The sequence below is a fragment of the Cupressus sempervirens genome, chromosome 1, assembly GCF_028749045.1.
Source record: "Cupressus sempervirens isolate cs-2001-9-10 chromosome 1, ASM2874904v1, whole genome shotgun sequence".
NCBI classification, from domain to species: Eukaryota; Viridiplantae; Streptophyta; class Pinopsida; order Cupressales; family Cupressaceae; genus Cupressus; species Cupressus sempervirens.
Window position 1 is genome coordinate 400,901,490 of NC_143118.1, and position 144,179 is coordinate 401,045,668.

A 144,179-nucleotide genomic window follows, 5' to 3' on the forward strand; every position below is an offset into this window, starting at 1 on the left:
GCCACTATGTAGCACTTGTCAACAATTAAATTATATTTCAAGGGCATTATAACATTAATTAAAATAAACATAGAAGCATAGGATAAATTAATATATATTAATTAAAGTGGTAATATAATGCAATGACAATTAAATATAAGAAGGAATTTATGATGTATAGTTCTAGAAATGGTGGAGAAGGAGCAATTTGACGAGGCCTTAAGATTTGGAGGCTCAAAGTTGAAATGTATTTTTTAGGTTTCTATTTTTTATTTGAATTATATTAGTTTGTAAGTTTTGGAAATGGTTGAATTTGTAAACTTGGACTATTTATAAGATCAATAAGCTAATTTTTTTAATTCATGAATCTAATCCATCCAATTGCATTCTTGTTATTTAATTTATCCTGAATTGTGTTCTTTGTTAATCAACAATGACTTTTAGTATCAAGAAAAATCTTAAGGAATCTATCAAATTGATGGGATCAACTCCTTGGATTTGAGACATCAATCTTTAGTCATGCAAATGTATTACAATAATGATGCAAATTTAAGTTCTTTTTGTAGACACCTAAATTTGATCACACAATTAAGTAATCTTATTTAGTCATCTTCTTAGGCATTATTAATTAAATATTAAATATTTAATTAATTAATTTATCCACTATTAAATTAATTAACTATAGTCTAATTAATCAAATGACAACCAATAGTCTAATTTATAAATTAAATCCCTATTCTTCTATTAAATTGAATAAAATGCAAAAACTTATTTAATTTAATTTTAAATTACCCCATTTGATTAATTAATTCAATTAATTAAATCCTCAAACCTTAACTAACTCTCAACCCATCATTGACCCGATGGTTTAGCCTAATCCAACTCACGCACTTACAATAATCTCTTATTTAATTAATACATCCACTTGCATTTCTCTAACATATTCACTTGTCATCCTAATCACCCTCTTATCTAAACCATCCCCCTCTTATCTAAACCTAATCACCTCCCTAAAATATTTGCACAATTGTAGACATCAATTAGTACTTCCTAATTTAGGTAACTAAGAAGGGTGAGGGGAGGGGATGGTGAATCAATTATAAACAGTTATCCTATGGGCGTTTAAATAGTTTTTTTTTGGTAGTGGGCCAGAATCCCTTGCAAGATTTGTGACATGGCTTAATCACCTCATGTGGTTCTATAAGACTATTGGTTGTATTGCACATTGATAAGTTGATCTTTTGGTGCAATGACAACCCTGTCCTTTCTAATAACAAGTATCAGAACTTGGTCAGAGGTTCAAACCCTACAAGCCATAGCGAGTGACACTGGGAGGGGGATTGTTAGCAATGGGCCAACATCCTCACGGGATTCCTGACATGGCTTAACCACCTCCTGTGGTTCTATAAGACTATTGGTTGTATTGGGCATTGATAGGTTGACCTTTTGGTGCAATGAAATCCTATCCTTTCTAACATTCTCCACTATCTAAATTCTTTAAACTTTCAAATCTCTAGCATGGTAACCATATCAAATATTCAACTTAACCATCCAACAAACAATTAACTTCATATATCGAGTATCAAAGTAAACTTCCTTGTGTATACCAAGTTGCAACAATAAACAATAAACATGAAATAAAATGCAACACAATAAACATTCACACAAGTTTGACACAAGTATTTAATGTGGAAACTATGTTAAGGGGAAACCTGGGAATTTCACTCTTCTCCAGTGACCTATGTTAGGAGCTAACTTTGTTAAATGTTATAAATACATTATCAATGTGACCTTGTTAAAGCATTTTCACCAAAGATCATCTAGACCTTATCACTCCTGAATATTTATAGAGTGGCCTTCTTTAAATGACTTACAAAACATTCAATAGAATATCACCATACAATGGATTTACAAATTTGATTGTTGGGTGTTAGATAACTCAGGAGGAGGGTGAATTGGTTATATCCAATTATCTCACAGTCCCTTCAAACATTTTATTGCCATCACACAAACATAAACATAAAAAATAATAACTTTAATACATCCAATCAATTCGTAGATACATCCAGCATAAAAATTAATTCATATATCAACATATTTCCAAACTATTATCAATATGTTCCTTGCATTACCGATTGTCAGTAAACTCTAGTTATTACGTACTAATTATTTAGTTATTACTAAGTAATAGTAAACTATAAAACATGTAAATCAACTTGCAATACAAATAAAATTCGCACAATTTTGACACCAATATTTAATGTGGAAACCCTATTGAGGGGAAAAACACTTGGGACTGACAACCCAAAAATTTCACTCTTCTGAAGTGGTCTCTATTAGGATACTACCTTGTTAAAGATTACATACACTTTGTTAAAAAGTGATATTGTTAGAGGATTTCTCCAAAAGATCATCTAGACCTTATCACTCCCTGTCTAGGACTAAAAAGAGTAGACTAGTTTAAAGGACTTAAAAACGACACTAATTGATGTTACCATATAGGATTTCATAAACTTGTTAGGTCCACTTGGTGCTTCTAAGATTTTATTCTACAATGGTTAAACACTAACAGTGTAAAGTTATATGTAAGAATAGCAACTACATTTTCTTGATCAAATCTCATCTCTTTCTCTTTCTATGTCTTTTAGTCACTAGGCTACAACTGTCTTCCACAAACTCCTTTCTCTTTTCTCTGATCTTCTTGGCTCACTCAGCTCAACTCTTTCTACTTTACCTTTAACAACTTCACATTCCACATCAAATTTCAATCACTTCTCTAACTGTAGCATCAACTTTGAATTAGCTCAATCTATTAGCAACACAAACTATCATTTTATCCTCAAATAGATTTCCTAATGCTTCTAGATCCTTCCATCTTTTGTCGCTTAATCTGAATCCTCGATCTTAGGTTTACCATAGAATTCCTTCATTCAATGAATTTAGACATGTAGAAAATATAGCTTTGTGTCCATCCTTATCCTTCTTCAATTTCCTTCATCAAATCCTTCTTGATTTTTCTCCATCATAGATCTTGCAACTAACTTTGACTTGCATAATAGACCTTCTAAAACTTTCCAAATTTCTATCAAAAGTTAGTCTCACATTCCAATTTCTCAATCTTGTTCTTCTTGTTGTCACTCAATAAACATTTAATTTACTCAGACAAGATATATCTTGAGAAACACTATGTTCTTCATTCCTTTTTTCATTTAGTTGAGTAATGTTGTAGTCACTTAGTGAATATAGTCTCCCTTCATTAATCTTGTGACTCGATTAAGCTTGTGATTTTCAATACATTGCAACAATGCATGATTGTAAAACAATCCAACAAATATTACATAATCATTGTCCAGCTCATTCAATTACCCATTGAATACCTTACACTATCAACTCTATCTTCATCATACTTTCTTCAAATCATCTCCACCAATCAAATCCTCTTCCTCAATCAAATGATATGGTACTTTCCTTAGTTAGCATAATGTCCAGTCAATTAAGACTTTGACATCAATGACAATATAACAAATGATATTATTCTTTTACATACATTCACATAATCATCAATTACAATATTAGTTGGGGCTAATATTAGGTCCACTCGATTAAGATATTTTCTACTACAATCATTAGAGAGTATTAGTGAAATGATCTATTAAGGTTTAACACTACCTTTCTTGTTTAGATCTTTGTTTCGATCAATCTCTTTCATATTTCTTCCTTCTCCTCCCTTATGGTTAATCCATGCACAATCACATCAATTTATCACTTCTCTTGCTTGATCTTCACAATGCAATTCTTCTCGGTTACCTTCTGGCTATCACCTTCCTTCTTCTTTGATCAACAAAAATGAACAATGTATTCATCCCTTAAATATAAAATTTTTTGTTGCTCCTCTAGAATCTTCCAGGTTTTGTTACTTAATCAGAATCACCAAATCTTCATCCAACTAAGTATCATTGAATCTAGAAACTTGGCTAACATGTCTTCACCTTGAACTTTGTGCTTCAGTACAAATCATCAAATCTCCTTCATCGGATCTTCTTTAAATTTCTCCATCTGTTGATCTCATAACTAACTTCATCCTTATATTATTATTTTTTTGAAAAATCTTTATTTTTACCAAATTTTAGGCTCAGATCAATTGCATTCTTCCTTTTTTTCATTGCTCAGTTAACATTATTACATTTGTTTGGTGTAACTTCTTAGTTGATACTAAACATTCTTGACTTCTTCATTAGGTGATTGATGACAATTATAGTAGCTTGGTTAATACTAGGATTCTTCATTCACTAACCAAATTATCTTGCTTATATATGATCTCAATCACTTAATCAAAACATGTAAAATAATCAAACCAATATTATACTATCAAAGTCTAATTCATTCACATGTCCATTGAATATGATACACTTATAAACTCTTACATCATCATTATACTATCTTCAAATCCTCTTCATCAATCAAATGATATGGCATTGTATTAAATTAGCATAATGTCTCACTAATTAATGCTTAATGTCAATGACAACATAACATTGATGTGACTCTTTCATATACATTAACAACATTATTAGATGCGGCTAACAATCTCCCCCTTTGGCATTGATGACAACACATACATAAATTATTACATTACATTTAGATATTATGAAAAAATATACCATATACCAAAACATCTTCAACTCTCTATCTTCATTCAGGTTCTCTGCAACTTTGTGATCTCTACAGCAAGTTTGTTTTTTCTCTATCTACGACATATGATACCCTTTGGATATACTTCCCTATTCAGAAATATCTTCAACATCATACAACAATAAACAATCCCCTTTGACTATACAAAACTTCATTTCATCATACTTCATACATCTAATCCTTTAACTATTTCTTTCTCTTTTCTATTCTTCTCAACTTTGTTTCATAGACATCATTCCCCACTTTTCTAATTCTCTTCCCCTTTGATCATTATGTGCCCCTTTGACAATAATTCCAAAGGTAACTATAAGTTTCAATGAGAAACTTATGAAACCTTGTAGTTATACCTTGTACCTTGCATGTACTGAATACATAGATGCTTCATTACAAATATTTTCACAAATCTAGAAACAATCCTAAAGAGTGAACTCATGTATCAACTCCAAAAAGATATTATGATCATCCGTGAATTAATGCAACATGCATCCTTACTCAGTGAATATTGGATAGGGTAAGGACCCCTAAGTTGCCTTTCAAATACTCAAAAGAATCCTTAGGCAATTGCTTGTTGAATATATCTATAATTTTCTCCTTACACTTCACATAATCCAATCTAACTTGTTTTCTTGAACTTGTTCCCTTAAGTAGTGGTGCTTAATAGATATATTCTTTATTTTTTCATGGATCACAAGGTTCTTTGATGTGTTAATAACACTTGTATTGTCATAATAGATAGTAACATGCTTGGGACTTCCTCTAGCATACCTTCCAACAATTACTTAATCAATACAATATTTGAACAATTAATTATAGAAGCAACATACTAAGCTTCCATAGTGGACTAGGAAATACAACTTTATTTCTTGCTCAAACATGTAATCAACCTTTCTCCTAAAAAGAAAGATCCACAACTAGTGCTCTTTTTGTCATTAACATTTCCTGCCCAATCAACATCAATATAAACTCTTAGTGCAAAATCACCTTATTTCTTATACAATAAACCATAGTCTTTAGTTCCTTTCAAATATATAAATATTCTCTTTACTACAGTCGTATGCGTCTCCTTAGGATTGGTTGAGAATCTTGTAGCTATACCAATTGTATGTGCAATGTTGGGTCTATTATGTACTACATACTGAAACTTTCTAATCATTGATCTATATTGTGTCTCATTTATTTCAGTAGTGTTGTCTTCCTTAGATAATTTTCATCCGATGACGATAGGGGTGCCAACTGGCCTTGACTCATCCAAGTCAAATGTCTTTAATATCACTTTTATGTACTTAGATAGAGTCACATATATCCCACCATTTATTTGATGAACTCATACACCAATAAAGAACTTAATCTAACCAAACATAAACATTTCAAATTATTTACTCATCTGATCAACAACTGACTTGCACAACAAATCATTACCACAAATATTATATCATCAAAAAAAAAAATTGCAATTAGTACCTTATGTTCATCTTCACTTTTCAAATACAAGTTATTGTTATCACTTGTTCTAACAAGTCCAATTCTAATCAAATATAAATGCAATCTTTCATACCATACTCTCAGTGTCCATACAAGGCTTTTATTAGTTTATATATTAGGTGATTTTGAGTTGGCTCCACAAATCCTTTAGGTTTTTCAATGTAGACCTCTTCCTTTAGAATTCCATATAGAAATGCAAACTTAACATCCATTTGATAAGCTTTGAATCTCTTGTAAGCAACATATGTCAACAGTGTTCAAACTCCTTCCAATATATGAATAGGTGAAAAGGTCTCATCATAGTCAAATCCTTCTTCTTAGGCATAACCTCTACAAATAAGTTTGGCTTTGTTCCTCACAACTTCTCCTTTCTCATTGAATTTTTTATTGAATATCCATTTAGTACTAATAACATTTTTATCTCTAGGTCTTGGTACTAGTGTGCATGTATTTTTTTTAATATGATCTATCTTCTCATTTATAGCATTGATCCAATCATCATTCTCCAATGCATCACACATAGTTCTAGGGTCAAATTCAACAATCTAACATGTATTATCTTTCAATTTACTTCTTGTCATGACTCCAATGCTCTTGTCTCCAATTATTTTATCTTGTGAATGGTACCTTCTCGCATACTATGCTAAGATATGTTTGGTTATGTGATCTATGTCATTGTCATCACTTGGTTGGGGCTCAAAATTTTTCTCATAGTGGTCTATCTATGGCTTGGGTAATGTAGGAATTTTCTCCATAACTCTCTTTTTTTGCTCGATTGCTTTCTATTGTTTCTTAGTGTAACATTGCAATGACCTAGTCAGGTGCAGTATCTGGTGCATCATCTTGAACATACAATAAATTGTCATAATCTTTAGATTCTTTCTTTCTCTTCTCATCATTCTTATCCACAAACTCATCAATTCTTACATTTGCATTTTCAATTTTGTCTTAGACACTTTTTTCAAACATTTATAATCCTTGTTCCTATTCAAGTAACCTAGGAATATACCTTCATCTTCTTTTGAATCAAACTTTACATTTATTACATCTTTATGGATATAACACCTGCTTCCAAAGATTTTGAAATAACTTATAGTCGATGTATGACCATATTAGAGTTCATAAGGTTTCTTGTTTTTTCCTTCTTCAATTGAATTCAGTTGAGGGTGTGAACAATAGTCCTTATAGCTTCCCTCCAGAACATTTGTGCAACTCCTTTTTTAATCAACAACATTCTAGCACAATCAACAATAGATATATTTCTTCTTTCTGCAATTCCATTATTTTGTTTTGTTCTCAATAAAAAAAACTATGTTTTAATTCCATTATCAATGCAATATGTTGGCCTAAGTGTCTTGAAGATTGACAAGTAGACAAACTAGTTGACTTAGTCATCAAAGGTGTTGTCATTGTTGGCAACACATACAAAGTAATAATGATCAGTCGAGAGGAACAACTCAAAAACTACACTAATGTGTGACTTTAACTCATGAAGATAATCAAAGTAGATAAGATAAGGAAGCCTAGTAGAAGTGGCAATAAAGGAGATCTACTTATACAGAGCATGCTAAGTGAAGTTTGCATAAGTGGGAGGAATAAAAGTGAAAGGTAAAGCAAATAGAACAATAAGTTGAGTTATTCAGGTTAGCATGATAAGCATGAATCAAGGAACTTGTGACTATCTAGTTATGTAGAGGGTAAGAGTACACTCAACATGAAATTTAATGGTGATAGGGAAAGGATCAAGGAACAATCAAAATAATTCAAATTTGAATTCTTTCCAACAATAGGAATTCATCAAGAACACATGGAGCCCATAGCTCTTGTACAAACATGACATAACCTAACAAGAGTGGTGCACTACTACAATAGGATGTGAGTTAGTAGTAGGGTGGTAATTCAAATTTTGAATTCTTAGATCAAGTCTTCTAGAATAATCTAGAGGAAAGTATAAAATAAAACAAAGTTTCAAGAGTAAAGGTTAGATTGCCAAGCGAATAGCCAAAGAGGCAGATGAGCTAAGCTAAAGTGGAATCTCATAATTTGAAGGAGAGCAGTCTAAGAAAAGTCATCTTCAAGGAGTGATTATGTTGAGAAGAGCAGAGTGAGCTCGAAAAACATAAATTTCATTATATGCATAAGCAAGGAGAGGCAAGCACACAAGTTATCAGAGTCTAAAGACTGTAGAGCCAAGAGAAGGTAGAGCTTAGTTCCAAACTAATTATGAGAGCTAAAGAAGGATCTATATCAAGCTAAGTTCAGTAGTTGAATTGTTAGATCATTTTCTATTGTTCACTAATCTTTACAATGGAAAATCTCATTGAGGGTGGACCTTAAAAAGTGTTTTGTACAAATCCCTTAACAGGGTGACACATTAACTTGTGTTATGAGGTCCTTCAACTAGGCTTCTCCTAATAGGGAAAGACTTTAACAAGTCTTATAAAAATCCCCTAATAGGGTGGCACCTCACAATATCATTGTAATATTTTATGAGGGATAAGCTCTTGATCAGATGCACTTTAGAAGAGTACAAACTTGTGAGGATCCATTCACACACCATGATTTTTACCCTAGATGGGTTTCCATGAGATAAATAATGTGTTATGTGTTTCTATTTTCATGTTATGTGTTTTTCCTTAATCCTAGCCAATTAGTTATAGCTAGCACTAACTTGTAGAAAGTGAAAAGTGTGATCTAAAGTAAAAATTTGAGATCAACGAGTAGACCAATTCACCCCCACCTCCTCCCCATCAGTGTGGTAGGGATAAAAATTTGTATTAGAGCCTAGGTCCTCATGAGATGAGAGTACTTCAACAACTCAAATAAAAGATCAAAATGTTCAAAGGGGGTGGATTGAAGTTCTCTAGGGAAAAATATATCTCATAGTGTAGGAAGATGTTCTTGCATCTAAAGCCTATTGGAGATGCTTATTGGACCCATGTATAGGTAAAATATGTTGAACCAGTTGTTCAACTCAGTATAGACCAATTGAAGGAGAAGGAGATACACATTACCACGATGGATTCTCTAGAAAGCACCCTATCTAACTTTGAGTATAAAGATATAGAGGAACTGGAGACACCATATGAAATGTGGGCGAAGTTGAAAGTCATCAATGATGGTGACAAGCATGTCATGAGGGATAAAGTTGAAAGCCTAAGAGTAGTGTTTGATGACATGAGGATGCAAGAAAGAAAATATTGAAGCCTATGGAAAGTAGGTAAAAGATATCATGCTAGCCATTAAAGCATGCAAAGGAGTAATAATAGAAGATGAGTACATGAGTAAGGTGCTAAGAACAGTGCTACCCAAATATGCAATAAGAGTGTCAGCCAGTCAAGAGTTGAGACCTATAGATAAGAAAGACATATCACTCGATGCCCTCATAGGCAAGTTTACTACATTTGAACTTATCAACTTGGACAATAGTCAACCACCCAAGGTTGAAATTCAAAGCCTTAGTCGCACCAAAAATAGAAATGAGAGCAAGAGGAGAGCCAACAACATCCAGATACAAGAGAAAAATGGAGAGCCTTTCTATAGAAGAATCCTAGCAAGAAGAGATAGAGGATTTGCTCATAAAATAAATGGTCAGAGGAAAAGGGAAGTACAAGGGTAAGTTTTTCTTCAAATACTTTAATTGTAAAAAGGTAGGACATTATGATGCTAGATGTCTAGAACTAGTAAGAAAGGAGAACAGTGATTGGAGAGAAGAAAAATTGGAAGGGTAACAACAAGAAGTGGTCAAACACCAAAGAAAAGGAGAAGAAGTGGTGCTACAACTCTAAAGAATGTGTGATTAATGAAGAGCCAACCATCGATGAGGAAGAGGATGAGGGTGAAGTATCCTTTGTTGCCATCATTGAAGAAATGAAAGAGAGAGCCCTAATAACTAGTACCAATATCCACAAGAATTGGATAATAGATAGTGATTTATTGCACCACATGTCAGATGATAGGAGCAAGTTCCATGAGTTTAAGGCCTATAATAGAGGAATGATGAAGTTTGAAAACAACTCACCATGTATGATTTAAGTAAGGGCACTATATCCCAAAATGAATGCAACACTTGTAAAGACATGTATCTAGTGGAGGGATTAAAATATAACCTATTGAGTATGGCTCAACTAATGGACAAAGGTTATAATTTTGAGTTCAACAAAGGGTCCTACAAAATATTTGACAAGACATGCATGTTGCTAGCTACAAGAGAATGAATCAAAGGCAACCTCTTTTACCTCAATATTTCTAGTGATACTTGTATGATAGCGAGAAATAATAATAGACATTTATGGAATAGGAGGTTATGTCATGTAAATTTTGAAATAATTGTCAAAGTAGGAACGAAAAATTGTATAAGGGGTTTACCCCTGACTACCAAACCCCACAATGCTATGTGTAAAGATTGTCAACAAGAAAAGTTGGCAAGTTCAAGTTTCTCTTGCAATTCACTTACTTTAGAACATGTTTTATATGTAGTTCATACTCACTTGTGTGGTCCCATTAGGATGAAGAGTGTATTTTGTGATAGATACTTTATGTTGTTTATTGATGATTTTTCTAGAATGATGTGGACTCTCTATTTGAAAGAAAAGTTAGAAGCATTCCACATGTTCAAAGTGTACCAAGAAAAGGTGAAAAGAGAGAATCATAGAACATTGAAGTGCTTGAGATCATACCAAGGAGGTGAGTTCACCATACAAGAATTTGAAAGCTACTATGAGGAGAATTGAGTTAGAAGGCAAATGTTATCTCCTAGGACACCTCAATAGAACAATGTGACTAAAAGAATAAACAAAACTATCATAGACTATGTCATAACATTGATGATCCAAAACAAAGTTGCATAGGTCTACTAGAGAGAGGCTATAAGCACAACCCTATACACCTTGAATAGGGTACAAGTAAAGGAGGGAATAAAGGAAACTCCCTATGGATTTTGGTTTAGTCACACACCATCTGTCAATTACTTCAAGGTGTTCAAAAGAAAATGTTACATCAAGAGAGATGAATACGAAGGGAAGCTCAAGCCTAAAAGTGATGAGGGTGTCTTTCTAGGATACTCTACCAAGAGCAAAGGATACTGATGTCTGAATATTTGAACAAACAAAATTTTGGAATCCTCTAATGTAAAGGTGGATGAATTCTTAGAGAAGAACGAGCAAGAAAACAAGAAGTAACCAAAAGATTACAAACATTAGAGTACATTCCACTAAGTGATACGTTAGAGAGACTACTAATTGAGAAAGAATCCATGCAAAAAATTATACTAGCTCAAGCAGAAGAATCCTAACTTGAAGAGTGGAGAGAAAAAGCACCTGAACAAGAATGTGTGCTAGCAAAGTATGTGAGAAAACACCACTCAGTAGATCAAATCATTCAAGACAAGGATGATGGAGTAAAAACTAGAAGATAGGTGAGAGAGACAATATGTCTACTCTCACACATGGAGCCTAAGGCTACAAAAGAGGCTCTAAAAGATCAAGACTAGAGAAAGGCCATGGAGGAAGAAATTGATCAGATAGTGAAAAATGATAGATTGACTTTGGTCACCTAACCAAATGACAAGAATGTCACTAGTACAAAATGGGTATTCCAAAACAAAATGAACAAAGATGGAGAGGTTGTCAAAAACAAGGCTAAACTTGTTTGCAAGGGCTATGCACAAGAGGAGGTGTAGGTTATGGAGAAAACTTTGCACCAATAGCTAGACTAGAAGGAGTCATGATATTTGTAGAATTTGTAGCACACAAAAACTTGAAGAGATATTAGATGGACATAAAGTTTGCATTCTTGAATGGAGTTTTGGAGGAGAAAGTCTACATTGATCAACCTAAGGGATTTCAAAATGAACAAGGCTAAAACCAAGTATGTACACTAATAAAATCCTTGTATCAACTAAAATGGGCACCAAGATCATGGTATGAGAGGCTACACTCATACTTGATAAAGATTGAGTTCACAAAAACTAGTGAAAATTGTAATCTATACATGAAGCAACAAACATAAACAAGTTTGTTGATTATGCAGATCTTTGCGCATGACATTATATTTGGAGGAGATGATAAGCTAAGTATTGATTTTATTGAAGCCATGAAGGAGTTTGAAATGTCCATGATTGGAGAAATCAAGTTCTTCATTAGACTTCAAGTATCCCAGTTAAAAAGGAGGAATCCTCATAGGGCAAATTAAGTATGTAAAAGAAATATTGAAGACATTCATTATGGAAGAAAATAGACTAGTAGAAACTCCAATGGAAACTGATTGGAAGCTATTTAAAGAGGATGACAACCTTGAAATGAATGAGACATTTTATTGATCCATGATTGGTAAATTGTAATAGGTGGTGCATACTAGACTAGACATAATACAAGAAGTTGGGTTAGTGGCTAAATTTTTGGCTAACCCAAAGGAATCACACATGGTAGCTATGAAAAGAGTTTTCAGGTATCTAAAAGATAACGAAGAATATGATTTATGGTATCCTCGCAAAGGTAACATTAAACTTAGTGTCTTCATAGATGTTTATTTGGTGGAAAACATAAATGATAGGAAGAGCAAACCTACATGTAGATTATTTCCAGGAGAAAGACATATTGCCTTGACCAAGACGAAGAAGAACTCTATATCACTGTCAACCACTAGAGTAGAATATATTGTTGCAACAATGAATTGCACTCAATTTATTTGGATCAAACAACTGCTTGAAGAAATTCAAAAGAAAATGGAGGAATCAGTAGTTATCAACTATGATAACATTATTGTGATCAATATATCCAAAAAATGGTTATGCAGTCAAAGACAAAGCACATATCCATCAAATACTATTTTCCAAGGGAACAAGTGCAAGCAAAAGAGGTCAAGTTAGAATATGTACCAACCAAGGAACAATTGGCATATATCTTTATAAAGCCTCTTTGAAATGGTACTTTTGAGTATTAGAGATAAATGTTAGGGGTCCTACCCCTATCGAGCATGAACTAAGCTCAGATAGTTAGACATCAATCCATGATCAAGGTATGAAGAATACTAAAGACAGATTGATGAAAACAAGAGAATACTCCATAGGGGGAGCAGTTAAGAAAGAAATAGGTGAGAAAAGGTGGATACCTTTGGCATTGTTGTCAAAGGGGGAGAAGTTGAGAGAAGGAGCAAAGGAGCTACATGCAATCAAATCATGAAAATGTGCTATCTCGGGGGGAGACAATGAAAGAAGGAAAGAAAAATTATGCACATGAAACAAAGAGTGCTAAAATGAATAAGTGTTGCCACCAATTCCAAAGGGGGATATTTGGCCTAAGTTTCTTGAAGACTGGCTAGTACAGAGACTACTAGACTTAGTCATCAAAGGTGTTTTCATTGTTGGAAACACATACAAAGGAATCATGATGGGTTGAGAGGCATAATCAATAAAGCACACTAATGTGTGACTTTAACTCACAAAGATAATCAAAGTAGAGAATTTGAGGAAGCCTAGTAGAGGCAATGATAAAGGTGATCCACTTAGACAAAGCATTTTAAGTAAAGTATGCATAAGTAGGGGGAGGAAAAGTGGAAGGTAAAGTAGATTGAACAACAATTTAAATTAGCCAAGTCAACATGATGAGCATGAAGTAAGAAACCTGTGACTATCTAGTCATGTAGAAGGTAAGAGTTCACTCGATGTTGCATTTGATGGTGATAGGGTAAGGATCAAGGAATAGTCAAAATAATTCAAATTTGAATTCTTTCCAACAATAGAAAGTCATCAAGAACACATGGCACTCATTACTCCTATATGGACATGCATAACCTAATAAGAGTGGCAGAATGTTACAATTGGAGGCCAAGCTAGTAGTAGGGTGGCAATTCAAATTTTGAATTCTCAAATAAAGTCTTCCAACCATAGATAGAGGAAAGTATACAAGAAAATAGAGTTGGAAGAGTAAAGGTTGGATTGCCAAGCGAATAGCTAGAGAGCCAGAAGAGTTGAGTTGAAGTGGAATCTCATAGTTTGAAAGATAGCGATTAGAGAAAGGTCAATTCAAGGAGAGATTATGCTTAAAAGAGGGGAGTGAGACTGAATAACATAAGGTTTAGGAAAGCACACAATTGATTAGAGTTTGAAGATTACAAAGATGAGAGAAGGCAAAGCATAGTTCTAGATTGGCAAAGAGAGAAAAAGAAGGATCTATACCAAGCTAAGTTCAATAGCTAAATTATTAGATCATCTTTTTTCATGCACTAATCTTTACAACAACAAATCCAATCGAGGGTGGACCTAACAAATTATTTGTACAAATCCCTTAATAGGGTGACACATTAACAAGTGTTCTAAAGTTCTTTAACTAGGATGCTCCTAATAGGGAAAGACTTTAATAGGTCTTATCAAAATCCCCTAATAGGGTGACACCATAAAGTGTCATTATGATCTTCCAATGGGGATAAGCTGTTGATCATGGGTACTTCAAAAGAGAACAAACTTGTGAGGATCATGATGTAGGAGCATCCTAGGATAGTTGGCAATCTTGTATGTTGGGAGTACGTTGGACTTTGGAGTTGGAGAACTCAGTCAAAGAAGGGTTGATGCTTGATCATTATGGTTTGTTCTTGGGGTATAGTGTTTCCTGAGGAACTCAAAAATTAAAGGAGCTCAGTGAAGTTTGAGCTAATGCTTGGTTGATGTTGCTCGGTCATCTCTGGGTTGTACTTGCTAGATATGTTGGTTTGGCAATGCTTGGCTTGCTCGATGATGTTTGGGGAGCTCGAAAGGTGTGTTGGCTCAGTGATACCTAGATTGCTCAATAGTTTTGTTGATTCTTAGTCACGTGATTGGTTGAATGGTGTTTTGGCAGATTTGATCGACTAACTTGGTTCATATAATATGTGTGGAGTGTGATTGTGACATAAAGAAATCGTAGAGCTGTGTGGAGAACTATTTGGGGCTTGGTGATTAATCCTACATGTATTTAATGTTTTTTGTAAGATGATTTGTGCCATATTATATTTCTTTGGGTCTTAGATGATTCTATTTACAACAAGACAACTTATGGTCATGCAAATATAAAAGAAGAGCTTGGTCATGCAAATATAAAAGAAGGGCTTGGGTGAGTTGAAGCCAATTTTTAGTCAGAGAGAGAGAGAGAGAGAGAGAGAGAGAGAGAGAGAGAGAGAGAGAGAGAGAGAGAGAGAGAGAGAGAGAAGAGATTCGAGTTTGGAATTTGGTGTTGGAATTTATAAGCAAAGCTAGTAGTTGTGGCTTAAGAAATAAGGGGATTGTCTTGGTTAAGGTTTCTCTAGATCATTGTTGTGTTACAAATCTGGGCTAGCTAGGGTTTGAGTTGTAACTAGGAAGGCCTTATGGCTTGACGCATTGCATGTAATTAGTTTACTTATGAAATACAATTGTTTGGTCTATAATCGTGCATCTTGTGTGGTGTTTCCACTATGTAGTTACTTGCTAGGAACCATATCACCTCTATTGGGAGTTCATCTAGGTTTGTATTGCATTAGGTGGTATCAGAGTGAGAGTACCTAAGTATGTAAATAGATCGCCAAGTGAGAGGTAATTTGTACTAGGATCTTGAGTGGTTGTTGGAGCATGATTATAGAGAAGTTCGTATGACTTATGTTGCAAATTCATGTTCCTGGACTTCTGATTTGTTCCTGATTGTTTGTGCGAGGTGACATGTTGCAATCTGACTTGTAAGCAACTTGGTCTTGTCACAAGGTGCTCAAGTAGAATTTTTTGCAAAGGATTTACAAAATCTTGGAAGATACCTCTAATAAGATTGGACCCTAGGGTGATTGCAGATCTCTGTGATGTTCTAGAGATTAAGATTTTAGAGAAGATTAAAGAAAATTTCAAATCTAAGATGAAATTGATGAAGAATGATATGATGATTGAGATCATGAGAGATATTGTTGGTGTACCTATTAATGGGGGTATTAAATATGGTTACGAGGAAGTTTCTAAAGACATTGAGACTATTGGATCTAGTTGTGGAGATAGAACTAATACTATGGAAAGATATGTTGATAATAGAGCTAGTCAGTTGGATAAATTTGATGCTTGGTTGAAGTTGAAGCACAAGATTAATGTTTCTAATTTCTCAAGTACTTTGAATCCTAAAGACCTAATTGATTGGATTGGTGAGTTGAAAGACTACTCTGAGTTAGAGGATATTAGTGATCTTCTCAGAGTGAGGTTAACACAAATAAGTTGAAAGGACATGTTTCTCTGTGGTGGAAATAATTGTAAAGAGATAGAGAAGAGGAAGGCCAAATGAAGATCACTCGTTGGAGATTGATGGTGACTAAGTTGAGAGAAAAGTTCATTCCTATTGATTGTGAACTCGAGTTGTTTAAGAGATTTCAAAATTTGAAACAAAAGGATTATGTATGTGAAAGATTACACTGAGGAGTTTTATAAGTTGAAGTTTGGTCTAGACATAGAGAACTTTCTAAGGAGAAGGTGGCTCGGTATATTAATGGTTTGAGATTCAATATTTAGGATGAAGTTGGTATGTTAAAGATTGATTTGGTTGAAGATGCTTATCAATATGCTCTAAAGGAAAAAGATAAGTTGAAAAGAAGACATCAATGTAGTTCCCAAGGGAAGGAGAAGTAGGATCACTCGGCAAAGGATAAATCAAGTGCAAGAGGTGAACCAAAACTTGTTTAGAAAAAGAGAACAATGCATAGAGGTGAATTTAAGGGTACTTGTTTTCATTATGGAGAAGAAGGTTATAGATCTTTTGAATGTTCCCAAAAGGTTAGTGATAGGATATCTTCTATGGTAAATGAGAATGTGGAACCAATTAATGAACCTGAACACAAGGAGGAAAACTTGTTGGTTCATTAAGTGTTTCTTGGTAAGAAGGTATTGGAACCTTGTCGAGGAGGAGTTTGTTCCATACTAGTTGTAAGTCTGATGGTAAATATTGGGATGTGATTGTAGATGGTGGTAGTATTGATAGACTTGTTGTTGAGGAGATGTTTCAGAAACTTGGTTTGAAAAGAGTGAGAGATCCTTGTACTTATAGGATTGGTTAGTTGCAAGATAAACATGCTTTGGAAGTGAGGGAGCAATGTCTTGTTAATTTTTAGATTGTACAGTATGTTGATAAAGTGTTGTGTGATGTTGTGGACATGAGAAGTTTTCACATATTACTTGGTAAACATTGGCAGTATGATTGTAGGGCTATGCATGATTGTGTCAAGAATGTGTTTACAGTTGAGAAAGGTGGTAGGAAGTTTTCATTGATTCCTTTGCAGAACAAGGAACTCGACAAAAAGAACCTAAGTTTTGGTAACCAAGTTGAACTACAGGATTTTGAGAGGGTTAGAGATTAGTGGGGAAAATAAACCTATGGTACACCATAAAAGGATGTAAAGAGGAAAAGTAAACAATTGATTATTGTTAGAAGTGATTGGAAGAAGTGGAAAGAGGAAAGAGTGTACAAGTTGAAGACTTCAATGACATGTATGTGAAGAACCAATTTGAGGTTTATGTTTTAAGTCCCAAAATATGGTCTTCCAATTACTAAGAACATCTTTTTTGCACCTGGGGTGTCTAATGCAAGAACATATTTTTTGCACCTAGGGTGTCTAATGCAAGAACACCTTAGGGTAGTTGGCAATCATGTATGTTGGGAGTACTTTAGACTTTGTAGTTGGAGAACTCGATCGAAGAAGGGTTGATGCTCAATTTTTATGGGTTACTATTGGGGTAAAGTGTTGGCTAAGGAACTCAAAAATCAAAGGAGCTCGATAAAGCAAGTAAGCTTGTGCTCAGTTGGTGTTGCTTGGTTATCTTTGGGTTGTGTTGAGTAGGTGTGATGGCTCAACAATGCTTGACTTACTCGATTATGCTTGGGGAGCTTGGTAGGCATGCTTTCTTGGTGATGCCTTGATTTCTTGGTAGTTTTTTTGACACTTGGTTGTGTGGTTTGTTGAATGGTATTCTAGAAGATTTAATTAGCTAACTTGGTGCATTTAATACATGCATAGATTGTGATTGTGACATAGAGAGATTGTAGAGATGTGTGTGGATCTATTTGGTCTTGGTGATTTATCCTATGTGTATTTAATGTTTGTTGTAATTTGACTTGTGGAATATTGTATTTATTTAGGTTTTTGATGATTCTATTTGCAACAAAATGAGTTGTGGTTGTGAAAGTATAAAAGCAGGGCTTGGGTAGAGTTGTAGGCAATTTTCAGTCAGATAAAGAGAGAACTAGAGAGCAAAGATTCGAGATTGGAATCTAGAGTTGAAATTTGTAAGTAGAGCTAGTAGATGCGGCTTAAGAAAAAAGGATATTTCTTGGTGGCTTGTGAAAACAAGTTTAGACCTCACTTAAGGTTCTACATATCATTGTTGTATTACAGATTTGGGATAGCTAGGGTTTGGGTTGGATCTTGAGGGAACTTGCGAAACTATTACTTGCTTTATTTTGGTTGTAACTAGGAAGGCCTTACAACCTAACACATTGCATGTAATCACTTGATTTATGAAATAGAGTTATTTGGTTTCTCAATCTTGCATCTTGTGTGGTGTTTCTATTGTGTGGTTACTTGCTGGGAACAAAATCACCTCTATTGGGTGTTCATATAGGTTCATACTACATCATATCGACTCACCCACCATGACTTTTACCCTAGCTAAGTTTTCATAAGATAAATGTTGTGTTATGTGTTTTTATGTTCATGTTATATGATTTTTCTCAATCCTAATTGGTTAAGTTATAGCTAACACTATTAGTAGATAAGTGAGAAGTGTGATCTAAAGTTAAAAAGTTAAGATCGATGAGTATACTAATTCACCCCCATCCCCTCTCAATATACTGATCTATGGTAGGGATAACACAATAGTAAGTAAATTTATTAAACATAAACTCACCACTTCTATCATATCTCAAAGATTCCAACTATTTACCAATTTCCTTCTTAACTCTAGCCTTATACCACTTGAACATTTGAAATGCATTAGATTTAGCTTTTAGAAATGCAGACTATCATCCTTGAATAGTCATCAACAGATAGAATAAAGTATCTATCACCATAGTAACTCTCAACTTTCATAGGACCACACAAGTCATTATGAACCAACTCAAGAATATCATTAGATGAATGTGACTTGCTTGAAAACTAGACTTAGTCATCTTGCCAAGTTGACATTATTTACACATAGCATTATTAAGTTTATGCAAGCTGTGTAAGCCTCTCACTTTCTTCTTTCTACCCACTTTAATCATATTATCAAAGTTTACATGACAAACTCTCTTATGCCATAACCATACATCTTCAAATTTAGAAAATAGGCATGTATTCATAGTAGGATCCAAGTAGAATAGATTACCTCTTGTTTTTCCACAAGTTCCAATTAATTTTCGATTTGGATCATATATTTGTACCTTTCTATTCATAAAATCCAATTGGTGGCCTATGTTATTCAATTGTGCAACACTCAACAAATTATATTTCAGTCATTGAATCCAATAAGCATCATCACATCTAATCTTGTCATTCAACACCAATGATCATCTAACTTTCACTAGACATGGAACATAATTTCCAAGTTTACTAGTTCCACCATCACATTCTTCTAACTTATCAAATTTATCAATATCACCAGTCATGCAATGTGAGTAACCACTATCAATAATTCATGTGTCATTTTTACTAATATGAGAAATAAGAGCTTTTTCATTCTCATAACTTTCCTCATCTTAATATTCCTTCATAAAAACATTTGCAACATCATCACCTTCATTCCCATCATCTGATCCTAACTCGGTGTGTTCTTCCTAAAAAATATAGTAAAAGTTCTTTCCTTTGTCTTTGTAATCCCTGTTCCTTTAACACTTGTTCTCCTTCTTATCATTCTTGTCACTCTTGCTCTTATTAGGACATCTAGCAACAATTTGACTGACTTCATTATATTTAAAACATATCAAGGGTAGTTTACCTTTGAATCTTTCTTGACCTCTCAATAGCCTTCTAGCTAGCAATGCTTCAAGCTCATCCATCTCACTATCATATGAATCTAAATCACTATCATCTTTGATACACTTATCTTTCTTCGTACTTCCAATAGTTAGAGATGTCTTGAAAGTATTCTCAAATTTAGGTACACTATTATCAAAGTTACTCAACTCAAATGAAATCGATCTACCAAACAAGAAATCAAGAGTAAGAACATTACCATACATAGCTATGTACTCCTAAACAATAGATACTTTACTAACATAAATAGGCAATAAGGTTCTCATTACTTTACTTACAACTTATTTATCACCGATGACTCCTCCAACAGCTTTGATGACACTAATAACTTCTTTGATTTGGTTATTGTATTGCATATTTTCTCCTTTTTCATCCTCATTTGATTATACTTTCCTCTTCGGCTTTTAGCTTTGGCTCTTAGCACATTCAAATCTCCTCCATATACAAGTGCAAGCTTATCCCATATTTATTTTGTAGTGTCACAGTCTTTAATATCATCAAAACTAGAATTGGTAAGAGAAGAAGCAATCTTTATCATCAAACTATTGTGATCTTTTTTTGCCCTCATTTAATCAACAGTTATAGGTGGGGTAGGAGGTACATACCAGATGATCTAGATAATGTAATATATTTGAACTAATGCCTAGCAGGTATAGTCTCATTCTACTTTTCCATAATGTGAAGTTCTCCTTGTTCAACTTAGGAACCTCCTCTTATACATCTTCAGATCTTTAGCTCAAGTCCCTTCAAACTTTCTCCTTCAAGCACTTTGCTTTGATACCAATTGTTATATAACTGAGAGGGGGGGTGGGGGGTGAATAAGTTATAAATAGTTATGCTATAGGACTTCAAACACTTTTCCATAGTCTTAGCTCTTTAAAATTTTATATCTCTACCTTGATAACCATATCAAACATTCAACTTAATAATCTGACAAACTACTAACTTAATAAATTGAGTATCAGAGTAAACTTGTGTATACTGAGTTGCAATAATAAACATGAAATAACATACAACAAAATAAAAATTCACACGAGTTTGACAAAATTATTTGATGTAGGAACCTTTTTAAGGGAAAAATCACATGTGAACTGACAACCCAAAACATTTACTCTTCTAAAGTGAGCTCTATTAGGAGTTGACCTTGTCAAAGGTTACAATCACATTATTAATGTGACCTTGTTAGAGGATTTTCACCAAAGATCATCTATACCTTATCACTCCTAAATATCTATAGAGTGGCCTACTTTAAATGACTTATAAAACATTCAACATAATATCACCATACAATGGATTTACTATTAAGACTATTAGGTCCACTTGGGTAAGAGATTTTCTACTACAATGTTTAGAGAGTAATAGTGAAATGATCAGTTTAGTTTTAGCACTACCTTGCTTGTTCAGATCTCTATTTCACTTTATCTCTTTCATATTTCTTCCATCTACTCCCTTTTGGTTGATTTACATATTATCACATTAATTTAGCACTTCTCTTGCTTGATCTTCATAATGCAGCTTTGTTTGGTTATCCTCTAGCTACCACCTTTCTTCTCCTTCTTTGATCAACAACAATGAACAATGTGTTCATCCCTTAAATATAATTTTTTTTTGTCACTCCTCTAGAATCTTCCAGGTTTTTTCAATTAAGCATAGTCATTAGATCTTCATCCAACTAAGATTTATTGAATCTAGACAGTTGGGTAACACGCCTTCACTTTGAACTTTGTGCTTCAATTCAAATCATCAAATTATAGACAATTAAAATTGTCCTAAACACTATATTAATTGATTTAATATCTCCCTTGGCACTATAATTAATTAATTATATTTTTCATATTCTTATACTTTTTAATTAAATAGGTTCACTTCTCTAATGTATTTAAATTTAGTTTGAATGCATCCCCTCTAATGTGTTAAAATAATTTAATGCATAGTGCTCCATAAATCCCTTTTAAATAAATTTTAGTTTATTTATGTCCCTCTACTTTATTAAATTCTATAATCTTGTGATCAAGTTAAATCCTATTTAATTTAATCCTAATCCCATCCTAAAACCTAGTCTACCACCCATCACTCTCATCCTTCTAAGTCTACCCACTACTTAATCCCACTTAATTATCCTAGTTACCCTCTTAAACACCTTTTAGACAACTCAAAATTCAAGAAAGCTTTCATTTTATTATTTTATTGAAAACCTCTTGCAACTCTTATGTACTTGTCCCCCTTTTCTTTCTCCAAGGTTTCTCACACATGTGTGAGCAAACCTTGAGCCATCACTTTCATCCAAAAGGCTTATGTTGACCTTTGCATGGCTTGTCCCCTTAGTCCATGTGTCTCCCTTGTGGAACCTATGTGGATGCCACATAGATGCCACCTCCCCAAGGCCTCTCTCAAGCCTATAAATAGAGCTCTTGTCTCAAGCATTTGACATCTCCCTCATTTGCATTGTTATTATGCTAGTATAGAGTTAGAGCTTTCATAGTGATTTTTATGCATTGTTACTAACCTTTTGGTAGATGTTAGATTTCTTGCATTTATGCTTGCATCTTTCGTGATAGATTATTGTTACTAGTTTGGTTCTTTTCATTTCCATTTCACATCCTAGAATCCTTTGAGATTGGCTCACTCATAGCCATTTCTTGAAGGTATTCAATACTCATTTAGCCTAGGTTCACATACTCCATATTGCATATTCATTATATTGGGATTCAATAGTTATGTTTGGGAGAGCACATCTACATCTCTCACACTTGAGCACACCAACAAGGCCTCTTATGGGTGCCCTTATTGAGTTGCTTTGAGGTTGCATGAGGATTTTAATTTTTGGTTTTATAAGTTGTTAAACTCAAGCTTGTTTTAGTTGTATTTCAATTTGTTTCCAATCTTTCATATGCATATGTACAACTAATGTTTGCTTGTTTACACGTGCTCCTAATAGATTAGGATTTTCTTGCATGCACAAATCTCCTTCATAAGATCTTCTTTGAATTTCATTAGTTGTTAATCTCATAACTATCTTCATCCTTATCTTCAAAACTTCTCAAACAATTTTTATTTTCAACAAATGTCAGCCTTAAATTAAATATTTTCTAAATTGTTCTTCCTTTTTTTCATCGCTCGATTAATATTACATTTGCTTGATCAATACTAGGCTTGGATAATGTTGTAAGTATTGGTTAATACTAGACATTCTTCACTTCTTCATTGTAGCTCGATTAATACTAGGATTCTTCTTTCATTGACCAAATTGTCTTGCTTATACATAATCTCAATCACTTAATCAAATAATGTAAAATAATAAAACCAACATTATATTGTCAAATTATAACTCATTCATGTGCTCTTTGAATACTATACACTTATCAACTCTTAAATCATCATTATACTTTCTTCAGATCCTCTTCATCAATCAAATGATATGACACTCTACTGAATTATCATAATGTCTCACCAATTAAGGCTTGAGTTAAATGACAACATAAAAACTAATATGACCTTCCTTACATCCTATCCCTCCCTCACAATCACTCCACTTTATGTTTTGACCATCTATTTCCCTCCCTCTTGGCATATAAATTAGATCCTTCATCCTTCATATTGCATTCACAATCAATAGTAAAATAGCCTCATTACCTCATTATCCATAATTCTAGTTATCTTTCTTAATTACCTCATTACCATTGATTCCCTCAATTGCTCCATTTTTACCTATTTCATATAAAATAGTCGTTGTCATATCATCATGATTAGTCTTACTGTAGGTATTTTCCTCCTAATTTATGGCTTCTTTATCATCTTTAACAACTTTTTCATATTCCATGGCTTCATTATCTTCTTGCCTCATCCTCTAGTTCCCCCTCTTCCTCATTTTTCTCTTCTTCAATATTCTCCCCTTCATCAATGTCCCCCTCCTCTTCTAAACTTTCTGACTCATCACTATCACAAGTCTTGTCATTCTCCAAGCTTTCATTAGTCTAAGACTTAACTTTTTCATTTTTATGATTTCTTATTTATGAATCTGAAGACAAATCATTTGAGGAATCCTCTGTCTCATCTTTCTCATTTTCACCCATCTCTGCATTCTTTCTCTCACATTGATCACATTTTTGTTTCTTTTGAAGGGTTTCAATCTCTTTGGCCTATTCTTTCAGATCCATAATCTTCCCCACCTTATGCTTGCTACAATATTTTAAGATTAACTTTATCAAACCCTCATGAAAAATAGGATTTGAAAGGTCCTTACAATGCTTAGCCAAACTATTAACCAAAGAACTATACAGGTAATGAGGAAAAACAATTTTCTTGTCATGTCTAAAATAATTTAAGAACAAAAAGTGAAAGTTTCAAACCATTGTGAGTCTACCATCTAAAGTAATAAATACTATAATAGCTTTCACCACATTCCTCTATTTTTTCTTAATATAGGTAATTTTAAAGAAACTAGCATTTTCCTTTACTAATTTGTCTCGTTTTTTCTTGCTTTCCAGAAAAAGTTTAACCATATCTTTAGCATACTTAATGTCTTCAAAAAAATTATTACCCACATTCAACATATTAGTAACACTCGCAATCAAGTCCACCATGAGCTCTACCTTCTGATTGTGCATGATTTCTTTCCCATTATTTTGATGGTTGATGAAATTCTCAGTGATTTCTTAATCAACTCCTTTAAACTACTCAAGGAGATTAGATAGCTTGTCCTTCTAAAAAAATTTCTAGGATCTCTTCTTCTTCTTCCACTAGCAATATTTCAGCTCCACATAGTTCAAGTCTACACCCATCTTCACAGGGATACTATTCTTATCAATTTCAATGAAAGAGGAATTCAAGTTCATAGAAATGTGAACCTAGAAAGAAAGGTAAATAAAACCAACAATTATGAGGAGATATTTTTTTATCATGTCAGTACTAGTTGGCATCATATCAAAATAAATTTTCATCTCCATCAAAATTAATGATGGCCCCAGCTTGAAGATTTATCTTTTCCTCATTAATAGTATTAATTAATTCATCATCCATATTGATAGTTCCATGCCATGTATGATTTCATTACTAAAGGTTCCAATATTGGCCAATTTATCGGTAGTTGAGTAAGTTTCTCTATAGTCAAGTGAAATGTGAAAATTACTAAAACTCTATGCCACTACCTTTATTTTATCAATGATATGTTTAATATCTTGCAAAACCTCATATTTACCTTTTATGCAATTAACAACATTCTAGGAATCGCCTACCATCCATACTTTTTTCACATCTCGCCCTTTTATCAATTCAAATAGTGTGTAATGCAGCCATGGATTTCGTAGTATGACAAGTTTGTACTCCTAAAGGGACCACAATTACAGAGATACAATTTACCACTTTATTTCTAACAATCCCTCCACACCCAAATTTTCTTGGGTTTTCCTTTGTAGCACTGTCAAAGTTGCATTTAACCTAAATATGAGGAGGAGAAGTCCAACCTAGGTTCACTCTTTTTTATTTTTGATCTCTCTTGGTTTTCTTGATCTCCTAGTTTTTAAGATTTTCCATATCTTCCTTGTTTTGATATTTAAAAATAGCCTTATTGAACTGCATTTTCTCATTAATGTTTGAAATAATCCTTTCATCAGTCACTCCTAGATGCATAGTTTGGTTTTAGAAAATCTTGTTCTTGCGTTCTTTCCAAATATTCCAAATTGTAAAAGGATGAATTTATAGAGTCAATTCCCTTATGATGTATAGGTCTTTTCCACTGTTAAAAAAAATCTTGTATTGAGTTAGCTATTACCCAGTGAAGATTCAGTTTAGTAAAAAGACTTGACTAGATCCCTTGATGTAAGAACACTTGAGCAAGAGGTGATTGGCTCACTTGCTTGCCTTTTTTTCTTGAGACCTTTTTGCCTATGCTTTATTTATATTTCTTATACAGATTAATAAGAAAAACAAGAATAATTATAAATAGTTAAACTTAACTTACCAATGTCATAAGCCTCTAAAATAAATAAGAAACCAGTGCCATGAGCCTCTTAAAAAAGAGAAATAGAGACAAAATTTTAAAATTTAAATCATTGTCTCTATTTTCGAATTCTAACAAATATTCAACATACTAAATGAAAAAACTAGCATTTCCAGCAGTGTATTCAAATAGATAACATATGTTAAGAACAACTAAACCCTTTGTTTCAAGATTTTTAGTAGCTAATATCTTATTTTGAAGGAACAACCAATAGAACATAATAATTTTAGGGATAAGATTTATAATCCAAGATTTATCCCAAAAAGGATTAACCAAATCTTTGAACACCTCAGAGAACAACAAAGAAACCATGAACCTACCATTAGGGTTTAGTTTCCAGATCATTTTGTCTTAAACTTCTAGTCTCATAAACCAAGGATTGAGAATTAGGTTTAAAAAAGAAAGATCAATGTTGATCAGGTTTAGTTTATACCATTTATTTTCCCTCTAGTAGCTCCTAACATTCATGCTAATGAGATTGATGCATCTGTCCATTTGTTGTGTAATAATAGGATACTCCTTGAGAGGTTTTTCCATAAGCCAATTATCTTCCCAAAATTTAATCTTATTACCATTTCCAAGAATCCACTTACAACCTATTCTCACAATCGTCTTATATTTGTGTATATTGTTCCAAATTTGTGAATCATTAATGATGATATCTAATTCTAAGAAAGACTCCAAATTCATAAAATTAGAAAGTTATTTCTTTTTAACAATAGCATTCCACTCTTTTTCCTTTTCAAAGATCCTCCAAATTTGTTTTTCTAAGAGAGATTTATTATTCAACCTATTCAATCTTATTCCAAGACCACCTTTCTATTTGGGCTTACAAACATTTTCCTATTGAACCAGAGGAAAATGACTCTTCATTGCCACTCCAGACTACAAGAAAGTTCTTTGAATTTTTTCTATGGCATTTACATATTTAAATAGAATAAAAAACAAATTAAGGGCATATATAAGCATAGTCTAAAGAGTGAATTTGGGAAGTTGAATCTTTGTAGTTTGGCTAAGGAGAACCCCTTTGCATCCAATAAGTTTGGAATAAAACCTATCAATGAGGTTGTTCCAGAAATAATAATTTTCTTTTAGACCCACAGCCTAAAGCTCGAGATAAGTAGTTGGAAATAAATCAATCCTACGCTCAAGAATTCTAGATATTCTCATTTACCTTTGATCAAGTGTATTAATGAATAAAATTGAGCTTTTAGCCCAATTAATAAGTTGACCAGTAGCTTTAGTATACTTTGTGATAGCTTCCTCAAACATTCTAACTTCATAGATAGAAGAGCTCCCCATTAGAATAGTATTATCCACAAATTGCTCATGGGAAGAGGTTTTGGGACCAGATGAAGGATGAAGCCCCTTGATTTTTCCTTCATGAACATAATGACCAATCAACCTCCCTAAAGATTATGCCATGATAGAAAAAAATAGGTGAAATAGGGTCTCCCTGACTCAAACCTCTAGTAGGTTTTAAAAAGTTAGAAGAATCCTTATTCACCAGAACAATTGTAGTTGAGGTAGAAAGAATTTTCGTAATAAGATTTATAACCCCATTTTTGAACCCAAAAGCTTTAATAAATTTTCATAAAAAAGACCAATCAACTCTATCACGAGATTTTGAAAGATCTAATTTCATTATGAAACCTTGTTTTTTGAACACTTCCAAAGATGAATGTTTTCATGGACAATAATAATCAAGTCAGGGATTTGTCTACCAGGATCAAATCCATTTTTTTGCTCAGATATAGTAGTAGGAAGAATTGACAAAAATTTAGAGGTAAGAACCTTTGAAATTATTTTGTAAAGATAATTACATAATTGGTTTGAACCCATCCACTGAATGAACTCTTGAAAACTTAGGGATAAGGGCTATGAAGGTAGAATTGATTTCTTTGAGTAAAGTTTTGGATCCAAAGAATTCATTCACAATACTAGTAACATCACTTGAGAAAATATGCCAATTGTTTTGGAAAAATAGAATGGGGAAACTATTGGAACCCATATATTTTTCCCCTTCAAAAGAAAAAGTAGCCCCTTTAATCTTTTTTTGAGGGGGAGTAGCACTAAGAATTTGATTATGTTGTTCAAATATCCCTTTCAGAATGAGAGAAAGTAAGTCTTCCTAATAATGAGAATTAAGATTCACTTCCTCCTTCAACAAGTTGGAGAAATATCCCACCATCTATTTTGTAATATCTTCATCCTTTTCCACTTTTCTAGAGAAGGTCTTAGAAGAGTTAATCCTATTAGTCGCCCTATGTTTAAGAACTGTCATATGAAATTATTTGGTATTTTTGTCCCCAAATTCCAACCCACAAGGATCTGGGTCTTTTCCTCCAAAAAAATTTCTCTCTAGAAATGACATCATGATAGTTGATCAATATCTCACTTTCGGACCTCTTTAGTTGATCAGAGAAGCATGTCTCTTGAATCCAGTCTTGGACAGTTTAAAGTTTGACAATAGTTTCAACTTTTTGTTTAAATATATTCCTAATAACCTCTAGGTTCCATTTCATAATCTTGGTTTTGATATTTCTTTATTTTTAAGTAATCTTATACATTATAGAACATTCCACATGAATATTCCACCATTTCTTTGTTTTTGTTTCCAACTCATGGTGAGCTAGCCACATTCTTCCAATACATAAGAGGTGGTTAATTTTTCCAGACAAGAGATCAACATTGAAAGAAAGGGGAGAATGATCAAACCCAATGTGAGGGAATGAAGAAAGGTTACAAGAGTAAGAGGCATCCAATCCAAGGAAAGAAGAGCTCTATCTAACCTTACCTAAAATTTATCCTTCTTAACTCTCCCGTTGGACCAAATAAATGGAGGCCCTTGGAGGTCCAAATCAAGAGCCTAGTTTTTTATGAAGTCAATAAGATTCAACCTTTTACAAATGTTAGGAGCAAAACCTCCAAATTTATTAGACTCCTTCAAAGTATTGAAATCCCCCATAACCAACCATCTCTCAAAATCAAACAAAGATACAACATTCTCAAAATTTTCCAAAATTTTTTTCTACCATTCTTAGAATTACGAGCATAAATATTAGTAGCAACCCAAAAAAAGTATCCCTTATGTGAAGGAATCTAATGGATATAATATTGTTACCAGTAAAGATAAGTTTACTTTCAATATGATTAAGGTTCTAGAAAATGGCAATACCTCCAAAAGATCTTTGAGAATCACAGCCTTCCACCCCACAATTTTTAAAGATTTTAATTTTTTCAACTCTCTTTTGACATTTTTGTTTCTTGAATCATATCTATATCAAGTTTGTGATCACACACCAAGTTTCTCTAAATATCTTGTTTGTGAGGACTATTTAATCCTCTTATATTCCATGATATGACCTTTATTTTTTATTGGCTAAACATGCCTCATGAATGGTCATTTGTTTCCCATCTACAATATTTTTTTTTGCTTTATAGTTCCCTTTGTTTTCTTGTTGAAAATCTACCTGGTTCCAATTTTTTGGGATCCCACATCTAGTTGCATTTGTCTTATTATGGTTCCTCCCAGATATAAACAAGATTCATGAGTATCTCCCTTTTTTCCAATTATCTTAGATGATCCATTTTTCTTATTTTTGACTAGTATCCATTCTACTTCTTTTGTATTATTAGGGTTTTGGTCTTCCCTCAACCAAACCACTAGTTGATATTCTATGTTGATTTTTTGAACTCTAAATTCCTCTTGAATTCCTCATTTTGGTTGATATATTGACTATTTATCTCATATAGCAATGGATTGATGACCACTAGTTTCAAGTTTTCATCCTCCACACTATTTTCACTATGCTTCTCCTTTATTGGATATGTTATTTCCCCTTCTTCTATAAGAACTTGATCCCCATTACCATTGTAGTTGTCTTTATCCTTCTCTATACTTGATGAAGAACTTTGATCTAACTTAGATATTTCTTTCTCATGGTATTTAGGGTTTTCCTTTCTTTTGTTATTAGCTTCATTTACTGAATGAGGAACACTTCGTCCATCTGTTTGATTTTTTTCTTTCCAAACAATTTTCTTCTCCTTACCTTAACTTTTGTTATCAGCTTCATTTACTGAATCAGGAACACTTCGTCCATCTATTTGACTTTTTTCTTTCCAAAGAATTTTCTTCTCCTTACCTTAACTTTTGTTCTTTTCCTTTGCAAATTTTAAGGGCATTGTTTTGCCCAATGCACTACCTTTTTACAATAGAAGCATGGAAAAATTAAAGATTCATATTCCACTTCTTGAGGCTATTTCCCTAGTTTTGAATGAGGGAATATGTTGGAGTTGAGGAAAGATCAAATCATAGCTCCCAAGAATCACTTGCATGCAAACACCTATCACAAAAAGAGAGAAGCAAAGCTATGGAGGCTTGAATTCATAGATCCATAAAAGAGGAAACATTGCAATTGAATCAAAAGTATATTGAAAAAACTTATATTACAAAGAGAGATCAATCCTTATAAAAGGATATTAAAATCTTGAAAGGTAACTAACCTAGGTTACATTATAATAATTAATAAAAGAATTAATTGTTATATGGCTAATGTTTAGCTTAAGTACATTGGAGATAATAAGTGACTTAATAATTAAATCAAAATGATTTAATTAATAAGAAAATACCTTATTACTCTAACACCCCCTCTTAAAATAAACCTAGGGAGTAGCTAACAACCTAGAAATTACTACCAAAAATAAGTTTGGGTCCTGACAACAAGGTTTGATGAGGTACCCAATCACAACCAAATCTTTGTAAAGCAGAGAAATAGAAAAAACCACTAGCGAAAAACTCTACTCCAAGAAGACATGGAAAGAATACTAAAAGAACTAGTGAAGGAATGCACAGGCCTCCAAACTAGAGAATATCCCAAAAGATAGGAACAAAGGATGATCATGAAGAGCACCACTAAAGCATGAAGAATTGCAAAGCTCCATTGAAAAGTAACTGCTAATCTAAAGAACCTCCATTGGAATAGAACCTGACTAGGTAGAGAAGACTATAATATATAAGAGTTTCCTCACATGACACCACTCAAATCAAGAAGCACACAAAGGTAAACAACTAGACTCAAAGATACAAATGGCATAAAATACCAAATCTTGAAGAGATGATCAATCAAACATGGAAGGTTTCTTCCAAAGTAGGAATGAAAAGAAAAGTGTGTGTATGCTAAATGATCCATCTCACTAAAATGCATAGGTGACACAAGGCTAGAAGGGCTAAAATCTAACTCCAAGATATCGTTGGTAGAGTTACACATGAAAGCCAATCAATATAGAAGAAACCACAATAAATTATAGAGATGTCAATTCAAATATGATGAGACAAACTTCATTCAACATGGAACGCATAAGGCCTACTTGGTTGTAGCCATATACATTCAAAATAAAATATGTGAGCTTAGGAACTCAAGCTTACAGAGCCAAATATTAGTATTTTCCTTCTAGATAGCTTCATTCTACTTTTCATAATCCTACCTCTCTAATTATATAGCCAAAAAGACCACAAGTCAACCTGTTTGGCAGATTATTAAAAAGTATAGTTCTTGACCCAAAGGAGAAACCAAAGACTTTACAATCTAGAAAATTAACTATTGTGAGGACAAGTATAGGTCCACACATGATCTAAGAAGTGATTCCCAAGGCTACAAAAAGCCTTGATGCCAAACACAACCTTGCTGAAGCTAAATATGTACATTACTCGAGCTACCAGGAAACAAGAATGCCTTAAAAAAAGAGGACAATCATGCAAATGATGGAATTAGTTTATGCTAGATTAGGTATATGATCCATGATAGGTCCACATTAAAGAGATAATTGCGTAGAAAGAGAAAAGTTGAACAATAATGACCATTTCTCAAATATCAGATAAGAACAATAAAAGTAAATCTTTTTGGTTGATTCAAGATTTATGAAGTACCCAAGATGATCCTTAATAAAAACCCTAGAGGAAATGAGGATTGATGACCATATCAGGAAGCCTTGATGATCTAAGAAGTATCATAAAGATCCAACTTAGATTGAGATTATCTGATAATTGTCCTTAATAGGTTTATTTTGACACTAAACCAAGTACTCTTTGTAATCCTTTCCTCTGCTACTTTTACTTATTCTAGTATCTGAAATCTTATCAATTTTACCTATCTTCTTCTTAGGATAATCAGGCTTATTAACTATTCCTTCATTAGATTCATATTACTCAAATATGTCTAAAATATTGAACATAGGTGAAATATCTAAATGATCAGGCAATTCAACTTCAAAAGTATTACCACTGTCATGTTTCTTCAAAATTTTACAAGGGCCATATTATTCATTTTTATCTTATTATATGTACCAATTGGAAATTATTTCTTCTTCAAATGTACCATTACTTCATCTCCAACCTCAAAACTCTTATGTCTTCTCTTCTTATCAAATCTGTTTATATATCCTTGATTACAATCATGTAGATTATTCTTCTCTTCTTTATAAAAATTCTTCATAAAGTCAAGAAATTATTCTACTTCAACACTATTTTTTACTTTAATATCCAATTGTACCATCTTAAATTGGAAGCACTTCAATTTAATGAAGGTTTAGCACCTATTTAATGCAGGATTATTATGTTCTCTCTCTTTATTTTCCCCTTCTCTTTTCTGTCCTTTCTCATAAGAGGAATTTGGGTAAAACCTAATAGATCCTCTTTAAAGCTCTTATTTTCATGGTGATAAGCTCAAGGTTGGATCTATTTTACCCTAGGTCCTTCCTTTCCATCCACCTTTCCACTAGGAATTTTCTCATGGTAGTGAAATAGGGTTTCCTTGGAATCTAAGCATGATTTCCAAACTCTAAGACTTGTTTTGGGGTCCCCAGGTTGTCCCTTGGGTTCATTTACTTGGAAATTAGGGGTGCAATGTGCCCTAATTTGTCAAGGGCACACTACACCCTTGATAGGAGCCCTATTTGGGCCCTTTTTCTTTGGGTCCCATGTTTCAGATAATTAGGTGCAAACTCCTATGATAGTTAGCTTGCGGGAGTTAGTTTATTCACATCTCTACAGGAGTTAGTTTATTCTCATCTCTATATAATTCCCTCCATACATAATCATATCATATCAAACAGTTTCATCCACAAGCTTTAGCTTTCAAGGGTTCAAGTTTTCAAGTTTCAAGCCTTCAAGCATTCATTCAAGCATTCTTCTATTTAAGATCAAGGATTCAAGCACTCAAGAAATTGGATTTTATCTTCAAGATCTTATTCAATCTATTCAAGATATTTTGGTACATCTTCTACATCCATTCATCTTCATCTTCTTGGTCCAAATCCATTGGTGAAGACAAGAAGATTGCATTTTATTCAAAAGATCCAACTTGGTAAGGTGAATTCATAAATTTTCTTTAAATTCATGATATTTCAATTCAAGGTTAATTCCTAAACTGGATTTTGACTAAGGATAACCCCCCGTCAATAATAAAAAACCATTTTTTATTATAGGTTGTAGATCTCGAATTGACAAATAGACTATAGATCAAAGTAACATTTTCGACTTTCTTCAAAATTGCAAAAATAGAATTAACATAATACACAATCAATTAGGGTTGCACTACACCCTCGATGCACTAGTTCACCCTTGCTAGATCATCGAAAGATTTCTAGGTTTTGTCTGTTGCATAGTTTTGGGCCTAGATTTGAAGGTTTCCTCACATTTTGATCATTGCAACAAGCAAAAACAAACTTCAAAGGTGAGTCTTTATTCCCTCCTTTGTTGATTCATCATATCATTATTTAGCATATACACACACACACACATTAAGGGATACACACACACACATTAAGGGTCTTTAAGGGTTTTGGCTATCTTTCCCATATTCTTCTAGATCTAGTTTGCATTAGTGCTCCTTGTTTGCTAGATTAACTTTAATCTTTCTAGAGCTAGTCCCTTAGAATTGGGATTGAAAGGTTCATGTTCCTTATCTACCCCTTTTTGTATCACACACTCACAAACAAGTACATAGATGTGTGTAGGTTATGTGATGAACTTAGGTTTTATCTCCTTGATTCACATTTCCTGCCCCACATTTATTGGTGAACCCAACTTTTGTTTCCACTTTTGATTAGGTGTTAAATCTTTCATTTATCTATCATTACATGCTTTACATTCTATTAGTTTGGAACTCGTATTAGAGGGGTCTTTTTGCCTTGTTTGGTGTATGAGCTTTATTACTTTTAGTCCTACCTATAGCATGCCCATTAGGAGAAGTCGTAGACTAATGGTTCTTTTTAATTTGGATTCTTCTTCTCGTCTTCTTCAAAGCCTTAGTGACCCTATGGTTTCTCATGATCCTAATCCTTGTATGGAGCATGACTCTGTAGACACCTAAAATTATCCAAATCCTCTTTTCTAACCAATTAAATAGATATTTATTATTTATTTAATTACCCTACCTTTAATTAAATAAATTTAAATTTATTTAATTATATTTGCCTTTTCTTGATTTAAATAAACTAAGGTTTATTTAGATCCTAGCCTTTCCCCTCATCCCACTTACATCTTAACCCATTCCTTTTAATTAAGTAAAGTACTTTGTTTACTTAATTAATCCCCTTCTAATCTCACTTGGAATTAAATATTAAATTTAATCCTATTTGAGCACATGGCTCCTAACTTTAACCCTCACCCAACCTCACTTTCCTAACTTAACCCATCATTTTAAGCCTACCCACTACCTAATCCCACTTACTTATCCTAATCCTCTTGCTAATCCCCTTTTAATCCTAAATGTGTGCTCACACATGTGTGAGGAACACTCACACTTCCTACACCCCTCATGCCTTTCACACATCTTACATGTTTGTCCCCCCTTCACATGAGAATCAAGGTCTCTCACACATGTGAGAAACCATGCTTCTCACACCTCTTACACCTGTCATTGTCCTATCACATCAAAGGTTCCTCACACATGTGTGAGCATCTTCCCCCTTTGAATGGTCAAAAACCCTAATCCACATGGAGTCCACTTGGCCTCCACCTCATGGACACCTCATTGATCCTGAGAGATCCTAGCCCTTCATCTTGCATTGAATCTCAACCATTTTGTTTCATCTCATTTCCTATAAAAGGAGAGTTCTCTCCTCATTTTCAAGAAGCACTATCTAGCCCATCATTATGCTACAGGATTTGTGAGCAACCACATCCCACAAAATGAAATTATCAACCACTTGGTGATTTTGTGAGGTTTGTTTTACTGCTATTTTGAGTAGATTAAGTTATTTTTATTTCATGTTATCCTTATTTACATGTTGTCTTTCATATTTGAGGTTTGCATGAACATGTAGGAATAGGCATTAGTTGCTTATTGTTTATTCCTTAGTTACATTTTTATGCAATACATTTTGGCATGCTCGGTGGGACGCACTTCACAAGTTCAAACTAATCATCTAACGTGTTTGTTGAGTTTGTTTGTGAGTTTTCAAGCATGTAGGTTGAGGGCTTGCACTTGAAGATCAAGTTTCACGAGGAGCCTCTAATCGAGCCATAAAGCCCATCATCGTGCTTGAAGCACACGAGAGAAATCTTTTGACATATAACACTCTATACTTCTCATTTTTCTATTTTTAAGTTGTAGGAGTGTATATACATTAGATATACATCTTCCTTAATAGGAAAATAATTTTTTTTTTTTTTTAAGTCTATGTTTGTTGATAGATAACTAGGTAAAAAGGGGGGGGGGGGAGGGTTGTTTTATTTTGCTTTATTTCATTTATGATTTTTTTTATCATTTAGTTTAAATAGGGAGGAAAGTTCAAAAAGTAAATTTCAAAAAAAAAAAAAAAAAAATTCATGTTAGTCTAAGTAGGAGGAATTTTTTTTTTTTTTTTTTTTTAAATAATAATTAATTTTTTTTTTTTTTGTGGTGCAAGTCTAACACTTGCAGGCGCCACCATCGGCGGTGCCCACGAGCACTACCCAAGCCCCTGCAACTCCTCCACTAGTCGAAGACCTTGTGACTCCCCAACCTCTTGTCCGCTGCTTGTTACCCCCCACACAGTCCACCTTTCCTTCTATCGTTGCCAACTATCCCTCGCCCGAGCGTCGTCCATGGCTTTCGTCGTTGTCAACTCTCCCCCACCGAGCACCTTGCAACCCTAGCTCTGCCACTTCACACCTCTCCTCCCGCGCAGCCATGCCAAAACCCCCACCACTCCTCCCTCTTCTTTGCTGCTTCTCCCTCCTCTCCGCTGTGGCCTACATCCCACTACTACTGCTTAAACTATTCCACCACTCCTTGCACTAACCTCCACCATGGTTGCCCTGCTCAAACCCTTTGCCCATGCGTAGTAACCCTAGCTGCCTCCACCCACAAACTCCACCTCTGACTGCTCCTCCATCTTACCTCTGCCCATTTTATTTTTTATTTGTTTTAAATTTTAATATTTGGATTAAACTTTGAACTATTGATGGTATTTTCCACTTTATTTTTTAAAATAACGTTTATCTTTTTTTTAATAAACCATCTAAGATTTTTTTTTTTAAAACACAAAAAACAAAAAAAATTCCCTAACATGCATCTAACAGTCAATTTTAAACTCGCACGTCGCTGACATCATCACTGCACAAGCATTTCACATGCCCTTATAGACCATAAGGAGCAGTCTTCAATTTTTTGCTCATAACTTAAGCATACGAGCTCTGTTTTCAAAAAATAAAATATCACCGAAAAGTTGATTCTGAGCCCATCATGATGGCATTAGTTTCATTAGATTTTTATGTTGTTTAGATCCCTATTTTTTCTATCAAAGACCAAACTTTGTTGTTAACATTTTCATTGCAAGGTTGTTTTACGTTTATCATACATTTTCGATGCTCTAACTTGTGGTTTTGTAGGGATATTTTCTCACTTGTGCATTGAAGGTTGGAGAATTCTAGAAATCAGTAACCATATTGCTTGCAGGTTTTGCTTTAAATTTGTTTTGGGAATGAACTTGTATGCCTAAACACTTGTCTTTGAATGCATGGTTAAAGCTAAAACAATTGAATTCAATCTTGAACGCCTTAAGGAAATTGACATGAATGTCTAGGATAGCACACATTTGTACTTGATGCTTAAAATGAATTCATATACTCTTGAATGCCTTAAAGGAAATTGATTTCATTTTCAACAATTTGTTTATGTTCACGAGCGATTTACTTCCTTATTGATGAATCTACGCTTTCATTTATGTTGATGATGATTTCAAGTTGGAAAGAACATTGTATGCTATAAACACGTGTGTCTTCAAAGTAGATTACAAAACCTAAAGCTTCATTGGGAAAGAACAAGTGTTTGTTAAACCTCGAGGCCACTTACATATTCTCTCCCCTCACGCCTTCAGGTGATCTTGGGTGCACAGGAAATAAGTGGTCTTGTTTTTCTTTTTTTTAGGAGGCATGCTTGGGGATCTCATCAACCCTTGGGATGACCTCAACTCCAGCATTCTGGCAGAGTATAAAAATTAGGAGGTGAATCAAAAGACACCTCTCTAGGAAGTAAAATCTTGTCACTCTTGGCTAAGCCCCAACAAACTTTATACCTTTAGGAAGTGAAGGAGGAGATTTGGGTTACCATCTCCCCTTGGCTATGTGGCATTATTTTCTTTCATCTACAGATTTGGGCCTCATGTACCTTGCATATATTGAGGACGCCCTCTAGTTGATCCTTGTACATCCTAATTGAAACCTTATATGATTGTTGGTCTGTTTGATGTGCTTGAGTGTTTGAAACCCTCCCCCGTTGAAGGGGAAACACCGTCTAGACTTGCCTTGTATATATTTCATTGTTTGATTTTGCATCTCAAATTTGAAAAATCCAAAACATCATATAACATAACAATCCAAAAACATTGTAAAAGTTCAAAAAAATCCAAAAAAATCCAAAAGTCTCAAAAAACAACAAAAACAAGTCTTGGTTCAAGTCCTCTTAGTCAAGCTATCCACATCAATTCCACATCACCTCTTCTTTCCATCAAATTCATCACCCTCATACATCTCTTGTCTTCATCATTCAAACCATTCCTCGAAGTCTTCATCGTCTCTATTTGTCCAAATCATTCTCTCGTCTTCCTAATCATTCAATCTAATCCATAATCTTCATCCTAGTCATGATTCATAATCCAAATCACGCTTCAATTCCCTCATCCAATGCTTCATCATCATCCTTCTAATCCAATTCCTTTTCAACTTCAATCATTTCTAATCAATTCTTAATTCAATCCATTTGCATCTTCATCCACAATCAATCTTTCTAATTTCATTCATTCACACCTTCTTCTAATTCAACTTTGCATCAAATCTTCTACTTTTGACATAGGAGCATTGTCATAAACATCAAACTTTAATTCAAATCCAACATTCACTTGTTTTCAATATCATAAGGTTTTCATCAAAGCCAAAGCAAACCTTCATCCAATATCAAATGAAATGAAATCCAATCCATATGAAATCAAATCCAATCAATATCATGTCAAATCCAATTCATATCAAGTCAACACAAAGTCCACAATTGCTCCTAGTCCCAAGTTCATATTCCATCCATCATCGAATCTTTCATCACTCTTTGTCTAAAATCTATGGATAAGAATTGGCTTAATTCAAAGGCAATCTAGAGTTATACCTCCCTTTCAACCTACATATCAAATCCATCCTAAACACTTCATATCCAACTCATATCCATCTCATGTTCATTATTCTTCTACCTTTGACAAGGGAACTCCACCTCATTATCTTTCAACCACATACGATTCCATTTATAGCCCACACAATGCTTCAAGCAGAAATGCCATGGCCAAAGAAATTGAGGAACTAAAGAATTATATCTTTAGCCTAGCAAATCAATAGAAAAATTCCACTTTCCATGCCATATGTCCTCCTCCCCCATGTTTTGAAGACCATAGTCCTCATGTCCCATCCAACCCAAATCCTTCATGTAATTCCCCATACTTTGAGCTTCATGTCAAAAAAATCATCCCAATCGCCTACCCATATGTCCACCTTCACACAATCCTAATCCTCCAAAAACATCATCCCCACCTTGTAATGAGTTTTTCTCATGCAATTTCTTGGCTAAGTGTAAAGAACAAAGTAAAGTGAGCCAATCACCCAAAGTCATACCCCCAATTCCATCTCAAGACCTTCCTCTAAAGCATGACATTATAGATTCCTCTTCTCCTCCAAATCCAAGCATTTCTTCATCCCATCATTCCCTTATCCCTCAAGATCCATTATCCCTCTTAGTCCATCTCATGATTCCCTTCCTAATCAAGATCAAGGCATTCCATGTATCGTACACTTTACTAATTCCACTCCATCTCAAGAGTTAGCATCTGTAGATCCTCTACTTCATGAAGAAATCCCTTCCACTCCATCCACTAATACTCCTCCATGTCAAGATCAAATCACTCCATCACATGATCCTATCACACCTATCCAATCTACTCATGAACCCCACACACATGGACTCGCATCTTGTGTTGAAACTAATAAGTATCCCATTGAAGAAATAATGTCTCAAGATGTTGGTATGCCTTCCACTCCTTTGAAATCCAAAATTCCTCCATCCAAACCTAACTGTTCCCATCATCCATATTCCAAGTCCATTTTGGGACCTTATATCCATAATCTGCTTCCTTCCTCATTACCATCCATTTTGGGTTCTTATGTTTCAAAGCCAAGCCCTTCATCCCTTCCATTTTGGGTCCTTACATACCTCCATCCACCATATCCATGTTTTCCACTTCATCTCCTCATATACTTATTAAAGATCAACAAAGGCACACATCCTTGAACTCATTCCCATGTTTACCATCCATAATTTCACCCATAAGCTCTCCATACCATTTATCTTCATGCACCCATACCATGGCCAATGGAAGCAAATTGGATGCCAAAGAAAAAGCGAATAAAGCCAAAAATCCACAAAAGCCCAAGGATCAACATGTCCCCTCTAAAAGACATGTCCAAGAAAAGAAAAATATGATCCAAAATAGAACTCAAAGGCCACAAAGGCTAAAAATAAAAAATTCAAAAATTTTGTGGATCCCAAAGCTACTTAATGTAGCAATGAATCTCAAAGAAAGATTCAAAATGACATCCAATTTTGCTAATCCAAAGGCTTCCCTCATTCATAAATCATCGAAGCTTCCATTTTCCAAATCCATTTTGGGTCCTTATATACTCAAATCCACCATCTCAAATCCATCATCTCCTTCATCCATTTTGGGTCCCTATATCCCAAAATCCAAACTTTATCCTACATATCCTCCACAATTTCCTCCTTTCCATCACCCTTCAAGGTGTGTACCAATGACAATCTTTCCAGTTCCTTCATCCACTCATTCACAAGTCTTCCAACCTAGCATCCATCAACCATGTTTTCCTTCCATCCACTCCACCCCCTTAATCCAAACTTTTTCATAGGTCATTGTCCTCCATTTCCCAACACACTTCATCCATCTTTCCACTATCTTACCAACATCTATGAGAAACTAGTACAAATTCCTTGAAAATAACAAAGAAAAAAGAAAATAAATATCAAGGGATACCATCCATGTATCTAGATGCTTGAGTCCTGCCTTTTTATCCAATATCTTCCACTTCCACTTATCCATCCATTCACTTTTCCTCTTCCACTTGCACTCTACACTGGAGGCAAGCTCCATCCATACCACTCTTCCTTACATATCTTCCCTACTTCCATCTATCATTCATCATATACTTCCCTCTTTGATATTGACTTTCACTTTCCTTTCATCTATCCATATGCACTTTCCATGTCCCTTTCTCATTATCCATACATTATCCTATATACATCCATAATTATTCCATATATTTGGTCTTGACATTTTATCCATATCTTGCATCCCATAGTCCTTGTCATGTTCATTTTGTCCATTTTCCATCCATACTCCTACATACTTCCATCCCCCTTTCACATGTACTTGATCTTGGTTATCCCTTCCATTTCCTCCACTTCATATCCCACATGTCATCCATACTCTTCATATCATTCCCCCTTTTCCATACCCTCCCTCCCATATCCCATATTCATCCCACTTTCATACCCATGCTCGTGATCACTATTAGAGGCACAATACCAAAATGTTCATACATGCTTCAGAAGAGCACATGCCTTCTCTTCCTCCATACACTAGCCTTTGTACCATCTTTCCATGCATCCTTTCCCACCATATTTCCTTCTAGTTTCCTATCCTTGGTATGGGGCATTTGGACTGCATCAAAACATGGTCCTTGGCTCCACATTTTCTGATACCATAATTTGACCCCTTATATCCTTTCACCATTCCTTTCATCCACCGGCTCACATTGCTTTTCCTCCATTTACCATGCCTTGACTCTCCCTTGTCATTGGTCCCAATCCATTCTATCCCACATTCATTCATATCACATTCAATCTAATTCTTCCACTCCAATCAAATTCATTTATCCTCTAATTCAATCAATTTTCCATTCTTCTAATCCTTTCACATCAAATCAATTTATATTCTATTCTCATCATTCTTCATCCTATCACCATTATTCTTCCAATCTCATCCACATTCATTCTTCTACTTGCATTTCACTTTCATCTATTCATCCAACTCCCCATAAAAATAAAAAAACCTCAAAAAAAAAAAATCAATGTGCAATCAATACTAATCTTGCAATCTTGTACATCAATCCTTAATCAATTCATCAATTTGACCCAATCAATTGTTAACCCATTGGCCATTTTCAAACATTATCATGGGATGTATCCTTTCCAATCCTTGGATGTGCATTGTGCTTATCATTAGTTTTTCCATCCTCAATCAATCATCATCAATCAATCCATTAATTGGTTTTCAGCTTGACTAGGGGAAAAATGTTGGTTTACTTTTGGTTTATTGTGCATGATTGCTTGTTACTTGTATGCATTAGTATTTTCTCCATTTTCATGGTCTTTGCATCCTATTGTCCCCAGGAATCATGGTCTTCCATATCATGGTTTCATAAGGCATATGGTTGTATTAGACCCCTTTTTTATCACGTACTTGACACATTGTCATCTTGGTTCCTCATACCTTGGTGCATAGTGTTGAATACAATATCAAACTTAGGTTGTTTACACCATTGTAGCATACCTTTATCAATCTTATCATTTTCCCCTCCCTTCCACACTCCCATCCATTTCGAGAGAACATCTGTTTTCTCCTAACCCACATGTCCTCTCGAGGGGGCATACCCTTCCACCCTCGTCATCATTCCTCATCCTTCCATGACTAGGGCATCATGCTACTAATCTTATCCTCCCAGCCACTATATTTTATTTTTCTTTGATATAACATTACTAATGCTATATCAAAGAGGGGCAAAATGTAGACACCTAAAATTGTCCAAATCCCCTTTTCCTAACCAATTAAATAGATATTTATTATTTATTTAATTACCCTACCTTTAATTAAATAAATTTACATTTATTTAATTATATTTGCCTTTCCTTGATTTAAATAAACTAAGGTTTATTTAAATCCTAGCCTTTCCCCTCATCCCACTTACATCTTAACCCATTCCTTTTAATTACGTAAAGTACTTCGTTTACTTAAGTAATCCCCTTCTAATCCCACTTGGAATTAAATATTAAATTTAATCCTATTTGAGCACATGGCTCCTAACTTTAACCCTCACCCAACCTCACTTTCCTAACCTAACCCATCATTCTAATCCTACCCACTACCTAATCCCACTTACTTTTCATAATCATCTTGCTAATCCCCGTTTAATCCTAAGTGTATGCTCACATATGTGTGAGGAATCCTCAGGAACACTCACACTTCCCACACCCCTCGTGCCTTTCACACCTCTTACATGTTTGTCCCCCCTTCACACGAGAATCAAGGTGTCTCACACATGTGTGAGAAACCATGCTTCTCACACCTCTTACACCTGCCATTGACCTATCACATCAAAGGTTGTTCACACATGTGTGAGCATGTTCCCCCCTTTGAATGGTCAAAAACCCTAATCCACATGGAGTCCACTTGGCCTCCACCTTATGGACACCTCATTGATCTTGAGAGATCCTAGCCCTTCATCTTGCATAGAATCTCAACCGTCTGTTTCATCTCATTTCCTATAAAAGGAGAGTTCTCTCCTAATTTTTAAGAAGCACTATCTAGCCCATTGTTATGCTATAGGATTTGTGAGCAACCACATCCCACAACATGGAATCATCAACCACTTGGTGATTTTGTGAGGTTTGCATTAGTGTTATTTTGAGTAGATTAAGCTATTTTGATTTCATGTTATCCTTATTTACATGTTGTCTTTCATATTTGATGTTTGCATGAACATGTAGGAATAAACATTAGTTGCTTATCATTTATTCCTTGGTTACATTTTTATGCAATACAGACTCTTCTCACTCATCTCATGACGAAGATGAGGCTTTAAGAGTTCCCCTTGAACAAGTTGATAAGCTTGCTACTAAAATTGATAAAATGCATGATTGGATTTTACAAGAAAATCACAACCCTAAAACTATTATTGCTTTTTATGCTCTTAAAAAATTGATCCATAATGATGAACATGGTGTTAATATTTTGTGTATTCTTACTCACCTTGTCCATACTCAAACTAGGAGTGACTCCTCCTATTTCTACTATTGACCTTGTTCTGCTTGCCTCTATGCCTATCTCTAGCATTTCCACTCATATTCCTCCTATTATGTCTACTTCTCAGATATCTAATTCTCTTAGTGGTCTTCCTATTCCATCTTTGCCTTTGAATGTTCCACCTATTTTATTACCAACTTCACAACCTTCATATAATAATGTTCCTTTTACTTATCCCAACCCTTCAACTATGGCTTCCAGTGTTCCACTTGTAGTTTCTTCCCTAGATAATTTATACAATTTTCCTAGTGTGTCCAATGTTCCTATTCCATCTATCCCTTCAAATGATTCCACCATCCTTAGTTTGGTTGAGACAGTGTGTTCTTTGCAACAACAACTTGTTCATTTCACTCAATCTAAGTTCAATGTTCCTACATGTAATATGGGCAATCCTTTATCTTTTGACATTATCCATACTTCTACTCCTTTACAAGCTTATGCACCTCGCCTTTACACTTACAATGGTAAAGGTGATCATGGGACACATCTTAAGACATTTCAAGTTCTATGTAGTGACTATGCTCATGACCATAGGATTTTAGCTAAGTTGTTTGCTTGCACTTTTTGTATCAAAGCTTTACAGTGGAATTTCTTTTTGCACCTTATTCTATTGATTCATTTCATAAACTTTATAATGCCTTTATACAACAATTTTAGAATAATATTGGTCCTTCTATTCCTTTGACTAATTTGATACATTGTAAACAAGGTCCTAAAGAGAAAGTGCTTGATTTTATTGGTAGATTAAGCATTTGCATGCTCAAATTTCTTATCACGCGCCTGATATTTATATATAACATATGTTTTTTGCAAATTTACAAAAAAATAGTAGAGCTAAGATTATGCTTACTAAGTTTACCTCTTTTTCACAACTTTGTGCAACACTTCATCATTATGAATTATAAGTGAGTCAATTTGAGAGCACCACTCCAATGGCTCCTATACCATTGATAAGAATGATACCACACCTAATCCTAGCAAATTCCACAAACCTAACAAGTGTGTCAAGATGAAAAAAACCACAAATATTGTAGATGATCAAGTAGTTGTTGCCTCTCATAGTGCCACTACTTCTTCCTCTATTTTTTAGATGAATCGTAAGTTTACTCCTCTCTCCAATTCTCTACATTCCACTGTGACTAGGTTGATTAGTGCTAATGTGATTACGCTTCCTCCTGTTAAACCACTTTTTCCTTCTACATCAAGTCCATGTTTTAATCTTCAACCTTTTTGTTAATTTCATTGCTAGCATGGACATGATATTGAAACCTAATACTCTTTGAAACATAAGATTTAGGATTTGATTGATGGTAATGCTTTATCTATTGAGGATCAAAATAGTGGAAAAAAATAAATGTGGCAACTGCTAATCAAAATCTTCAAATCTATACTAATCCTTTGCCTCAACATATTAAAAACACTATTGTTCAACATCCTTCTTCTTCTATTCCTCCTAAAGTGAATGTTGCTTATTATACTTTATGACAATGTAATTATTTTTATTGTTAATGTTGTGGAATGTGTAATTCAACCTCCACCTCCACCTAAGGAAGGCATTCCCTCTTCATCTAATGATGAACCTAAAATAAAGTGTAAGCATACTAGAGCCCTTACTATCATTTTCACTAATGCTAATACATTTTAAGGCCCCAAAGGTCCTCTCTATATTGCTACTCAGATTGCTAAATATCCTTCTTATGGGTGTCTTGTTGATCCTACTTCTATGTTTAACATCATTACTGAGGAACGTCTTTATAATAAAGAGAGACAATGTGACTTTTATGATTCAACTCATACTCAGAGTTGTAATGGTTTCTTGTATCCTTCGCATGCTTCCATCTCTTGTCCTATTGAAATCTGTGGTAAAGTGGTGAATACTACCTTTGCGGTCATTCCTACTTCTGATCAATTTCAAGTGAAGCTTGGCTTACCTTGGTTGATTACTATGCAAGCTATTGCTTCTTCTATCCATTAATGCATTAAATTTCCTTATGATGGTGAGTTTATGAAGATCAATCATAGTCTTATCTACCCCTTTCTATATCACACACTTATAAGAAAGTACACATATGTGTGTAGGTTATGTGATGAACTTAGGTTTTATCTCCTTGATTCACATTTCCTACCCCACACCAATTTCCTTATCTCAATAGTTTCTCTAGGACTAATGTCATTTACAATCTCAAAAAGAGTCATCTTAGGATTTCTATTCACTAAACTCTTATATGCAAACTCTTATTGTACCAAAACCAAGTTCCAATTAGAAGGTTTATCTCCAATCAAACATCTCAAAAGGTTATCTAACCTTTTATTCAAAACTTTGGTCTGTGGATAAAAAATAGAACTAAACTTAAGTTCAATATTCAACTTCTTTCAAAGTCTTCTCCAAAAATAACCAGTAAACTCAGTATCTTTGTCAGAAACAATAGTTTTAGGAAATCCACGTAGTCTCACAATTTCTTTGAAAAATAAGTTTGATATATGTATTGCATATGATGTCTTCCTACAAGATATGAAATGTGTCATTTTAAAAAACCTATCAACTACTATAGGGATATAATCATTACCTCTCTAAGTTCTAAGTAGTCCCAGAACAAAATCCACACTAGTATCTTCCCAAGGTCTACGTGGAATAGGCAAAGGTATACAATCCAACATTTTGACTAGTTGCTTTAGCAACTTGTCAAATTTTGCAACCTCTTACCATCTTCTGAACATCCTTATATATTTGTAACCAAAAGTATCTCTCTAAATCCAACTTTATTGTCTTGTCAATCCTAAAATATCTGGTAAGTCCACCACCATGTTTCTCTTAAATGATATTCTCCCCCATAGATCCTCTAGGTATATACAACTGAAGTCCTTTAAACAACATGTCTTCCTGAATAAAATAATCAACCTACTTATCTTGTTCACAAGTTACAAGATTCTTACAAGCTTTCTAAGGTTTTGCAAAATATGGGCTAGCTTCATACAAGTTCTTCAAATCCAAGCACTTCAACTCTCATCTTTGTCAACAGACTTCTTCTTCTGCTCAATGCATCTACTACCTTATTTGACGGTCTACTCTTATGTTTCAACATAAAAGAAAAGTCTTGCATGCATTCAACTCCCTTCATATGTATCTAATTCAACTTATCTTGACTTCCCATATACTATAAAGCTTTATGATCAGTGTACACAACAAATTCTCTAGGCATCAAATAATGTCTCCATTTTTTTAAAGCTTGTATAATTGCATAAAATTATTGATCATAAACTAATTATTCTCTATTAGAATCATTCAATTTCTTACTATATAAATCTATAGGCTTGACTTCTTGAATCAAATCAATGCTAATGGCATTCCTACTAGCATCACAGTAAACTTGAGTTTTTTGTTAAAATCAAGTAAAGAAAAAACAAGTAATTTTGTGACTTTTTCCTTCAATGTTTCAAAAAATATATTTTCTCCATGTGTCCATATGAATTCCTTTTTATCACCTCTCATTGGTTTTATTGTTGCATTACATACTGAACTAAAATTTATGATAAACTTCCTATAGAAACTTACCAAACCATGAGAAGATCTAAGTTATCCATCATTCTCAAGTGTAGGCCAATCAAGAATAAATTTTAACTTTTCAGGGTCCATCTTCAATCCATCAAGATAAATCACAAAACCAAGATACACAATCTCATCTTCTAGAAAATAACATTTCTTTAAATTCATCAACAACTTCTCTTCCTTCAACCTCTGCAACACTTGTTTGATATGCATTAAGTGTTCTTCTTTATTCTTACTATATATTAGTATGTCATCAAGGTATATAATCAAAAACTTACCCAAAAACTTCTTTAGAACCTCATTCACCAATCTCATAAAAGTATTAGATGCATTAGTTAAACCAAAAGACATAACTAACCACTCATACAAACCTTCATTAGTCTTAAAATTAGTTATCCATTCATCCCCTTCTATAATCCTAATATGATGATAACCACTTTTTAAATCAATCTTTGTACAATACTTTGCTCCACTCTGTCTATCCATAATGTCATCCTTCTTAGGCAAATGAAACCTATATTTCACTATCATTCTTTTTATAGCTCTAGAATTGGTGCACATCCTCCATTCTCCATTCTTCTTAGGTGCCAATACACCAGGTGATACACAAGGACTCAAAATTTCTCTAATAAAACCTTTTCTCAATAAATTCTTGCACTTTTTTATTCAATTCTTCATTCTCTGTAGGTGTTAATCTATGCGGTGCTTTATTAGGCAAACTAGCTTGAGGTATCAAATCCATACAATGACTTATACTTCTCATAGGGGGTAATATATTAGGTACATTATCTGAGATAATATCTTGAAATTCAGTCAGCAAATATCTAACCTCAGGTGTGTGCTCAAGTTCCTCCTATTTTTTAGTCTTTCTAGGAACCAAAGTAAAGAAAACATTCTACCTCTTGATCAAGGTAGACCCACAAGTATTTCAGGGATCAAACACGAAATTAGATCATAGTAGATTTCTGCGATGCAACTTAAGAGATATGGAAGGATAGGCTGTGAAATATTTGCAGTTAAGGTTGAAGATATAAGGGAATCCACATATGGGGATGATTATATTTATGAAGATGGATAAATCAGGCAAAAACTAAAAGAATGTTTTGAAGAAAAATATCCTTATTTGAAGAATTATCAAGATGTGTTTCTTGAGGAACTTCCTGGATTACCTCCTTCTCGGGCATTTGATTTTACCATAGACTTAATACCAGGAGTGGAACCCATATCCAAGGCCCCATACAGAATGACCACCACAAAGTTAATGGAATTACAGATTCAACTACAGGATATGTTGGATAAGAAGATGATTTGACCTAGTGTCTCACCATGGGGAGCCCCAATGTTATTTGCAAGAAAGAAGGATGGAACCATGAGACTATGTATAGATTACAGGATGCTTAATAAAGTCACCATAAAAAATTGGTACCCATTGCCATGGATAGATGATCTTTTTGACCAAATGAAGGGTGTGACTGTGTTTTCAAAAATTGATCTAAGATTAGGATACCATCAACTGCGAATTAAGGACGAGGACATACATAAAACTGCTTTTAGAACTAGGTATGGACATTATGAGTTTACAGTATTGCCATTTGGATTAACTAATACTCTGTAGCTTTCATGAATTTAATGAACAATATATTTCAGGATTGTTTGGAAAAAATTGTATTGGTCTTTATAGATGACATTTTAATATACTCCAAGAATGAAGAGGAACATCATAGACACTTAGAAATAGTTTTGCAAAGACTTAGAAAACACAAGTTATATGGGAAATTATTTAAGTGTACTTTTTAATAGAAAGAAATTCAGTATCTAGGGCATATTATTTCAGCACAGGGTATAGTAGTAGATCCATCTAAGATTAAAGCAATCAAAGAGTGGCCCATACCTAGAAACGTATCTGAAGTTAAGAGCTTTATGGGATTAGCTAGATTCTACATAAAAAATTGTTAGAAATTTCTCAAGAATAGCCTATCCTATCACATCACTCCACAGGAAGGAAAAGAAAATTGTTTGGATGGAAAAGTGTCAATCAACTTTTGAGTTTTTGAAAGAAAAATTTAGTACTGCACCTTTTTTGAGGGTACCTAATCCGTAGAAACAATTTATGGTTATCACTTATGCATTAGGTGAAGTTTTGGGGAGTGTATTAATTTACGAAGAACAAGTCATTGCTTATGAGTCTAGGAAACTAAAAAATTACAAACAAAATTATGCACCCCATGACCTTGAACTAGCAACAATAGTGCATGCTTTGCAAATGTGTAGACATTATTTAATTGGAAAACCTTTTGAGCTCAAATTCGACCATCAAAGTTTAAAATATATTTTTAGCCAACAGAATCTTAATGCTAGACAAAGGAGATGGTTGGAATTTTTGGCAGATTATGAGTTCGACATAAGCTACACTAAAGGAAAGGAAAACAAGGTCGCTGATGCCCTAAGCCGAAGAAGACACATCTCAGCAATGACTACGGTAAATTTCAAATTGAGAGACCAAATTTTACAACATTTGGAACATGATGAGTTTTACACAGATTCAACATGGCACTTATTAGAGATCTGCAGGATCCCAAGTATTCATAGTTTAGCCTAGAAGAAGATGCATTGTTGAGATATCGCCATAGAATCTATGTACCAAATAATCTTGAACTACGAAGATTAATTTTAGGTGAATATCACTTAGCTCCATACTCGGGACATCCAGGAGTAACAAAAATGTTATCTGATATAAAACCTTTATACTTCTGGAAGGGAATGAAAAGGGGAATAATCGAGTTTGTAGCAGGTTATTTAGAATGTCAGAGAGTGAAGGTAGAACATCAGTACCCAGTAGGTTTGTTACATCCAAATGAGGTACCTGAATGGAAGTGGTAGGTAAAATCCATGGATTTTGTAAAAGGGCTACCTATGACTCAGAATCAACACAATACTATTTTGGTTGTAGTTGATAGATTGACTAAGGTTGCACATTTCATACCAGGGAATTTATCTAATGGAGCACCTAAGATTGCTCATTAGTTCATAAAAGAAATTTTTAGTTTACATGCGGTTCCAAAGAAAATTATTTTAGTTAGTGATGCTAGGATAACTTCCAGAATTTGGCAAACATTATTTACAGCCTTGGGCACCAAATTGAATATAAGTTCAACCTATCATCCTGAAACAGATGGTCAGACTGAGTGAGTAAATCAAGTATTAGAGGACCTCCTAAGGTTATATTGTACGGATCGACGGTATCAATGGAAACATACTTGCCTTTGGTCAAATTTGCATATAATAAATCTTATCAGTCTTCAATTAAAATGGCTCCTTTTGAGGTTTTGTATGGTTGTAAGTGTAGAACTCTAGTAAGTTGGAGGATCGTTGTCGGGCCTGAAATGCTTCAGGAGGTGGAAGAGCAGGTACTTCAGATTCATCAGAGATTGGACGAAGCAAATGACAGATAGAAGAGTTATGCTGATGCTAAAAGAAAACCCAAAGAATTCTTTGTAGGGGACAAGGTGTTACTAAGGGTTAAACCTTAGAAAAGCACTATCAAATTTGGCAAGAATGCTAAGTTAGCTCTAAGATATGTAGGACCCTTTGAATTTTTGGAGTTTTTTAACCCAATGGCTTACAAGATTTCTTTACAACCAGCCCTTGCCAGGATGCATGACATCTTCCATGTGTCTTACCTTAAAAAGTTTATTAGTCACCATGAGCATATGATTGATTGGAAATTACTACAAGTGTGAGAGCCAGGAGTTGTAGAGGTAAAGCTACTTAGAATACTCGAGGTATGTAAGCTACACTTACGAAATCAAGAAGTAACATAGTGCAAGGTCCAGTGGGACTAGTACATAGAAGATAATGCCACTTGGGAAGATTATCATGATATTTTTCAAAGATATCCCTACCTTTTCTCTGAAGTTGAAAAATAAATACTTTATTTATTTTATTTTAAATGATTAAGTACAATATGTTATTATTTTCATCGAGGACGATGAAAAATCTAAGGGGGTGGGTATGTTACATCCCAAAATTTGCCCTAAATTTTAAAACTAATGATAGCCGTTGAACCAAATTATTTTTTCATGATCATGTCAAATTGAGTTAGTTAATTATAGTTGTTATAATATGTAGAAATGAGTTAGTTAATTATAATCGTTGCTCATTCCTTCATGATCATGTGACATTGAGTTAGTTAATTATAGTTGTTGTAATTATCATATGAAAGTGAGTTAGTTAATTATAGCCCTTGTATCAATTTATTCATGATCATGTGAAATTGAGTTAGTTAATTATAGTCGGTGTAAATATATGATGAGCATGTAAATTTAATTATTCTAACATTGATAAAATCCCTAACAGTCACTTGATGATTTTGAATTAGCAATTTATAATTCTTGAATTGATGTCTTGAATGATTACAGGATGAAGACTAAAGAGAGAGGAGAATGTTAGAATTATTTAGAATAACTGAGAAAGGGGGGGGGGGGGGGGGGGGGGGGGGGGGCGGTGAATCAGTTATTCAAGGTCCAAATGCCCTAATAATACTTTTTCTACACTTTTAATAAATCCATACACTTTTCATCCATCCAAACTTAAATTAACCATATTAGTAAGTTACAGTAAATCAACATGCAGAGATAAAACATGCAAGATCAACACATGACACAATGATTTATGTGGAAACCCAATTTGAAAAAAACCACCAGTAACATGCTACTTGATTCTCACTCTTCTAAAGTAATGCCCTGTTAAAAGCCTGCCCTATTAAAGGCTTACAACACACTGTTAAATGTGACCTTGTTAGAGGATTTCACCAAACTGTTAGGAATGGGCCTGGTTAAAAGACTTTAGAACATTTACTTGGAATGTCACCCTGTTAAAAGATTTATCTCATGGCTATCAAACCAACCTAAGTCCATAGGATTTAAACTAACTGTTGCAATTGCTAGAAAGTAACAATAATGGCCTTTTGATTTGATATAAATTACAACATACTTTGCAGATTTCAGATCACACTTTTAGTTCAATCCTTATGCTTGGCTTCAATCACTTTAGCTCTGATTGCTTGTCTTCTTATCAAGCTTCGTCTCTTTGAGTCTTCTTACTCATCATGCCAATGCATCCATATCTGGGGTCTTCTTATTGAAATAGAGTAACTATGCTCTCTTTCCTCCTTAGCACCTCCTTCAACATTTTATGCTTTCATGCTTGACCACCTCTCTCTCTCTCTCTCTCTTCTTCATGAACTTATGTCTCTTTAAATAAAAACCTGATTTTCCTTTTCTGCTCAATTCTCCCTCTCCAATTTTAGGGTTTCAAAATGAATTAGGTAGGATACAATGTATCTACCTCATATCTTGTTCTCATCTAGAAAATTCATCAGTTGTATCCTTAAAAATGTTTTACATGGTGTTCTGTGCCACCAACTCATCATTCTTATCTTCCATTTAATTCACAAACTTCTAGATAACAACCTTGTCGGCTTAGATTTGGCGAATCTTCGATTTTCAAAATAATGCAGCAACTCGGCATTATTGTTTTTACTAGTGCTCGGCATCTCTGTGTTACTCGACACTATTGGTTTTATTGGTGCTCGGCATCTCTGTGTTACTCGACACCTATATCTGCTCGGCACTTGTATCACTTGGCACTTGAAGTTTACTCGGCACTTGATATCGCTCGGCACTTGAAGTTTACTCGACACTTGATATCACTCGGCACTTGAAGTTTACTTCGCACTTGATATCACTCGGCATCTGAAGTTTACTTGGCACTTGATATTGATCTGGCTCGGCTTCAACTAGGAATCTATTCGACTTCAACTAGCTTGCTCGGCTCCTTCTCTCTAATGAACTTTAATTAGGTTTTACAGATGTCTTAGCTAAAAACCTTACATCTTTGATATGTTTCAGTGTGCCCATTCTCTGTGTCTTAATTCTATATGTCATCAACACACTTTTTTATCAATGGCTTAGCTGATCTTTGTACTTCATTATAACATCATAACTTCAACCTTTCTCTAGGTGTACTAGTTACATCTTATTGATTGCCTCCTCCTTGTCAATCAACTAATTGATAGTATTTGGATCATTAAAGCAATTGTCATTCTTGCAAGTAGCAAGTTTGACATCAATGACAAAATAATGATTGAGAACATTCTTTACCATTTCCATATATCATTCCAACAACTTTCTTCATGATCTTTTCAATCATTTCCAACAATCTCCCTCTTTGGCATTGATGGCAAACCACACTGATCAATCGATCAACTTAGTTACCACCTAGATTGTATATGTTATCTGCTACTTTTCTTTGCTAGCTTCATCTTTACTAGTTGATCTCATATATCTCCCTCTTTCATATATATTTCCCTTTTGCTTTGTATTGATCAGGTTTCACATTTCTCCCTCTTTGACATAAATGCCAAAGATGTAGCATCTTTATTATGCAAAATATGAGCTTTCGCTTCTTGTTGTTTTCTCCCTCTGTCACCATGCTTGTGACTGATTTGGAGTTTCTGCTCCTGTTGTTATCCTCTACATCATTCTTTTGATATTTCAATGATTCATTGCTGGTGATGCAGGGCAGCTTCCTTATTGCTTTAAACTGCTTGAGTTAGGGGTATTACCCCCAACTTGCCTCTAAGATATTCATAAGCATCCTTTGGCAATGGTTTGGTGAAGATATCTGCAGTTTGTTCCTTTGTGTGAATGTATTCCAACTTCACTTGTTTGTCTTCTACCAGTTCTCTAACATAATGATACTTGATTGTGATGTGCTTGGTTTTTGCATGCATTACTGGATTTTTGGATATGTTTATAGCACTTGTGTTATCACAATACAATATCACACATTTTGTTACCTCTTCTTTCATTCCTTCTAATAGATGTGTGAGCCACACAATGTTTGTGCAATTGACTGCTGCTGTCACATATTCTGACTCTGCAGTGGACTGAGATGTGCATGTTTGTTTCTTGCTAGTCTAGGTAACTAGCCTTTTGCTTAGAAATAATGCACCTCCACTTGTGCTTTTTCTATCATCAATGTTGCCTCCCCAATCTGCATCTGTATATGCATTGAGCTCAAATTTTCCATTTTTTTTGTAGTATAGACCAAAGTTATCAGTTCCTTTAAGATATCTCATTATTCTTTTTACTGCTATGAGATGATTTTCTTTAGGATTAGCAGAGAATCTAGCCACTATTTCAACTGCTAATGCTATGTCTGGTCTACTATGTACAACATATTGTAGTTTTCCAATCATGGATCTGTACATTGTTTGATTGACTTCAGCTGATTCATCATTTTTGGATAGCTTATTTCCTATTGCCATTGGTGTGCTGACTGGTTTGGACTCCTCTAATCCAAATGTTTTAAGAATCTCTTTGATGTACTTTGATTGTGTCACAAATATACCATGTTTGAGTTGATGTACTTGCAATCCAACAAAGAATATGATTTCTCCAAACATAGACATCTCAAATTCATGTTTCATTTTGTGCAGCAAAGCTTTTGCAAAGCACTTCCTTTCCACCAAACACTATGTCATCCACAAAGATTTCAGATACAATAATGTCTTTACCTTCTTCTGCTTTGATGTACATGTTGTTGTTATCATCAGTTCTTTCAAATCCTATTTGTATTAGATACTTGTGAAGTCTTTCATACCATACTCTAGGTGCTTGTTTCAAACCATAGAGTGCTTTATGTAGCTTACAAACCATATCCTTGTTGTTTTCATCAACAAATCCTTCTGATTGTTCAATGTAGACTTCTTCTTCTAGTATGCCATTTAAAAAAGCAAATTTTACATCCATCTAATAGACTTTAAAATCTTTATATGCAGCATATGCAAGTAAAGTTCTTACTCCTTCCATTCTAGCAACAGGGGCAAATGTTTCCCCATAGTCTATTCCTTCTTCTTGAGCATAACCCTTGCATACTAGTCTAGCTTTGTTTCTAGTAATCTCACCATTCCCATCTAGCTTATTTCTGAATACCCACTTGGTGCCAATCACATTCTTGTCAACTGGTCTGGGAACCTGACTCTAGGTTTTGTTCTTCTTTATTTGATCAATCTCTTCTTCCATAGCTTTGTACCAGTCATCATCTTGTAATGCACCATATACTGTCTTAGGTTCAGATTTACTGATTAGACATGATTCATGTCTTAGTCTGTTCCTTGTCATTGGTCTTGCATCTTTGTCACCAATTATCTGTTTAGCAGGGTGATGTCTTTTTACATATTTGGATAATCTTGGTTCTGTCCTTGTTTCCATGTTTGATATTTCTGATTCAGGGTCACTATGTACTGAGTTTTCAGGTTGTTCTACATCTCTTTCGTATGTATTGACTTCAGAATCAATTTGTGCATTTTCTTCATTCTGCAACTCGACTTCTGAATGCAGCTCGACATTCATTGGTCGTGAGTCGACTAAAACTAAAACTTGTTGTTGAGTTTCAATTTGATTGACGTCATCCTCATCAGTCATTCCTTCATAAGAATACACAAAGGTTCTATATTCATCCATTCTTTTTGGTTCTTTAGCTTGGACTTCTGTATGTTCATCAAAGTTTACATTTGCACTTTCCACAGTTTTATTAGTGTTAGTATTCAAACACTTGTATGCCTTACTTCTAGTGGAATAACCAAGGAATATGCCTTCATCGCTTTTTGCATCAAATTTTTCATTTCTAGCATCTTTAAAGATAAAACATTTGCAATCAAATACTTTGAAATGTTTTACATTGGGTGAGTGACCATACCATAATTCAAAAGGTGTTGTATTTGTACCTTTCTTGACTTGTACTCGGTTCAGTGTATGAATAGCTACACATATAGCTTCTCTCCAGTATTTTAGAGTAACAGTCTTTTCCATCATTAATGTTCTCGCACAGTCAATCACAGATCTATTTCTTCTTTCAGCAATTCCATTTTGTGGGGGAGTTCTAGGAGCTGACATTTGTCTTTTGATTCTTTTATCATTACAAAATATCTCGAATTCATTTTATGTGAATTCACCACCTCTGTCTGATCTTAGGCATTTCAAGCTTTTTCCTGTTTCCTTTTCAACTCTAGCCACATACCACTTAAACATTTGAAAATCATCAAATTTTTGTTTTAAGAACATAACAATCATCATCCTGGAATAGTCATCAAAAAACAACATTATGTATTTATCTCCTCTATAGCTTTGTACTTCCATTGGACCACATAAATCAGTATGAACTAGTTCAAGTACTTCTTTGGATGTTTAGTTTTTCTTTTGAAACTTGACTTTATCATCTTTCCTAGCTAACATTGTTTGCACATGATATTATCAGGCTTCTTCAATTTTGGTAAACCTTTAACTTTCTTCATTTTACTGATCTTGACCAGATTGTCAAAGTTGACATGACATAATCTTCTATGCCACAACCATTCATCATCAAATTTTGCAATAAAACAAGAAACATCATCCATATCAAGGTAAAACATATTACTCCTTGTTTGATCTCCTTTTCCTATCAGTTTACCATCAGTATCATAGATTTTTGCAGTTTTGTTTCCAAATTCTACTTTGCATCCTATATTGCCTAACTGCGAGACACTCAGCAAATTGTAGTTTAATCCTTCAACATAGTATGCATTATCACATGAAATCTGTTCTATGAGCTTAATGAAACCTTTTCCTTTGATTTGACATGGAGCATCATTACCAAATCTAACACTATTTCCATCATACTGAGTAAAGTTAACAAACTTACTTTTGTCTCCTGTCATGTGATGTGAGCATCCACTGTCTATGATCCACCTGTCATTCTTGTTCATACATGTTACCAGTGTTGTGGGCTCTTCTTCATCAGATTGATCCTTCATGGCTACATAAACAACTTCATCATCATTGTCATCAGAATTTTCTTCAATAATGTAACACTTCTTACCTTTTTCTTTGTAATCTCTCTTGTCATCATCTCTTCTGAATTTGTTTTTGTTGCCTTCCTTGTAATCCTTTTTCTGTGCACACCTGGCAGCAATATGACCTACTTCATTGCAATTGAAACAAATGATAGGAATCTTACTTTCGAATTTTCCTTTACCTCTGTGAAATCTTCTAGCAAGCAATGCTTTCAATTGTTCTACATCTTCCTCATCAGTGCTACTGTCACTGGATACATACTTCATTTTTCTTCCTTTCTTTGATTTCACTTGTTCAGCATCTTTTAGTGATAACTTGGCCTTAAAGGCAGATTCAACATTCTCTAGTCTGTAGTTGTCAAAATTAGATAACTCAAATGCGGTGAGTCTACCTATTATACCTTCAAAACTTGGATTGTTTCTTGGTATACATCTTAGTTCTTGTATTGTTGATACTCTAATAGCATAGATAGGGAGCAAGGTTCTTAAGAACTTACTATTAACAGTATCTTCATCCACTTGACCACTTAAGCATCTTATTGCACTTACCATTTCTTTTATTCTTGTGCCATACTGAGCAACATTCTCATTTTCCTCCATTTTCATATCATCAAACTTTCCTCTAAGACTTTCTCTTTTTGCTCTTTGTACATTCTGATCTCCTCCATAGATGTCTAATAGGGCTTTCCACATTTTGAATGCCGTGTCACATCCTTTGATATCATCAAATTCAGCATAGTTGAGTGCAGAGGCAATCTCCAGCATTGTCTGATTGTGTTCCTGCTTGTTTTTCATGTCTTCTACAGTAAGAGTACCAGTTGGATCTACATGTTCAGTGACAATTGAATTTTTGGCATAATCTCCTATGGATCCAAGATGTAGCTTCATCAAACTTTTCCATGCAACAAAGTTGTCTTTGTTGAGCTTGGGAACTTCTCTCTTAGGCATTTTGATCTTTTCTGCTTATAGTTCCTTTAAACTAAATCAGCAGTTTAGCTCTGATACCAATTGTTAGAATTCTTTAGAATAACTGAGAAGGGGGGGGAGGGGGGTGAATCAGTTATTCAAGGTCCAAATGCCCTAATAATACTTTTTCTACACTTTTAATAAATCTATGCACTTTTCATCCATCCAAACTTAAATCAACCATATTAGTAAGTTATGGTAAATCAACATGCAAAGATAAAACATGCAAGATCAACACATTACACAATGATTTACGTGAAAATCCAATTTGAGAAAAACTACCAGTAACATGCTACTTGATTCTCACTCTTCTAAAGTGATGCCCTGTTAAAAGCCTGCCCTGTTAAAGGCTTACAACACACTGTTAAATGTGACCTTGTTAGAGGATTTCACCAAACTGTTAGGAATGGGCCTGGTTAAAGGACTTTAGAACATTCACTTGGAATGTCACCCTGTTAAAGGATTTATCTCATGGCTATCAAACCAAACTAAGTCCATAGGATTTAAACTAACTGTTACAATTGCTAGAAAGTAACGATAATGGCCTTTTGATTTGATAAAACTTACAACATACTTTGTAGATTTCAGATCACACTTTCAGTTCAATCCTTATGCTTGGCTTCAATCACTTCAGCTCTGATTGCTTGTCTTCTTATCAAGCTTCGTCTCTTTGAGTCTTCTTACTCATCATGCCAATGCATCCATATCTGGGGTCTTCTTATTGAAACAGAGTAACTATGTTCTCTTTCCTCCTTAGCACCTCCTTCAACATTTTATGCTTTCATGCTTGATCGCCTCTCTCTCTCTCTCTCTCTCTCTCTCTCTCTCTCTCTCTCTCTCTCTCTCTCTCTCTCTCTCTCTCTCTCTCTCTCTCTCTCTCTCTTCTTTATGAACTTATGTCTCTTTAAATAGAAATCTGATTTGCCTTTTCCGCTCAATTCTCCCTCTCCAATTTTAGGGTTTCAAAATGAATTAGGTAGGATACAACGTATCTACCTCATATCTTGTTCTCATCTAGAAACTTCGTCAGTTGTATTCTTAAAAATGTTTTACATAGTGTTCTGTGCCACCAGCTCATCATTCTTATCTTCCATTTAATTCACAAACTTCTAGATAACAACCTTGTCAGCTTAGATTTGGCGAATCTTCGATTTTCAAAATAATGCAACAACTCGGCATTATTGTTTTTACTGGTGCTTGGCATCTCTGTGTTACTCGGCACTATTGGTTTTACTAGTGCTCGGCATCTCTGTGTTACTCGACAACTATATTTGCTCGGCACTTGTATCACTCGGCACTTGAAGTTTACTCGGCACTTGATATCGCTCGGCACTTGAAGTTTACTCGGCACTTGATATCACTCAGCACTTGAAGTTTACTCCACACTTGATATCACTCGGCATCTGAAGTTTACTCGGCACTTGATATTGATCTTGCTCGGCTTCAACTAGGAATCTGCTCGGCTTCAACTAGCTTGCTCGGCTCCTTCTCTCTAATGAACTTTAATTAGGTTTTACAGATGTCTTAGCTAAAAACCTTACATCTTTGATATGTTTCAGTGTGCCCATTCTCTGTGTCTTAATTCTGTATGTCATCAACACACTTTTTCATCAATGGCTTAGCTAATCCTTGTACTTCATTACAACATCATAACTTCAACCTTTCTCTAGGTGTACTAGTTACATCTTATTGATCGCCTCCTCCTTGTCAATCAACTAATTGATAGTATTTGGATCACTAAAGTAATTGTCATTCCTGCAAGTAGCAAGTTTGACATCAATGACAAAACAATGATTGAGAACATTCTTTACCATTTCCATATATCATTCCAACAACTTTCCTCATGATCTTTTCAATCATTTCCAACAAGGAAGCATTGTGAAATGGGGTCATCAGAAGGGGATGGTCGAATAGTTTAGTCATCAGAATCGATAGGTTTGACCTAAAACTATCCTGGCAAGGTTACTAGGACTTGGCAACATATTTCATGGTGGAATAACATGAGCTATAAAGTGGAACATTACAATAAAACAATGCAAAATAAACATAAATTCTTAGTATTATCAAATATTAATAATATTTAATTATTATTTCACATTCTCAAATATGATCATATGCAAATAATAATAAAATAACACCACTACATTAATAATAATAATCCAATGATGCCACTTTATCATTATGTACACATAAGCATAGTTGAGAAAATAAAACAATAATAAAATCATATTAATTTTTAAAACCTTTCATCTTCTTTCTTTCTCACTTTTCCCTCCTTTCTTTCTTTTCTTTTAAGCCATTTTGAATGGCTTTCGAATTGAGTCTTGTAACTATAGGAAGCCGTAGAGGCAGGCTTGATCTATATTATGAATCCCTTAATCATCTTTTGGCATTCAACTCTTTCGGCATTCTTCCATCCTTGGCAATCGAGCTCATTACTAAATATCACTATTGAGACAGAGCTCTGCTCTAATAACTTTATCTAGTTACCTTTGTTCCGATTCATTCTTTTCCAATTCAAATCATTTCCATTAACCGCGGGTCAGGAAGTAGGATTGGAAAATTTATTCTAGTGCAAGTCTAGACTCAGATTTTTGGTCATGTAAGATATTTGATGCAACTCGTAACCTTCTTTACACTTGATTATTTTAGATTTTGTTCCTCAAAGCCGTCAGTAATAAGACATTGTTTAAAGCATAAAGATGTCATTTTCCCTTTTCCAAATTTGACATTTTCCTTGAAATAATATGATATTGCTTATATGGTCCGCCGTATTTCTTGTAATAAAATGATATTGTTTTATGCATAAAAGCTTGCCGATTTTCTTATCCATTTATAATTGAATATGTGAGATGATTCAATAGAAATTCTCTGAATTCATTTGCATAAAAGTCATCTTGCCAAATGGAATTAATCCTGAAACAAACACACACACACACACACACACACACACACACACACACACACACACACACACACACACACACACACACACACAGATATATATAGAGTGAGATATTAAAATTAGAACACCAAGGATTTCACTAGGCTAAGATGCCAGTATGTGGTGAAGAAGGTGTAAAGCATCCTTGTGATTTTTAATTTGAAAGCACCAAGGAATCACCGACTTGATGGCCTAAGAAAGGTGAGTAGGTGTAGAGATATCTACAAAACAAGAATGACATTAGAAGTAAATAAATAATACAATAAATATGCATTAGCTCATGCATGTTCCACTCATGAAGTAAGTTGTCAAGCCGAGTGGTGGAGATCGGGTTTGTCGACCCACATTTTGAAATCTTTGGCCAAAGTGGAATTACGCTAATTTGCCGAACAAGTGATCTTTGTTGATTGTCCAGACGCTTCAGTTATTTTATCGAATAACTATTGGGACTTCAACCCACTTGAATACTCTAATGGCTGGATTAATGAACATCCCAAGCTTGACCTCGGGGTAGGGAGGGCCATTCTATTAAATTAGTATAAGTGGGGATAAGTAATGGTCTGTAGTTGGGAGGTTAAGCCTATGTCTATGCTTCTCCTCTCACCAATGCTAGGGCTTGGACAACAAGTAAAAGAAGTTTCACAAATTATACTATATGTTCTTTTAACCTTTGAATGTTAGTTATTTCGTTTCAAGATGAAAGCTCTTTATTTGCAAATAGTTTTACTTTAATTACGCATCTGTTACTTAATTTTAGTTGAATAATTAGAAGTAGATAATTGTTTTCATTAAATAATATCTTAATTTGATATTTCATTTCAAGAACATGTAATATTTACTTTCAGTTGATTATGAAGTTGAATATTAATATTACATTTTGTAAACTCATAGAATATGTTATGTATATTGAAAGGAGTTTCAAATTTTAGTTTATACCATTGATGGAATTTATAGTCATAAGAAATGAATTAGGAAATCAAGTTTATTTCTAGATTGAAACTTGATTAGGAAAATCGGTATGTTACACAAATTAACTTCCATGGGGACAAGTATAGTCTGTACATGATCCAAGAAGATATTTCCAAGGTCACAGAAAGCCTTGATGCCAAACAAAACCCTACCAAAGCCAAACTTGCACATTCCTTGAGTTGTTAGGAAACAGACACATCTTGAACAAAGAGAAGGATAACTCCCGCAAATGATGGAATTAGTTTCTGCGAGCTTAGGTACATGATCCACGATAGCTCCACATTAATGAGCCAACTGCATGGAAAGAGAAAACTCGAACAAAAATGACCATTCCTCAAGCAATAACTAGGAATAATAAAGGAATTCTTTTTGGTTGATACAAGATTGCCAAAGTATCTAAGATGCTCTTGCACCAATAGACAAAATGTCATAAAACAAGGGACATATTTTAACACTCGATTAAACCATTAACCACACTGCTGTCAAACATCATTTTGAATAGGCAAAATTCGTGGAGAAAATATGAATGCATATCTTGCATCTTGTAATTCCTCTTTCCAAAGTGGTAGGGATATGGTTGCCCTTTTCTAAGCTTTCCTGATCTAAGAAAGTGTGAATGCCATGTTTAACTAGAGCATGGTACAATATTCTCACAAATTCATGGCGAGTGTTAGGATCATGAAAGCCCAAGAAAACATCATAAATTTTGTTGTCCAAATTGATTGAGGGCTCCGATGAAGAGCAAGGCCCAGAGCGAGACATTTTTCGCACTTGCAAATTTGTACAAACTGATGAACCCAAATTTTTTTGAGGAGTATATGAAATTCTATTGTGTGTTGCACCCTATTTTGATATTTGGAGTTCACATGATTAATAGTTTTGTAAATTAACTTTTGTGTAGAAATTCTGCAGAGCTATGCATTTTTTGTGTTCACAGTCGGACCAATTAAATATAATTTATTGTTTCATTTGTCCAGAATGTTCCACCGATGACAAACTCTTTGATGCACAATAAATGCGTCATTATCCTCCTCACTTGCTATCTTTGATTTTTCTCCAATCTTTACCACCTGTCTTCTTTGAATTTTTTAATTTCTAATTTTAATTTTAGAAAAAAAAAAATTACACCCACCAAACTCTGTTTGGAACAAACTATAGAATATGATGCTTGATTAACTGAAAAAAGACTAAAAGTCAACTAAAAACATTAGTTCTCTGACTTATATAAGACATGAACTAACAACTAGTCTTAACTCAAGTAATAGTAAATAAAAATTTAAAAAAAAAAGTCTCATTATAACACAAATATAAGAATAATTAAATCAACACTTTCCAATGGTAGTATAAAATTCATAACGAGCCTTGCATTTCAAAACTGTATAAATATAAAATAAACTTCTTACGAATAAAATGCTATCAATTAAAATTATAAATCTTTTAGGCAGTTACTAGATTATACTTTCAAATTTATTGAGTAGTATAATGTTCTATGCACCTAACAATTCAAGGCATCATCCCCCAAAACGGACTGTTCTCTGGGTTAACAAATTAGGAAAAGTGCAACGTATCTGTTGGTTTTTCTTGTGTACACAACTACCTATCTGTAACCTTCCATCTGTGGCGGGCAAGAATTAAGACTTCTGGTTAATTATTTAATCTTCGGAAAAATAGGCAAGAGTACACTTAAATCAATCATTCATGAGCTTTCTTTGTGGGTTTTGCGGGGGTAAACAGAGCGAAGACTTCGTTGGAGCGCATAAGGAATTGAGAATGTCTGGTCCAATGGAAGTCAGTTATGCTACAGCCCCAGAGCTCGTTAAACTCCAGCAATCCCCAAACGTAGCCATCATTGATGTCAGGTAAACAATTCTCAATTACAGCTGAATTTTCTTTTCATATAAATTTTCTTAGGTATCAATACTGAAAACATTTCTTAGGTCAATGATCATAGGCAATTGCATTAGCCTAGTCTTTTGGATACCCTCTAGTCAGTATTGGATATTATATTTCACCCAATTTGTACCCTAACCTCTTGCATTTGGGAATGTAATGGGAATCCATCACTTACATTTAGGCTTGAATCTTTGGGCAGCTGTAATAACTAGTGTATGGGCTTTTTCTCATTTCAACCTTTAAAATTTTTGATCGGGATTTGATCACGGGTCTCTGGTAAATAAATTATCAGTGTTTACTACTCAAGCTTATCGTGTTCAACAAAAACCCAGTTTTGATCGTTAGAGTAACAGTAACCATTTTTTTTCCTGTTAAAGAGACGAGGAGAGGAAATATGATGGCCACATAGCAGGCTCCCTTCACTATGCCAGTGAAACATTCTATGAGCAGATCCCAGATCTTTTGCAGAAGACGAAGGAAAAAGATACTCTTGTCTTTCATTGTGCCTTAAGCAAGGTAAATTTATATTCTTGAGTTTATATGCTTGGATTTTAATGTTAAAATTTTGTAGAATGTTTTTAGGATATCATTATGTGAGCCATATGGAATTTATACAGCAGTTCTAAATGTGTACGGAATGTGTATGTTGGTACTATATGAGATGTTTTTTCTGATATATATATATATATATATATAATTCCTTATGATTTATTGTTTTATTCTCTTCATAATTCATATTTATAAGCTTTAGAAACCATGGAATCTATACACTTTGGATATGAGTTTGTATGTGGGAAGCATCCGTGCAAACAGACATAAAAATGGTCCACCTTTTAATATTGTTAACCTGTGTTAGAGCTGCTTGAATTAAATAATATGGTTTCGGGGCATTAAATAGATACAAAATTTAAATCAACGAGAAAGTGGAATTATATTGCCGGAAGTCCTTGTTAAATACGTGCCTTGAGTGACACACAATGTGTGAGGTGTTTTGCAACATTTGTAACTAAGTTGCATGTGTACCTGGGGATTTGTCCCCTGATGTTTTGGCCACGTTTCATCCTGGGGATGGGGAACACCTTGGGACATTCCTTAGGTCTCTCCAATATTTTTTTACAAAGTGGACACCCTTGATTGGCAGGGATGCCCTAGAAATGTCAAGGGGATGGTTGGCCATCCCTAGGACACGTTGGGGATGTTTGAGATGTCTTTGAGACACAATGGGGATGTTTGAGATGTCTCTGGCAAACATTGGGGACATCTTGTTAACATTGCGTGCTCAATTTTGTTATTCATATTATAGGTCTGTAAGGATTGATTGCAGAGATAAGGGTAAGAAGAGTAATTGTACTGTGGAAGATCATCCATTAGAAGATGAAGATAGAAATGATTCAAATGATGAGGTATTGTTTTTGGTTATTGAGGAGAATGATGGCAACAAATCTGGAAGTCAGAAGTAGAGAAAAATGAGAGGGGCCAACTACAGTAAAGACTGGTCTACCTGTAAAAGAAGATTCTAGACCTTGGATTATTGTTTCGGGATGTTCAAATCATATGATAGGTGACAGAAGACAGAGGATCAGGGCAAAATTTGTTAAGTGTCAATTATGCAGTAAATGGTATGTGGTTAGCTTTCATGGATCTAGATAAGAAATTAGCGGATGCTCTACAAGATTGATTGCAGAAGGTATGAGGAATGGAAGTATCTATTACCTTAAAGAAAACAGTGGAGGTAGTTGTATTTTGGCTCAGAGCAGTGAAGGCTATGACACAAAAGGATGGGACATATTGACTTTGATAATATGATCAAGATTAGCTTTGCCAAAGTTGCGAGCGATCTGCCCAAAATTATTAAGTCTGAGAATGGATACTAGAAACAACTTCAAGAACAAGTTCTCTACTACAAGACCTTTGGAGCTGTTACATACAAATCTATGTGGACCGACAAGGATAAGAGGATTCAATGGTGAAAGGTATTATTTCATCTTAGTTATTGATGATTATTCTAGGATGACTTGGGTCACATTTCAAGACAAAATTTAGAAGCATTGCATAGGTTTGAGACATTTAACATTTTGATTTGAGAATTAGATAGACACTATAATCAAGTGTTTAAGATCTGATAGAGTTTAGAATTTACTTAAAATGAATTTGATAGATTTTGTGAAGATCATGGAATTAGGAGGCAATTGTTTACTCCTAGAATTTCAGAATAGAATGGAGTGGTTAAAAGGACAAATAAAACTATTATGTAGATGGCTAGAACTATGTTGAATGATGCAAATTTGCCTAACATGTACTAGAGAGAGGCTATGCATACTGTTGTCTATCTTCCTAACAGGGTGCAAGTGAGAGTATATTAGACCAGAACACCCTATGAGTCTTGGTTTGGAAAGGTACCAAGCAAGAAATACTTAAAAATATTTGGGAGCAAGTGCTATATTAGGAGGGATGAAGACAATCTTGGGAAGTTTAAAACAAGATCAGGTGAAGGCATCTTCTTGGACTATTCTATGAAAAGAAAGATATACATATGCTATAACTTGAGGCTAAAAAACATTGTTGAGAGCACCAATGTATAGGTAAGTGAGGAATGAAATTAGGCTGCTCCGGTGCTTGAGTTAGAATTTGAAGACATTCTTGTCATTCCTGTAGAAGAAAGAAATGCTCTGGAAGACAAAGAAGAGAAGGAAGTAGAGCAAACTTTGAAGACTCCAGCAAAAAATTACAGATCTATTATTCTGAAGATCTGATAATTCAAGAGAAAGGTAAAGTTATGCTGAAAAGGAGAAAGGTGAGATTGAATCAACAAACAAATAAGCAGAACCTAAGACTTATGCAGAGGTTAGCAAAGATGAAAGTTGAATGGAAGTGATGAAAGAAGAGTTGGTTTAGATATTAGAAAAATCTGTCATGGGAACTAGTACCGTAGGTCAATGGACAAGAATGTAATAGGAACCAAATGGGTTCCAGGATAAAGTGAACGAAGATAGTGAAGTCACAAGAAACAAAAGCAAGACTGGTATGTAAAGGTTACACTCAAGTTGAAGGTATAGATTTTGAAGAAAGTTTTGCTCCAGTAGTTAAGATGAAAGCCCTTAGAATGTTTCTTACACTCCAGTAGTTAAGATGAAAGCCATTAGAATGTTTCTTACTTTTTTTATCTTATAAAAATATCAAATTTTATCAATGGATGTCAAGTTTGCTTTCTGAATGGAGAACTCGAAGAGGAAGCTTCCATTGAGCAACCAAATGGCTTTTGGTTTTCAAGTGATCCATGTATGATTTGTGGACCCAGGGAGACACTTTATGGACTCAAGCAAGCTTCTAGAGCTTGGTGTGCTAGTTTGGACAGAGATCAGCTGCAAAAGCAGTTTAAAAAAGGTATTGTAGATAACATTCTATATTTCAAAGTTGAAGATGATAAAATGTTGATAGTGTTAGTATATGTTGATGATATCATATTTGGAGGTGATGATGTGTGTAAGAAAATTGCTGAGGAAATGCAGTTTTTTGAAATTTCTATGATTAGTGAGTTAACTTTTTTCTTGTTCTTAAAGTTTCTCAAATGAAATATGACATTTTTATTTCTTAGACTAAGTATATCAAGGAGATGTTGAAAAAGTTTGGAATGGAGTATTGCAAACCAGTTGGAACCTCTTTGGCAATTGGCAGTCACTTAAGTAAAGATCTTGAGTCATTGTAAGTTGATCCGAAGCTTTATAGATCTATAAGTGGTGGATTGATGTATTTGAATGTTCCAAGGCTAGACATTATGTATATAATTACATGGTTGCAAGATATGAAACTAGTTCTAGGTAATCACACGAGAAGATGAGGAAAAAAAAATTCATTTATTTGAAAGGGACTCTAGATTATGGATTGTGGTACAAGAGAGATATTAACTTTGCTTTGAGAGCTTTTGTTGATGTTTGTTGGTCAAGATATGTGGATAATAGAAGTACAAGTGTAGGTGTTTTTTTTCTTAGGAGGTAGGTTGTTTCTTGGACATTATGTATGTAGTTTACATGTTTGCAAGATATGAAGCTAGTCCTAGGTAAATCACATGTGAAGACAATAAAAAAAGTATTCATATATTTGAAAGGGACTCTAGATTATGGATTGTGGTACATGAGAGATATTAACTCTGATTTGAAAGCTTTCATCAATGTTGGTTGGGTAAGATGTGTAGATGACAAAAGAAGTACAAGTGGAGGTGCATTTTTCTTTAAAGATATGTGGTTTCTTGGACAAGCAAAAAATAGGATTCAATTTTGTTATCTACTGTAGAGGTAGAGTATATTGTAGCAACATCTTATTGTAAACAACTAGTATGGATGAAATAGACTCTAAAGAATATCAAGGTTGTATATGATGAACTTGTCCCAATTATGTGTGATAATACATGTATTATCAATATTTCAAAGTATCTGGTAATGCATTCAAGGACTAAACACATTTCAATTGGATATCACTTTTTGAGGGAGAAAGTTGCAGAGAAAGAGGTCATATTGGAGTATGTCCCTAGAAAGGATTTAATTGCAAATGTTTTTACTTAGGTACTATCAAAGGATATTTTTGAGTATCTTTAGGAAACGATAGTAGTTATTGTCCCTCATTCAAACTAGATGCATAAGAGTGACACATTTTTCTAGGGGGGAATTCAATGTCTATCTTTTGTCTCTTGGATTGATGTGGTGGTTGCTCTTAGGGGGAGCGATGAAAGATACAACTTCTTGGTTGTAGGAAGATGTTCTAGAGAAGAATTGTCCTTGAGAGGGGGAGTAGTGTTGTATCTAGAAAAGGGAGAGATATTTGGTAATGCAATGGGAGAGGAGTATAGTGCAAAGATGCCCTTGAAAGAGGGAGAGATATTGTCAGAAAATCTTTTGTGTTGCGGCCTTTGTCCTTGATGCCAGAGGGGGAGAGAAGTATCGAAGGTCATTAGGCTATTGTTGTCTGTGTTGCCATCAATGACAACAGAGGAGATTGTTAGAATTGTGTTTAGTGTTGTCATTGATGTCAATATGTTGTGTGCATTGATGTCAACCTGATGAAGAAGTGTATGAGTTTAGTGTTGTATATGATGCAAGAAAGTATGAGAGATGTGTTTAGTACTAGCACACACTTGAAAGTATGAGAGATGTGTTATTGTACATGATGTAGGAAAGTATGAGAGATCTGTTCAATATTATCATGCGCTTCTTAATGGAAAGTTGAAATATGCAGGAAAGAGTATTTGAAGTTTAGTAGTGGGCAATTTGATGTTGTTATAATGTTCAGTAATGATGAGAAGTCAGTATGTTGTATATTTGAAAGGGGACAAGTATGGGAAGTTGATATATGTAGGAAAGAGTATTTGAAGTCCTTATGGGAGAATGTTGTGCATTGCTCTACATAAGTAGTTGGTGACTTGTGGTTTTGGTGTTGTATTGTATAGTTTGTGAATGTTGCACTATCCTATTTTTCAAGTTCACAAAATTTTAGAGGTGGGAGTTGTGTTTTTCTTTTTTGTTAGAGTAAGGTTGGTTGTTAGGAATAGTTAGGACATGTCTGAGGAATGCTTTACATTGCTCTGCATTTATGTTTCCAAGTTTGTGGTTTGGTGGCATGCTCCTAACATTTGTGCAATGTTCCAGTTTAAATTTCTCTGGTTGGTTTGCTTCACAAGTAAAGTTACTTGCTTTGAGCACAATCTTCTTGTAGTGTTGGTCTTTGGCCGACTCAACGGATTGCAGTGATTCGATTTATGACTTATTGGTCCAGATATGCATTGAAGGTAGAGTTAAGAGGTTAATATAGATCTTGACATGATGTGTTGTGCTTCGCATGGAGTTATCTGCATTGAGAATTGTTTTTGGGCCAATTGTTTAATGTGTTCCTATGCTTTTCTACATGTTACATTTGGCACCAACTTTGTAGAATGTTGTGGTGTTTGTGTTTTGAAGAAATCATTTATGGCAGACATGTTATGATGCATTTGGGTCCCCCTTATCTCTTGGGTTGGACTGCATTGAGTGTATGTGTTTGAGGTGACCGACTTTGAGCAAATGATGCTTATCTTCATTGTGGATGGTCAACCTAGTTGCAATTTTGATTGATCAAATTGATATATATCTCTATGTGTGTGTATGCGTGCGTATGAGTGGCTGTTTTAAGGTATGGATTGACTTTGATTAAATTGGGATCGAATTTGAAGTCAATGTGATGTGAATTGAAAAGAGAAGAGGTTGGAAAGTGTGAGTTTGACAAAGTTGTAGCTGTGGTTGATTCTACATCTCTTCAATTCATCAATTTCTTGTACCCACTAGAAGATAGTGGCTCTTTTGGCAGCTTGTGCAAACCTGTATCATGCCCTTGAGGAATTGCTCGTAATGATAATCATTGATTTGGAAGTCCTTGGTACATCAAGTCTAATGTTGGGGCCTCAGTTTTCTATGTGCAGTGTGGTCCTTAGTCTTGTTGCTTTGATTAAAAGAATCCAAGACATTTTCCCTTTGAACGTGAAAGCTTTAAAAACCTTAATATTTATGCTTATTCAATCGCAAACCTTAACTTTCACACATTGGGAGCTTTAAACTCTTAACTTTTGTGTTTTGAAAAGCTTGAACCTCAACTTTTGCATCTTCTATCCCAGAATACTAATTTTTACATTTGAGAGTTTGAAGTTCTTATTGCATCCATTATTTTTTAGATTCGTAATTTTTTGAAGGCCCTATCTCAAGATCTTTTAACCGTCAACTTTCTAGAAAATGCAATCAGCAGGTGTAGAGCCAAACTCTGAAACCCTTCCAGTGCCAAGGTAAAAGATAAAGGTTGCAAGTATTTTCTTGAAGGTCCAAACCTTTTGAAGGAAAATGGCTACTTTATCAGAGCCCAGAATTGAGTCAGGAATGTCTGCAAATGAACAATAGAATTGTACCTACCGACACTTAGTCTTTTGTAATGATGGGAAGAGCTGGACACTTATCGAACCAATTGCTACAGCTGGAAAATGTTTTGGTTCATACTTTAGTGACTATGATTATGGTTTCCCTTGTTGTTTGGGACAATAGAAGTTTATTATCAGATCTGCAGATAATCTTTCTTTACCACAAATTGTTTAAAGAAAAGGGGAAGCATAGAAAAGGCAGTTTTTGACAGAATCCTTCAATTTGGCTGCATCTAATATCTTGCTAAGGGCACACATACCAACGGAAGCTTGGGAACAGGCTATTGAAATTGCATCAAAACATGGTAGAAGGAAGAAATTGTCTTAGGTGACATGCATGTGAAAGTGCTGAGTCATAAAATTTGCACATGTATAAATACAGATTGCTGATAACACTTAAGAAACTTTAAAGAAAACACAATTGGCAAGCTGTAAATCCAGAACCCCCAATCTCTGTCACCATTCCAGCATACCCATGTCCAAATTGGGAGCATTGAAACAAGGTCTCTGCGTCCACCAAAGCATAATGAAAGTCGTTTTGGTCAAACACTGCAGCTCAAGCAGCTCATAAGGATATGTATGCAAAATATGAAATCATAAACAAAGCAAACAACTTATTTAACAAAATGCCTGAACAAAATCTTGTACAGTTATTTGTATGGAGTAAAATGAAACAGTTTTAGAATGCGCACACAATGGACTTCTTGAAAATGGTTGTAGAACTTCCAAGCAAATACAGTTGACAGATGTAAAGCTGCCCTCCACAAGTGTCCTCCCTGTGTGAGGCCTCACCCCGACCCATCATAGCATAGATATTTTACTTGCATTTTGATATTTGGGATTTGGATATTTTGACATTTATTTGAGACTTAGATGGACAGTGACTTATATTATCTATTGATTTTGGTATTTACAGTAGTAATTTCCACCTATGATATGTATTAAGAACCAAATCAACATAAGCCTTAAAAGCTCAGTACCTTAAGACAAAGAACGTAGTTTTTCGGTCGAGCAGTCTATGCTCCCACCATTCTATTAGAACCAGACTAAATTTTATCAGTTTCACGTGTGCATCCAACCTAGAAGTAAGATTCAAACCTCCACCACACTATTAAGGAACAATTCAATTAAAGACTTGAAGTTATGTTGCAACCCTATTATCATATCTGATAAGCACCCTGAACCTTTAGCCTTCTATAGCAGTGTTCAATTCACCATGTTTCGTCCTAGATGTTACAAAAAAAATAAGAAATAAAAATTTGTATTTTGTTTTGCCTTAAATTTTGGGCATGACACCCTGGCTGTGCCGATGTAGAAGCTTTGGGACAGTTTGTTGACATTCGTTAAAGAAAAGTGAAGGAGGGTTTTCATCAGATGCTGTAGTCGCAAGTGCTCTGAGAGATATGTATGCAAAATGTAAGCACAACTATGAACCATTTCACAGAATGACAAAGAGATGTCACAAGGAGAATTGAATTTAGATGATAGAAAAATGTGCACAAAATATTTCTCTGGGGAATTCTCAAAGAATTGAATTAATGAAGCATTCTCAATCGTGCCAACAGTGTCATCTCTTTTAGCTATGATGGGTTTACCTGTTCTATGGGCATTGAGAAAGAAGTATCCTATGTGGTACATAATAGTGTTGACAATTTTTCTGCTATCTGCACTCCACCATCTAGTTACCAATCTCTCGATTTACCCAAGGGGCATGGTGAAATAAAGATACTGGATTGGAGAGTTGGAAGTGTTCTAAATTCCTAGAGTTTACTTGAGAAAAGAGCAAATTTTATTGATTTTAATCCTCAGAAGTTGTATCTAATATCAACAAGTTCAGTAGATGGCACAACAAGAGTATTTAATTTGACAAGAGTGAAAACAAGCAATAATGAGTCTAGTTACAGATTAGCTTCAGACAGAAACTATCTTGCAACCATAAGTGGTAGTAACAGTGTTAGATTACAAAGCAGGCTTGATTTAGAGAATATAGCTGTCACCTATCAGTAAAATCCAAATAGGTTACAAAAACATAGGAATAAGGGATGATTGTATTTGCATTATATCCAAAAACTCTATTATTGATATTAAAAAAGATCATATACATAACAACCATGAAATTAATGTTTAGAGTTCAGGAAAAAATGGGAAAAAGCAAAACAAGAAGAATCGAAGTCCATAATAATTGTGTTCATTGGAAGAGATAATGGATTAAGAATTGGTACTCGGCATGGACCATAATGGGCAACAGTAACATGGTATCGACATACATCTGTATATAAGAAATGAACAATCATCCAAGCACATTGAAAAGGTAATTTTTGATTGGAAATAATAGTAAAAAATGCTTTGATAAATATGTTGGCAAGATGAAGTTCAACTGCCAATGGCAAGAACTGGTTTCCATCTCAAAAGCACGCCTGGAAATAGCTGATACAAAGCTGGGTCATGTGTACATCAGTGACTTTTGGAAAGAGATGTAAAAAGAGGAAACGGCACTGTTGGCTCAGAAGATATTGGACATTGGGTTAGCATATGCTGCCTGTCATCGATTAGCAGTTCAATGTCCGGAGGTGATTCTTGAATGCATGAAGGTATATCATCCAGACACTAGAGAAGTTAGGATGACAAAAGTTATTGTAATAATGGGGCTTGATCCTATATCCATCGGGAGCTCTTTCAGGTTGCCAATTAGGGAAGAGTTTGTAGACACTACCAAAGAAAACACTGAAACATATTTTGCCAGGAGCGAAAAGAAATGCTTGACTACCATAGCTAAGAGCTGGTTAGTGTCTCTAAGGAAAGGTCATTCACAGCTACCTAGGACACTCTGCGGATTAATCTTCATTGAAGACATATCAAACATGGTGATTCTTCTTAATAGGCTGATTTAAAATGAAAATTCTGATAATTCTCATTAATGGATTTTCCTGTATATCAATACAATATGTATCGGCAATCGATTTATTGATTAGGGGGAGATTATCAGTAATAACCTCCATAATTAGTTAACTCAATTTACGCTTAACCAGCATTTCCATATGTCTTCATACCTCATGTATGCCATTGCAAGCATGAAAGCTTGGTCTGGACTTGATTGTGTCAGGGTATACAGAGACACAACTCAAATCTACAATTATTGCCCACTGTTGCAGTTGAAGCAGAGCTATGTCCACTTTCGTAAGGTTAATGATGCATTTACCATGCTGACTGTCAGAGAGCTTCAAGGAAACATTGGACTTAGGATATTAGCTGAAGTGGCCGCTCTTGTTCAGAAATATGGGAGTCATATAATTCCCACGGTTCACTTATATCTGTGTTGGAGGCTTTGATGGTTGTCCATCCATACTGCCCTGGTTTTGTAGATAATAAACTTGTATTGACTGAAGTTTGTATGCAGATTAGTCAAGTTAATAGAAGTGTCAGATTAAGTGACTAAACCTTATCCCATTCCCAATTGGCATGGGTCATTACAGCTGTAGTTCTTCGTCAGATGCACAAAACATAGAAGGTCTATTGTCAAACTCACTCTACACTTTTATAATGAGAGGTTCTCATTTGATAGAAAAGGGTACGTCAGAAACAATTTAGAGCTTGGACTAGGATACCTTCACTTTCCACTGATGGAAGACTTCTGGGAAGACAGTGAAGATGACTTTGAAATGAGAAGAGATTGGACGAGATTCACAGTTAGACAAATTATTGATTTCAAATCAAGATGAGACGTGACTAGTATATACAAGAGGACAAATCAGATTTAATTGATCCTTTCTATTTTGAGATGATCTAGTTATTACCAATAACCTTCATTGATTGGTCGCTTCAGGAATTGTAAGATTGGAGGAAAGGACTCTATATGTTATAAAAAGGACAGAAGAATGGTTTAAGAAGAAAATTGCAGAAGCCACGACCACTATATCAACAGGAAGAGGTAATTCCTCTAACAGAAATGACAAAGACTTATCTATGCCATCTGCACCTTATGTTTCTTCTTCAACTGCTAATTTGCAAAAACATACTCAAAGGGGAGATGATGATGAAGATCCTAATAGAGGAATAGACCTTGCTGCAACATGTGAAACCATAGGAAAGATTTGAAGGAAAGGACTTTCTATGTTATAAAAAGGACAGAAGTATGGTGTAAGAAGAAAATTGCAGAAGCCACAACCACTATATCAACAGGAAGAGGTAATTCCTCTAAAAGAAATGACACACATGAAAACTTATCTATGCCATCTGCTCCTTATGTTTCTTCTTCAACTGCTAATTTGCAAAAAAGTATTCAAGGGAGAGATGACAATGAAGATCCTAATGGAGGAATAGACCTTGCTGCAATATGTGAGACCAATCCCATAATCAGAAAGAAAGAGCAAAACCAAAGGAGAAAACTCCAAACCCAATACAAGAAATGATGGAGGAAGCTCAAGAAATGACTTCATTGCCTTCATCATTTGTTGAAGAGATGATCTATTCTATTTCTTCCCCTACAATCACTTCTCCTCTTCTGATGTCAATGTGTCTCAGGAGATTCCAACTACAAATAATGTGAATGATCAAGCTATTTTGCCTTTGGGTAAAAATGTTTGTACAGTGGTTGAACCGTCTACATCATCATTTTCAACATCTTAGCTCCAATAAAGTCTAGAAAGGAAGAAAGAGAGTAATCCAGTTGGAAACACCAATTGTGGATTCAATTGCTAATTTGGTTCACAAAAAGGTGAAAGTGATGAAAACCAAAGTAGATTCCAGATTAGCAATGAATCCTGCGTCATTCAATTTGTTTGTTGAAGTTGCTCAACCAACCACAAAAAAAGGCTATAAATGAAGCTAATGAAACTGATTTCAATGTATTTCAGGTAGATTTGGGTCCTGTTATACATGGTGTTGTTCATAACTTTCAAGTCTGCAATCATATTGGTAGATAAAGCAAATAAGGGTAAACAAACCAAAGATCAGCTCAAGCAACAAGTCCAAGCTTATTTTCATATCTTCAATCAATTGTAGGAGTCCCAACCCTAACTCATAAATCTACTTCAAAGGAAACAAATTCCAATCCAGAAGGAGTTGCTTTATAAAGAAACCATAGAAAACATACAAAGGTATCTGACATATGGCAAAATGGTTGATAATTGGATAATTCAGATGAAGGTGCAAGCCTTTGATTTGTTCAGTAGAATAAAAGCCATGTATACCAAGGCAAACCAGATGGAACAAGAGATTTCAAAATAGAAAACATCAAAGAGCAACAAATTTTATTTCAAGAGATCATGGATAATCTCAGAGAGCTAAAAGAAATGGACATCAATATGTTGACATCACTCAAATTATTTTCAAGTGAAGAAGAAAACCAATTTGACACATGGATTGAAAACATAGAATGGAAATGTATGAGCATGAATCAAATAACAGATGAACAAGAAAATTTGTTAAACTCTTGTAGGAGGCTCAAGACGAAAGTGTTAACAATTTACCGAAATCATTGAGGACATACCAGTTATTGAGCAGACTCAGGATCCACAGGTACAAACAATATAAAATAGTTTTGAATCTAGGATCAATGTAGAGCTTAATGACAAACAACATTCAGGTGCAGATGTGATGATAGGATTAAATGTCCTTTTAGTGGCTCTAGGCAAATGCATTTATCACCCACCTGGCTGGAACAAGGAATTGTATGAAGTCCACCAGATCACAAAAAATGGGAACCAAGGATGAAAAGTGTGAGCATTCTCAGGAATAAATCCTTAGCTCAAGCCATTAGAATGTTAAGAGCATACAAAGCAAATCCTTCACAACGATAACCACCACCTGCAAGTCAAGGAGTGTCAACTAGAAATGTGAGCATAAGTACCTGAACATGAACATCAAAAGCTTCTTGGCTCCTAATACTTTGTTTCTTTGTGCAAGTTGGATAAAGTTGCAATTTTTGATATCTATGTAAATCTTTTGTAAATATTGTAACTTTGGTCAATTTGTGGGTTTAGTTAAGATTTTGACTTTCCTTTTGTTAGGTTAGGATTTTGGCTTTTCCTTTGTAGAAGTTAGAGTTGGTTATAAAAGCATGATTAACTTCCATGCTCTAACTTGGTTAATAATTTGAAAATGTGGTTATGAGAAGAGGTCTTTAAATACAAGAGATATAGCATGTAAAAATGACTTTTGGCATTTTAGCAAGAGTGACTCAAAAACATTTGTGGGATTTCATAACTCCTCAGGATGAACAAAAACCAGTTTTTGGAGTGTTTCTTAAAGAGATTTGTGGTTGGTATTGGTTCATAGTATGTTGTTGCTAATAGCGGTCTTTCAGTTATTTGAGTAAAATTGCAAGTATTTAAAAATTATATTTAGTAAAGTCTTTAGTGTGTTTCTTTCTTGGTATCTTGAAAGCAAATATGCTAAAGAATATAAGTATTTCCATTGTTAGAAAGCCTATGTGTATACTTTGGCTTTTGTGAACTCTCCATGAAGCTTGTGCGGCATTTGTGTATTTTCTGTTAGGAGTTTCTTCAATAAGCACTGGTTAGATGTATATTTCGAAAAAGACTAAAATACATCATATGAGGGAGCTCCCCCTCTTCAACATAGAGGGAGGTCATATTATACAAACAATCTCTCCAACTGTTATGAGCAATTTGTCATTCCACCATTTGGCACTTTGTCAAGAAATTCAAGGTGACTAATTTGTTTACCAAGAGGTCTGTAGCCTAAAACATTTATAATCAATGATTATATTGTGATTACTTGTCTGATCCTGGTTTTTTTCTACATTGGGTTTCCACATGTATCAATCTGGAGTTCACGTCTTTTTGTTGTTATCGCAATATCTTTCTTCGAAGTTTAAGTTGGATAAAGATAATTAATGTGTGTGACAGAAAAGCTGTAAGATCTGATCAGGACTGATTCACCTCTCTTAATCTGTGCATCTTATCATTGCTGTCCCTTGTGCAGCTTATTATTGCTGCCCCTCAAAATCATTAGGGTCTCCACTCCAAAACACCAAACTGTTTTTAGGATCTCTTGTCATATAAGAAACTTGATTACAATGAGGGGTTTAGTAGTGGACACCCAAATCAAGAACTTAGACAATTACAACTAATTTTATCACTATCATAAGTAAACTAGGATGAAGTTCTCTCATATCAATATCAAATATTCAAATGCGATTATTAGTCCCTCTCTTCAAATTTTACTAGACTAGAGAAAAGGATGATGTAAAACGTTGTCATATGCATTATTATTTTTTTCATGTAATTGTACACTTTTTTTGTGTGTCTAAGTCAAGTCAAATTTTGGGTTGCCAAGTCCAAGTTTGAGTCTAAGTCATCAAACTTTTCTTTCCATCAATGTGTTTATGGTTTTTGACATTTGTGACTTTAACATTTTGACATTTTTAGTGCAAACTTGTAGGCTTTGGGAATTTTGGTGTATGGAGTATTGCTATTTTTTCATATGCACATTGACGTGAATTATGGAAGCAATTGAGTATTACTATTAGTCTAAGTTACCGGTTCAAATTTGGATGCGAATGTGGGTACATGAATCTGATACGCAGATATGTGATTTTTTTTGGGATTTTGGGTGCATTTGGTTACGTTTATATATATCTATATACATATTATAAATTTATATATACACACACAAAAATAAATGCAAGAAATACATAATTAAATTATTTGATACTATGATACTTCATCATTGATCAATGCCAAATGCCAAAGATAAATATGAAATGCCAATTGATAGTTCACAAACATTCAAATAAGCCATATCACATATGTCTATGTTCATGATTCCAATGAAAATCAGAAAACCATTACAATTACAAAATGTAGTTCATGATTCACCAATCAGTCATAAGGTTTATCAAAAAAATCATCTTCATCTTCAACTCCTGCAAGTTCATTGTCATTTGAATCCAAAGTGGTTCCACTTGCACTAGATGCACCATGTGTCAGGATATAATCATCTTTATCATAAGCCATAGTGTGTCTAGTAAGTTCCTCAATGGTTGCATCCAAGTTGCCACATTAGGGGCTATATCCCAAAGCTTTGTTGCACCATCCTTGTAGTTTCGAGTCTTATGTGACATTGGACGTAAATTGGTATGAATATAAACCAACTCTTCACCTTCTTTTGAACTCAACTAGTTATGCTTTATTGAGTGAATAAAGCAGTATCTACTTCAATTCTGGTCAAATGATAAAGGAACTTGCAACCTGGACAGCTTTCACAAAAATAAAAATAAAAATGCAAAATAAAAAAAAGAATTTCAAGTGCTAAATTGTAGAATACAAATGGTTAAAAAAACAAAATAAACTTACTTGTGAGAGGTTCTTCATTGCAAAAGGTTGGAGGATTAAAATGGTTGACCATGGAGGTACCACCATGTGATAGCATCCATTTTGTATTGGTTGTTAATAGTTGTTGGACTATGATTTCTTCCTAGGCAAACAAGCCAAATTCTGTCCGAACATGGTTTTGGACTTCATCATCTAGGAAGAGTCTATCAAATGCTTGCCTATACCCATTAGCAACTTCATCTCTATATGGTGCTAATCTCCTTGGTATAGAAAACACTTTCTTGCTATGGTACCTTGGAGATTGGGCATATGCAAGGATGTGCAATGGGGTGGTCATCTTTTCCCAACGGTTATGAATGATTCGTTCCACATTATTGCATAAGGTTTCACATTCTATGGAGTCATTCTCATGTTTTTGTATTGCAATTTTTACCTTCTCTATAGTCATGATAGGCCCGGTGAATTCCAATGCATATTGCACATGAGACCACCAACTGTCATTTATGACCAATGTCGACCTTTGGGTCCTTTTTGAATGTGAAGCCTTCCATACACCCAATTGGTTGGAAATAACCATTTGGCTCAATGCCTCCTGCACCTTGAGAAGTTGTCTCATAACAAAAGTATGAGATGCAAATTGGGTCTCAACAACCTAAGTAAGCTAATAACAATGGAAATAAATATTAAGCAAATTTCTATACAATTTGATAATTGAACACGACATTTGGTGGTTTGTCACAAACATATGATCTCCCCCTTTTCATATATTTATTTCACCCACTATTTGAGTGCCAATCTGTTGCATCACCAAGTTGAGGTTGTGTATGTTGCATGGTGTCTGAAAAATGTGCTCGTATCCATCCTCAATCCAAGCACCTGCACCCCTACAATATTTTGCATTGTCTGTGATTACCTGGACCACATTCTCACTCACTATCTCTATGGAACCAATGAGAATTTCAGAAATGACCGTGCATCTTTCACTTCCCCTTCACAATCAACCACCTTTAAAAACATTTTCCCTTTGGGGGACACTTTAATAACATTAATGAATGGACAATTTTTGGTATCTTTCCATCCATTGGAAACAATAGAAAACTCCTAAATCAATCCAAAAATATCTAATTGGTTGAAGGGAGGTCTCTACAACATTCCTTTCTTTGGAACAAGGTGCTATGCACCGTTTCATATCTAGGACTTGTTAGTGTAGTTTTTTATTTTTCCTATTTTGTTAGGTTTTTCCTACACTTTTAATAATCTCGCTCAGGTTAATAAAGCATGTCTTATTAGGTGAATGGTTGTGAGGTATCACCTTCTTACATGTGAGCATCCATTAGCTATCTTGGGAAGACACTTTGCTATCTTTAGTCCGATAGATGGTTGCTCCTCATTGGTTGGTGTTGCCACCTCCTCCTTCTTCCTAGCCTATATAAGCATGCTACCTAGCTTGTATTTGCATCTCTTGTTTTTGCATCCTCTTAATGCTATTTTGCTTCTAGCATTTGCATTACTCTCTTGGAGACTAACTCTATGTTGCTATTTTGATTTTGTATCATTTGCATTCATAGTTTAAATATTTATTCTTTGTACTAGTTTTCTGGGTTATCAATCTTTTTAGATTCTAACATGGTATCAGAGCTTTTTTATGTGCAAGAGTAGATTTTAGTTTCCTTATTTGAGAGATTTGGGGGGGGGGGTTAATAAATTTTATTGTAATTTTTTGGAAAACGAAGTATGCTTTTCTCTTGCATCTTTGGATGATCTTGAGAATCAAAAAAGTTTTGACAAAAACGATTTTTCTCTGGAGTTTCAATCTCAAATCTGACAACCAACTTGCATATTTGGAGTTTTCAATAAATATTGCAGGTTCCAGCATGCCATTGATGGACTTAGGAGGCTGATCCAGCATTTGCATGTCATATTTTGGTTGCTGGGGTCGTTTCTTGATTTTTGGAGCTGTTTTTACTGTTAAAGGTGTCTGATTTACACTACAGCAACATCTTCTGTACGTCAGCAAGAAAAACGCTTTCTGGGTGTTGTTTGCAGCCCCGAAAAACCATCTGGGTATCTTTTAGATTTTGCATGCAATCTATATATTTTGTAGGATCGAGTGTGGAAAGCTACAGCCATACCCCTCTCCGTTGGCAGTCGCAAATTTGAACGCAGTTTTCAAATGTCTTGTTCTTGCTCATACGGACTCCGATTTTGACGATTCTTGTTATGACCTTGGCTTATTTTTTGTGCTCTATCCACTAGTGGAGTTGTTTTCTGATTTTCATGCATAAATTTTTCAGAAATTGCAGATTCTTGGCCGTAATTGTGCATAGTTCTCGTTTTGGAAACTTCGGAGGATCATAACTTTCTCATAGACCTCGTATCGAGGCGATTCTTTTTTTGAAAGTGCATGATTTTTCGAGTAGATCGTAGTGGTGCTATTTGTTTTTTTGATTATTGTGCCTAAGTTTCACTTTCAACATATGCTCTTCATGAGGGTTTGTAATGCATTGAAATCAAAACCACTAAGTATTTCTTTCTAGTGGTAGTTGTAAACGCAGTAAAATAAAGTGCCAAATCATATTTCTTTGGAGGGGTTCTTTGATTGAGTAAAAAGGGGGGGGGGGGGGCATTGTCGTGGCTGGGTTCTCTTCTTTTTAGCATTTCTTCATCATGGATCAAACAAATATGCCCATCCTAACTCCATACAATTACTTTGAGTGAAAATCACACATGACAATTGACTTAAGGAAAGCTGGATTAAATAGGATAACTATGGGATTTGAAATTGAACTTGCTAAAGATGAAGATAAGCCTAAGTGGTTTAACAAATGTGATGAGGCATATGGAACATTGTTTTTGTCTATTTCCCCTGACTTGCTATTTCACATTGAGTCTTTGGATACACCAAATGAAGTATGGACAAAGCTAAAAACACTATTTGACACACAAGATTCAATGAGGGGTCATATGTTGGAAAATGAATTAATTAGTTTAAGTCCAGGAAATTTCAACACAATCCAAGATTTCTTCACCAAATTAAAATCACTAAGGCTGCAGTTAAAATAATGTGGAATTGAAAAGAAAGATGAACAACTGATTCTTAGTATTCTCTCTAAGCTAAGTTTAGAATATTTTTTGTTTGTCTCTACCTTCTATGCTACTAAGGGTGCACTTGGTACTCAATTCACCATGCCATCTCTAGATGATTTTGCTATCAATCTCACTCGAGAACAAGACAAGCTAATCTAGATGGGCACTCTTAAGTCCTCTAAGTCACATGCCTTAGCAGCCAACCAAGGCACAAAAGAACAAAAATGACAAAGTAGTAACAACAATAATAAGGTTGAGAAACAAAATAATAGTGAGGAAAAGAAGGATCAGATACCAATTGCTTCAAAAGCAACTATTGATACCTCATCCTCTAAGGGCAATAAGCCTAAGAAAGAAAAGGTTAAATGTGCCTATTGTAAAAGACCCGGTCATGATTAACATAAATGTTTGAAGAAACAAATTGATCACTTGACATACATTCTTGAGAAGAATAATATTAGTGTTCCTAAGTCTATCAAACAAAGTTCTAATGAAGAGTCTAACAAGGCAAAAGAAAACAACAAAGGGAAAGGAAAGGGCAAGGCTCTTGTTGCAGTTGCTTCCTCACCATCCACTTGGGTTCTTGATTCGGGTGCTTCGCACCACATGGCTTCATCTAAGGAAGAACTTGCATCCTTGGAGCCATGTACTATGCCTTCTATTTTGATGGGTGATGACACTCCTGTTGAGGTGTGTGGGAGAGGGTCTGTTGATGTGGGGGATGACACATTCCATGATGTTCTTTGTGTACCTTCATTATCAACCAATCTTCTATCAATATACCATATCACTCACACAGGTTTAGGCAAGTGGGTTGAGTTCACTCCTGATTCAGTGGAGATACGTGAGTGGCATAGTGATTTTGTAGTTGCAGTTGGGAGAGCAGATCATCAGTCACTACTCTATCTATTTTCTCACTTTGTTCCTGATCCTCCTTCATCGGTTTTGCTCACTCACTCTAATGATGTGAGTAAATTATGGCATGAGCGGTTTGGCCATCTTAACTTCCGCTATTTGCATCAGCTCAACCAACAGAGCATGGTCACAGGGTTGCCTTCGGTTCAATTCTCAAGAGGTGTTTGCCAAGGTTGCATTCTTGGTAAGCATCCTAAGGAAAAATTTGACAAAAGTAAGGCATGGAGAGCTTCATAGATACTAGAGTTAGTTCATAGTGATTTGGCTGGTCCATTTCAACATCCTTCTTTCAGCAGGGCCCGATATGTCCTCACATTCATTGATGACCTTTCTCGATATACATGGTTGTACTTTCTCAAGCAAAAGTCAGAGGTATTTGATCATTTTCAGGACTTCAAAATTTTTGTAGAAAGGCAATTTGGGAAAGCCATCAAGGTTTTGCGCATAGACAATGGTGGTGAGTATGTCAACCATCGGTTTGAAAGATTTTGCACTTCAGAGGGGATTGATTTACAACATTCAGTTCCATACAATCCTCAACAAAATGGTGTTGCAGAATGGAAGAATAGATCCTTGAAGGAAATGGCAAACTGTATGATTCACTCTAGATGTCTTGCACCATAGTATTGGGCAGAAGCCATTAACTGTGCTTGTTATATCCAAAACCGTGTTTCTCACCGAGCCTTGAAGGGAGTTACTCCTTTTGAAGCTTGGAGCGGTCAGAAACCATCAGTTAAGCACTTTCGAGTTTTTGGCTCCCTTGCATGGGCCCACATTCCTACAGAGAAACGTAAGGCCTTGGATCCGCAAAGTAGACCTTGCATATTTGTAGGTTATTCTGATGGTGTGAAGGGTTATCGATTGCTCCACCCTACTACACATGAGTTATTCATTGAGAGGAGTGTTCAGTTTGAGGAGGGATCTTCAAGCTCACTTTCTATCACTTCTCCAACTCCTACCTTGACATTAGAGTCACTTGGAATACATGACAGATCTTCTGATGAGTTAGATTCACCTTAACAGTCTTCTACCTCTACTTCTGTTGCAAAAAGTGATTCAGAGAACTCACCTCCTTCCTCTCCTAGTCATCATTCAGAGGTTAATGATTCCCCTCCAGATTCTCCATCTTCCCGTCCACTTTGGGCTAGACAAACCTTGCAGTTTGCAGGTGATTGGGTTGGGGATCCATCAGACACCAGGCAAACTCGTTCACAATTCCAAGATGCTCCACATGTCTTCATTGCTACTGCCTAAGATCCACAGTCCTTTCATGAGGCTTCTGGTATTCCTGAGTGGGATACAACAATGCAAGAAGAGTATAGTTCCTTGATGAGGAACCACACTTGGGATCTTGTCCCTCTTCCTAAAGGAAGAAAACTTGTTCGATGTAAGTGGATCTATCTGACAAAATTTGTAGCAGATGGGTCAGTTGATAAACACAAGGCTCGCTTGGTCGCCAAAGGATTCTCCCAGGTTACTGGGATTGACTACTCTGAGACTTTTGCGCCAGTTGCCTGAATGAATTCCATTCAAATTGTTCTTGCCATTGCTGTAGCTAATCGTTGGGAAGTACATCAGATGGATGTGAAGAGTGCTTTTCTTCATGGTGACCTGCATGAGGAGATCTACATGGAGCAGCCACAGGGCTTCCTTTAGGATTCTTCACTTGTGTGCTGTCTTCGAAAGTCTCTCTATGGCCTCAAACAGGCTCCTCGGGCCTGGTATGCCAAGATGGACTCCTTCCTTCTATCAGTTGGGTTCACTTGGTGCCATTCTGATCCTAATGTCTACATTTTGCAACAGGGTGATTCACTTCTATTTTTGGTTTTGTATGTTGATGACTTGCTGATCATAGGAAGTTCTTCACCCACCATTAAGGCTGTCAAAGTGGCCCTTCAGGACAATTTTTTGATGACTAACTTGGGCTTGTTGCATTACTTTCTCGAGATTGAGATCCTTCAGTCTCCTTCTGGGATCACCATCACACAGTCCAAGTATGCTCTAGATTTACTCTCAAGGTTTCATATGGCTGACTGTAAGCCTGCTCCGACTCCCTTCCTTTCTGGAGTCAAACTTGAGGCTCAATGTTCTTCTCCACTTGTTGATGGCACTTTGTACCGCCAACTTGTTGGGAGTCTCATTTATCTGACTCGTACGAGACCTGACATCTCCTATGCTGTAGGCATGGTCTCTCGATTCATGTAGGAGCTCCATGAGCTGCACTGGAAAGCAGCCAAGCGGATCCTTCACTACATTTAGGGTTCTCATAGTTGTGGGATTCACTACGCAGCAAGTATTGAGCTTGATTTGGTGGGCTACACAGATTCAGATTGGGCAGGTGATTCTAAGGATCGCAAGTCTACTTCGGGGTATAGCTTCTCACTTGGGTCAGGTCCTATTTGTTGGTCGAGCAAAAAGCAGTCTGCTATTGCTCTATCTTCTACTGAGGCTGAGTATCGAGGGGCTGTAAATGCCACCATTGAGGCCATTTGGCTTCAACATCTTCTCACTGAGTTTGGTATCCAGATTAGACGGCCATCAGTCATATTTTGTGACAACCAAAGTGCCATTCAAATCTCACGGAATCCGATTCATCATCAGCGAACCAAACACATAGAGGTCCACATGCACTAACTCCGGGAGCTCATCCATGGTCATGTCATTGACCTTCGCTATTGTCCGACTTTCGAGCAAGTTGCTGATATCTTCACCAAACCCTTCACTGAGAGCAAGTTCCTTCATTTGCGAGCTTTGTTGGGGGTGCGGGATGCTTCATCTTTTGGGGGGGCCTCTTCCTCTCACTCGGAGTCCTGACTTTTTTTGGGGGGTCTCTTTTCTCTCTCTTTTGGGAAATCTTATGTACATGGGTACCTCATCAGGCTTGACTTGCTGGGACCCATTTCTACATCCCCCTAAGCTTCGCTTATGGGGGGGTGTTAGTGTAGTTTTTTACTTTTCCTATTTTGGTAGGTTTTTCCTACACTTTTAATAATCTCGCTTAGGTTAATAAAGCATGTCTTATTAGGTGAATGGTTGTAAGGTGTCACCTTCCTACATGTGAGCATCCATTAGCTATCTTGGGAAGATACTTTGCTATCTTTAGTCCGATAGATGGTTGCTCCTCATTGGTTGGTGTTGCCACCTCCTCCCTCTTGCTAGCCTATATAAGCATGCTACCTGGCTTGTATTTGCATCTTTTGTTTTTGCATCCTCTTAATGCTATTTTGCTTCTAGCATTTGCATTACTCTCTTGGAGACTAACTCTATGTTGCTATTTTGATTTTGTAGCATTTGCATTCATAGTTTAGATATTTATTCTCTGCACTAGTTTTCTAGGTTATCAATCTTTTCATATTCTAATAGGACTTGTGAGACTGACTAGTGCACTATTGATTGCTGACACCAATATGGTGATCTGACCAAGCTGAAAGGAAGACCATTGGCATAGAGACAATGTCCAATTTTTCCTTCAACAATGTTTATTCCTCCATTTTAGATGCCTTGTCCAATGGACCTCTTTTGCAGGTTGTAATTTGTACTTCCATCTTCCACTTCTGGTATAGGCAAGAATGGATGTTTGAAGGCTTACAATTGATTTAGTGGTAAATGCGTTTGTTTCTTTCCGGATCGACCAGCATAAGAAGTTTGTTTTGATCTTTGAACCAATCTATCAGCCTCTTCTTGTTCTTTTACAAATCCTGCTATTTGTGCAGGAGACAACCCCTCCTTATCTTTGCTTTTGCACATTGCCATCCCTTTACCAGCAGGGTCCATACAGTGAAGTTTACTTGAGAATGAGCTATAATTTGGTTTATCATCACAATAATGACACTTCCAAAGATTTGCCCTACGTCCTGCAACATGCAAAATTCTTGTGGTATGTCTCCATAAAGGAAATGTTTTAACAATATTGAATTTATAGGTTACTTCCCCACCCACTAAACTTTTAGTATCAGCCATTCATGCAGTAATAAGAAATTGATTATAAACTTAAATCAGAAAAAAACTAAGCAATACAAGCACACAAGTGCAAATAAAATATACAACAATATAAAAACAGAGAACTAAACTTGTTTCTTTATTTTAAAAAAAAAGAAAAAATTTCATCCCAAACTTGAAAGTTCATCAAAATCATTAAAAAAATCATAAAAAAGACTCAAGAATAGGGTCAAATGCTTGTCTGAGATGCTTAGATCTCCTTTGTGGAAGCTATTTGGCACCCCACGAACAATCCTTTTCAAAAATAATCACCTGCCCTTTGAAATGCCAAAGTGGAGACTAAATGAGAAGAGAGCAAATAAACAAAATGATATGTTAAAACAATGAATGGTCTCTTTTAGGGCCATTTTAGGGTTTATTGAAAATATTAAAAACTCTTATTAGCACGCGTATAAGTGAAACTTTTCACTTTTAAAAAGTTGTTGCAATTTTTTTGATTCTATGTGTCCGGATGCACAGAGATGCAGACAGGGAGTACTTTTGCTTCCTGTGGCTGTGCTTGGATGTGCATTACAGCGCATCCAGAGGGAGTACAAGCACTCTCTGTGCTGGTGCATACCATGCACCAGTATCTGTGCCTGTGCACACACCAGGGTCCGGATCCTGGCCTTGAGACAGTGCACCTGGTAACTGAGTTATTAGTTAGTTTGACTCTACTGTGAATTCTATTGTTGTGTTTTACTTTTGATTCTATAATGCATATGTCAATATGATTACGTTTACAACTTTAACAATGTCATGATCTCCATCTCTCTCTCTCTCTCTCTACATACATAGCCATCCCCTTTGCTATTGCTTGACGTCTCCAAAAATGACCTTAAAAATTTCCGTCCCCAAAACACACCCCATCCTAGAAACTTGGTGGAACATAGCTAATTTGGGATTTGTGAAATGATTCTATGGAACTGGCATCCTTGGGGAATTTTTAACAATTTGTGAATGTTTTAAATTATGTTGAATTTTGATTGTCCGTTTACAGAACGTTTGTGTTCTATGAATTGATTATTAAATAATTATAAGGCTTCAACAAATCAAATCCTCAAAATAATTTCTGCTAGGACAGTAATTCATTTTATATTTCCAATATATGTTCCTACCCAGGAAACTTCCAGAAAATCTTGGGAAGGTCCATAAACACTCAGCACTTTTTGACTGTTTCCTGCTGTGTTCCAGGAGCATCAGTACATCTTTAACATATTTCAAGGAATTTCTAAATATTTTCAGTTTCCTGTATAAGAGCTTACATTGTTTCCTGCCCTAGTCGGCCCTGCATCCGATTGTCATATTTCTAAAGGTTTTAGCTACTCCCTTTCTATATTTAGTGGAACATGTGTTTACATGTCTGTTCAATTCATAAATTGTCCAAAATTGGTTACACCTTATTAAGTTATTAATAGTAATTTCAAGTAACTAATAAAGAATTTGTAGATCTTGAGATTGAGGAGAATGTGGAGAAGCGTTGGCTGCTGGCTGGGCTAGGGTTCTTCCCCTAGCCTGTTCTTGTTGTTTGGTCTTTACTATTTTTTCTGTTCTGTTTGGATTGCTAGCTGCTGGACATAATTTGCGTGGGTGTTTTTGGAAATCTTCTGCAGTCAATTTTGGATTGGGGTTTTATTGTTTGCATGGCAGGGCCTGGGATTTCTTCTGCGTTGGTGAGAACAGATGGTTCTTCTCCAACTATGCATGCAATGCGATTTGAATCGTTTATTCAGGGGAGAGCTCCAAGCTGAATAAAGTTAATGGTTGTTTTCCGCGTAGCCATGATCGCCCTGTTCTGGTTATTCCTCCAACGACTGTAATGGAGGACATTGAATATTGGAGCAAGCATGCTTTGATATGCAAATTTCTTAGAATCCGGATTTCCCTATCCGCTCTTGAGGCATGGATCCGCCGCTCATGGTAGGTGGAAGGCGATATGGAGATTATGTTGGCAGGGAATAGTTATTTTTTTTGTTGTATTCTCTTGCATGTCTGATTGTGATCGTGTTTTTGAAGGAGGCCCTTATTTCTACAACCATGTGGGGTTATTTGTCAAACCCTGGCATTCAGGTTTTAATTCTGCTGAGGACCTCCCTTCAACAGTGCCAGTTTGGGTTCGCTTGCCTCGCCTTCCCTTGGAATTTTGGCGTGAAGACATCCTTCGACAAATTTCTGCTTTGTTGGGGAAGTCGGCTGCGATCGCACATCAATCCCTCGATAAAAAGGTTATTTCTTATGCTAGAATTTGTGTTGAAATTAATTTGAATAACCCATTACCAGATTCTTTGGAAATTTGTTTGGGGGCTTCTTCTTGGGTGTAGCAGTTAGATTATGAATCCCTCCCTTTCCGTTGCTGGATTTGTCATGAGTATGGTCATTTACAGCGTCAGTGCCCCTGTAACTCGAGTTTCAAAGGAGTGGATGGTTCTACAGCTGGCAATGCTAGTGGTTTGGCAGATACTACAGGGAAAGGACAATCTCAGATGGCTAATACTACCAAGGGGATGAACCTGCAAGATGCTACAGGTAAGGGTAAGGCTCAAATGCAGGATAAGGATGGATTTACCCCTATTCGCCCTCGAGCTAAGGGACGTGGTCAAAAGAGGCCTTTGAAAGAAAGATTATTTGATTCAGGTTTTAACCACTTTGAGGTGCTGGATAGTATGGTTCTAGAGGAGAGTATGCCTTCTCCTATCTCTTCTAATCCAGTTTGCCCAAATGAGGGATCTGTTCCTAATGACGCTTGTAGGGCATCCCAAGTTGTAGTATATCAGAACTGTGAGGTCCCTGTAGCTCCTGTGACAGAGGCTCTGGTGACTCCTGCAGTGTTGGAGGATAATGATGTTGTTTTGGCTGACTTTGTTAAGGATGTGCTACCATCAGGTAAGGGCAAGGGATCTCCTCTCCCCTTGGGGTTGATGCCTTGACCCTTTAAGCGGGTTTCTTTTACTCCCCCTCTAAGGAGTGGGCGCAAAACAGACCAAGAGAAGATTAAACTCATAGGAGATATATTGATTGAGTCTGGTTCAGTGAAACCTTTGGATTCTCACTTTCCCAATTCTACCCAATGATGATTATTCTCTCATGGAATGTTAGGGGGTTGAATAGCATCCCTAGACAAAAGGCTATTCATAACTTGGTGGCTGATCATAGTCCTGATGTTTTTTGTATCCAAGAGACTAAGCTCTCTGTGGAGTCTATGGTCCAACATGCCTCTAGTATTTGGTCTCGTGGCCAATGCCAATGTGTTGGGGCAACAGGCAGTGCTGGTGGTTTAGCTATATTTTGGGATCCTCAAAAAATTTCTCCCCTTGGCTGGGTGTCTTCTCGCTCAGCTCTCTCTATGGTAGCTTCTGCTCTAGACTCAGGAGAGTTAATCATGGTTACTAATGTGTATGCACCTGTTGATCTTGCGGGAAAGGAGGAACTTTGGGAACATATTCAATATGTTAGAAATTGTCATACTTATCATCCTTGGGTGTTAGCAGGGGACTTCAATTCAGTTTTAAGTCTGGAGGAGAAGCATGGTGGTTTGGCTAGATTGGGGCCTTCTTCTGCTCTTCTTCGGCAACACATATCTCTTTTGCATCTCTCTGATGTTAAGCCTTCTAATGGTCTCTATACTTGGAATAATTGTAGGACTGGTGTTGCTGCTATCTCAGAACGTTTGGATAGATTTCTTGTTTCTTGCTTCTGGGTTAGTGGCACCCTTACTATCTCTTCAGAAATCCTTGATTGGAGGGGTTCAGATCATTGGCCAATCAAATTTTCTGCTATAGGGGCTTGTGTTCCGAAGCATCCTCCTTTTAAGTTCCAGTTGATGTGGCTTCGTGACTCCTCTCTTCGTGATTTTGTTTTCTGTTGGTGGAAAGATGGTGCTCCTGCATATGGTACTGCAATGTTCTCATTTTCTAAAAGGCTTCAATATGTTAAAAGGCAGCTCAGGATATGGAATAGGCAATGCTTTGGGAACCTTCACTTTATGAAGAGGCTTGCTCAAGAAGATCTTGATGTCATCACAAGGGAGATTAGAGATCGAGGTTTCTCAGAGGATCTTGGCAAGGCGAAATCCCTTGCTTTTAGAGCTCTAGAAGAATGGGAACTTCGAGAGGAAATTTTTTGGAAGCAAAAGGCTAGAGTTGATTGGCTCCAGGAAGGTGATCGAAACACTGCCTTTTTTCATAAAACAGTGCAATCTTGCCGGAATCAGAGCACTATCTCTTCTTTGGTTAATTCTCAAGGTATCCAACTGAATTCCTTGCCAGCTTTGTTCCAGGAGGCTATTTGGTACTTCTCTACCCTCTTCTCTGAGGACTCTCCTCTTGCTGATAATAAAGAAAATATTATTTTGTCTTGTATTCCTTCCCTTATCACTCAGGAAATGAATGATTATCTCATGCGTCCAATCTCTTTGGAAGAGTTGGAGGAGGTGGTCTTTGGCATGCCTAAGGGGAAGGCTCCTGGTCCTGATGGCTTTCCAGTTGAATTCTTTCAGGAATTTTGGGACATCATTAATCATGATTTGTTGGAGGTGGTTAAGGAATCCTATGCTAGCAAGCAAATGCTTCGAGCTTTGAACTCTACATTCTTGACTCTTATTCCTAAGAGAGAGGGTGCTAATCAATTGGAGTTTTTTAGACCAATTGCCTTATGTAATGTGGTTTACAAAGTTATTACTAAGTTGATTGTTGAGAGAATGAAAAGGTGGCTTCCCATTATTATCTCAGAAGAACAAGGTGGTTTTGTTGCTGGTAGACAAATTTTGGATGGGGTGGTTATTGCTACTGAGGCTATTCACTCTATGGCTACTTCAAGGGAGAGAGCAATGTTTGTTAAGCTGGATATGGCTAAGGCCTACGATAGAGTTAAATGGAGCTTCCTAAGGAGTATTCTTCTTTCTTTTGGATTTAGCTCTGACTGGGTGAGTTGGACTATGAGTTGTGTTACTTCTGCCTCTTTTTCTATTCTTATTAATGGTCAACCTTCTCAACTATTTGGTGCTTCTAGAGGCCTTCGCCAGGGTGACCCTCTCTCCCCATATCTATTCATCATCATGGCTGAAGGCTTGGGCAGATTCATTAAGTATCAGGTGTCCCTGAATTCTATTCAAGGTTGGCGGTGGGGTAATGGCTTACCTTCTCTTTCCCATCTTCAATTTGTTGATGATTCTACTCTTGCCGATCTTGCTAGGATCAAGGAAGCTGAAGCCTTTCGACATGCTTTGGATGTTTATGTGGCAGCTTCAGGCCAGAAAGTTAATGAGCACAAATCTTCCATTTACTTTTTTAACACTCCTGATTCTATTCAGCACAGGATTGTTGGTATCCTACGGTTTCAGATTGGGTCACTTCCTTTGACTTATCTTGGCATTCCTATTGCTGTTTCTAGACAGCCACGTCTCTTCTGGCAAAATTTGATTACCAAGCTTCAGGATAAGGTAAATCATTGGACTCATAGATGGCTTTCTACTGCTGCTCGGGTTACTCTTCTTCAAGTTGTTATCCAAGCTCTTCCTACTTATAGAAGCATGGTTCAGGCTGCTCCTATTTACTTTCTCAAGGAGTTTGATGCTCTTTCCCGACAATTCCTTTGGAGTGGTAATTTGCGTAGTACTAAATGGAGCTTGGTTAATTGGGCAACTGTTTGTAGGCCTAAAAAGGAGGGTGGTCTTGGTCTTCAATCTACTCTCTTGAGTAGTCAAGCTTTGGCTGCTAAACTTTATTGGCGATGGTGCTCTGGACAACATCAACTTTGGGCTCGTATTATCACTCATAAATATTTAATGGTGCTGATCCTTGCTCTGTTTCTGCACTTCCTCTTGAAGGTCGTGGCTCAATGGTTTGGCATACTTTGAAGACAGGTGCGATGTTGGTGAAGAGGGGTCTGTTCTAGATATGTAAAGGAGGTTCTCAGGCTTTGTTTTGGTCTGATGCTTGGGATGGATTCCCTTCTATTTTATCCATGTACCATCATCTTCAGCCTCTTTGTGACTCTTTTCTTGCCGCTGGATGGGATAAAGTGACTCATTACAAGACTCCTTATCAATTGGGACCTGTTGTTGGTTACAGATGGAAGCATTCTTTTGATTGGCCTCCTGGAGGTACAGACATGGATCGTCAGGAGCTTTCTCAAATTCTGGCCTCTAGAGAGTGTTCCTCTTTGCTTGGTCTAGATATTTTGGCTTGGGGCGGTACCTTGTCTGGTAAATATCATGTCTCTGTTGGGTATCAGGAGATAACTAGACAATTATTTGGGGATGCTGAGGTCCCTTGGTGGAAGCAAGTTTGGAATAAAGTTTCTTGGTCCAAGTGCAATTTTTTCATGTGGCTAGTGGCTCACAACCGTTGTCTTACCTGGGATAATCTTTGTAAACGTGGATTTTAGGGCCCCTCTTATTGTGTTTTGTGTGGTAATGGAGAGGAGTCTGTCTCCCATCTATTCTTCCATTGCTCTTATTCTACTCAGATATGGAACCTTTGGTGGAGCGCTTGGGGTTGCTCTTGTAGGCATGCTTCCTATTTGCCTGAGTTCTGGGCCCGCTTGGGTAGTGCTCCCTCCAAGTCTTCTTCTCTCCATGCTGCTTGGATTGCTGGCCCATCTTTCATGCTTTGGCATATCTGGTTCGGCTTGGTGTTTTGCATCTTTGGTGGAAAATATCACATTCTCTTCAGGAAACTATTCATGTGAAGTGTGAGCTTGATGGGGGTATGGATCCGGTTGATCTTGCTATCTGTAATTGCCTCAATTTTCATCTTCAAGATGGAGCTGCAGCTCATAGGTTTCCTTCTGTGTCCAGGCAGCTTCACCATCAGAGGAAGGGTCGGGTTAACCGGGATGGGCATTGGACGACTCCTCCCTGTGGAGTTCTGAAAATTAACACTGATGGTTCTTCCCGTGGGAATCCTGGCCTTGCTGGCAGTGGGGGAGTGGCTCGTTGTAGTTCTGGGGATGTTAAATTTTTCTTCTTAGTTCATAAGGGTGATTACACTAACAATCTCATGGAAGCTCAGGCTATTTTATATGCTATGGAACAGTGTTGCTTGCGGGGATGGAGTAAGATTATCTGTGAGTCTGATTCCCAGGTGGTGGTGAACATGCTTTCTTTGCAGGAGCTTTAGGATGTTAGTTGGCAGCTGGCCACTGTTGTTAAGCAGATTATTCTCTTCTCTACCTCTTTTCAGTTCATTAGGTTCACGTATATTCCTCGTGAATGGAATAGAGCTGCTGATTGTTTAGCCGAATGGGCTTCTAGTCATGATCCAGGTTGGAATATTAGGGATAGGAGGCAACTGTCCTTTGAGATGGTGCAAGAATTTGATGATCTTGTTGCTCAGGATCGAGCTCCTTGTTGAGCTCTCCTTGTTGTATTCCTTTCTGTCTTAATAAATTTTTACCCCTCTTTTCTCAAAAAAAAGAATTTCACCCTGCCTATGTAATATATAGACTGAATAAATGAATCACATCTACACGTTGTGAATAAATCATAACTTGGATTCTTCAAAATGAATTTTAGTTATTTGAGTACTATGCAATTTTAAACCTTAATCATAATAACGCTGTTCTGATTGTTTGATTGCAATAGCATTCAACCAGCTCAAAGTCAGTACAATATATATTCAATGAGCTGTTATCTTCACTTAAGCAACAAAGAGGCAAAAGCCTCTAATCAAAGCTTTGTGTAACCAGGACAAAAGGTTCCAAGTTAGCCTTCCAGACATAGTAATGAAGTCAGCTTCGCTGATAAGAGTTTGGGGAATGCAGATGTGTTGAGGTGAGCAATCTTCAGTACATGCTGTTAGAGAGTCAACTGGCATTTTTCTGCAAGTGTTGGGATTGGTAATTAGTTAGTGAATTTCACAGTTGGACATGAACCATATGGATCATTGGCTTATGTCTATCACATGGTGTGGTGGTCTATCCTATCTGTATCATGATTTATGAGTCTACTGGAGTGACTCACTTGAATGAATCAGCCAATATTTTAACTGGATAGAAAATGGTTTTGTCCGATGCTTGATTCTGGTGGTAGTCTTATGGGGATTATATTCATCACCATAGGATCCTTACAACAACAGTGCAGTTCCCTTTTGGATGGCTGTAAGGGCATGAAACTCTCTTAGAAGATGATAGGGGTCAACTGTTGATATTACCAGTTTAGATAAAGACTGATGTTTCCAATTGGTAGTTGTGAATAGACTGTTAAGTTGGGCAATAAGGTGCTTTCCAGTGTTTCTCAATGAACTGATTTGAATAAATCATCTGCTGACATAGTAATTCTTGAAGGGTTTGTTGATTGAGCAACGAATGAAAGAACTATTTCTTGGATATGGGTGATTGGAAAAGGGCCAAACCAATTGAAGCATTATCCAAGAAGATAAGCTGCTAAAGCAGACTTGGTCACATCTGGGTTTCATCTGGCGGGAATGTTGAGCCTGCAATAAGTTCTCAGCAGTTCTTCAATAGTAGTTCACTTAGGGCGGTTATATATATAGATGACAAAATTGTCAACAGGAAAGGTTTAACATTTTCTTTGAACTTTGGGCCTAGGTGTATGAGCTGGTATTGCATACGCTCTGTTAGTGAAATTTACTAAATTTAACTTAGTTTATTTGGAGACCTCAAGGTCTTAGAATCCATCAAGTTTGCAAAGAATTTCTGGAAAAATAATGGCTTGGAGATGCATGGAATTATAGAACTAAGAAGATATAACCTACTTCATGCGCATTAACTCAACATATAGGCTTAACAATGGTTTAGCTTGAATTTAAATGCTTGTGTTTAAACTTTATAACAATAGGAAGTGCTATTTTCTCATGCCCAGGACCCGGGGCACAAAATATTGCAGCAACTGTTATGTTCCTGAAAGTAGTTGGCTTGGAATTGATTGGCTGCTTCAGGAACGTCTATTATTTAATTTTTTCTAGGAGCCATCAACTTCAATCTGTTTATATTTGGTGGATGCTGCCCTTGTCTGCAGACAGTAAACACTGTCTTATATAAGTAAGGAGAGCACAGTCATCTGTGTAATGTTTTGAAGTTGATGGAGAAAATTCCTGCAAATGGCAGTAATGATCCTTGAAAATCCAGGAAATCCACGGCAGTTCAAACAAACAACATTCTGTATTTTGCAGAGTTTCCCCACTTACTAGTGAATATTATGAGGCGTCAATCTTCCTTTCTTGTAAACCTGGGAGGCATATCTACAGTAACATCAAGTGGTGCAGTGTAATGGTGTGAGTGTGTTATGTTAAATAACTTTTAGAGTCTAAGTAAATACGATAAAATAAAATAAATATTTAGTGACTAACACCTTTTAGTAAGTTTAATTAAAAACTAAATTACTAAATGGCTCTTACAAAAATAAAATAAAATAAAATAGTGCCTTGATTATTACAAAAAATGACATTTTTTTAAATAAAATGATTTCTAAGTAAATAAAAATAAAATCAAGTTACTAATTTAATAAATTAATATTTAAATGAAATAAAATAACTCTTAAGTTTATAAAAATAAATGTAAAGTAAAGTAAACAATACAATTTTAAAAAAAAAATGTTTAATTAGTTTCGAACTAAATTTTTTACACGATCAAATCCAGAAGCACAAAATAGATAGCTGTATGGATTGTGGAAATTTGTTGGCATTAATATAATCAATTATTCACTACAGCTGGTAGATCTGCACTGCCTTTTCCAAAATTGAAGAATAATGTTCCATGACATTGGCAGATCGCTTCCATCAATCAATTTTGTGATTCTGATTCATTTTGGTTGACTTGTTGAAGGTTCAAGTGTCATTGCATGCACATCACCGTAATGTGAAATTGTGGAGAATAAATGTTTTCACTTCTGTAAAATTTCATTCATATGGCCATTTGATGGTTAAAGAGAATAAATGTTTTCACTTTTGTAAAAATATCATTCATATTGCCATTTGATGGTTAAATTATGGCATTGTAGATGCTGCCACTAAGGTGTAACCCTTTCTAATGACCCCTCCTACAATAGGTTTATGGATTTGATGTTTCCCTGGCACAACTGATGGCAAGGAACTCCCTTTTTTGAATCCGTGATCATTCCTATGAATCACAATCTATGATACCTCCTTAAATGTTTGAGTTATGTAATCGATAAGACAATTTTGTATTTTAAAATAAATAATCATGATCTGGTAGAGCAATTATGTATGTGCCCAATGATCTGACCTATACATGTATACTCAGTGCAATACCCTATAACAATCTACCTTCACTATGTTTGATATGCCATCTATATATGGAACAACTATTGGTGGTACTGCTTGAGTAATAGTACCATTATATCAGATTGGGGTATTGCTTGAGTAATGGCACTGTTATATCAGATTGAGGTATTGCTTGAGTAATAGCACTATTATATCAGATTTGGGTTTTGCTCGAGTAATAGTACTAGTAACAGTTTATAGTGACAATATTATTCTGTCTGATTGGGGCATTAGAATATATGCAAAATGGCTCTTTTCCTGATGGTGTTCCTCACTTGTATGTAACCTAATTTCCTTACCAGGGTTCACCCCTGGACCCCCTGGACCAGCCCAGGTTTGAACTGGTCCATGGTTCGGGGCCAGTTCACTGGGTGGTACGGGCAGGGTTCGATTTTTCCCCTGCTTGTTTGAACTGCTTGGAACCCAGTTCAAACTTGGCTGGACCATGCTGAAAACCGGCGAACCAAGTTCGAGCCGTGTGAATTCTGGGCTGCGCAGATGGCAAAAAAGTATATTTTTTGCAAAATTTAATAACTTTTTGGCTTACAATAGGCGATTTTGAAGAATTTGATGCCAACACTGTTGTTGCTGCTGCTGATCCCATTGGCCTTAGCTCTATTGCTGAGTCAACTAATGTCGGAGAAGAAGATGAAGATTGAAGAACTTAGAATATTAATAGATTTTTATTCCATTAGTTGAACAATCAACAATGAACGTTAAACAATGATGCTTGAACTTGATGCTATGATTTGTTTTCAGTCTTTCAAATCTTTGATGTTGAACTTGTTACTTGAACTATATGATGGTATGATCGCTATGATTACAAGTATATGCTGTTTTTGTTGTTGAAATGTGTTTATGCTACTATGCTACATTCTAATTTTAACTCATGTATTGTGTGTGTGTGTGTGTGTGTGTGTGTGTGTATGTATATATATAAAATTTTTACATGTTCCTTGAGTGATCAATGGAATTGCCCTCTTATACCTTCATTCAGGAATGCGGAGTTGCCTTGCATAATGTGTCTCATGTTCATTCATATTTGGTACTTTTTAATAACTATTGTTAATTGTTCCTTCTCTATGGTAATAGCTGCATAGTCAACTAAATCTATGTCAATTAGTAATGTTATTGCACCAGTTTACGTTCGCATCTCTCCTCTTTAATCGCACCCTACTGTATGATACAAAACACTATCTACTATTTTGTTGAGCTAAGATAATCTCTGCTCTTCCACTGCTATCGACTTACAATATTTGTGCATTTGTATCTTGAGATTATGAGTTGTATCTGGTCGCTAACTATTATTATATTTTAATGATTATTATCAATTAGCTATTTCTTTGATGTTCCTTCCCTCCACGGTAGATGCCCAAGTCGATGCTCTTCATAGTCCATATTCTTTGACCGTCATTTGCCAATTCATAATCTTTTATCATTAAATGATATTTGTCAATAGACTTGGGCTATTATTTCCTTTGTGAGAATACTTTACATTAGATCGGTTTATTTATTGTTACTAATTTAATTATTAATTATTATATGTTATTAAATTATTTCAATATTCTATTTATTATGTATTTTATTATTATTTATTTTGATTTTGAGGTTATGAATATATTATAACTATTTTTAATCATATTTTCTTATTTATTTATTTAATCTTTAACACTATTTCCATTAAATTGTATCCCGGAGAAGGGGACATCACACCCTTTCTAGGCTATTAGGCATTCGTGCCCCTGCTAATACATTGTGCTTCTGGGCTTGAACCTTCATGTTGATGCTTTTGGTGTTCATGCCTTTGACTTAGTTTTCCAAATCCTTGGTGGGCTGGCATGCTTGCAGGCTTTGTATTCCTATGGGGCCACCATGCTCAAAAGTTTGGATAATTTACTTTAGTACTGTGCATTCATTGTGGGGATGATGCCCCCCATTTATTGCCTCGTCTAGCTTGAGCCAGGCTAACACCCTTGTTTTACCAATTAAAACTATTAAAAAATCACTCATATGGTGAGGGAGGTGTTATTAATAGGCACGCAAGCTTCTTTTGAACAATCTAAGATTGAAGTCAATTATGATTGCAAGGACAATGGGGAGCTTACTCTAATTTCCAGATGAATGGGTACCTTCTTAAGATGATGAAGACGATGTGAGATTACTTGCTATCTGGTTGGATGCCTTCAGATCTGCTAGCTCTTGCAATAAACTTTTGTGGGATCCTTCAAAGGCAGTTTTGTGTTTACCCTCCCTTGTGGTTGAATTGTTTTAGTAGCACTAGCACCCTTGTTCTCTAAATGGCTCTAGCTCTTTGGCCAAGGGCATTGTAAAGGCTTCTTGCTTTCTCTTGGTTTTGTCCTTGGGGAATGCATTGCTTCTTTTGGCAGGTATGGTTTGCCTGTGGAAGTTGGCGTCTTTGTGCATAGTGTGCGATTTGCAAATGGTGGCTTTGGAGGTGGAGTAAGTTGCAGATGTGGGTGTGTGTGTGTGTTCATATTTAGGAGGTTGCAAAGGGCTATTTATTTTAGTAATCTCTATCAAAGAGGGTATTACTTTTGGCCTTGACCTTGCAGTTTTCTTACCAACTAGTTTGCCTAGTTTAGGAGCTGCATTTGGCTACTTCTATGGCATAGAGTGGACTCAATCAACGGGGATTCTAGTATTGGAATTTGGGAGTACCTGATGTGCCCCAGGCTATGTCCTGGTGGTTCTGTTGCTTTCCATTTGGGGGCTATGCTGTAGGGACAAGATTTGTTGATCGCAAATGAGGATGTTACTGTGGTGGACAATATGGCTACTGTTGTTGATTAAAATAGCCATATTGATTAATATAGCAATATTGTATCAAATGTTTGGACTCCTCTTCTTTCACTTGGGCTCCATCACTAGATAGTTCAAGTCTGCACTCTGTCCCATATTCTGTTGTTCATGGGTTTTGCTTGGTAATTATATTCCAGGGATCTTTTTGGAACGTCTCCTAATACTAATGTATTTAGTAAGTGTGGCACAATGTAAATGGAAACTCAGGCATCATTTTGAGATTGTGGCTTAGCTAAAGGGCTTCTTTCTAATATCCTTCATGAACCACAAGGACTTTGCAGAGACACTTTTGAATGGGCCATGGTTTCTTGGTAAGAATGGTTTCTTCCTCAAAAGAGGGTCCCTTGGTTTTGACCCCAAGAAAGAATGCATCAATGAATTTCCTCTTTGGGGCAAGTTTTCTGGGCTGCGTTTGAAATATTGGGATGAGCTCTTGATGGGAATTGTCAATTCTTTTGGACAATTTATTGTGGTCGATACTGTTGCCAAATTCAGAAAATGATTGCTATTTGCAAGATTCTGCCCTTGTGGATGTTGAGGAGGCACTTCCTTCGAGCATTACTCGGTCCTCCAAATTCGGTAGTTGGGTGCAACAGATTGTCTTTGAGAATTACTTGGTTGTTTACCATTATTGTCTCAAAGTGGGTCGTGTAGAGGTGGACCAACAAGAGAAATAATTCTTTTTGCAGGAAAAGGAGTAAGTTTTGCCTTCCCAACTTAATTGTGTGAGGTGGAAGCTCCCTTGTCAGATGAGGCTTGTAAGATTCTTTCTGCTCCATGGGTAAACGGGGAGATGACATTGGGATAAAGGATTTTACATGGCCCTTTGGGTCCTTTGAATTCAAGAGTAGCTGTTAAAAATGGGAGTTCAGCCTGGAGAATTCTTTTTACCAAGGATAAAATGGTTGAGGTTGTGCAATGCTCCTTGGAGTGATCTGATTTCAAAATGCTTTAAGTGATCTCCTTTTAATGTGTCTCTTAGAAATTTTGTATGGGCTATAGTTCTAATTTTGCATGGATGACATAGATTTATCATGAACTGAGATTAACTGTATGGTTGTAAATGGAGTTTGATTCTAGAAATTGTTGCATCATAAGATGACTTTTACATTGAATGCACAAATTTCTCAGCATCTGAATCCTTCCAACTAGGATGAATGGTAATTTTAGACATTCTGTGCAATTAAATATATATTTTATAATGATTAATGTGATTATCCATGGTTCAGATTAGGAATATATTTGGCTAATAGTGATGCAATGATGAACTGGGATGGTTAATATCTTTATTGTTAAAATTGAGAAGATAGTCCATGGTAAAAGGAGAAATTTATCTTGAGATTAAGCTTGTGCAAATAAATTTCTTTCAATTACCGCGAGAACTACACAACTTGTGAGGATGAAATATATATAGCATTGATATTTAGAATTTAGTGATCTGCTGTCAATGTACTAAACTCCATAGTTTTTTTCATTTTGTAGTTGGTGTAGACAATGTTCTTTTCCAAATTCAGTGCCCCCGTTTAGAATTATATTTAGAATAAAGGCACTGATTATGCTTTTCTAGTAGCTTTTATCTTCCAATCTCGAGTATATGAAAATATTGTCAGTGTTCCAATAATTTCAAACTTTCAAACTCAAGATTGTGCCTAGCGGCCTTGCTATAAGTTACCTGCAGTGTATTCATGACTTAAGTCTTGCTATGAATTACCTATGGTGTATTCATGATTTTTAAGAGTTTTACATTGTATATTTGAGTTTGTTAGATGTTGGCTACTATGTAGTAAATTCATGAACTCACAGGTTTGTTGCAAATTCTCAGCTCAGCTGGTATGCCATACCTGATATATGGAACCCACCCTGTATAATTCATTCACTCCAGGCCCTGAGTTTTAACCTGATGGTAAAACCTGTTTGAGAGATGGTGTTGATCTGTGTGTTAGACTCTTCACTTCCGTTTATAAAATTATTGGGTTGAGTTGAAGTTCCAATTTTTGGAAATTGTGATTTAATTACTGATCAGATTCAGTGGCTTGTTTTTAGGTACGTGGACCCTCCTGTGCACGTATGCTTGCAGAAAATTTATCAGAAAATCCCTTGGTGGGATCATCAAGCATTCAGAAGATTCTTATTCTTGAAAGAGGATTTAATGGATGGCAAGCTGCAGGACATCCAGTTTGCCAATGCAAAGAGTTCATATGTAAAGGTCACAAGTAATGGTCATATGCATTTCTATGTAGTTCGCTGCAATTACCGCTTGATTTCATGGGGAACTTTTCTTGAAATAATTTGTTGTATACAAATTTGAGAATGGACCTCCATAGGCAATTAAGCAACAATGTAAGCTAGAAGGTGGGAAGTGTTTTCAATGGAATATGAAATGCCCTTGGTAAATTTTGCTGTTGCTGTGTCTGCTAAAGCTAATGCCAATTATTATTATTTTTAAGTTAATGATTATTTAAACTTTATATTCTCATGGTTCAGTTTCTTTTAAAATGATTTTTCAAAGCCCATTGAATAGATTGACACAATGTTGACATGTGATGGTTTTGTACTGACATAATACTCTATCTACGATTTTAATCTAATCATACGATTCTATAATTTCCAGTTCATATTAAATATCGTAAATGTCATTGTCTGTTTTATTTGTTAATGCATCTCTTTCTTACTCTGCGGTTTGAGGTTGGGAAACTTCCTTAGCAAATGATTGTTTTCTTAGGCATGAATTGAGAAGTGGCTTGGGTAAGATAGCTTAATTGAGCTTGTATCCTTAGAACCATAATTACTGTTGGCAATGATTGGTAGCCCTAGGTCACAGTCATTAAGTCATTCTGCACGTCATAATTTCCCCCATGAAACTACTTTCTTTGGTGGGTATCTAAGCCCTATTCTGAATATTGCTTGTGATTGTTAAGCAATATGACCACTGTTAGTAAGCTAAAGCAAGTTGTCGATCCAATTCTGTGGCATGTGAATTGTACATTTGTTATGGAGTTCTATTAAAGTACTTCATTTCTTCTATATCGAATATAATGCTCCACCAGGTTAAGGCTTCATAAATACAAAGGAAACCTCTATTAATGACAGTTAAGGAGCCAGCACCGTCTGCAACTCATATGCACCTGTTTTCGAGGGAAATATAAGTCCTTTCGTATTTAACACTTGATATGGGTGCACATATAAGTTGGCCCTGTATCCACTGGCCTAACCTATTGGCAATTAAAATAAACAAGAGCTCTTAGAGAGCTTGAGTTCTTGCCTAGTGCAAACTTTAAGGAAGAAAGATAAAAGAGTTGGTTTATGAATTTATATTTAAGCAAACACTTTTGGTCATCCTCCAAGTATGTAGAACACATTAAAGCCCTCAACCAGTATTAATTTCTAGTCCCTTGGAATTAATTTAGATGTCCACTTATGATCCAATACATCTACTTGTGAATTAATACATCTATTTCCATTCGCATCATCCTATGTATAAAAAGTAGATCAGCTAGAGCACCTTGTGAATGAAAACTCATGAAATATGTGAATATTTTGATCTATTCAAAATTTTGAAAAAACAATATCAAACATAATAGTTAAGTAAGCTATCATTAATCTGATAAAATATAAAAGAACTTCAATTCAATTCTAGGTAAATAAATGCATTCAAACTTAAATAATTGTCAAATTGAATTGGATCTCCAACAAAACACTTCTCTTCATACTTTTATTTTAAATAATAAATAAATTAAAGCTGCAACATTTTATTTTAGAATTTACAATTTCTAGTATTTTAATAAAATATTGAATACATTAGTATACAAAAATTCTAGATGAAAGTTTTTAATTTAGATGATAATGATTTTTTTCTATGAACTATAGAATGGTTATTCTAATCTTTGAAGGTATATTACGTTTTAGTAATTTATTTTTAATTTAACGATAATAAAATAAAAATAGTTTAATTTAAAATTCTAAAATGATCATTATAATATTCAAATAAGATTTATAAAAATATATTTTTCTATAAATTATTCTCTTCTATAAAATAAATATTGAAATGTAAACCAACAAAAAAATATTAAAAAGAACACAATAGTTGAGATAATTTCAACTTTTTTATGCAAATAACATATGAATCAATGCCACGTGACGGTGACAATAGCGAAAAGGCCAATTTTTTTTCGCTATTTTAATTCTAAAAAATATGAGGAACTAATGTTTTCATTAGACCCCCTACTTTTAAGATTTCAAAGATTTTATTTTTAAATTCATTTTTTAAAGATATGAATTGTTTTTTTGATTGGCTAAAGGCGTTTTTGATGGGGGCTAATTTTATTTTTAAATACTAAAATTTTGAAGAAAAATGTGCAATGATAAGAAGGAATTTATTAAATTGTCAGTAACTGGCAGTTGTATTTATTACAAACACATGGTGCTACTGCCGCCGCATGTTGCAAGGCACTAAGAATGTTAGAATTTGAGTAAATGGTGAAAATGAAACAATGGTGGAGGCCCATATAACACACCTGTCGTTGAACAAGTTGGGTAATGCTCGGTGCTTAGTGCAAGGTTAAGTGGTCGAGGTGGACAAAAGCACCCTACATGGTAGTATAATAATTCAAAAGACTTGTCTATGAGAAGTTTATAGTTTGGCAAGTATAATCAATGGAAAAATAATTGAAAAGACTTGTCCATGAAAAGTTTATAGTTCGGCAAGTATAATCAATGGAAATATATATTTTGATTGAAATCAGACCCATTGATATTGTTGTTGCCGCTTTGCTATAACGTTAATGGTAGAGTCAATGAAATACAATTAATTTAATTGACATGGATTAGTAAAAACATTAAATGGTTGCATTTTTATTATTAATTACTTTTCAATTTTATATTCTTGGTCAAATGTTATTCATTTCAATTTCTACAAATTACTTTAAATTAATTAACATGTTCTAAAATTTTAAAATGTTGTGTAAGATGTAAAAATGTTAATCAATTAAAAGTTCAGTTATTAGAATAATTAATTTGTAAATAATAATATGATAAAAGTTTATTAAATTATAGGTTATTGAATTACTTTCAATTTTTAGCTTTTAATAAATATTGCGAAGTTCAAATTTTAAAAAGTTATAGTTTAGTTTAATGAAAGGAAGACAATACTAAACCAAAACAATCATTTTAATGATGTTTCAATATAAATGCATTTAACTTCAATATAGATAGAAAAATATTTAGAATTAATAAGGTTAACTCATGAGTACTCTATGATCTTGTATTAAATATAGCTTAAACATGTTAAATTTTAAAATATTTTAATCTAATAACTCTATCCTAGATAAGAATAAAAATATATATTATTTAAAAATAAATAATAAAAATACTTACAAATTCATGCTTCAAAAGTTGTATTTGAATATAAATTAAATTAGAAAGCTTATAGGTTGTAAATTTATGGTAGTTAGTTAATGTGAATTGGAGATAAATATTTTATTCAGTTATTGATCCAAAATAAAGAAAGATTTTGATAGAACGCTTCAATATTTATTAGTATAAACATTTTAGTTTTATTATCTAAAAATATTATTTTATATTTTAAAACTTTATATAGATATTTATAAATATACCATTTATATCTTACAAATTTATATTTTAAAAAGTTATTTACAATTATTTACATAATTTTACATCTATTATAATTTTATTATTATTGATAATATACCTCTTGTTATATAATAAATAATATTAAAAATCGAACCTTAGAAATCTGCAAATGCAACAATAGTTTTTCTTAGTAGAAATTAATAATGAATTGGGGTTGGGGGCTATTGGGAACATTAGTTCCTTGCCTTATATAAGGCAAGACTAATAATGTTGAATTTGACCAAGTTTATTATCTTTCCTAGCCAACCATTGAGTTGAATTAAATGTGTCTGTGCTGATTGTTGACCTTGTGCTAAAAGATACAAGCCTACAACCATCATAGGTGGAGAGATGCGTAAAGGTTTGATCTATATTAAATAATAGAACAATGCTAATATAATGTTTAATGAAAAAATTCAGATTAATTGAATTAACTTATCATGAACAATGTATATCAGAAAATCAATTTATAGAGCAACAATTTGTATGGTTAATATAAACATATATTTATATCATTTTGATTATACAGAGATAATTTGTTATTTAATATTAGGGTATATAAATTGCCCAAGTAAAGCAATGCTAATGAAGGAAAACAACTCAAAAGTGTAGTTATTTCTCATAAGGTTTTCATGTTGTGAAATAGTATATCTCTTAAAAGAGGTCAGACCTAATAGCAATAAAATGAATACAACTAGCATGGATCCTCAACAAGGGGAGCGTTGGAAGAAGATGAATTTTCATATCTACACTAGTCAATTGGTTATTATAAGGCAAATATAAGCATTATGCTTGCATATTCCATAACTTATGTAGCAACATATATGAACACAACGATAAGGATAAACATTGTATTGTGTTGTGATATTACTATTAGGATTCAATTTTGTAGTTTTTGTGTCAAGCTCATTGACTCATGTTTCATGAGAAGATAAAAACCCATCTTTCTTGAGATTGAATGTAACACTTAGCACTCTTCGCATCTAGGTGATGCTCATAGAGGTGAAGCACCAAGATTTCTTAAAAGATCAGTATCACCCATCCCACTACTCTAGCTCAAGTGTGCTTAACAACAGAGTTTTAGTCCACTTTGCTTGCAATTGAAAGTGAGCTTAACCTTGGAGGAAACTCTGTGGTTAAGCACAAAGTGGGTTTAAATTTTTGAGGAAACTCTATGGTTAATTGTGCTTGAGTTGGAGTAGTATTGGGATAGGTGACCTATTGGTAAGTCTTGGGGCTTCACCTTTGTGAGCATCACCTAGATGCAATGAGGGCTAAGTATTTCATTCATTCTCATGAGAGATGGATTCTTGTGAATCACTACTCATGAAACATTGGTCATTGAGTTTGACTCAAAAACTACACACACACTTAAATAACAATATCGCAATTTGACTTGCCTACTTATCAATTATATTATGTGTTGAAATTATGATTAAAAATGAATGGATGTCCTTTACAAGAGCAACTAACTTAATGAGAGGACACAATTCCCCCATCATAAAGATATAAATATGAGGGAGAGATAATTTGTTGGAGACATAAATAAAAAAGGAGGAAGACCAGCCACACAATTGGTCAAGACATTCAATTCCTAAATACATTCTATAGATTGACAACAAGTAACCAACACTACACTTACATCAAGGAAGAACAATTAGGAGGGTCAAAGCACTCAAACAATAGCAATCACATCTAAGATAGCTTATAAATCTAACAAGGAATCAATTGACAGATCAAGCACAATACAATAATGTGATATGGTGTGTGTGTGTGTGTGTGTGTGTGTGTGTGTGTGTTGCTTATGCATAAATAGATAAATGTTAAGTGTATACTCATAGGATAGATACAATATGTTTGCTTGTTTGAAATCCATCTTGTAGGAAGGGTTTAGGGGTAGGGTTCTCTAAGTAGGCCACTCAAGAGTTAACCATATAACTAACTCCTAGAGACAGGAAGGCTCTTACATAGAAGAACCAAGAAACCCCCTTACAATATCTATCAAATTCTACAATCATGGTGCATGTCTTTAGGAGTATGAAACATTGATAGGGAAAACAACTACATAGAACCCACAAAACATGCTAGGATGGATCTAGAAGACATATGCACTTGGTCTTATAAGATATTTTATTTGGTAAGAAATACACTAACTCTAACTTTATGATTATGATTCTAGGGTAAGTTTTAGGCCAGATTAGGAAGGGAACATTACACAAAACACATATTTAATCTCATATATAACAAGGAAGAAATGGAAAGAAACAACAAAACTATGACTGTGCACTTATCATTCTTCTTGATGAAAAAAAAATTTCACTATTGAAATGGGTTGTGAGTATAGATTGACGTGGTCAACTCTATGTCAGAGACTACTGTTTAAAAAAACCCAAATCCAAATCTTACCCTAAACCTTTTTAATGACACTTTATGTGATGATGCTTGCATCAATTGCCTTAAGACTTACTATAAGATGAGTTACCAATAACTTCTACGTAACTGTTGATCTCAGATTGGTTTTGACAAATGAATGTCAACACACTTAAGTTACTTAGTTCATGTCGAACAAGTAGTACATGCTGAGCACAACAAGAATATTATAGAGCATATCGAGTCATAGTGAGTGCTGAGTCACTCAAGTGTTGAGCAAATAGTGTATGCTGAATGATTTAGGACCAAGTAAACAGTGGATGTCGAGCATTACAAATGTCGAGTCACAATATCAAGATTAGTGCATGTTGAGCATCAGAGACTTTAGAGGTCGAGTGAAACAGTTTTGACATATTTGTTTGTAAAGGCACAAACAACTATGTAAACTATTTTTGAGCCAACTTATGATTGAATTTTGATATTTTGAAGATAAGGATGAATCTCTAGTTGGATTCCCTATGCAATTACATGCAGCCAATCAAAAAATGGGAAGGATTAAGTGGTGAAATGGATGAATCTCGATCGTAGATTTATACCTAACCCTAAGTCATTAAAGTCTTCTTAAGGAGGACAAACTCTAAACTTTCTATGAATGTTGAAGGAGCAAAGAGAATAGTTTGCATGAAAAAATAGAGCATTCATGATGGCTTAGAAGTTATGAAGTAAGATTGCATTGTAGAATCAGTTAGAGCAGAACAGAGGAAAGAAAAGGATAGAACAAAGAGACATTTGATCAATAAGGATCGAAGATACATTATTTTAGAGGTGATCTATTATCAAGCAATCAAGTGCTAACCGCATGATCAAAGCTGAGAGGTTCTAATAGGTGATTTCAGTCAAAATGTCTTAATAGAGTAGTCCTAATAAGCTGTATGAAATCCTTTAACAGGGTGCTTACTTAGTTGTGAATTAAAGTCCTTTAACCAAGCACACTTCTAACAAGGTGTTGAAATCCTCTAACAAGGTGAGACCTAACAATCTTTGTAAGCCTTTAACAAGGTAGATCATGTTTCATGGTCAAAATATTGTAACCTTCATTGGATACCCTTTATTGCTCCATAAGTGGAGATTTGTGGGTGTCATCCCTGCCTCAGTTTTACCTTCTCATTGGAGGGTTTTTGGGTAATCATATTTGGTGTTGTATGTGTGTGATTGCTTATATGTTTACATGCTTTAGATGTACATGCTTTACATGTTATTTTAGTTCACTCATCAAATACATGGAATGAATGTGTGGAGAAAGTTTTATGAGTCCAAGTTTTAACTACTTGTTGTTTAGTGTGGAACATGATCAATCCTCAAGTGGGAGATTGTTAGATTGTGGTGACTGATTAGGAAAGTACTATACATACTTCATAAATTCTTTGGGGCTCGAGGCATCGCCTTGAATTTTTTTTGGGGCCTTATTTTATCAAGATTTTGGGCTGACGTGTAATTATTCATTATAACCCTAAAGTGGTAAAAATACTTGTATAAAATAACTTAGGGTTAGGGATTGTTTCATAGTTGTGATGCAAAATTGGTTCTTGCAACGATATTGAGTTGTAAGGGATTACAAATTGTAATCAGGTTATAATCAATGGATTGTAATAATATCGAACTTGCTGTTTGGTGAACGTAGCCCAGGGATTGGGTGAACCATGCTAAATCTTGGTGTCTTGTGTTCTTTTCTGTGTGATCTATTCTTTTCTATTATTGGTTATATTTGCATGTAACTGTTATTTCTATCTGTGGTTTGATCCTAACACTACTGATTCATCCCCCACCCCCCCTAGAAGTTTACATTTCCTATTGTAATTCCAACAATTGGTATCAGAGCCTTGTTCTCTAAAAGAGAAGCTTTGAAGCTTTGAGGAAAGATCTTGAAATGGAAGTCTACAAGTTGATAATTTTTTTTTGAGAATCAGGGAATTGAGATACAACTCATTCTACATCAACTGGATGAAGCAAGAGAAGAACTAAAGAAGTCTTTGAAGAGAAGGAAAGAAATTACTATTGCGGACAATGACATACAATACAAATAGATTGACACTACCAAGCTGTTTGCAGATGGAGACTCAAATAAATTTGATGCAACAATTGTAGATTTGATGGAAAAGAACAGAGTCCAAGCTGAGGAAATCAAAAATCTCAAATTAGAGCAAGAATCACAAGCCATACTGCTATGTGCGGTGACTGAATAGAAGAATAAAGCTATGGAAGACAAAACCATGATTGAAGAAGACAAAAGAACTCTAAGCAATAGGCTAGAAGAGAAGTCAATAGAGCTAACCAAGATTTCCAACATGCAATTGGATACTCTAAGTCAAGTGATGAATGCCAACTATGAATTGAATGTCAAGGACATTGAGATAACTACATTAAAATTGTAGAGTGACCTAAAGAGGGAAAATGAATCTGTTGAAAGTTTCAACAAGCCAAATGAAGCCATCAAATACTTTGAGCAATTATTGAGATTCCCTAGATCTAATAATGTTACATCTGGACTGGGATTCACACATACTAAAGAAAGAAAGGAACAAAAAAGGTAAGAACTCCAAACCTACTTGTCATAATTGTGGTAAGAAAGGACATATTGCTAATGTGTGTAGAAAAAAGACTACAAAATAGAGTATCAAGTCTAAGCACATGGTTCACTGCCATAAATGCAAAAAGAAAGGTCATCAAGTACATGAACGCAGAACCAAGACCATGCACACACAAAGATTTGAAGGATATTGCTACAATTGTTAGAAGTATGGACACAGAACTTTGAGTGCAGATCCAAACCCATGTGGTCATCAAATAGGAAAACAAAGGTAAGGAACACAGGCAACTCTTATAACTGGGATTATAATACAAGGTATAGCTATCATTATTGTTAAGAATATGGACATGTTCCTGAGAATTGTATTAGGACACACTTAAGAGGTAATTACCAAAGGTGGTTAAGCCAAACCACATATTTCAGCTATTTGAAGACTGGTCACATCAGTAGATATTGTCCAACAAGGTCAAAGGCACCAAGTTGTGAATTTGATAAAGGAAAAGGTAGGGTAGATGTTGAACACATCAGAGATGAGATGAATAAGACATGGAAAAAGAAAGATGATTGCAACACATCAAATGGGGAAGGGATCACTTCACCCAATGGGTTAGGTGATCACACCTCATCAAACTAGGCAATCAAGAGGTATGTGGGACTAATATTCAAATGTTATATCATACATCAGTTCCAAAAGGTTTTAGTACTGAAAGGATTACACTAGCATGAACAAAGATGCAAGATGTTGTTAGAAATCCAAGATAAATCTTTAAGTTTTTCATGTTATTGCTAAATATGAAAAGTTTCCTATATGTCCCAAGTGGAATGCTAGAAGATGCCAAGCTAATAGACTGGCTAAGTTTATGCCGAGCTTGTAGTGGCTACCGAGTGATGGAAATGTTAATGGTTTCTGAGTGAGCTTGAAACTAGTTTATGTTGAGCTTATAGTTGTGTAAGCACTCAACATTTATTACAAGGTTTTCAAAGGGTATTTGATAAATTTTAGCCCATTTTTCATCATTTTGAATTTGAGAAAGAGCAAGCAGACAAAAAGGTGATCTAGAAATCCATCCAAAGTAGTTACAAAAGATCTTAGCAGCAATCCTACATCATTTCGTTAGATTTCATAAGGTATTTATCAAGAGCTAAGCTATACAATTTAAAATTTTGTAAACCCTAGTTTCTCATTATAGCATCAAGTTCGAAGAATGTAGAAGGAAAGGAAGTTTTGAATGTTCAATTAATGAGTAATGAAGTTAAGCAACTATTTTTCAAAGCTATTCCTAATATTTCTTATAAGCAAGACCCTTCTAGTGCATTTTCGCTGATTCCACCAAACGTTTTAATAATACAAGATGTAAGAAAATGCTATAACTGTAAGATTGGTAGCATTGGGGATATGGAAATTAGAGAAACATACAACGAACTCTGTGATAACGGTGTACTGAAGGAAGAATTGAAAATTTTAGAGAAAAAGGGATTAACACGAGCCCTAGATTTTTGAAATGTGTTTAAGATAGAGTGGATTGAGATAGTGTTGAGTCGAATTCAGGATGGTTCACTATGGTTGGACAATGGAACTACCAAGATAACTAAAAGGATAATTCATAGGGTTATTGGTTACCCAACCCTAGATGGGCCTAAGACACTAAGAAGTGACTTGAAGGAGGTGATTTAGAAAAATACTGGAGCTATATGGAACAAGAGAGGCATGACAATTGACATAATCACTAATCCTTTGATAGACTTTGTTGTAAGGGTTATATCACACAAGTTCTATCAATCTAGTAGATTGAACAGTGTGCCCTGTATAGTTATGGATGTTAGATATAAAATTGTTAAGAAAGATCATCATATGATCTAGTAGAGCTACAATTGCAACAATTGATGGAGAACCTTGGAGAAGTCAGAGACAAAGAGTGCACAATGTAAATTTGGTTCCATATTTATATGCATATTCTTTTATGTGCAAAACACCTTTCCAACATTTGGAACAATTGCATGGAAAACCAATAGGTTAGTAGCAGTGTAGATTGGTGAATACATTGATCAGTTAGGTGAGAACTTTGAATCTATAATAACTAGCTACTTTGAAGATTTCAATCAATCAATGAAGAAGTTTAGAATACCAGTGTCACTAGTAGAGAAAAACTATGTCGATTTATTTTTTCTTATGGATGTCGATTACACTTTTCTATAAGCTGCTACACCAAGAGTGAGATGGTTGAGACCCTTAGGTTATGAAATAAATGTGGATGAAGCCTCTGTAGGTATTACTGCTTTACTATTAGAAGAGGTAAAAAAAAGTGCAAAGATATTTGGAAATTATGAAATAACTAAATCCAAAATCACAATGGAATTGAAGATTGCCTCTACCATGAAGAAAAAGGAGAAGATAGTGAAGAATTTGATAGCCAAATTTGGAGAGGGTGCTGAGGAGGAAGACGAAGAAGAAGAAGAAGAAGAAGAAGAAGAAGAAACCTAGGCACAAGCACCTCTTGCATTAACACAGGGTATGGATGAAGATCAACCAAAAGAGGAGGAGACTAAAATAATTGAAGATGCCAAGGGAGAAGAAGACAAGGAAGCATCTACTCCTACCGAGCCAAAGAAGAGGAAGGCTAAGGTCCAACCAGTGACTAAAGCTAAAAAGGTAGTTAAGTCGAGTTAGCCCAAGCCCACTGCACCTACTACAAGGGCTAGTACATGTGCAACAACTCAAAAGGCTAAAGAAAATACCAAGCTAGTAGAACAAGGAGGTCAAGTGCCAAAAAAGCCAAGAAGGAAGTATGTGGCACAAGCCAAGTCTGATGAAAAGAAAATAGAGTCAGATGACATCAACCAATTTAAGGTGGTGAGTCATAATCCTCTTTCAAACTTAGAAAATTTATTTGAAGATGTTAAGAATAGTGCAGACTTATCAGGATTTACAGATGTTGATTTTGATAATTTGGGTAAAGTAGAGAAAAATCAAGTGGAAGAAGCCATATATTCTATGATGGCAAAATTCAAGACAACTCCACTAGATATTGCCAACTCAATGCCAAAGAGTTTGTATGACATAGTTGAGCAAAAATGGCACTATTGTCTGAACTTGGAAAGATAAATTTAGGGAGACCACACTAGCCCAAGTGATGCCTGAACTAACTAAGGCACCAATTTTTAAGGCTATAAAGAAGTTTGTAGTTAGATTAACACCTAAATACAAAGCCTTTAACATTTTGCAAAATAATATTGAGGATGTAGTCAAAAAGTCCACACTGATATGGAGACTCACTTATGGGTTGACTACAGTTAAGGAAGGAGAACAAGCACCCATTGAAGTGAAGAATGGTGAAGAAGATGATCATAATGACATTTTCGAGGTAGGAGAAAAAATGAACATAGATGACAAGGCAACAACTGAGACAGAGTAGCAAGAAGAAGAACAAAGTGTCCAAGACACAATTTTCGAGTGTCAGTCCTCAACATGACACAAGTGAAAATACAGAAATAGTAACTGTCAATGATGTTTCTGATCTATTAGCTCAGAACATCAATCCCCTTACAGAGGATGATTTGAAGAAGATACTTGATCAAACTACATTATAGGCACAATTATGTGCTAATCCTGTGCTGGTAAGTATGGATCAACTACAAAAGACAGTGACTGATACTATAAGGGAAAAGGTGAATCCACAAAAACCACCTTCTATCATCCCTCTAGCAACTAATGTACAACCTTTGGTCCAAACACCAGAAGATACAACTGCCAAGAATGATACAGTAGAGATGAGCACAATGGAAACACAAGTTGCTCCTGTAGAATAGCAAGAAACATGTTAGATAGACTTATCTACACATACAATACAAAATCAAGGTGCAAGTCAAGTTGTTGTGATAGAACAGGGCAAGCCTAAAGAGACAAGGCATACACCCAGAATGAAGGAGCAAACAACCATCCAAGCCCTGGTAACCTTACCAGCATTTGGCACTCCTTCCACACACATTCTTTAGAAGCCAAGCACAAATGTAACTCCATTACAGATCTCAGTGCCAAGCCTGAGTTCATAAAAGGCATAAGAATTCATACAGTATGGAGATGTAAGCCTTGATGAAGAAATAATTTTTCCCAAGTCTGATTTTGATACATTAACCATAGAATAGATGGGCATATTACAAAAAGCCCTAGCAAGGAAAAAACATCAAGAAATGCTTAAAAGGGAGCAAGGGCAAAAGTAGGTACTACAAGATATTAAAGACATCTTTTCAGATGCATTTAGTCTGTCGACTCCTAATGAGACCAAGACATTAATAGAACAACTGATAGACATAGTGGAGAAGGTCAATAATGAAGACCTAGATACAAATGCCAAATTAATTGAATGGTTAGAAAAGAAGTTTCAAATCAAAGTCAATGAAAATATATCAGGTGATATAGCACTAACACAAGTTGCATTAGCAACTAAGGTTGAGGATGTGAAGAAGGTACTTGAGAACATATTCTCATTATACACTAAATTGTGCAATCCCTCACTCTTCACCCAAGAGACCAGAAGTCACATCTTGAGCTTGGAAAGCCAAATTACTTCATCAAGTGCCAAACTACCTATGAATCCAGCTCAGAGTGAGAAGCATTTCAAGACATTGCTTTAAACCCAGAGTTAGTTAGCTGTATTGACAGTAGATGAGGCTAACATAAGAGCCAAACAGACTAGCATCTAGGCAACTCTCACCCCTCATATGGAAATTTTGCACAAGGAATTGGGCTATGCTGAAACCCTAACGAAGAAGGACCCAAATCTTTCTACACTAGATAGTCTAGTTCACCTTGCTGCCGAGATAGCAATCCAAATCAAGTAACTGGATGTAGCATGTGAGAACTGGGATACAACTCTCAAGATGATATTGGATGTCCATAAATATTTTTTGGACAAATACACTATAAGTGTATAGCCCATTGATGTGTCAAAAAGGGGGAGAATAAGACAAAGGGGGAGAAATATTTTGGGGAAGAATAAGAATTTTGGGGAATTTTGGAGAGATATAACAAGAATGAAATGGGAAAGTAAGCAAAGGGGAGACAAAAGTAAGACAAAGGACAGAGTAAAGAGAAAACAAGCTAAGGGAAGAGCAAGTTTACTTAGCATGAAGTCAAAGAGTATCATATTTACTTAGCAAGAGTATCAGATTTTGGATATAGTATAGACATATCAACTCAGGGGGAGTTATCAAACTTTGAGGTATACAAGTTATTACAAAATTTTGACATTTTGAAGTTCTGCATATAAGCTGAGTTAAGATATGTTATGCTCATGAGATTAAGGATGTTAATACACACTCAAGTGTTTTTTGACACTCATGTGAAATGGGGAGATTGTTAATCTCAGATTGATTTTGATAAATGAGTGTCAACACACTTAAGTTACTTACTTAGTTCATGCCAAACAAGTAGTACATGCTGAGCATAACATGAATATTATAGGGCATGCTGAGTCATAGTGAGTGCTGAGCCACTCATGTTTCGAGTCACTCAAGTGCCGAGAAAATAGTGTATGCCGAGTGATTGAGGAGCCGAGTAAATAGTCAATGTTGAGCATTATAGATGTCGAGTCACAGTATAAAGATTAGTGCATGTCGAGCATTAGAGACTTCAGATGCCAAGTGAAACAATTTTGATATATTTGTTTGTAAAGGAACAAACAACTATGTAAACCATTTTTGAGCCGACTTAAGATTGAATTTTGATATTTTGAAGATAAGGATGAATCTCTAGTTGGATTCCCTATGCAATTAAATGCAATCAATCAAAAAATGGAAAGGATTAAGTGGAAAAATGGATGAATCTTAGTTGTAGCTTCATACCTAACCATAAGTCACTAAAGTCTCTTTTTGGACTATTTAACCTTATCACATTTGACTAATATAAACATTGTACTGAAAATTAATGTAATCAATGAGGCTATGGTGGACTTCTTGGGATTTTTTACATTTGTAGATGTGAGAATGAGTAGTGGTATAGGATGTGCATGTTCCTTGTAGTCATGATTGTGAAAACTGGCACTAAATTTCTTCCCTACATGTTGGCTGGTCTTGTTTGTTACTATATTTCACGAAGATGTTAGAATTTATTAGTTGTAGACTTTTAGTCAATATTGCTTTCATGCATTCGACTATGTGACTATATTATCCTTCATCCCACTTACCATATTGGTTGGATAAATGATTTTGATGATGATATATTTTAATGCATAATTGATAGTCTTAAATTGATTTCGTGCTGGTTCTACATGACATATTTTGATGATGCCAATTTATGAATTTCTTATGATACTTATCTTACTTGTTTCACATGTATATATGATGGTTACGATGTAAATTGGAAACAAGGATGATAAATTTCTTTTGGTTATGATAAGTTGGATATTGACCTATTTATGTAGTTTGTGAGTGTCTGAATGGTATTAGGACATGATTTCTTTTAACCACACAACTTCATTACCACTCTTGGTTTTACCTATTTAGACTTCCTCGCTAGGTATCTTTCATGTTAGGAAAGATAACGAGGAAGCTTAACAATGTTGTGGTAGGGTGGTAAAGCACTTCTACAATATTATCCCCCTTATGTTCTTGGATAGGATTTGGAACCTTTGAAAACTTAGTTGACAGGTTCAGGATATGATGATATTCCAGGAACTGGTTTGTGATTTTTTCAGAATATTTCATTTGATCTCCTATCTTTATATAAATTTATTTTAAGATTAATCATTGTTGATTGGTCAATATTCAAATGACCTTGACTCTTGTTAACTTTCTACTTTTTATGGAGATTGCTGATGTGGCATTGGTTTTACAAAGGCAATTCTTACACATGATGAGCATTGTAGGTTTATGTACATCATTGTACATCACAACAGTTGTCTTTCCAAGGTTAGGTGTGGATTTCAATCCTTATTACAAGATAACAATATTTTATATTGTGATTGGCATTGCAGTGATGATAAGATAAGTCTTCTGTTCTTGACTCCTCTCTTTTTTTACATTCCCTTAGCGATATTGTCCATCGTCATTTTGGCTGTGATGCATCTAGTGGATATCCTAACAACTATCACCTCTATAAGGTTGAGAAGATTTCTTGTTTGTCACATTAGAACCTACTAAGATGTGTAGTCGAAGACAAGCTAAAACATCCAACCCATGAATTAGCTCAGACATTGATTACATGTAACAATGTATTTATTGTTTATATCATTTCATGTATCATACATCAAACAATTTCAATTCAAGGATTTCTTGTCAACAATGAGAAAGTATTACAAAGAGCATGAAAAATGAGCAAGTCTTAAAAAGAACACTTGTAGGGTACCATATGAAGATGCATCACGATGAGTTAGGCACAAAAAAAGATGAATGAAAATCCATAGTTCAAGGCACCAAGATCCAATACAAAGTTTAGTGATAACAATACTACAAAAGGACAAAAGAAAAGACACCGAGATTCTCAAAACCACAAGCAACATTCTCTTCTTTTTCAAGGAATTGATATAATGAAAGAACTTTGAGGGAAAATCATGGGAAGATAGACAAATAATACAAATACGGTGTAAAGAAAAACAACACGAGCAAAATTGCCTTCATTAATCCTTGTAAGTGAGGATAAGTTTTTTGTGAAGAGCTTAATGTTTCTTACAAGGAAAACTATTGATTTTGAGTGTAATGTGTTGTTTTCAAAGAAACATCATGTTTTTATTAATACAAATTTGAAGGTTGTATATATTGGGAACTTGATCCTAAGAAGTTCAATAAAAAATGACTTAAACATTTTTGAGGAGTGTGACATCTTAAAATGGAAGCACCCAATAATTATAACCTCTTAGCTCCTGTCCTTTAGTGACCTTATGAACCATAGATGGGATTCATGCTCAATCATTTTCCCCCCCTATTCTACCCTGTATCTTTCATGTTAACCAATGCAATTTTAAAGACCTTAGAGCTAGCTCCCTATGGGCCAACCCTTGAATAGATCGAGCCAAGTTGATCTATTCCTCGGGGATTCAAAATCCAAAGACCAATTTTTTTCAAGATGTAAATTATAAAATTGGGTGATCTTGTCGGCTTGCTTTGTTTTTGCGTCAAAAAACTATTATAAAAGGAAGCTTCATAACCTCATTTTCATAGTCACTAGACATCTATCATCACCTACAAGCTATCAAGACATCTAGGTGATTTTAAGCATTCATGTAAACAATTTTTCATCAAGCATTCAAGGCATTTAAAGATTCAAGGATCCTTTGTGAGCATTTCTTTACAAGATCTAGCATTTTTTTGGCCATCAAGGGAGGATATGTAAATTGAGGCATTCATCATCTTCTTTATTGATGCACATTTAAATCCATGGCTCCATGATGCAGTTTCGGTAGATCCATTGCATTTGTGGACATTTGCTACATCCTATATTGCAAATTCAACAGTTATAACATACAAGCTTGCCAATCCTTTTTGACAAGAGTTTCTATAAGAAAGGTGGATACTTAGATTTGTCTTGCTTTCCTTTACATATTCATATTTCAATTTCAAAGATTATTCCTTAAGAAAGCCCTCATCCAACCAACAAAAAAAATAAGTTTTACTGTGTGTAGGAGTAGGATAGCCTATTGCAACCATAGCTATGAAAATCATTTGCCCAAACATTTAAGAAGTTGGATAAACTTTTCTACTATGTACCGGGAACACAATGACTTCATTGTAAAGAATCTAGACACATTACCACTAGGTCAATGTCTTCCTAAGGTCCCAAGAAAAACAACATTTTACGAGTTTTCCATTGTTATTGTGAATACATAGTTGAAAGTTCCCTCACAAGTTCAGATCCATAATTTTCAAAGAAAAAGGCACATCCCTCTACACATTTCAAGGTGAGTATCTTATTATTCCTTTCAATTTTTAGTCTTGACCTATTTTCATATCTTATCTTGATTGTGTTGATAGCATACATTTAATACTTAGATCTATCTTACACTTCTCATTAAATAAATTAGCTCAATTGCACATTTCCATTTACACATGTTTAGTCAAAGCCTACATTTCATGAAAGAGGATTTTATTGCATACTTCCTTGATATAATTTGAGTTTAGTATTAGTGTCCCTTTATCCCTTTGGTTTTTTCTAATCTAACTTGAGTTATATTAAGAGTTATGTTTGGAGGCTCCCTTTCTCTTATATTGAATGTTTGTGTGGAAATGGTTGGTTAATGAATTCATGCACATAGTTTACATTATTAAATTCATTAGCTCCATCCATTTCCCCTTAAAAGTTTTGGTGAACCTGACATGTCCCTTCCGTTTCAATTTGGAGTTATATCCTTTGATCTCCCATTTCAATTAAATGTTTACCTTCTTTTGGTGAACCCAGAACATCTCTTCTTTTTAATTTTGGGTGTTAGATATAGCAATATTGTGTGGTTAAATTTTTCTTTTTATGATCCTTGTTATATTGATATTTGCATGGTTAGATCTCATTCAAATTTCCTTTTGTGATCTCTTCTTTTATGATCTTGTAATATCCCCTCATTCGAACATAATTCAATATGAGAATTAAGTAATAAATAATAATAATTGTGTAAATGATATATACTAAAATTTGATAAGTTTTTAAAAAAATTGCAACTTATCTATTGATAAAACATAATAAACAAAAATGGTAATATGATTATATTTTAATGAAGAGATAATATATTAGTTAATTTAATATGATTATAATTATGATAAACATAATTATAATTAAATAAATAATAAAACTATAGAGTAAATATTATTAATAATTATAATGGAGAAACAATAATTCTAAATAGGTTACAATCAAGTATCATATATCAAAGAAATGAAATGATATTATAGCACAGTGAATGATGATAAATAATGACTAGAGACATCGACAAGGGTAGTATAATATATGATTAGTCTGATGCAATTTGCTACACCTGAAATACATACCACTTTGAGATTATAGCAACAATAAATATTATTATATTATCATACCGATATCAAACATCAACATCACATAACATAGCAACGGATATGGATGGATCAGATAGCTCTTCTCATACTGATCTTGCTTTGGCTGAGGATTTTGTTGCTGTATCTGATGACTTGAATGCTATCCCTATGATAGATTTGGATTAGAATGTTGTTTTTGACCCATTGCCTGTTGTTATTTCTGTTGATTCGATTGCTGTCCTTGTGGCGGCTTTGAGTCAGAATGTTGATGGTATCCCTTTTTCTGTTGTTGACTCTGTCGAGAACACTATTGTTGGTGCTTCTCCTACTGTGGGGGATTTGGGGGGTTAGTGGGGATTGGTTGAAGGTTTTTGGGAAGGTGGAGGATGGTTGGACATTAGTTAAAGGAAAAAAAAGAAAATCCTCCAAACCTTCATTTGATATGTCTTTACATTCACAAAAGACTAGACCAAAATGTAAGTCTTGATGATCTGTGGCTTCTTGGGTTGTTTGCCTTCTTGTTGGAAACTCTGGTGTGTCCCTCTAGTTTTTTGGGTGGTTTTCCACAATTGTTTTAATATCTTCATTGTTATTTCTTGTCTTTTGTAAAAGGTTTTAGGTCCTTTCAAAACCTGTTTTTACTTAATCAAAACATCACATAATCATTGGTCAAAGTCTTATACAAGAATAATGATAAATAAACTTTGGATTAGATTTTTAAACTTAATCAATGTCTTTTGTATCAACCAACATTAATGAACCTTCTTCCTCGAATTTGTAAGAATTTGCCTAAGGGCAAAATTCACCCAGGAACTAAGAACTCAAACACAAGCACAACTGTAGACCAAAAATGGATATGATCAATTAATCGGAGTATGTCGTAATACATTGCTCTATTTAGAATGTGATATTCAAACACACTAGGAGTGCCTGTATATAAAGGCCTCTCAAGAAGCACCTAGAATGTCTCTAGAAACAACTAGGAGATAAGATAAGCATTGACAACTAAGCACACACCTTATCCAACATTCTAGATGAGTGGATAAGATTAGAAGGTTGTAGACACCATGTGAATAAAAGAGGTGTGGACTCTTGTGTTGTCAACATGACAACTCACAAGAGTACGCATACTCCTAGGTGACTAATAAATAAAATAATGCAAATTAAATAAATAATGCATTAACCTAAGTAAACTTAAGTAAGTGTAATAAGTAAATACTTATTTACACCAACACCCCCCCTTAAGTGAAACTTAGGGGAATGTCCTTAAGCTTATGAAATTAGGATGAAGATGCATAATGGGTCTCGGCTACTAGACCATGTTAGGTACCCATGTACATAATGAAGATGTAATCTCTCATAAAGTGGGGAAAGAGGGAAAACCTCATGACAAAAACCCTCCCCCAAAAAGAGAGATAAATAAGGATGCATCAATGGATGGAGTAATCAAGACCCCCCCATTACGACATACATCCAGTATATACATAAGAGAATAAGAGAAGGAAGAGAGACATAATAGGCTCCCCCACCAAAAGAAGAATGCCAACAAGTGAAAGATGCTTCGATGAAGAAGCTGGTCCATGAATGTAGAATATTGTTCCTCCCCTTAGGAAGAAACAAAGGCAAAGGTACACTCTTGAAGATGTATGCTAGCCCTGAAACCTGCTCAAGTATCCCTGTACTGATGTTGATGTTCACCCCTTCCAACTATTCTGAAAAGAAGGAATGTAGATCGGTCAAGGATGTATGTTGAACTTGTTCCACTGAACCATCTATCTCCTCAACTGACAAAGAGCCCTCCACTAATTGTTGTTCATAAGGATCCACAATCACGCCAACCTGTAAAGATTGATCATGTAGAGAATGGACATGAGGGTCAGAGTGAGCCCTCACAACAACTGTAGAAGGATCACCTTCATCAATGAGAAGATGTAAGTCCTCAAGTTTGTCTCCCAAGTCAACTGAAGTTGGAGCTAGAAGATGAGATGTACCATGATGTGTTGGACCTTTCACTGTGGCAATATAAGCATGTGGACAGGACTAATGTGACCTCTCACTGCAACTGTCAACAGAACCCCACGTGTCTGAACCTGTTGAAGCACTATCGCTAGTGTCACTATCAGTTTCCACTATGTATGATGTGCGAAGAGAGTAGAGGATAAGCTAGGAGAACTTTCCTCAAAGTGAACATCCTTCTCCACAAAAATTTCATGTGTCTTTGGATCCATAAGTTTGTAAGCCTTCACATTGTCTTCATAATTGATGAAGGTACAAGGCCTAGGTGTCGGTGCCTTGAAACTCCTGGAAGACAGGTTTGCCCATGTTGGACAGCCGAAGATTCTAAGGTATAATCAAATCCTTCAAAAGGAAGACTTAAGAAATTTTCAAGCATGCCAAAACATAAGCACAAAAACTCAAAGCAGGACGACATAGAAAATAAATGTTATGTTTGGAGTGAAAAGCGGAATATTGAACAACAGTGCCTATCAAGAGTTGAGTTAACAAAGAAAGGTTTATGTTTCAAATGTAAAGAACCATGGATACATAATCATCAGTGCAAAAGAGGAAAAATAAATAAGATGAAAGAAGAGGATAATAAAGAAATATCCATCAAGAGATCAAGGCATTCTTAGTGAGTGCTACAATTCAAGACATCCTTAGTGAGTGTCAAGAAGTTCTTAGTAGATGTCAAGTTTTAAGGTGTTCTTGGTGAGTGCCAAGAAATTCTTAGTGAATGTCAAGATTCAAGGCATTCTTAGTGAGTGTCAGAGATTCAAAGTGTTCTTAGTGAGTGCCAAGGACATTCTTAGTGAGTGTCAGAGATTCAAGGCATTCTTAGTGAGTGTTAAGGTCAATATTAGTGAGTGTTAGAGACTAAAGGTGGTCTTGGTGAGTGCTAAGGATATTCCCAGTGAGTGTCAGAGACTCAAGGCATTCTTAGAAAATGCTTAGGAAATTCTTAGTGAATATTAGGGATTCAATGACATTTTCAGTGAGTGCCAAGTACAATAAATTAAGATAAGTTCTGCCTTTGAATCATTCTTTTGCATTGTTAAATTGAATATTATGATAAGGAAATTTTAAATTTGATAAAATTTATCTATGACCATTCTAAACTCATATTGCAGTTATGTTTCTAGGATCATTGTATCGGATATTGGTGTCACCTCAAAAGTTTTCATTGCTTGAGGACAAGTGATTTTGCTCTCTTCTGAACATAATTTAATATGAGAATAAGTAATAAATAATAATTATGTAAGTGATATATACTACAATTAAATATTACTTATCTATTGATAAGACATAATAAATAAAAATGATAACATAATTATATTTTAATGAAGAGATAATATATTAGTTAATCTAATATGATTACAATTATAATAAACATAAATAATAATTATTAAATTATTAATGATAAAACTATAGAGTAAATATTATTAAATTATTAATTAATAAAAATATCAGATAGTTATAGTTTTCTACAATGATATTAATTATAATTATAATTATTAATATATATGCTCTATCGTATATATATCATCTGATAATATTATATTAAAAATATATTAAAATATGAAAATTAAAATATTCTTATAATAACAATATATAATAGTATTTCTTAAACTATTATATAATATATGAAATATATCTTTTTAGTATTTTTATTTGAATGACAAATATTATATTATAAAAAAATATAATATTAGCATATAAAAAATTAAACCAAATCATTTACATTAGAATTATAAAAAATTAATGAATCATATTACGTTAATAAAAACTAATTCTTAAAAAATTATTAGTTTTACAATCCACCCGACCAATATAAGAGCTAAATGAATTCAACTAATCAAATCTTAGAAAAATAATTTCTTAAAATTGTAATATTAACAATCATGCATTTATGCTATGCAACATATTAGTTCGATAAAAAAAATTAAAATCAATTAATTTTTAAATCATAGAAATGAAAAAATTTAATCACAAAGAATAAAATCTAAAAAGTATCACAATAGTACTTAGCCGACAAGTACTAATAACAAGTAGATATGGGAGAAGGGAGGTAACAAAACATAAATATTCATAAGAAAAAAGGAGAAGAGATAATAAGAAACAATTTATGAATGACTTCATTAGTCAACTTATAAGAGTCAAAAATATATATATACATAAAAAGAAGTTCATATGTGAATCTGACTAAGGAGGAATACCTGTAGAGGAGATTAGAAAATAAAATCAGTTACCAACACTTTAATAATTTCAGCAGAATAACAATTATATTGGAAAACAACAATTTTACGATCTTGTAAGAACTCATCAATCAATCTAAGACCAATACGACGTGCCCAATCAACAATAAAGAATGAACAGTCATCCTAGTCAAAACAAGTAATAAAAAGAGAAGGGAAGCAACCGTCATTGATTTTTGCAAGGAATTCATTTATTGATAGAGAGATAAATTATAACTATATATGGATTGGGTCTCTCCATTGGTTTCCCTCTAGATATAACTATAAACCTTAGACCTTATTTGTGGATTGTATTTAATGTCAATTTAAATAAATAAATATTTTTGAATGAGATTATATTTAAATTAGTCCTTACAACATTAAATATGATTTATTTTATTTTTCTAAAATTTTCAAGATTTGATAAAAAAAATCACAATTCTGATCTTGATTATTTTAAAAATATTCTTTCAGATATATAAATTTTATCTAGTTGAAAAAAATGTTCATTCTTTTTCTTATCTTAAATAACTAAATGATGAAATAATTATCTTTTCATATTGATATTAAAGCATACTAATTCCTATAGACATTATTTTCTATAGAAACTATTGTATTAGATCTTATGTTCTAACTTTAAATTTTTAATTATTATTTCTTTATTACTAATCTATATAGACATAAAATAAATATTGAAAAAAATTAAATAAATAAATAAATAAATATATTCCACTCTTTTCCATATTAAACAACCTGCTCAAAATTTTAATTTTATTTTAATAAATGAAAAAATATGCTTTATGGAAAGGACACTTAGCTTGTTTTCCTTCATTATCTTTTCATATTGATATTAAAGCATACTAATTCTTATAGAAACTACTTTCTATAGAAACTATTGTATTAGATCTTATGTTCTAACTTTAAATTTTTAATTATTATTTCTTTATTACTAATCTATAAAGACATAAAATAATGATATTGAAAAAAACTATATATATATATATATATATATATATATATATATATATATATATATATATATATATATATATATATATATATATATATATATATATATATATATATATATATATATATATATATATATATATATATATATCCACTCTTTTCCATATTAAACAACCCACTCAAAATTTTAATTTTATTTTAATAAATGAAAGAATATGCTTTATGGAAAGGACACTTATCTTGTTTTCCTTCATTATCTTTAGTGAAAATGGGTTTAAGTTGGTTTCTGTGTAAAGCTTAAGACTAAAGATTTTGAGATCATGTTTTCAGAGCATTAACTTTCTGTAGTGGTGTATTATATTTTCTCTCATTACATATATTGTAAAAAGATATAATATTAATTAAATTATATATTAGGTTTATACCATTATACTAATTAATTAAAAAAAAGTGTAGAATTGAATTTTCCAAAATTCACTGAAATTCAACAAGAAACAAAATTCTTAATAGAATTTCGTTATCAAAACTCAAAATCTCAACTTTATTAGCATTATTGGAAACTAATTACAAAAGAATATCTAATGAAATCATGCATGATATGATGTATGGTCTAACAACTAAGCCAATTGTTCACGAACTTCTCAACTTTCCAAAAAAAAACTTACAATCAACCTATCAAGTTTATAATTTTCTTTTTCAAAGAATTTTGGGGATAATTTATATTTGTATATTTGAAGTGAAAGATTAATTTAATTTAATTTCAACTATAAATATATTAGTAATTTTTTAATTCCTTAATTAAATTGATTTATTTATATAAAAATATTTAATATATCTTTTAAGAAATTAAAATTAATATTCTTTTCTATATAGTATTTTTTATGTATTTAATTTTGATTGTTTAATAATTTATAATATTTATAACAATAATTTTAATAGATATATTTAAGATGAGAATTATTTTTCTTCATCAATATTATTAAAAGAATTGGAGATGAATTATATGTTTGAAGATTAAAAAAATTTGAGATGAATTATTGTTTAATATCTTGCAATCCAAGTATTCCACGAAGCCACATTTAGTTAAGTTGCTCGTGTTTGCTTCCACATTCTTTTCAAAAATGCCTATGAGAGTATTTCCAATTGATATTCGCCGGATGCTTGCATTCTATTTAGAAGCTCCCATTGTTGTGCTTGTAAAAAAAAATTATTGGGTTAGAATGTGAAGGATCGATGTTTTATGTGAACTCTCCATCCATTTGAGGTCAGGGAAAAGGTGAAATTCAAAAATAACAATGGCCACAATTTGAAGAGAACAAAAGCTAGTGTTGCTAATAGAAATGGAAGCTAATGGTAAGAATGGGCCCACATCTTACACTTGGGGCAGTCAATCTAGCTTTGAGCGTGTTGGTTAAGCAAGGCCAATCATATGCATCTTCTAGGCATCAATGAGTATCATTCCACAATCAGATTTCTTAAGTTAGGCGTCATTAATTGTAACAGTTTCTCAAACCTATGGCTAAGGGTGAGTCATAATGTTTGTGTGCGTAGTATAGAATAGATTAAACATATATATTAAAAAATTTAAATTCCCACACATCTTCTGTCCCATGATGTGACCATCCTCAATTTAAAAAAAAAACAATTTTAACACTTGTGTGGTCAAATGAATCGAACATACTAATGTCTCATGCAATTTCTTTTATAAAAATGAAAATGATCATCAATCTTATAGTTAATGTTTTCTTATATTTAAAAAAATATTATTGAATTATTTTTTTATTGATTTGTTTTTGCATTAATAAAACTATTTATTGAATCTAACTATTTTATTAAAGGTTGCTAATATTAAATTCTTACAATCAATATTATTTAATTTGACTGCATGAAACATTTAGAATCATATTTTATGATCTTAATAAAATATAAAACATTATTGACAAAGGTAAATCCAAAAACTTTCAAATAATGAACAAATATCAAACTAATATACCCAACAACTAAAATCCAGAGTAGATTTCTAATTTAACAAAAACTGGTCCTCCCATAAAATTTTCAATGAAGTCCATTTGTAAGTTTGTCATGCCAATAGTAAAAAGCATACACTCCAAGATATAATATTGTTTCATTTGGTAATGGATCTGTGGACTGAACTTGAGCACACACTCCTTGATTCATTTTGTTGTGGAAAGGTAATCATTTTATGGCAAGAAATTCCATTATCTAATACACTCTTCCATTAATTATTATAACTTTTCTAAAAATGAAAAATGTTCAAGATTACGTAAAGTAGGCTACACTATTATTAAGATTACACAAAGTAGGCTACACTATTATTGATTGCAGGAGTGCACTTCAAAGTCCCTCTATGTTAATTCCTGGATTGCTTATGAAATTACATTGCGCACTTTATTGACACCATCTCATAAGTTGCCTTTGTGGAAATCTGGCTATAACAAAATCATGCCTGCCGAGTTTAAGGAGAAACACTAAAGTTCTGTTTCAAATCTCTAGATCCCTTTTCTGCTAGGGGATCCCAATCACTTTCTTTCATAAAAAGCTAACAAGAACATGTTCCCACCATCCTATTAGTTTCCAACACTGTTCTCTTTTCTTGTCACTTCATGTCCACTATCGTCAGAGATCCTACACAATTTTTTAGCACCGTTTCCATTTTTGCGGCATGGTTTTTGTAGTGTATGACTGCCGAAAAATCTAAACATTTTGGTCACTGATTCTCAAGGAGTGAAGCCTATCAGCTTAATAAAAATATTATTCCATATCTACGTTGACTAATTAATATAGTGATGGGGAGCCCTCTCATAAAGTCACCCATGATTTTAGAGAATTTGTGGAGGGAAATGCATTGATAGATTGTGTTCCTTCTATCCTGCATGTCATATCTCAGCTTATTAACACTCATGCTAAGTCTTTGACAAATTGTGCTCAAGAGTTAGGATAAACTCCTCCTTCCACAATTGAGCCTTCTATTCCTATTTCCACTACTTTTCCTAGCATTCCCACTTACACACCACCTCTCATGACAACTTCCACACAAGTATGTGATCCTTTAAGTATTGGTCTTCCTAACTCTTTACTTCCCTTAAGTGTTCCTCCTATTTCCATACCTTCTTAATTATCTTCATACAGTGCCATTTCTTTCACATATTTAAACCCTCTTCATGTTCCTTCCAATCCTCCACCAACATATTTTCCCAATGATTCTTACAACTTTTCTAGTACATCTAATATGCCTATTCCTACTACCATGTCTTCTAATCCTACCATTAGTAGGTTGGGTCAAACTGTCACTGCTTTGCAACAAGTGGCTCAATATTTTCAATCTAAGTATAATATCCTTGGATGTGACATTGCTAATCCTCATTTCTTAGATAAGCTTGGTTTTTTTATGCTACAACGTGTTGAGATACTTGGTCTTGAGACTTATAATGATAAGGCTGATCCTATGATTCATGTTAGAACTTTCCAAACTATATGTAGTGATTTTTCTCATGACTAAGTTTTTTATGTGTACTTTTAGGAAGAAACATTTGTAATGGTATTTATCTTTACCCCCTTATTCAATTGAATCCTTTCAAACACTTGGTAACACTTTCATTCAACAATTTTAGAACAACATTGGTCCTCAAATTTGTTTGACTTATTTAATGCATTGTAAGAAAAATATTAAAGACAAAGCTAGTGACTTTATTGGTAGATTCAAACACTTGTATGCTCAAATATCATATCCTGTACCGCATCATGATATTCAACACATTTCATTTCTAACTTGCAAAAACACATTAGAGACAATATTCTTCTTACTAAATATGTTTCCTTTTCACATCTGTGTGCAGTTCTTCACCATTATCAGTTTCAAGTGAGCTATATTGAGAGCTCTATTCGAATAGCTTATGTTACCGTTGATAACAATAACACCATTGTTCATAAAAAAAACTCTCTCTAAGTCTAACAACTACATCAAAATTCACAAATCAACCAACAAAATTGATGATCAAGTGGTTACTACATCTAAAAGTATTACTACTTTTTCCTTTGGGTATCAACCTAATCATAAGTACATTCCTTTATCTGAACCTTTTCCTATAGTGATGATGAAGTTGACACATGCTAACATTCTGAGTCTTCCTCCTATCCATCCTATTAACACTAGAAAACCAATGCCTAAGTTATTTAATCAAAATGTTTTTTGTCAATATCATCATCAAGTTGGTCATGATACTCAAAAGTGTCATGCTTTGAAAAATGCTAGTTGAGATCTTTTTAATTCAAATGCTATATCTATAAATTTTGATATTAATTGTAAAAATAAATCTATAGCACCTCCTAATAATAATTTTCAAATCTACATCAATTCCTTTCCTTCACATTGAAAACATGTCACTAAGTAACCTTCTTCTCATGTTACTAGCATTAGTTATGATGACAAGGTAGAATAAGCTAATCATGTGGTTAATCATGTTGAGTCATAACCTCAATATTCATTTTTACCTTTGCGGCTCAAACCTAAAACTTCACTTCCTATCACCTTTGATCATTATGATATGTTTAAAGCACCTACTATCCCTCTTTACTTCATTTCTATAGTTTCTCACATCCCTTCTCATGGTGTTTTTATTGACCCCACGTCCTCCTTGAATGCTATCATTGAAGAGCATATTTAAAAAAAAGGATTGCATAAGGATACCTACAATACATCTAGTGTTTGGATCAAAACTTGTAATGGTTTTGTTTATTGTCCTCAAGGTTCTATCAATCTTTTTATGACCCTTTCTAATAAGGTTGTTTATACTACTTTTTTTTCATTCCTAATTCTAATTAGTTTCAAGTTAATCTTGGTATCATGTGACTATCTTCCATGCAATCTGCAACCTCTCCTATTCACAAGTGCATTGAATTTCTCCATAAGTGATAAGTTGTCTTTATTAATCATTTTCTTTATAAACACTCACGTCCTTGAACTTCTACTAAGATAGATGTCTATTGGCCATCTCTCCCTCAAACACCACCTAAACATCTTGATCATCTTTAATGGTCTTATAAAAAATATAAGGTAGAAAATATTCTTGAGCTTATACTTGCCAAGGTTTATCCTCCTCTAATCATTCCTCAACCCATAGTTGTTCCCTCCTTGAAACCTATGACTGTTGATCCTAATCCTTCAATTTTATCTCGTAAAACTATTTGCAACCAACATGGTCATAAGAGATAAGATAAGATAAGAGAATATTAATGTCCAACAAGAGACCAAAATATAGGTCTATGGGACTAGGAGCTTACAACCAAGAAGATAGAATAAAAAAAAACACCAAACGATGCTGACAAAAGACCAAGCACAAACCTAAAATAGAAGATGAAGAAGAGAGCAAGAGTCCCCAAACATGATTAGGGTTTAGGGATCCTTCCTCAAACGGAAGAAGGACAATAATGATTGGGATGGATGGGGGCAACTAGGGTCTCTGTTCTATCACTGAGTGTTGTGAGAGGAGTGTCCTTGGCAAAGAGGAACACTATAAGGTTTCATTGATCTAGAGTGGCCGGTGTCAGGGAAACTATACGGTTGCTTTGTACCCTAGGCATGAGATAAGGGTGAGAAGAAGGTCATGGTAAGTTGTACTTGGGTCTGACCCTCAAGGAAAGATAGTTGCAAAGTGTAGTCATGAAGCTATATAGATTCACAATGATAGAGCACAAGGAAACACTAATCTTTGTACCTAAAGAAGTCCAAGAGGGATCTACACTCTCTAAAGAAACAACAGAATCTCCCTATGATCTTGTAGCATATGAGGCATCTAAAAAGGAAATGGGTCTCAGATTTTGTCTCCATCATGGTACAAAGTGTACAAATCCAATCCTCTCTATTGATATGGTGGTTGATCTAAATCTAGAGTCGGTGAGAGCCCACCCTAAAGGAGCTAAGGGAGATACATAGGGAATGGATCCACTATCTATGTAAGTAGTCTAGGTGCCAAATGATCTTGTCTCAAATATCCAAGAAGTGTTTGGCATAGAATGCCATCCTCGGGCGTAAACCCCTTGGAGGATCAACCTAGGTCCGGATAATATATTATCTGTAGATGTCAAGTTTGGCATATTTGTTTAATTCCTACTGATAGGGGAGGAGGTGAGCTAGAGCATCCAATGTAAATTGGTAGGAAGGGAGATGGTTGATGTCAATCCCGATAGATCTTAGTAGGATAGTAGCTTGAGTGTACCAATAACGGGCCCTACAGGCTAGATCAGAGTTTGTAATAGGAACTAAAGATAAGTATGCCAAGTGAGGGTATCTGTATCGGCCTTTAGAAGAGTAAAAAATGACACATAGGTGGTGGATGAAATAGATTAGGTCAAAAATGGCTGCCAATCTAAAAGGGTAGGCACCAAACTCAACCAAAATAACATAGTGAGGGGTGGATCTCTGGCATCTGAAAATTCAACATAAGCATCACAAGAACCATCAAGGTAAGGACAAAGAATGCACTCTTTATTCTCAAACTACTTCTTTATCTCAACCTTTATCTTCCTTTGATCAACCCATGTTTGAGCCTTTAGAGGAAGCTAAACATAGTAACAATATGCACATGGATATACATGATGATCTTGTTTGTATTTTAGATTATATTAATCTTAATATGGAAGATATTATTAATGATAATTTTAATGCACATGTTAGTGATGATGAATATGGAAATATTGATATGGATTATTATTTTTCTAACATGCTTTCTAAATAGCTAACATTCACTACTACTGACAAACACAATGACTCCCACTAGAGTCTTTCCTTGGATATGGTTGTGGTTACTATTTTGTTGGATGTTGTTCCTCTTGTGAGTCACCCACCTTTCCCTAATGTTATAGATCACGATGGGGGTGCCAGGAAATGTGATATGCTTGAAGTAGACTCTCTAGCATGGTAGTGTTCATGTATTCATGTTGTGTTCCCCGCTATTGTGTTTTTATATATGTTTTTACTAGATTTCTTTAGATGATCCTTGTTTGTCTGTTGACACAAGATGATAAAGCAATCAAAGATGTTATACATATTCTTCTATTTTTATCTCTCCTCTTCTAAATGTTGTTATATGTTATGTTGTATATGTGCTATTGTTCATGCATGTGCCTTTGTGTAGTCTATTTGGATGCTTGCAACATGGAAGCATCGATTCTTTTTGGGGGTGAATCAAGATTTGTAATACTTTAACTTTTTCCCAATACTAATGCATTCACCACATTTTCCATCTCATAGCCAATTTCTTATGCATGGATAACTTATAAAATCAAACTGTAATAATATATAGATCTAATCTATCAATCACATGCATGGAAAGTAATCACATAACACAAAGATTTTGGTTACCCAAAAATACTTCAAGGTGAAGGTAAAATTGGGGTGGGGATGACACCCACAAATCTTTACTACTATAGTAATAAAGTTAACTTGTTAGGGTTACAATGTTTGACCATATCCAATGATCTACCCTGTTAGGGGTCTGCCCTATTAAAATCTTTTGAGATTGTTAGATCTCACCCTATTAGAGGATATCACAATTATAACAAAGTAAGGACTCTATTAGGATATTACAAAGATCTATTAAGAACACTCTACTAAGAGATTTACCCTAAATCAATCTATTTAAATTGATTCAATACCTAATCCCCAATCTTCTCTAATAAGCTATTCTTGGATCTCCTCTTTCCAATAAGATCTGATCTCTAATCTGATATAGCTTTTTTGCCCTTCATTTATTTAACTAGGTTGTTTTCTCTATTATGGAATAACATAATCTTTTGCCTCTTCTGCAATGTTTGCACATTCACACTTGAATCACATGAATAGCTTATTCTCTCCTTCTCATCATATTTCATTTCTCCAATAATGAAATAGGTCTAGATCAACTCTATTTAAATATTTCATAAAGAATTTTCTAGATACTTCCTTGTTTTGCCTCTCCATCCGATTCATTCATCACTGAACATAGGGATCTATGAGCCACATCATAAAATATTTAATGATCTTTGTAAAAAACTCTACAAGTATTAAATATCTTGTCTATGTCAACCTAAAATGGTTTACCTCAAAGTTTTTATCATTGTTGACTTGAATGTTAATTCTACATTGCTTGACACTTACCGTCTCTAACACTCAACATTCACAATATATGCTGCTAATGCTTGATCTCTACTATGCTCAACACCACTGTGTAACTCAGAACACTGTGCTTGAATCACTCAGTACACATTAGACTCGACTTACATTGAAAATATGTGGTGACCAAAGACTTAATCAACTCCTATAGAGCACAATATATACATGATTGTATACAATTATATCTCATAACTAGACCTATATAGAGTAGCTTCGTCACAACGATTACCCTTTGACTTTTCCTAGTATATGACTAAGTGTTTGACACTAATAGACAACAATAGTTAGAGATATCAACAATCTCCACCTTTGACATTAGTGGAAAGAACACTTTGTCATGATTACATCATTATAATGCTAATATGAGTACTCCTCCTAAGCCTATGACTTAGTTCATACAGAACCACAAAAACTTGACTTATGCAAAATAAAATAATAATGAACTATATATATATATATATATATATATATATATATATATAGATATATATATATATATATATATATATATATATAGATATATATACATGAATTAAGTATGATTATTTTAGTTTCATACCATGTTTTCTTTTGCATTTTGATTGCCTTCTAAACTTTGATTCCCTTGACTTCTCTTCTTTCCCTTTGACTTCTCTTCTTTCTCCCTTGTTTTTGTCACTTATGCCTGCTGCTGGCATTGAATGGGTGGAATCAAACCATTTTTTCAATAAAGGTTTTTTGAACTTGGTTGATCATAGAAAGTGGATGATCCCAAGTGGTTCTTGTTGATTCCAAAATGTGATTTTGCAACTGTAACCTAGCTACCAAATTAGTCAAACTTTGAGCCATTGAAAGATATGATCTTCATTGATAAGATTATGTGTTGATTTGATTTCTCTATGCATAACCTTCAAGTAAAGAATTATCATGGACTAAGTTGAGATCAACTTTGATCTCATGCTATTGTCAGTTGTTTGAAGCTAGACCAATTTTCCTTGAGCATTCAATAACTTGTTATATTGATTTGAACTAGATTATGCTGACTACGAAATAATGCTGCTTGTTTTCTTCATATCAGCCCAAATCTAATTGATGTCTGCCTGAAGATCACTGTGAATCTTCACACATCACAAAAAATATTGTACAAATGTTGTACTTCCAAAATGAGTTTTGTTGTGTTCTGTACATATTCCTATAATTGAACATTCTTCTCGACAATGGTTGTTGAGACTTTGTCCACAACCTTATTCTCAAATTTCTTTGTTAACCAATCCGTCAAATTTTCATTGGATTCTATATCTCCAACATTTATTCGTTCAACAATATTTACAAGCTAGGAAATGATTGGGGCTTACCCATCAAAATTTTGTATATCAAATGCCTCAACAAAAAATGTCTTCAATGTCATGCAATACTTGCTTTTGTTGCTGTTCCCTTCTTAACTCTTCCTACTTCTTCTTCTTAGCCAAAATATGTTGCAACAAAATTGTTTTCTCAAGAGTGAGATTTTTCAAATCATATTGTGGCATCTCAATAACTTCATCGAGACTAACTTCAAGATCTGGTGAGTTGTCTTTTATTGCTTTCCTTGTGTGAGGAGTGGAAGTGTTGCTGCTTGACACTACTTTGGGAGATGGTGAGGGGGTATCACGATTCGATCTTGCTTGTACATTAGTACTAAAGACAACAATAGTAGCACTCAAAAAAATATTATTTTCCTCTTTATTATCCTTAATATGAGGTCCTGACATGTTTAGTCCTTCTTGAACTTTGGTAGAAATGTCTACACTAGTGTCTTTATCAGTCTCTTTTGTCTATTGCACCTCCTTATCTTCATCCGAGGACTTCTCTGGAGTGTCAAGGGTGTCGACACAAATTGGCAACATGTTTCCTTGTTGACTCAACATACCTGAACTCAATTCATCACTCCACTCATCTTGAATAGTTACAATATCAATATCCTTTGCTACTTCATTTGTTATGAGATCAAAAATAATTTTCCAAAGTAACTCATTTTGTTGGATTGCAACTTTAGTCTTATTTTGCAATATCATAAAGATTATGACTTTAGGAATGAATTTATTCCTATATCTCTCCAAAAATGTATCCTTCTATTATTGTGATAGATCAAACATGACCTTGGCTAATGTGTCAGTTATAATGTTTTTCTCTTTTTTTGATACCTATTGCCACCTTCTATCAAGTCTATTGTGCAAATCTATAGGTATTTTCTTCTTTACTTAATTTGGAGCTAACTTCTAATTTTCCATCATATCTACCATTGCCTCCTCAACTTTTGTTCTCTCAGTATTATCCAATGTGTCATATTTCACAAATCTAAAACTTGATAAGCATGAATATTTTCTTAAGTCGACACATACCTCATCAATAGATTTTTTTCTCCTTATGGGTGGTCCTTTAATCAATCTTCTTCTCTTTGGTCTTGATCCACTAGAATTTGTAGTCTCCACTTCTCTTTGCTTTGCAAATTTCTCAGCACTAGCCACTACCTTGTCCTTGGCTTGGTAGGTGGAGGAGGAGAGAGGAGTGTCACCACTAGCTTCTTTGTAGTTCCTTTAGCCTTCTTGCTAGCTTGTGTGACAACAATTGGGGCTTTACCTTTGACTCATTCTTCTTCTTCCTCTTCCTCATCACCACTATCTTTTTCTTCACTTCTCCCAGACCTTGTGTAATCTAAAGAGGTTCACTTCTCTTGCCTTGAGTGCCTAGCTTTTCCTCTAGGTATTCAATCATTCTCTTCCTTTTCTTTTCATTAGAAGCTATCTTGATATGTGTAGTGATTCTTTCCTTATCGTCTTTATACTTCCCAAAATATTTTTCTTCAGTGTCAAATTTTTCTTTCAATAATACAACAATATTTGCATTAACTATATCACTATAAACCTCATAATCAAATGTTGTTAGCCATGCCTTGGTTTTACTTTCTATACATATGTTTTATCTGTGTCTACTAAGAAAAATACATCATTGTAATGTTTTATTACCAACTCTTTAGGTATTCTCATCCTCATCATCATTCTTTGTTTGAATTCATCAAAATATGTATCCATGACATTTTCAAAATTCTCTCCTAGTTGAGTTATGAATTCATTGATTTTCCTTATCACTGGTTTTCCTTGTTCCCAAACAATATTCCCAAAATTGAAAAGATCATATTCATGATCTTTCATGATTATCTTTCATGTTTAATCCACTTCCATACATGGCACACTATTCAATCTGCTAGATTGATAGAGTTTGTCAGTAATCACTCTCTCTACAAATTTAATCAATGGATTAGGAATTTTTGTGATGGACAACCCTTGTCCATTCCACTCGGCTCTTGTATTCGCTTCAACTTCTTCTCAACTCATACTTTACATGATCTTCTTTTTTCCAGTTTAGGATAACCAATAAACTTATGAATCATCTTCTTGGTTATTTCAACTAGTCCATTGTGTAGCCAAAAATTCATGTCATAGATCCTTTTCAAAACAACCTTGATCCATTCTATCTTAAAATTATGTGGAAACTCTATGGCACAAGTTAACTATTTCCTCTCAACAATTTTTAATTCCTCCTTCATCACATAATTTCTCATAAGCTTCTTGAATCTCATAATCATCTACTTCTCCAATCTTACACATGTAGTAACTCCTCACATCATGTATCATGAGTACCTTGGGTGATATTGAGGATACCACACCTGTTGAGTCACCTCTCATCACGATCTCAGGAATAACGCAAAATTTAGGTGGTGAACATGTGCCACTCCTCACCAATTGCACATTACTAAACTCTACTCCTTGACTCTTTCACGTGGATGATGAAGCTTCCATTTTTCTCTGTTAGGGTTCGTAAGCTTCTTCTCTTTGGATAACTTGACACCACTTTAATGTTCACTCAATCAAGCTTCTTGTCTCAAATTTTCTCTGAAATTGCCTTAAGATCTATTTTTCACTCAAATCTCTATGTGCTTTCAAATTATGTATTCAAGGTATGCAATAATGTCTTCAAATTTTGATATATACATTCTTTTTCTTGATTTAGGGTCTCCGTTGATGTTGTGTACTCAGGTAGGTGGAAGCCAACTATCTCAATCCACATTGGGCCTTTGAGCTAGGTCTTTACTATACAACTCAGTCTCTTCCATCTAACTCAACCTAGGCACTAGTTTATCTTTTGAAGTACTCAATCCATATTGCAATGCTCAGTCAATATAGACAAATTTACTGATGTTTGACACTGACTGTGTACACAATTCTTTTGTACTAGTCCTTTAATAAATATTTTCTTATGCATCTTTACTTATGCAAATAGGAACTTTAGAACATTTTATGTTAGGAATTGATGTAAGATGTATCTTTGAATATACAATTACTTAGATAACTTTCTTTCTTAGTTTGAGATGGTATGATCACCTTCTTCATTAGATTGGGTGATCTCAACTCCATTAGTTCCACTTCTTCCATCTTCTGCCTTTCTCTTACATGTTTTATTTATCTGCTTCCTTATTTGATCAATGTCCACTTTGCCTTTACCCTTGGTGTTATTGTGATTTGTTGTTGGTACTTGACCTACACTCATGTATTTCATGTCCTTGCTTCTTGCACTAAAAAAAAAAACCAAACTTAGGTTTAGGATTTTTCATTCCATTTTTGCTCCTGCAAATGTTAGCAGTATGACCTAATTTTCCAAAATGATAGCCTATTGGTTTTCCTTTAGATTTTGCATTTCTTAATTCTCCACTCTTGGATGATTATCCATGCTTGTTAGATGAATATCCTGAACCAATAGTGCTACCAGATGACCTCATAAGTTCTTCAAAGTATTTCATTGCTTCATTTAGCTTGTTGAATCTTTCCACAAGTTCTTTCTTAGTTTTCAGTTCATTCTTCAGTAAGTCCTATGATATCATATTTTCTATTTCTGTATCTTTTATTTTCAACTCCTAATTTGCAAGCATCAGTTGATTCATCATGTTAGGTTGAGTGTTGGTAAGATTTTGTACATTAGATATCATTTCTTCAAGTCTAGTTGCCATAGTCTTTTGTCTTCCTCATCTTTCTTCTTTTGCTCAGTTACTTCACATAACTTTACTGATTAAATCTCATGTTCCATTTTTAGTCCTCTGACTTTTTCCGTAAGGATTACATTCTTATCTAGTAGTTCTACATATGTTGTTTCATTTAAATTTACTATTCAAATAGTCCTTCAGTTTCAACTTCTTCATAATGAAGTTGTTTATCCTGAATGGCCAATTCCTTTCTCCTTTTTAGGGATTTCTTCAGTTCTTGTCTAGCTATCTCAAGTTGCTACAGTATGAGTTGGATGTCAATAACATGTTTTTTAATAACTTTATCTAATTTAAAAGCCTTCATCTCTAAGATCTAAACTCCAAGTTGTTAAACTCCTTCAAGAGAACTCAACTCTGATACCAATCCTTGGAATTATAAATTTGAAACCAAGATATTGAGAGGGAGGTTGGGGGGGGGGGGGGGGGGGGGGGGTAGTGGGGAGGAAATCAAGATCTATAATACTTTAAATTTATCCCAATACTAATGCATTCACCACATTTTCCATCTCATATCCAATCGCTTATGCATGTATAACTTATAAAATCAAAGCGTAATAACATATAGATCTAATCTATCAATCACATGCATGAAAAGTAATCATATAAAAAAAAGATTTTGGTTACCCAAAAACACTCCAAGGTGAAGGAAAATTGGGGTGGGGATGACACCCATAAATATTCCCTATTGTAGTAGTAAAGTTAACTTGTTAGGGTTACAATGTTTGACCATATCGAATGATCTATGCTATGAGGGGTCTTCCCTATTAAAAGCTTTTGACACTAATACATTAGGGGTCAATTTTTGATGACAAGCAAATGTAATGTGTTTTTTGGCTTTTTTTTTCAATTTTAGCCCGACGATGTCGCAATTGTGATGCTAACACCAATACATCTGGATTGGAATTGCGACAGAAATTTACGATGGCAGCAAATGTTATGTGTTTTTGACCTTTTTTAAAAAATTATAACCCAAAAACATCGCAATTGCGATGCTAATGGGATATAAGAGAAAAAAAAAACCAAAAAATGTTGCTCATTTGAAATCGACATAGGGATCTCTGCGATGAAAGGGCCAATGCAACATTCGGAGGAGGATGATGGCAAGGTGCAAAACAAAAAAACCCATTACTCTTAGAATCCTTTTTTCTCCAATAATAATAATTATTATTTCATGATCAATGAAATCCATGCTCCACATCTCTAGACATTGGCAGTTTTAAGGGTTTTTGAGAATTAGATGGAATTTTTGTTTTTTAAGAAAGATCTTTGGCTTAGATGCTAGCAATTTTTTGTGCCACGCAGGGCATCAATGTGAGAAGAGTTTAAAGCGACGTAGCTTATTCGAGTACAGAAATGTATGAAGAATTTCATGCCACACAACTTATTGGTGCATAGATTATGTGAGAAAATTTTTATGCCACGCTGCCTATTCCTTCCTGAAAAATAACCCATCATTACTATAGGTAAAAGTAAACTTTCTCAGCTTATGTATAAATGGTCTAGTCACCCCACACCAAAAGGGAAATGTATCAATTTTTTCTATGGATTAATGTCTATATGAGTGTTGATTTGAGGGTGCAGGTGAATGGGTCCAAAACAAAAGCAAGTTTTTGACATGTAGAGATTGTAATATGCTTTCTTCAAATATTCACACATTCATTGCTTGTTTAATCTAGATGAAGCATCCAAACCAGATATATCTCATTTTATTTCTTATTTCATAAGAATCGTAGACAAGTCTTATGAGAATTCATGTATTATTTCAGCTTTCTTAACCCCTATTGATGTTTGAGCTCGATCTACTAGGTTTTAGAGCTTGTGTTCTTTGATCTTTCATGATTCAGTTTCCTGTGTTGTAGATTCGATTGATTTTTATATCCTAATATAATACATAATTTGAGTGAAAATTCGCTTCTCAATTTAAAGATGATTACAAGCTACCCCATGGCACAAAAATAGATATATCTAGGCTCCCTGGTCATATCCTACAGACAAAGAGTAAGTGATATATGTACTTCTTCAATGCATTATTGTGGTTATCTTTCTCAGCAAGAAGATTAACATTGAGCAAGAACATAGTGATGCATGCTGTGGAATCAACTTACAGGATAGGAAATGAAGATAAAGTTGATCATCTTTTTATGTACTTATTTTACATTTAAGCTTCTATCTACAAGGTTATGTCTTAAAATGCGACAGGAAGGTTCTGCAATTATAAGCAACATCGCTTTTAGATTTACCCTTGTTTTCAAAATATGATTCGTTTGAGTCCTTGAATGATTTTTAGTTCTCAATTCATTAAGCTTCTAAATCTATCCAAGAAAAAGTTATTTTCATTAGATTATTCATGGCACGTTATGTTTATTTTTTTGGATTGCAATTGCTCATACTGTTTTGCATTTTCTTTAAGAGAATTCTGAATTGACCTTTTCCTCTAATATCTTGGAAATAATATGTTTGATCTTAGTAAATTATGAATACAAAAATATAAAATTTTTGAAGACAAATACTACATGGAATATTCTCAGACATATCAATTCTGGATGGATTGCATTTGATCTCTTCAATTTTTATATGTAATTCTTTTCATGTACATTTTGTATAGATTATACACAATATTTGGAATTGTAGAACCTAATTTTCTTTGATTACTCCCATATAGTTGATGATAAAGAGATTGGCAGCATTTAGAGCAAGCTATTATGTCAGTCTTTGTTTGACCTCTATATTGGAGAAGATCCACTTGACAAGCAGGCGAAAGAAGAAATTAGATTGGGTTTAGCATCCTTTCTGACCCAATAGATGCATACCTTTTGCTTCTCTTACCCAAGATAAATAAATTTTCCACTTTCTATGAAGATGTAATGGTTTTGATTTAGAAAAATAAGCTGCATTGTCTAGGGACATGCAAGCAATTTGTATGTTCTAAATTTTCCAGCTGTTTTAGAAAGTATCTTACTGGGCCATACAACATTGGCAGGCAACTTGAAATGACTTAATCAATATTTATGTGTGACTTCCTCATATGATTCAATGTTTATAAAAATTTTATTTGCCTTTCAACACAAAGTGAAGGGATAAAATGTTGTATATTTTTGTCAACCATTTGTTGGTAGAGATTAGAAAACATGTAGAAAGTTTTTACTGCACGATGGTTCTGCTTGTTTGCATGTAATAGTGAATAATTCTAGAGATCTTTCTTCCCAATCACATGTAAAATAAAAGCAGTAGAATACTTGTAATATAGTAAAAATTGAAGGAAAGGTAACATTGCAGATGAGCAATGCTTTTTCCACTAAAAGTATGAGACACATTTTAGGGAAACATTCCTTGATTAGATTGATAATAACATTGAGAAAGTTTCAAAATCCTCTGATTTGGTGCATAAGTTCTATAAGAACATAATTTTACCTTCTCTTCATTGTCATCATAGCCATACAAATTTTAGAGTCCTACTTGTATCATTTCATTTAAATTTTAACCTCTACCTTTAGTGTTCAAACTCTCGACATTTTGTTAAATGCTAGAAAGTAATTTCCAATGTCTATTATTAAACATTGTGAAATACTATCCACAACTACATTCATGGACTAAGAAATTTGTATGGGATAATACGAAACTAAAAACCCCATTTGGACACAAAATCTAGCATTATGGAAGACTTTTCTACTAGCTAGGATTTCTTATCAAATCTTATTAAGTCCAATTCCAATACCAACAATTGAAGCAATTTTAAGATGAGAAACACATAACAATGACATAGATTTATTAACTAGGGAAACCCTTGATCAGAGGGAAAACCCTGGCGGGGATGGCACCCACAAGATGATGTTCTAATATAAAAGTTCTTTGTAAGAGGATATGACCCTGTTAGGAGCTAGTTACATACAATCAATATAAATGAGTCCCTAATAAGAGCCTTTGAATCCTTGTTAGAAGATTTCAAACTTGTTAGGATTTGTTTCAACCCTATTAGGCACTAAGAGGAAGACAATTGAATTCACTATCCAAGCTGCTTCATAACTGTTTTACAAAACATATCTCTACAATAAGATACCCCAATAGTGAATTGATCAATACAACTTTATTTCCAATACAATTCTTTTGAAGTTAAACATAATCTCAACATCATCTACTTATCTTCTCTGATCAAATTCACATTCTTATCATCAATTTACACAATCACAACACAATTACACATAATACTATTACAACCAAGGAAACAACCTTTCCCTTATACCTTTTCATAAAACCTAATTGAGTCGACCTTGGGACTTTCTAATATACATTGAGTAATATAGGACCTCAATATGATATTACAATAGGGTTTCACACATTACAATACACTCTACAACTTCCAAAATAAATCTCAATTAAAAAATCAGTTGCCAGTGAACATATCACACTTTACATTTCAACGAATACCATAGAATGATCTCCAACATCTGCTATCACAAGCATAGCATCATGAGCATGTCTTCAACCACGATCTAGGCTCGCTTAACATCATTCCATGTCGCTTAATAGATACAACTGAAATACTAGTAAGTTGTTTCCTGGTAGTTGGCTTGCAACCAATCTTCACTAAATCAACTACAACTCATTTGAATATTCATACTAATTTGAGCGAACATAGATGTAGCACTTGAACACATCCATGAATACTAATCCATCCATGAATACTAATCTAAGCCCACATAACTTAACTAGCTATACCCAAATCTCGTTGATCAAATCCATCTTTGGGATAAATTGCAACTTTGCTTGTCATCAACTAGAATACATCAATGACAAACCACTTCACTAGATGTGCTTCCTACATCAGCCTTATTTTTATCTTCAACAATTACATCTCAAGTAGTAGTTGTTAATGTCTGTTGTGAATCATTATCCAATTGA

At 34.6% G+C, this 144,179-nt stretch overlaps 1 protein-coding gene across 3 annotated transcripts; it reads left to right on the forward strand.

Annotated features, from left to right (window-relative positions):
* The first annotated feature begins 63,677 nt into the window (after positions 1-63,677).
* Positions 63,678-102,690, forward strand: CDC25 (Rhodanese/Cell cycle control phosphatase superfamily protein). Of its 3 annotated transcripts, none has more exons than XM_089827062.1 (3): positions 63,678-63,993; positions 64,405-64,543; positions 102,326-102,690. In XM_089827062.1, exons 1-3 carry the CDS (start codon positions 63,833-63,835, stop codon positions 102,602-102,604), a joined length of 579 nt encoding a protein of 192 aa, XP_089683188.1. In that variant the 5' UTR covers positions 63,678-63,832; the 3' UTR covers positions 102,605-102,690. The 3 variants fall into 3 exon arrangements, with proteins under 3 accessions (XP_089683188.1, XP_089683202.1, XP_089683192.1); XM_089827076.1 differs by having other exon boundaries at positions 63,685-63,993; positions 102,119-102,389; XM_089827066.1 differs by having other exon boundaries at positions 63,692-63,993; positions 102,340-102,690.
* Positions 102,691-144,179: the final 41,489 nt, after the last annotated feature.

Coding starts and splice junctions, on each gene's coding strand:
- CDC25 (XM_089827062.1), top strand. CDS start 63,833: ATGAGCTTTCTTTGTGGGTTTTGCGGGGGTAAACAGAGCGAAGACTTC. Junction 63,994..64,404: donor GTAGCCATCATTGATGTCAG/GTAAACAATTCT, acceptor TTCCTGTTAAAG/AGACGAGGAGAGGAAATATG. Junction 64,544..102,325: donor TTCATTGTGCCTTAAGCAAG/GTAAATTTATAT, acceptor GATCAGATTCAG/TGGCTTGTTTTTAGGTACGT.